We start from the raw sequence: 138,781 nt of genomic DNA, 5'->3' as shown, positions 1-138,781 counted from the left end.
TGATCGAGATGTTTTCCTAAACAAAACTGTTCTCCCCCTGCTAAATGCATTGAAACGTGCCATCTGGTGTGTATGCTGGCCTCCTGAGAAATTGAGTAGTCCAAGCTTGCAGCTGAGACTCAGCTCTTCTCTCCACCAGCTGCCAGGCTGTGGCTCGACCCGGGGCCCCAGGAGAGAATTTGTCAGAGTAAAGGCCGCTGTGGGCAGCCTCTCGGCAGCCGGCCAACAGCCCCTGCTGGCAATGTGCCACCCCTGTGAACAGCACAGATCGAGCTTCAGATGTGCAGGGCCTGAGGAGAAAACAAAAAAGGATGATGGCAAGGAGGTGAGGTGACTTCAGTGGAATGGAGGTGCTTGGGGGTCCAGCGGCACTGGGAGACAGGAGGTGACAGAGGAATGGATGTCAAGAAAGTTTGCCCCTGCACAGAAACTCTGAGTTGTGTGTGAGTGTGTGTGTGTCAGAGTGTGTGGTAAGTGTATGTGGTGTGGAGTGTGAGTATGTGTGTGGGGGGCAGTGTGTGTGAAAGAGTATGTATGTGTGGTGTGGAGTATGTGGGAGTGCATGTGGGAGTATGCATGTGAGAGAGTGTGTGTCGAGCGTGTGAATGTGTGTGACAGTGTGTAGTGAGTGTGTGTGGTGTGGAGTGCGACTCACTCATGCATGGGGAGAGTGTGTGTGAGAATGTGTGTGGTGTGTGGTAATGTGTGTGTGTGGTGTGGAGTGTGAGTGTGCGTGTGGGGGGAGTATGCATGAAAGAATAAGTATGGTGTATATGAGTAGGTGTGTGAAAATATATGTGTGATGCAGAGTGTTGTGAGTGTGTGTGGTGTGTGTGGGAGTATGTATGTGAGAGAATGTGTGGTAGGATTATGTGGTGTGTGTGGGAGTGAGTGTGTGTGATATGTGTGGGAGTGTGTGTGTGTGGTGAGTGTGGGTGGTGTGGAGTGTGAGTGCACGTGGGGGGACTGTGTGTGAGAGAATGTGTGTGGTGCGTATGAGTGTGTGTGTGAAAGAGCATGTATGTGTGGTGTGGAGTGTGTGCATGTGTGGTGTGTGTGGGAGTGTGTATGAGAGCGTGCACGTGAGAGAGTGTGTGGTGTGGAGTGTATGTGGTGTAAGTGTGTGTGTAGTGTGAAGTGTGTGTGTGGTGTGTGGGAGTGTGTGTGTGTGTGTGTGTGTGTGTGTGGTATGATGCCTTAGGAGAGGACTCAGAGGTGGGGAAGATGAAAGGGAAGGCCAGGAGCTCTTACTGTGGGTAAATAAATATGACAAAGTGGGTGGGAAACAGATAACACCTTCTAGGCAGAGATCAGCAGCGTGGAGCCAAGAGGGGCACAGTGAGAAGTCTTCAGAACAAAAGCTGCCACGAGATAAGCACTTACCATTGCCAGGCACTCAACGCTGATAGTGGCTACAACTACTCTTCCTACATGCCAGGCATTGTTCTGAGCCAGCACTGCCTACTAAACACACCACGCAAGTCACATATGTAATTGTAAATATTCTAGGAGCCGCATTTTATTTATTTATTAAAATACAAACAGACAGAAGTACAGTACATGTATATGAGTAATTCCTCTGCATTTTAGAGAGTAAAAATAATAACAAATAATTATATATAGTGAGATTAATTGTAAAATATGTTCTATTTAACCCAATAGATGCAGAATATTATTTTAACATATAATCAAATAAATTATTAGTGAGATATTTTACATTCTCTTTCCATATTAAGACCTCAAAATCTGGGGATCCCTGGGTGGCTCAGTGGTTTGGTGCCTGCCTTTGGCCCAGAGCATGGTCCCAGAGTCCCGGGATTGAGTCCCACATCGGGCTCCTTGCATGGAGCCTGCTTCTCCCTCTGCCTGTGTCTCTGCCTCTCTCTCTCTCTCTCTCTCTCTCTCTGTTTCTCTCATGAATAAATGAATAAAATCTTAAAAAAAAAAGACTTCAAAATCTGATGTGAATTTACACTTATGGTGCACCTCGGTTAGATGTGGCACATTTCAAAAACTGATTGATTGATTTAAGTCATCTCTAACCCCAGCGTGGGGCCCAAACCCACGACCCTGAGATCAAGAGTCGCACACTCCACCGTTTTAGCCAGTCAGGCACCCCCAGGTGACAAGCCACACTTCAAATGCATTCTAGTTACATGTGGCAGATGGCTATTCTATTGGACAGAATAGTTTAGACTCATTAACTCTAAAAGTAAGCACTATATTAATTCATATAACCATAACCAGTCTCCATAACCATGCTTTTTAAAAATTTTTATTTAAATTCAATTAACGTATGTTGTATTACTGGTTTCAGAGGTAGAAGTCAGTGATTCATCAGTCTTGTATAACACCCAGTGCTCATTACATCAGACGCCCTCCTTGATGCCTTTCACCCAGTTACCCCATTCCCTCATCCTCCTCCCCTCCAGCGACCCTCAGTCTGTTTCCTATGAAAACCATGCATTCATTATTCTCATTTTATAGATGAGAAAAGTTAAACACAGAAAGAAAATGACTGAGCTGGGGTCTGAACCACCAACCTCATCTAAGTGTGGCTGCCACCATTATATGGCTCAACTCCCACAGAGCTTAACGAAAAAGTCGGCCTGCTATAGTTAACCTCTGTTTTACATGAGAGAAACGAAAGGTAAGAGAAACTCAAAGAACTTGCACTTTTAGTGGTCCCACTGGGAATGAAAACTGAGGTGTGGGGTGGGGGACGTCATCTCATACTTCAATGAGTGCCAGGAAGGAAAGGCTGGGCATGGCCACCTGCATCCCACACTGAAGGTTAAGTCCACTTTGAAAAGTTCAAAGGAACAATGATCTCATGGTTTGAACTGGGAGGGAAAGAGGTGTTTGCTCCATCTTCTACACCAACATTTTATTTTATTTATTTTATTTTATTTATTTTATTTTTTCAAGTAGACTCTACACCCAATGTGGAACTCAAACTCATGACCCAAGATCAAGAGTTTCGAGTTAAAAAAAAAAAAAAAGAGTTTCGAGTTCCACTGATAGATCCAATCAGGTGCCCCATAGTTTTTCAAACAACACACCATGATTTATTTATTTCAGCAGTCCCTATTTGAGGGCAATGGTTCACTAATATAGATAGCACTGCAATGAACATTCTTGCAAATTATTTTTTCCAATAATCCAGAGTGCAGCCCAGAAGTTTTTATTCTCTGCCACTCCACTGTGCGGTGTTCAAAGAGAGAGCTGGGCACATACCCCAAGCCTGACAGGTTGCCACTGCACCGAAGAGTCCCTGACTGCGTCCACCTAAATGCTGGCGCTTTATGTTTATAACTTCACCTTCTGGTCATACGGGCCAGTTTCATCTGCATCCAACACTTGGTTTCAACTACCTCTCTGCTCTCTGATGAGCTTCAGCTCAAGAGGAAACATTTCTTGGGCCACGCTGTCGGCTGCGGCTGCCTCTGCTGTGCCCATTATCCAGACAGACGCTTCTTCAGCTCCTGCTCTCAGGCAAGTTGCATTTAGAGCCATGCGGAGCCCTCACCTTTCTGCTTCATGGAAATGTTTGTGTGGGTTCCTGGCTTCTTCCCAGGTTATATCTGACTGCTCTTTTACCTTTTGGTACGTCTTATCTCTAAGTGGGGCGGGGGGGCGGCGGCTGGATAGGGCAGTTTTTACACAGCAGATGTCCAACTGAATGAAACACTAGTTCCGGAAATTAACTTATGTTTTTTAACTAGAGCAGAAGTGTGTTTCGTTTTGTTTTGTTTTCAAGCTGGGCATGGAGCCCAACATACGGCTTGAACTCATGACCCTGTGATCAAGACCTGAGCTGAGATAAAAGTTGAACACTTAGGGCAGCCTGGGTGCCTCAGCGGTTTAGTGCCGCCTTCGGCCGGGGATGTGATCCCGGAGACCCAGGATCGAGTCCTGCGTCGGGCTCTCTGTGTGGAGCCTGCTTCTCCCTCTGCCTGTGTCTCTGCCTCTCTCTCTCTCTCTCTGTATCTCTCATGATTGGATAAATGAAATCTTAAAAAAAAAATAGTTGAACACTTAAGTGACTTAGCCACCCGGACGCCCCTAGAGCAGGGGGTTTTTAATTAGGGTACACTGATGTTGGGAAGGGGAAGACACAAACCCCCTGAATTAGTATGCAAAATCTTTGTGTGCGCGTAAGGAGAGGTTGTTTATTTTCATTCCATTTCTCAAGGGATCTGGGATCCACCTAGAGTACATGGCAGGTCTAAGTGGCCACCAGATTGGACATTGCACGGTCTGCTCCTTTGCAGACTTCTCTGGCCAAGAACCACCAATTCTGGACTCCTCCGTTTCTCTTTCCCATTCTAGCAGTGGGCTTTCCATTTAAGACTGTTCATCACAAAGATCAGCTTTTTGGCCTCCATGAGCCTTTGTGTGTGTAAGTGGCGGCTGGTGGCAGCTTACAGCAGAGCAAAGGTGGTGGATCACCTTTGCACCGCTGGATCCTCTGCTTGCTCCCTGTCCCACAGGCAGAGGGTCAAATTCTAGCTGCAAAAAGGAAAAAAAAGTTAAAAATTACTTCCTGAACCCCTGGGTTTCTCATGACCAGCAAAAGCTTTCAGTATGAAAAGTTGAAATACCAAGTGCTTGTATCTGCTTGCCTTCTCTCTCTTTTTAATTACGTAGTGTCTTCATTTGCCAGGCTGCCATAACAAAGAACCATAGATTGAGTGGTTTACACAGTAGAAATTCATGTTCTTACCATTCTGGACTCCAGTCCAAGATCAAGGTGTCAGCAGGGTTAATTCCATCTGGGACCTCTCTCCTTAGCTTGCAGTTGGCTATCTTCTCCCTGTGTCTTTACATGGCGTTCCCTCAGTGTGTGTCCTAATCTCTTCTTATAAGGACATCGGTCAGATTGGATTAGGGTCCACCCCAATAACCTCACTTAACCTGAATTGCCTCTTTAAACACCCTCTCTCCAAATTCAATCATATTCTGAACTACTGGGGATTAGGACTTCAACTGATGAATTTGGGGGGGGGTGCACACAATCACTAACATCTTTGTTACACTTTTACAATTATAAAAATCACATATATTCTCCAAAGAAAATTTAGAAACTTCAGAAATGGAGAAATTAATGAAAGAATCTCTGCACAAATCATTCTTTTTCTTTAAACATATAAAAAGCAAAAACATACCCTTTTCTCCACATCCACCCCCTCCTCTCCAAAGAACACCCCTAATAATGTTTTGTAATAATAGGGTCATGTCCTTTCAAACCTTCTCTGTGTTTGCACAAGCTGCTTCCAGGAATGTCCTTCTCCCTAAATCTCTATCTGTTCATGCCGCTGTCCTAGAGAACACACCCCTTATGCTGTGAATTCAATCTTTGTGCACCTTCTCACTGACTTTAGAATTGTTTTGTAGAAGGCTATACAAAATGTTAGCAATGGGAGCTCAGATTTTTTTTTTTTAAGTTTTTTAAATTTAAATAATCTCAGGGCACCTGGGTGGCTCAGTGGCTGACTGTCTGCCCTCAACTCAGGTCATCATCCCGGAGTCCTGGGATCAAATCCCTCAGCAGGCTCCCCGCAAGGAGCCTGCCTCTCCCTCTGCCTATGTCTCTGTGTCTCGCATGAATAAATAAATAAAATCTTTTTAAAGAAATTTAAATAATCTCTCCATCCCATGTGGGACTTGAACTCATGACCCCAAGATCAAGAGTCACATGTTCCTCTAACTGAGCCAGCCAGATGCCCCTAGAGCTCAGATTTAAAAGGAAATTCTATAGTGATGTACTTATTGCTATTTTGTTACCTGATTTATTGTTTTCCTAGTTCTCTGCTCCTTTCTTCTCTTGCTCTCTTCTCTCACCATTAGTTGGTTAGGAAATTCTAGAAAGGAGGCACATAAAAGTGAATGAGACTTGTCAGAATGGCTTCTGATACATTAAACAGGCTTGAGTTTAGGAAATGGGGCAGAAAGTTATTCTTCTCACTTTGTCTTCCTACTTAGTCGGATTTTCTACATTTTCTTGAATGAGCTTATATTACTTTTTATAATGGGGGAAATAACCGTAATAGAATACTGCCAACAGGGACAATTAGAAGGAACTTTGAGCTCTGTTCAAAGCAGGAAGATGAAAGAAAGAGCAAGCCAGCTGCCACAGAGCTGAGCAAGGGCCACGGAGGTGGGGGCCATAAGAAAAGATGGAAGCCCATGGGGAGACTGGTCCTTTGCCTTTCATACCTGGCAAAGAAGAGAGTGCATGAGCGATCATTGCTGGGGAGGAACTAGCTCTTAGCTGGTACAAGATGGGTTGAAGAGTTTGCAAATGAGCGCCTGGCTTCTTGAAAGAAGGTTTTTTGGTCTGGGCTAATTATATCCCAGCTACTGAGAAAAGGATGCTGAGTCATTGACCGGTGGTCTTTGAAAAACTGAAGTGGAAAATGAGCTGGAAGGTTGGTGAGAGTCAAAAGGCTGCCACCGCCCAACCCCCCACCCACTCCATCCCCCCCACCCTCGTTTTTTGAAAAGGAAGGAAGTGGGAACTTCAGATATTGGGCCAGAGGTCTGGACAAAGGTAAAGGGGTGATCTGGGAAGTCCCAGAAAGAAAGAGATGATTCTGGAGAACCAGGATGGGTTCACCAGCTCCAGCTGTAGACCAATCTTGGCTTGTCATCTTGTGGCTGAGGTGGGGAAATATGGAGCAGCTGTTAAGTATGATTAGGTCAGATGGTGGCAGATTGGCTTTATCCTAACTCCTACATCAATGGATTGATGTCGAAGTGAAGGCAGTTCTGTCCTGTTCAACATGTCTTCTCAATTGCTAGGGATTAGGGATGAAGTGGAAAACAAGATAAATATACCACTGCCTTCACAGAGTTGATAAACTAGTGTTATCCATCCATGTATTAAGGAAAGTTTTTTTCTGTTTTTTGGGGGGGACATTTCTTTGACCTCACTGAAAGAGGTGTAGCTCATGTAACTAACCATCCATTAGTGGTTTTGAATACCTTATTGCTCCACAGGTGGGGTACATGGCAAATTCTTTTTGCTCTGCAGCAAAACCCTAGAGCAGCATGACTGGGCCATGGGCCCATGCTCCCCCAAGGCCTAAACCTGAGCTAATGGCACTCACAGGTCCCTGCTGGTGGCCTCCTCAGCAGCCATCTCACCTCTTCTTTCTAAAAGTGACACATCTCCCCCTCCACCACCACCACCACTTTTCTTCCTTGCATCCATTTGTCTCCTGGAAAGTTGACCCCCATACCTCAAGAGTCACCCCATTGGCCTAAGAGGAATTCCATTCCCCTTGAGGGCAGTTGGTTTCAGAAAGGGCATGTGACCCAGTCAACAAATATTCTGAGGAGAAGTCCAGGGAAAGGGGAAGGTGACTTCCTGGGAAGTTTTCTCCAGTTAGAAATATTTTTATCAGCGAGTACCAGAAGCTTCCCAATACTCACCCTCCAATACAAACCCCCCAATAAGTGCAACCTGGGTGGCTCAGGGGTTTGATGCTGCCATCGGCCCAGAGCATGATCCTGGAGACCGGGGATCTAGTCCCACGTCAGGCTCCTTGCATGGAGCCTGATTCTCCTTCTGCCTGTGTCTGGGCCTCTCTCTCAATCTGTGTCTCTCATGAATAAATAAATAAAATCTAAAAAAATAAAAATAAATAATGAAAGGTTCAAGAGTACAGATATTTAATGAGCTCAGTATAAAAGTCTGGAGGTAGGTGTTTCCTGGCATTTGTTTGATGGCTCAAGTAATATCAGGATCAACATCTCTTGGGGAACCCAGCTGGCTCAGTCAGAAGAGTGTGTGACTCTTGACCTCAGGGTTGAGAATTCAGTCCCACGTAGGGTGTAGAGACTACTTAAATAAATAAAACTAAAAAAAAAAAAAAAAAAAGGATCAACATCTCTGTCATTCTCTTTGCCTTTCACTTATGGTGTCAAAGAGGCTGCCACTCCAGCCATTATGTTGGTGTTAAGGCAGGGGAAGAAAGGAAATTTGCCACTTGTCTCTCTTCTAATCAAAGAGACCCCAGGAATGCTCTGGCTTTCTTTCACCTTCATCTTGTTAGATAAGACTATGTCACGTGGCCACTTTTAGCTGCAAGGCAGATTAGGAAAGTGAGTTTTTGGTTCTTCTTGTCTATAGAAGAAACAGGAAAGGGAAAAGGGGGTTGGGAAGTGGAACTAGGTTAGCTACACATAGGAAGTGACACTCCTGTTTTCGAGGCTTCTCACTGTCTGGAATCACTGCTGCCATCTTGGTTCTGACAGAGCAGAGAGAGAGAACCTACATCCAAGGCCAACAGCTCAGATGAAAAGTGAGCAAAGTAAGTAAAGACAACATTCACAGAAAGAGAAAAAACAAGTATCCCTTAAGCATATGAGAAAATGCTCAACTTCACTCATCATAAGAGCAATGAACACTGAAATAACACCATAATACTACTTTTCACCTATCAGATTGGCAAAAATCCAAATGTTTGACAACATATTCTGTTGGTGAGGTTGTGGGGAAGTGGGGACTCTCATGCATGAAGGGCAAAATGGCACAATCTCCTGTAGTGGGGAAAGAGTAAAGAAAGGAACACATGAACTGGAGTCTTTATGTCCTCACCAAGATGCCACATCAGCCCAACCTCCTGTGGGACTTAAGTTCCCCACTGAGTAAGCCAGTTTGAGTAGAGTTTTTGTTACCAAGAATCCAAAATATCCCAAACGATGCCCTTGCCTCCCACCTGAAGCCCAGGAACAAACTTGTTCTGTCCAGAAGCCAGATCATTGAATCTCACTGGGTCATCCAATGACTAGCCAAACCCAAGCAGGTACAAATCCAAAAGCTGAGATCATTGCTGACAGAAGAATCCCTCCCAGAGGATGAGCTATGAGCCCATTCCAAAATTAGTGGGTGGGTAACTGCCTAGGGTAATATTTAACCCATGTGGTCATGAGAGGGAGCTGTATCTTGAAGGTGCTATTGGAATCCAAATGTACAGATAATCCTAAGGAGTTAGATCTTGAGGTGGTAAGATGACTGCCCTTGGTCTTGCTTAGCCCAATATCCTGATGTCTACCTAGGTATTTGATTTATTTGATTATCTTTTTTGAAAAATTTTTTTCTTCTTAAAGATTTATTGATTTATTTGAGAGAGAGAGAGAGTGTGTGTGTGTGTGTGTGTGTGTGCATGAGGTAGATGCAGAGAGAGAGGGAGAGAGAAGCAGACTCTTGCTGAGTGCAAAGCTGGAGCCAGGGCTCCCTTCCAAGACCATGAGACCAGGACCCAAGGGGAAATCAAGAGCCAGACTCTCAAACAACTGAGCCACTCAAGCACCCCTTTATTTGAGCTTCTATTCACTGAGCAACTTCCCGGTTCCTGAATATTCCCAAACTGTGTGGCAATTGCATCCCCCACTGTAAATGAGTAAATGAGTCTTCTGTTTGTCTTTTGAAAAATTGCTAGTAAAGAATGGACAGGCCCAGTGGAATCCCTTAATCCTCACATCCAACATTCCTCACTAATGACCTTCCTAGTCTGAGATGTGGTTAAAGATGGATGGCTCTTGCCCTCAGGCTATACCACTTCATGTACTACATTTCAAAATGCATGCCCTCTATACTGAACACAACGAGTGGGACTAACTTCCAAGGATATTCAGAGTATGGCTGCCTCTTGTAGTGCACTGCAGCTCCATCCATGTGTAGGCTCATGCCAATTCTGCCCAAGTGTTGGGCAGGTGATAGTGAGAATACCTGGTTTCTGAAGTTCGTGGCCCTGGGGATCTGAAGGACTTTGGTTTGCTCCCTTCTAAGATGGAGGAAGGCCAGGACAAAGGCATAACCAGTAGAACCTTATTGAGATCATACTGCCAAGGGATACTCTGATGCCCACAGGTACAGCCTTGGGTCTGCTAGGGGCAGTAAGTGGTATATAGGTGAGCCAGGTATCCCTGGTGGGATTCATGTTTGATCATGTGGCAGACCAATGGTAGGAGGAGGGAGGTGGGAAGGAGTTTAGGATCTTTGGTGGTGGTGCCAAGTGTGTTACTGTGCCTTGGGGGCATGATGGTTGCATCATCAAAGATGTATAGATGCTGACCTCTTAACATCTTTCTAGCCCCCAGAAGGCCTCAGTCTGTGGGCCTGGCAATCATCCAGACTACCCTGAAGCCTTATTTCCAGCAAGTGTCCTGCCAACAGCTTCATACTCGCTCTGATTACTGCTCTCAGCACATGCATGTTTAGTTGGTAGTCTGCTCTTAATTTGTGATTGTTTGCAGGTTATGTCATATGTGTGTGTTGTGTCTACATTGGATACAGGCCCCTGAGATCAGGGTCTGTCTTTAGTTTTTGTGAATCACCATCCTCCTCGACGACCAGTAATAATAACTAGCATCTCATACAGGGCATTACATAACATACAAAAATGCTTGTAAATGGGGTGCCATTACTAACACTTAAAGGTTCGCCCCACTGGAAACAAACACTGTCAAGGTGCAAAGCAGAGATTCAGAGCTGAGGAATGTGCACAGAGGGGCTCTTTACTTTTCACAGTTCACTTAACAGACTAGGTGTCTCTTCCTTCCTCCCTTCCCCCTCCCCTCTCCCCCAGAGGGCTGTTACTATTACAAAAGAAGGGGGAGACTGTCTTTCATAGCCTCACAGAACATATTCACCCAGGAAGATGCTTCACGGAGCTGACAAATGACTAAAACAACAGTTTGCAGCCAGCACCTCATCCAGCCATAGCAGACAAACACATAAGAAGTTTAGAGTCGGAAAATTCAGCTTTGGCTTTGGAAAATCTAAGACCGCTTTTTCCAAAAGTCTTTACGCTGAGATTCCTTGAGATCTCAACCTGTCTCACTTAAATGATTTATTTGCACGCTCAGCTTTTCAGAAAAGTATTTCTTCAAAACAAAACGACACAAAAAAACCCGAAAAACCAAATTTTGAAGTAAGGATGCAAATTAGAGTTGCCCCCAACCCTCCCCAGAGCAAGATCAAGGTGCTGGGCGGCTCTTGGCCACCAGGGGGCGCGATCTCCCCAGTCCTCGGCTGCAGCTCCCATTTGGCGGCCGTGCTCAGCCTCAGACCAACTGGCTTCCAGAAGCACAGGTCCAGGGGTTCAGGTGGCCCTAGTTCAGGGGTTCAGGTGGACACCGGACCTCTTCTATTTGAGCAGTTCCTGCAGCGAGTATGTCTGGGGTGCAAAAGGCCATGAGCGGTCAGGCTGGGAGGAGGCCATGTGAAATTACAGATTGGGCAGGAGTGCTGTGCTGGCAGCTGCACCCAGGAGCCAGGAAGGCGGTGGTGTCTGGGGCATGACCCCGGGTGTCTGTGGTGCTGGCCAGGGTGCTGGGCAGAGTCCCACCAGCGAGGCTGGGCAGAGCGTGGGTGTGGCAACCACAACAGAGATGGGGGCCCCCAGGCCTGTGGAATCCACTTGGCTGCCTGGCCAGCTCTTCCTAGCCCTGCCAGAACTGGCATCCTGTGGTGTGGCCCAGGCAAGGTCTACACTTACCAGCAACGTCAGCTGTGGTCTCCCTTCCTCTGCATTACCTTCTCTAGGAGTAGGACACTGATTTTCTGCCTCTGTGTCTTTTTTTTTTTTTTTAATTTTATTTATTCCTGAGAGAAACGGAGAGAGGCAGAGACACAGGCAGAGGGAGAAGCAGGCTCCATGCAGGGAGCCCAAAGTGGGACTCGATCCCAGGACTCCAGGATCAGGCCCTGGGCCAAAGGCAGGCACTAAACCGCTGAGCCACCCAGGCGTCCCTGCCTCCATGTCTTGATTCACGCTTTTCTCCCCACTCATCTCAGCCTTGCCAGGTTTTACTATCCTGCAGCGAGGTCCTCAGTCTCACTGGTGCCGGGAAGCCCCTTCGGATTACTCCAAAGTGAGGAAGAGGAGGACCTGGTCTGTTCCATGCCCTGTTATATTCTGAATGCCCAATACTATGCCTGGCACAAGTGGGGCCTCAATAAATATTTGTCCACTTGAATGAATGAGGCGATCCTGTCTGTCTCTGACTTCATAGCTTTGATTGCCTAAAACTTTCACCTGGCAAATCATCAAGTCCTGCCGGTGACATCTGTCCTACTGATCTGTTGTGTTTATTAGCACTGCATGCTGGTGGTTGGGTTAGGGCAGGGCTGTCAAGTTGCAAGGGGCAGAAAGGAATTTATGGGCTCATTGAACCAGGGGATGGGCAGGAAGAGGTGAGCCTGCTTCAGGGACAACAGGAACCTAGGACTGTAATATCAGGACACTGCTGCTCACTGTGGCTTCTCTCTTGGATGGATCCAGTCCCTGCTTCTGTAAACAGGTTTTCACCACTCCTAACATGGCTTTCAGTTACTACAGATTCACATCCTTTGAGTTCACCAATCCAAGAGGAATAGGATTTTCCTCATCAGCTCCAATTTAATTTTTTTTTAAGATTTTATTTTTTAGGGGCACCTGGGTGGCCCTGTCAGTGAAGCATCTGTCCTCGTTTGGCTCGGGTCATGATCCCAGGGTGCTGGGATAGAGTCCCTGATCAGCCTGCTTCTCCCTCTCCTTCTGCCCATCCCCCCACTTGTCCTCTCTCCTCTCTCTTTCTCTCTCAAATAAATAAATAAAATCTAAAAAAAATCATATTTTTAAAGTAATCTCCACACCCAACATGGGGCTTAAATTTACAACCTTGAGATCCAGAGCCGCCCACTCCACTGACTAAGCCAGCCAGGAGCCCCTTTTGCTGCAATTTTAAAATCCCGACAAGGGATCCCTGGGTGGCTCTGAGGTTTAGCACCTGCCTTCAGCCCAGGGTGTGATCCTGGAGTCCTGGGATCGAGTCCCACATCTCTCTGTGTGTCTCTCAGAAATAAATAAAATCTTTTTAAAATAAATAAATAAATAAAATCCTGACAAAAGCTCTCATATGGTTGGTTCTTCTGGATCTCATCCTTGCCCCAATCACTGTGGCCAGGGGCAGTGATGTAGGATGGTTGGCAGCCCCTACTTGAATGGCAGAGTTCAGCTAGACAAGCAGTTGAACCCCAAAGGATGGATGAAAGAAACAGACATGGCCACTTGGAAGAGCTGGGGCCACCACCCTGTTGTGTATCTACAGCGATTCATGATGATTCCCTGTTATTGAAACAAAGGTCCTGTATATCAGTTCATGCCTACACTGAAGACAACTTGATAAATATAGGCTGATTTATATGAGGGGTTGTGTGTGTGTGCACGTGTGTGTGTGGCTGAAACCGCTTCCCTACACGTTGCATGTCCCTGCTCTTGTGGCTTTCATCTGCTCTTGTGTGTCATTTGTCGCAGGGCCTAGACCTAGGCAGAACCCTGGTAGCCACATGATGGCTTGAGCGGTCACTTCTGGTTTCACTCCTGAGAACATCTTCTGAGCCCAGCAGTGTAATGCTGGCTTTTTGTTTCAAATGGGGAATGGCTCTACAACTGGTTTTTCTATTTGTGTTGTTGCTGTTGCTTATTTTAACAGAGAGCAAAAGACGGCAGTTTTGTAAGATGGCGTCCTCTTTGGATGGACCCAAGAGGGTGGCCGTTTTGAAAAACGAAGCATTGCTCTCAGAGGAGCCTCAGGCTTTCCCCGGTGTTCTTAGGTAATACTATTTACTTATTTTCTTTGATGAGGAATCTGAGGCTCAGCCCAGTCACCTGCCCAGCTCACGGAGCTATGGGGAGGAGGACAGCAAGACACGTCTGGATCGGGAGCCGTGCACCAGCGGCTTTGCCTACCTCCTCGGATCACCCCCTGTGCACAGCAAATGTAAATGCCTTGCCCGAGGTCACAGGGGCCAGCAGGGCTAGGATTTGTTGAGTGCAAAGCCCCTACTGTTTCCACTTCCATACACCGTGTGACCTTGCCTAGGTCACTCTATCTCTGTGTGCCTCCATTTCCTCATCTGTAAAATGGGGTTGATGATAGTACCTACCTCATGGCTTTGTTGTCAGGGTTAATTGAAATGACACCTGGCACGCAGTCGGAGCTCCATAAGTGGGTGTTAGTGTGGTTTTTTTGTTATTGTACGACAAGACCTCCCCCAGGGCCACGAGTCAGACCACTCCCTGTTGCAAGCGAACCAGATCCCGTGGGAGCCCCTTCCTGGCTCAGGTGAGAGCACCTGGGGCCCAGCTGTATTTGCCTGGGAAAGTCTGCAACAAGGATAAAAGGAACAAAGGCTCCAGGTGCTCTGTTGATGCTTTGTCTGGCTGAAGGCCTGTTTCCTGCTCTATCAGGTTGCTCTTGGCTGGCGGGGCTCCTGGAACTGACACCCTACACCTGGTCCTGCCAGCTGAGGGCTCAGGGCTAAGGGCTGCTGGGCCCAGTGATGCAGGACCAGGCCCAGCTGGGCCACGCACTTCCTTTTTGGAGCCCAGCCCTGGAGTTTCACTGGCTAAAGCAGGAAGCCTTGGGGCACCAGGCCCTCCTTCCGGTTCTGTGGTCTTAATGAATCCCCTCCCAGTCTCCCCAGGTGGGGTGGCCCATGGGGTAGAGGCTGGGGCTTAAATGCCAGCCCAAGAATGGAGCAGCATCCCAAGGCCAGCTGCCTTTTTCCCTGCAGTTTTCCTGGCATGGGTATTCAGAAGGTTGGGCTGGTTCATGGGTAAAACCCTTGCAAGCCCTAACAAGTCCCTGGGGCCCCCAACACAGCCTGTAGGAGATGGGACTTTAAACCCAGCGCAGGGGGATCCTAGTACAACACAAACTGGTTGGTGTCTCGCCTCTCGTTCAAACCTACCACAAGCCCTGGCCCACTTCCGTGCCACAGCTCCAAGCCATCAGCTTCTTCAAGCTCCTTGAACAGGAGTTTGGTCCTGCCTCGGGGCCTTTGCACTTGCTGTTGCCTTGCACTGGAACGCTGTGTGCTGTGTTTGTCACTGTCCTTGTCACTCAGGTTTGAGTTCTTAGGTGTTACCTCTTGGAGAAGCCTTCTTTCTCACCTTCCAAACTAGCCCCGGCCTCATCCCTCTTTTTCTCCACCTCATCCTGTTTCCTTCCACCCCAGAGAACTCACCTTTCTCTCCAATTTCTTATTCTTTTTTTAAAGATTTTATTTATTTATTCATGAGAGACAGAGAAAGGCAGACACAGAGGGAGGGAGAAAAAGGCTCCATGCAGGGAGCCTGACGCAGGACTTGATCCCAGGTCTCCAGGATCATGCCCTGGGCTGAAGGCGGCGCCAAACCACTGAGCCACCCAGGCTGCCCTCAATTTCTTATTCTGATTTATCTCCCTTTCTCTTATCTGCTTTCCACTGGAATGTAAGCTCCCTACGGGGAGGGCCTGTCTTTCCTTCCCCAGTCTCTCCAGCCCCAGAACAGCACCTGGCCCAGAGGCAATCAGGTGTTCTCTCTAGCTCTCCCCACCTGTGAGGCCCCCCTTGCAAGGAGGGTTTTGGGGTCTGTTCCCCGTCAGGCCTCTCTGCTCCTGGCAGTGAATTTTAGGGGCAGCTTTATGGGTATTAAAACACTTCAGATTCCCAAACACTTTCACATGCGCTGCCTCATTGGGACCTCATGTCCCAACTACCTGTAAGACAGGTAGGGCAACATCAGAAGCCCTGTTTTGTGGATGAGAAAATTGAGGCGCCCAGAGGCTTAAGAGACTTCCCTAAGGTAATATGCGTCATAAGGTACAAAACAAAGACTAGAACTCAAGTCTTAGGAAACTCCAGGACTCCAGGCCAGACACAGGAATGTCTTAAAAAAGAAAATCCATATGTCAAACCCATTCTTCCATTTAGTTATGTTACAGATATACAGATAGAATCACTGCATGGGGTGGGGTGGGCGTAGGACTCTAATCTCTGAGATTCTTTTCTGCTCCGGATTTTTCTAGGACTCTGTAATGCAGGTGTTAAGTCTCTATCCAGGGAAACTCTAAAATGCTTGCTCTTCTTTCATGACTGGGAAATCCCAGTTTCTTTCCTGCTCTTCTGCCTTGAAATTAGAGCAGTGCCTCTATACCATACTTAGTACTTAGTTCTCCATATGGTCAGTTGCACGTATGTTTGGCTGTAGGCGAGGGTTGCAAGTGAATGGACCTGCCCACCAGGAAAGTAGCAAAGGCAGGTCTAGAACTCAGCTGTAGAACCAGCTGGTCTGACTCCAAGCTGGGTGTTCTCACTACGCTCATCTGCATGTGAATTCACTTCCAGCTGCCTAAGAGATGGAGTTCTTCATGGTATAAATTGTTAAAATCATCATGCCATCCTTAGGTGCCTTTATTAAGCTCATTAAGGGCTTATTACATCTTGTCATGGCCTTCTGCTGGATCTCGCAGCCAGAGAGGGAGGAGATGAGGCGCCCAGCTGTGCCACCCATCTGATGGAATACATGGCAGCTCCTCTAAAGGGCAGTGGAAATCTATACTTATTGGGAACCTCATAAATACACACGTGTGGGTGTGCAGGCACACATAGATTCTGTCTGGAGGGACGTACTTCAGAATGCCAATAGTGGCATCTCTGGGGATGGCCTTTGAGGTAATCTAAAGTCTCTTCTTTATGCTTTTCGGAATTGTCTGAAATTTTTTTTTATAACGAGCAAGAATTTCCCTTTATAATCAGAAAAAAAATAATAAAGTCATTTTCATCTTGAAAAGGAATTGAAGAAAGCTAATGAATAGAAATAAAGGAATGAGGAGAGTTCTTATTATGTGCATGATCCGTGTTCTCAAATTGCTGGGGGGATGTCATGCAGGTAATCTGTGTCAACCGCTAATGGGCCCTCTGTATGGGGGGCATTCAAAATATTAATGTGACAAGGACTCACTAGGCATCTGCTGTGAATGAGGCCAATAATTATAATCCTCTTGGCCCTCTCTTTGAGCAGCTCTCCTCTTTCTCAAGATCCCAGTGATTAACGTCATAGGCCCTTCTCGAAGATTGTATGGTGGTGCTGGAGGAAAACCGAGAAGTGAGACGTCAATGAGTCAGAATTCACTCAGAACCTTGGAGTTTCCCAGCCGTTAACTTATATGCCTGAACCTATGAGTCAGGGTCATCTCACCCGAGCTGTGTGTACGTGCCTCCCCGCCCCACTCTTTGGGGGCCAGGTCCCAACCTTCACGCATGCACACACTTGAGCCCTGGCCAGTCTCCTCAGCCCTATATCCTGGGAAGGGTGCGGGCACGCTTGGCTTATTCATTCATCCCCTGGAGGTGTGCATAACCCTCTTAAGTGCTGAGCTCAGGCTGTAAACTGCCAGAGATGAAGCAAAAAAAGAAAAATAAATATTAGTACTTCTTTCCCATAAATGTTGCAACAGCCGAGCTGTAGCTTCAAGCGTGTATTTTGTGAATAATCAGAAACAACCCACATGTTCTAGAGTTAGTGGTCTGTTATAATACATTATAGTGTATCCAGAGACTGGAATACAATGCGGGTACTAAAAAGAATGAAGTAGGTCTACGTAAAGTGATGTAGAAAATGGTCAGTTTTAAGAGCTAAGAGGGAAAATTGCACAGCAGTGTGGGCATGATGTTCCTGTTATGTGAATGTGTATAACTCCTCTTTTAAAAATTATAAGTGGATCTCAGGGTACCTGGGTGGCTCAATCGGTTGAGCATTTGCCTTTGGCTCAGGTCATGATCCCAGGGTCCCCATGTCAGGCTCCCTGCTTAGCGGAGAATCTGCTTCTCCCTCTCCCTCTGGTCCTCCCCTGGCCCTGTGTTCTCCCTCTCCTTCTCTCTGTCTCAAATAAATAAAATCCTTAAAAATAAGTATGAGTAGATCTCTTCTTATTGTAAAAGGATAAAAAGTTCAGAAAAATTTAGACAAAGACATGAAATCCTCCCATTAGGACCTGCATCGGTCAGGACAGGACAGATTATGCTGTAGTAACAAACACCTCTAAGCATCTCAGTGACTTAAAAAGGATTTATTTCTTGCCCATGCTTCATCCCCATCAAGACTCACAAAGGCTCAGCTCTTTGTAGTCAGCAGAGTGCCACTATCTGTGCGTGATGGCACTGTCCCACCATGGGGCTTCAGGGTTATAACTGCCGGGGAAAAAAGCTTAAGAACCACCACTGGCACCAGAACGGACACATGTCACTCTTCCTCACGTTTCCTGGGCCACAGCAAGTCACATGGCTACACCTAACTTCCAGAGGGTGTGAAAGTATGATATACCCAGATCCACAGAGGGAGCCAGAGTTATCAGTGAGCCCTGGTGACGCCTACCACCCGTGCCAAACCAACTGTATCCTTCCAGGACTCGTTATTTACATTTGATACACAGACTAGTTTTGCAGTAATTTTAAAATATAGCACAGAGTCTGTAGTCAGTTACCCCTAGGTTTTTGTTTTGTTTTTAAGGATTTATTTATTTGAAAGAGAGAGAAAGAGAACACGAGTGGGAGGGAGGAACAGGGGGAAAGGGAGAAGTAGGTACCCCACTGAGCAGGGAGCCTAATGTGAGGCTCGATCCTAGGACCCTGAGATCATGACCTGAGCTGAAGACAAATACCCAACCTTGATTGAGCCACCCAGACACCCTAGACCTAGGTTTGAATCCTCAATAGGTTATTTGCCAGCTGTGTTCCCTGAGATAAGATGCTTGATCTACTCCAAAACTCCCATTTTCTCATTGGTACTTGCTTCCTAGATGAATGCAGCAATAAAATGCCATAGTGCAAATCAAACCCTTAGTAAGTGGTAGCTTACAAAAGTAGTAATATCTAAGTAGGAAATAAGGAGTGCCTCAGGGTAGTTGTTCAGAAGACTGGAGAGGGGGGCATAAATAAATTTTTAAAAACTAAGCCCTTATTCCTCTATCAGAGATTTCTGGATGATATCTAGACCGGGTTCTCTTGTATCCCACAGCCCCAGCCGTGGTTGAGAGAAAGGGGCATCTTTACAGCCAGGCTGCCCTGTGAGATGGAGCAGTGAGATGGGTGCAAAACAGCTGCCCTGTGTCAATGGAACTAGACTCTGTTCCTTCCTCCCTTTGTCTTCCCAAAGCTGAGTGTCCCATTAAACAGAACAGCTTTCTAGTGAAAGAAGCACAGTCTTTATATATAAATATTCTGCTGGGTGGCTCAGGCGGTTAAGCATCCGACTCTTGATTTCAGCTCGGGTCATGAGCTCAGGGTCCTGGGATGTAGCCCTGTGTTGGACTCCCCACTCAGTGCTGAGTCTGCTTGGGATTCTCTCTCCCTCTCCCTCTGCCCCTCCTGCTCGTGCTCCTGCTTTCTCTCTCGCTCTCAAATACATAAATAAATCTTTTCTTAAGATTGAAAAAAAAAAGATATAATAGTCATCGGGGCACCTGGGTGGCTCAATCAGTTAAATGTCTGATTCTTGATTTGGGCCAAATTATATGATTAAATCCTGTGTTGGGCTCCATGCTCAGTGGGGAGTCTGCTTGAGATTTTCTCTCTCCCTCTCCCTCATCCCCTCCACACTGAATGCTCTTTCTCCCTCTCTAAAATAAACAAACAAACAAACAAATAAATAAATACATTTTTAAAAAGATATAACAATCGTCACAGCATTTCTAGAGGACAATCTGGCAGCATGTATCAGAAGCGTTAAAAACATACAGACTTTTCAAGGGCACCTGGCTGGTTCTTTTTTTTTTTTTTTTAAGATTTTATTTATTTAGGGCAGCCCTGGTGGTGCAGTGGTTTAGCGCTGCCTGCAGCCCAGGGTGTGATCCTGGAGACCCTGGATCGAGTCCCGGGTCAGGCTCTCTGCATGGAGCCTGCTTCTCCCTCTGCCTGTGTCTCTGCTCTCTCTCTGTGTGTGTGTCTCTAATAAATAAATAAAATCTTAAAAAAAAAAGATTTTATTTATTTATTCATGAGAGACACACACACACAGAGAGAAGCAGAGACACAGGCAGAAGGAGAAGCAGGCTCATGCAGGGAGCCTAACGTGGGACTCGACTGCAGGTCTCCAGGATCATGCACTGGGCTGAAGGCAGCGCTAAACCACTGAGCCAACCAGGCTGCCCGTGCCTGGCTGGTTCAATCAAAGTGTGACTCTTTTTTTTTTTTTTTAAGATTTTCTTTATTCATATGACAGAGAGAGAGAGAGCGGGGCGGGGGGGAGGGGGTAGTGGCAGAGGGTAAAAGAAACTCCCCACTGAGCAGGGAGCCCAATGTGGGCCTGGATCCCAGGACCCTGAGATCACAACCAGAGCCGAAGGCAGATACCCACCCAAGTGAGCCACACAGGTGCCCTGAAGTGTGTGACTCTTGATCTCTGGGTCATGAGTTTGAGCCCCATGTTGGGTATATAGAATAAATAAATAAATAAAATCTTTGAAAAAAAAAAGAATGCTCCATTTGTCTAACTATATCTGGACATGAAAGAGTATAAATTATCCAATGAAATGTTATAGACAAAAGAGCAATACGTATATAAAAGTCTATATATCCTATGACCTCGTTGTTGAAAAAAGCATATAAGTAAATACTTTACACTTTGAAAATATAAAAAGATAAATGCCAGAATATTAGCAATTATAATTCTAGGGAATGGAGATATGAATTTTTTTGTTAATTTTTCTACAAAGAACATGATTTTTTAAAGATTTTATTTATTTATTCATGAGAGACTCAGAGAGAAAGGCAGACATGGGCGGAGGGAGAAGCAGGCTCCCTGTGGGGAGCCTAATATGGGACTTGATCCTAGGACCCTGGGATCACAACCTGAGCCAAAGGCAGACGCTCAACCACTGAGCCACCCAGGTGCCCCTACAAAGAACATGATTAAGTAATAAAAGCCAAGGTTTATTTAAATGTGTCTTCAGCTACATTTTACTATCTACCTATGCTCAAGGTAATCTGCTCACCTCTAGAGGGGTCTGGGGCCGGCGGCCAGGAGTCAGGAAACCTTGGTTTGTACTATGTGTGATGTTCAGCAAGCTACCAGGGGTGAGAGGTATTTGTACCACTTTTTATAGGTAGACACGCAGAAATGACCTACTCCATGTCTAGGATCCCATAGCCCATGGTCCCAGCACTGGATTTTGAACACAGGTTTTCTGGTTCCCGGTCCAGGATTTTCCACACTACATGACAGCCACTGCCGCCTGAGCCTCATCTCTAAAGGACAGGGTCAGAATACAGTCTCTTCCAGCTGAAAATATTCAATGTCCCCAGGAAGTTGCCTCCCTACCCCCATGATTCCTGGTACATCATTCCTAGCAGTTGGTGTGTGTGTGCCCTGTTTGTCAGATGCCAGCTTTCTCCAGGCTGGCAGGACTCCAGGCTGGGGTTTGGAGAACTCTGGCCTGTTCATGGCCATCTCAAGAGGGAGGAAGGGCTTTTTGGCCAGGCTTCTGGCTTGGTGCCTTACAGAGCCGGGCAAGAACTGCCCATGAAGGCTGGCGGGGGGCCGGGAACTCCTTGTCTTCCCTCTAAACAGACACAGGCTGTCTGTTGAGATTCTGGAAACATCTGACCTTTTGCAGAGCATCTCAAGAGTTGTCAGGGAGGGCCAGAGGGAGGTCCTTTCATTTCTGTAAATGCTTTAACCCTTTTCTCACAGCCCTTAACAAAAACAATGAAAAAGAGATTAGTTTTCAAGGAACTAGAAGGATTTGTTGTGCCTGTTTTCCTGTATTTGGGGGGGGTGGGGTGGGGTGAGCAGTGGGTATCACCCCTGGAGGCACAGAGTTTTAGCCCACAGACCTCCTGCACCGTTTTGTCCATTCCTGGTCTCAGGGACAGGAGGCCCAGAGGTGGGAAAGATGCTGAAAGGGGAAACAGGGCAGCCCCACCTGCCCTGACTGGAGGCCCTACTAGAGGGCCCCCCCCCCACTTCAGAACAGGAGCAGAAACTGCTTCTTTGACTGACTGGCTTATGTATTCCTTCACTCATCCGAAAAATATTTGTAGGACACCTGCCATGTGCCAGGCACTGTGTGAGGCACTGACCACACAATGCAGGCAAACTGAGATAGACATGTCCCTTGCTGGGTGGCTCAGCAGTTGAACGTCTGCCTTGCTCAGGGCGGGATCCTGGGATCCCAGATCAAGTCCCCCATCAGTCTCCCTGCATGGAGACTGCTTCTTCCTCTGCCTGTGTTTTTGCCTCTCTCTGTGTGTCTCTCATGAATAAATAAATAAAATCTTTATTTTTTTTAATTTTTTTAATTTTTTATTTATTTATGATAGTCACAGAGAGAGAGAGAGAGAGGCAGAGACACAGGCAGAGGGAGAAGCAGGCTCCATGCACCAGGAGCCCGACATGGGATTCGATCCCGGGTCTCCAGGATCACGCCCTGGGCCAAAGGCAAGCGCCAAACCGCTGCGCCACCCAGGGATCCCCAAATAAAATCTTTAAAAAAAAAAAAAAAAAGACATGTCCCTTGCCCTCACAAAACTCTTGTTTCATGGAGGAGTAGCCTGTGACCACACAGTCATGAACACAAATATCAAATACAGCAGTTAAGTGAAGTGCTGAGCATGCCTGGTGGGGGGATTTATTTAGGATGGTCTGGAGGCTTTTCCAGAGGAGAGGTTTGAGCAGGGGTCTACAGCTTTGCCACTTGAAAACTGAGCACAATAAAGAATCCCAAGACTATCACCCTGTTCCTGAAAGTGGCCTCCACATCTCTCTCTCAATGCAAATAGGAAAAAGATAAAGGAGACCTCCTCTGTTGACTTGTGTTTTGGACAGGAAGTAAAAGGAGAACATTGGAAGTTGGGGAGGAAAGGTCTTGTTGCAGACAGCAGCCCTCAGAAGTAAGCAGAGCACCAGGTAGGCCAGCAAGCAGTGTGGAGTGTCAGTGGGACCTGGTGACCTGGATTTGCCTCCCCCCCCTCACCCCTAGTGAAGCTCCCCAACCACTTTTCAGGAAGAGGTAGTGGGAAGGTAGAGGCCAGAGCTGATGCAGAGCTTGTGCCTGGCAGTGAAAATAGGGCAGCAGGGGAGTTTAGGAAAGGTTGTTGCGGTGGTGAATCTCGGCATCTGAGTTGGGTCAGAAGAGAATGAAGAAAGACTAACGGGTGGGGAGAAGGCGGAGATGCTGGTGAGGTCCCAAAAAGGTCAGAGGCAGTGTGGAAAACCAGAAAGTTGGAAAGAACAGAGAGATGCCTGAATTTGGGTCTTGGTGATGGAACCATTATTGATGGTAAAAGGTTGGTGTGAGGTGGGGGAGGTCCCTGGAGACCTGAGAAACCAGTTGCAGGACGTCTTCCATGTGGATGCTGAAGGCACCTGAGGCCATGACAGAGCTTTAGGTGGAAAAAAGGAAGGGGAGCCATGCGCCGAAGTCTCCAGGGACTATGGGGGAATGGCCAGGAGGGTGGACAATCTTAAGGCTTTTACCAGAGGTTGGAAGACTGTGGTTCAGGTGGGGCAAGGGGAAGTGATCATAAAACATGTGGATGGGGCCCCAGGTCCTGGGAGACCAGCAGTAGGTAGGGGAGGAGTGCAAGATGGAGCATAGCCAAGAAGCATAGGCCATTATGGAGACGCCAGTGAGCCAGAGAACAAAATCCATGAGATTCAAAGTTTTTTGTTGAGGGCAGTTGTTCTCAGAGTGTGCTTTCTCTGCCTGCATAAGTGGCATCACCTCATTACTTGGGAACTTACTAGATATGCAGATCTTCAGGTCCTACCCCAGACCTACTGAATCAGCTAGGTGGAGCCTGGCAATCTGCTTTTACAAGCATTTTCCTGATTTTGATAGAGGTTCAAGTCTGAGACCCACAAGAAAATAGTATTGGGGAAAGTGGTTCACTTTGTAGAAAAAAATAAAACTGAATTCCAAACTCAGCATCATAGTGTGCCTTGGTGGCACAGTTGGTTGAGTGTCCATATCTTGGTTTCAATTCAGGTCGTTATCTCCTGGTTGTGGGATCAGCCATGCATCAGGCTCCGTGCCAGTCAGTGCAGAGTCAGCGTGAGTTTCTCTCTCCCTCTCTCTCTGCCCCTACCCACCATGGGGGGATGTGCATGCTATCTCTTTCTTTCTCAAATCTTAAAAAAAACAAAAAACAAAAACTTAGCATCACATGAAAATGTGGACTTCATATGAATTAAAAAACCTAAATATGTCCAGAAAACTATGAAGTTAATAACGTAAGATGTTAAAAAATAACTTTGTGACCTTGGGGCAGGAATGAACTTTTTTTTTTTTAAATATTTTACTTATTTTATGAGAAACAGAGAGAGCAGAGGGAGAGGGAGAAGGATGTAATCTATGGCAGACTGCATGGAGTACAGAGCCCAATTCCTGAGATCATGACCTGAGCCGAAACCAAGACTCAGATTCTCAACTGACTGAGCCAGCCAGGCACCCAGGAAGGAACTTCTTTTTTTTTTTTTTTTAAACAAAATTCAAAAGCACATACTAGGGGCACCAGGGAGGCTCAGTCAGTTAAGAGTCTGCCTTTGGGTAGGGTTATGATCCCAGGGTCCTGGGATGGAGATCCCTGTGTCTTTAGGCTCCTTGCTCACTAGAGGGGTCTGTTTCTCCTCCCACCCCATCCATGCTCTCTCATGCTCACTCTCTCTCTCTCAAATAAATTAATAAAATCTTTATTTTTTTAAGATTTTATTTATTCATTCATGAGAGACACAGAGAGAGAAGCACAGACACAGACAGAGGAAGAAGCAAGCTCCATTCCATGCAGGGAGCTTGACGTGGGACTCGATCTCGGGTCTCTAGGACCACACCCTGGGCTGAAAGCAGTGCTAAACCACTGAGCCACCCGGCCGCCCTGAATAAAATCTTTAAAACAAAACAAAGGCACATACACTAAGGCGAAAAGATGGATCAGTCTGATGAATCAGAATTAAAGATTAAAGGATGGATATGTTGGGATCCCTGGGTGGCTCAGCAGTTTAGCGCCTGCCTTCGGTCCAGGGCGTGATCCTGGAGTCCCGGGATTGAGTCCCATGTTGGGCTCCCTGAATGGAGCCTGCTTCTCCCTCTGCCTGTGTCTCTGCCTCTCTCTCTCTCTCTCTCTCCTCTCTGTATTCTCATGAATAAATAAATAAAATCTTTAAAAAAAATAAAACTGATAAGAGGGGTGCCTGGCTGGCTCAGTCAGTGGAGCATGCAACTGTGATCTAGAGGGTATGGGTTCAAGCTCGACCTTGGGCATAGAGATAAATGATAAAATCTTTAAAGCTGACAAGGGACTAATATCTAAATTCAGAATATGCTAAGAACTTCTGCAAGTAAATAAGAAAAAGGTCGGACTCAAATGGGGAAAAATGAGCAAAGATGGAAATAGGTGATTTACACAAGGAGAAATTTAAAAGCTAATAAACATAAGAGATGTTAAGATATATTAGAAAACCAATAAATACAAATTAAAACAGTTGTTAGGTTTAGTTGTAGGAGCCCAAGACTTCCCAAACTGGAAACAACCCCAATGTTCATCAATAAGTTAGACAAATTGATATTTGTACAATAAATACTATTTAATGATAAAAAATAATAAATTGTTGACACAATTCTCAGAAATATTTTGCGAAGTGGAAGCAATCAGACACAAAAGAGTACATACTGTACAGTTGCATTTGTATGAAGTTCCAGAAAGGCAGAAGTAATTTATAGTAATAGAAATCAGGGATGCCTGGGTGGCTCAGCAATTGGGTGCCTGCCTTTGACCCAGGGTGTGATCCTGGAGACCTGGGATCGAGTCCCACATCAGGCTCCCCTCTGGGAGCCTGCTTCTCCCTCTGCCTGTGTCTCTGCCTCTCTCTCTCTCTCTCTCTCTCTCTCTCTCTCTCTCTCTTTCTGTCTCTCATGAATAAAGAAAAAAAAAAAGAAGAAGAAATCAGATTGGTGGCTGTGGGAAGCAAGGAAGGAACATTGAGAGTAAGAGGCATAGGGAACATTTTAGGTTGATGAAAATGTTTCACATTTTAATTTGGATTGTGTTTACAAGTGTATATATTTATCAAAACTCATGGAAATGTGCTTATCACATGTGTTAATATTATTGAATGCGAATTATACCTTGGTAAGGTTGATTTAAAAAAGTTTTTATAAAGATTTTATTTATTAATTTGAGAGAGAGTGCAGATGAGAGAGCGCACTAGCAGGGAGAAGAGGCAGAGGGAGAGGGAGAAGCAGACTCCCTGCCAAGCAGGGAGCCCGACATGGGGCTCTATCTCAAGACCCCAAGTCCCAGGAACCCAAGATCATGACCTGAGCCAAAGGCAGATGCTTAACCAACTGAGCCACCCAGGTGCCCTGGTAAAGTTAATTTTAAAACAACATTTATAGGAGCACCTAGGTGGCTCAGTTGGTTAAGCATCTGACTCCACACTGGGTGTGGAGCCCACTAAATAAATAAATAAATAAATAAATAAATAAATAAATAAATAAAACTTTATAATTTTATATAGTTTAGATTGTTAAAACGAGACAGCTGGACAATGTCAGGAATTGGGAGGGTCCAGGGGTCCAGGGCCAGTGGGCTTGCGGAGAGGGTGGCCTGTGACTCCAGAGCAAGTCATACCCTGTGAATAATCTCAAAGAAAACTCTTTCAAGGTAGAGAGGAAGAAGATATTCACTGCAGAGTTATTTACCAGGGTGGGGAGTTGTAGACAATTTGGGTGTCCATTCCTGGGGAAGCAGATAGATAAACTGTGGATGCACACCTTGGAGCACTCTGTAGTAGCTAGGAGCAGTAGATTAGATGTACCCATAGCAGCATGGATGGGTCTGAGAAATAAAACACAAGAAACCAAAGGAGATATATAACAAGAGCTCTTCTCGGAGCTGGTTTCGGGCTTCGAGTCTGGTGGCGAGAAGCCCCTGCCCCCCCAATCCCCCGCCCCCCTCCCTCCAAGGTGGCACCTGCACAGGAGTCTGAGACATCCTTTTCCAGAGTTCCAGAATGGAAACTGAAGGGTATCTAGAGACACAAAGAAGTAAAGAAGTCCAGAATGATAAAATAGGGTCACCTTCAAATCAGATGATAGCCGAGGAGCCAGAAGCATTGGCTTAGTATTGGCTCCCTAGGTCCGGGCTCCACCAGAGCGCCTCAATGCAGACTCTGTTGAAGACCTGGAGACCATGCCACAAAGGAATCCTCCCAATGCAGCAGCCTCTAGGCAGAGGTTCCGGAGATTCCACTCTGAGGATGCAGCTGGGCCCAGGGATGTCCTCAGACATCTCCAGGAGCTTGCTGGACAGTGGCTGAGACCCAATATTCACACAAAGGAGCAGATTGTGGAGATGCTGGTGCAGGGGCAGTTCCAGGCCGTCCTGCCAGAGGAGCTCAGAGCTTGCTCGGGCCCAGAGATGTCAGCCTGGGGTCAGAATCATTGGCTAAGTCCTGCCACTGGGTTCTTGCTTAGCCTATGTTCGAGAAGAAACCAAATGTTCTCTTTGCTGCAAGATCCAAGGGCAGTCATGGGGGACATGTGAACCTCGGTTTTTTTTTTAGCTTGCCTTTGACTAGTTGTAATAAGAATCCATCAAAACCCATGTCTGGACCTCTCTCTGGCTGAGGCAGCTCTAATTCCTGGGACTGAGGTCTAGAAAGAGCTTCTGTTAGGACAATCAGCCTGTTGCTTGTTTTGCCCTGCTGAATGCCTCCTTTTTTGTACTTTCTGACATGCTTTAATATATTGTTATGTATCCAAAGCAGTAATTGCTTCAACTTTCAGAATTCTTGACTCTTGCTGTGGTGGCATGAATGGAAGCTTCTGTAACCCCACCAGTAACTCACTTGAGATGTCCTTGAAATATTAAAGTTTGGTCCCCCCCCCCAAAAAAAAAGATATATAACAAGATATCATTTATGTAAATAAAAATACAAAACAATCCAAGTAGAAATGGGCCAAAGACATGAACAGATATTTCACCAAAGAAGAGATATGGATGGTGGGTCGCCTGGATGGCTCAGCTGGTTAAGCATCTGTCTTGGGCTCAGGTCATGATCACAGGGTCCTGGGATCCAGCCCTACAACGTTTTGCTCCTTACTCAGTGGGGGGGTCTGCTTCTCCTTCTCCCTCTGCTGTCTCCTTGCTGGTGTGTGCTCTTTCTTTCTTTCTTTTTTCTTTCTTTCAAATAAATACAATCTTAAAAAAAAAAAACCTATTAAATAAAAAGAGAGAGAAACCCAGATGGCAAATAAACACATGAAAAGATGTTCAACATCATTAGCCATCAGGAAAATGCAAATTAAAACCACAATGAACTATCACAATACACCTATTAGAACAGCTAAAAAATAAAAGTGATAACACCAAATGCTGGCAAGGATGTAGAGAAACTAGATCTTTTCTATATTCCTGATGGGAATGTAAAGTGGTAGTCACTCTGGAAAATAATGTGGTAGTTTCTTATAAAACTAAACCTTTACTTACCACAAGACAATGGCAGCCTTGGGGTACATATCCCAAAGAAATGAAATTTATATTCATACAAAACCTGTACAAAGGGACGCCTGGGTGGCTCAGTGGTTGAGTGTCTGCCTTTTGCTCAGGGAGTGGTCCCGGGGTCCTGACATTGAATCCCGCATTGGGCTCCCCATAGGGAGCCTGCTTCTCCCTCTGCCTGTGTCTTTGCCTCTCTCTTTCTCTGTGTCTCTCATGAATGAATAAATAAAATCTTAAAAAAAGAAAACTGTACATGAATGCTCCTATCAGCTTCATTTGTAATAGCCCCCCAAACCTAGATATACCATAAGGGCATGCGGTTAGTAAGAAAAGTCGATCTTAAAAGATTTTGTTTCTATAACATTCTTTTTTAAGACTTTATTTATTTATTCATGAGAGACTCAGAGAGGGAGGCAGAGACATATGCAGAGGGAGAAGCAGGTTCCCTGTGGGGACTCGATGGATTGCAGGGCAGGACCCCTGGGATCACGTCCTGAGCCAAAGGTAGACACTCAACCACTGAGCCACCCAGGAGTCCCTTTATATAACATTCTTGAAATGACAAAACAATACAGATGGAGAAGAGATTAGTAATTGCCAGGGCTCAGGGATCAAAGTGGGGGGCGTGTGACTATGAAAGGGTGCCTCGAAGGAGACCCTTTGTGGTGTTGAAACAGTTCTGTACCTTGATTGTGGTGGTGGTTACACAACTGTATTCATGGGATCGAATACCATAGAACTATGCACACACACACACACACACACACACACAAATAAAGGCATTATAAAAATTGCTGAAAACTCAATGATAAAATCTGTCATCTGTTTAACAGTATTATACGCATGTCAGTTTCTTTGGTTTTGCTATTGTACTATAGCTATATAACATCATCATTGCGGGCGAGCTGGGGGAAGTGTTTGCAGGGCACTGTATGCTATCTTTGTCGCTTTGGGGGAGTCTATAATTATTTCAAAATACAGAAGTTTTTTAACATGTATAGCCACACAATTCTATAATACATTCTGCAAGAATGCGTAGGAACAAAGGCATGTATATTAAACACCCTAGAAGAGTAGCCTGTGGGGAGAGGGAGGAGGAGTGGAGCGGATAAAAGGAAATGAATAGCTACATTAATCAGGGACCTCGGGCTGACCAATGGGGACCTTGTGCTGGGAACTGAGGTGATTAACTCAAGCCTTTCTGCACCTGGGGTCCCACAGCCCTGGAAGGGGGTGGGATTGGGGGAGGGGATCAATAATATTAAAGATAAGGTCTTTTTTCAATGCATAACAGATTTTTCCCCTTTTTTCATTAGAAGGCTGGAAGAAGGTTGGAGGTGGAGAGGCAGGAAAGAGGGCCAGAGAGGAGGTTAGAAAGGATGATAGGGAGAGAGAAGGAAGAGAGGGGAGGTTTTAGATAACATTCTTTTCCTGAGGGCTTCAGGCTAGTCTGGGGAGAGAATGGGTCACCATTGCCTAAGCCCTCTGGAGCTCTGAGGCCCCATAGAGGAGGCCTACATTCCACAAGCTTCTTTGGAGCAGTCCTGGCTCAGATGGACACAATACACTCTCTGTGGTGGGAACTTGACAGTGCTAAATTTTAGCATCTCCTCTTGTCCTCACTCCCCAACTCCTGCCCCATTTTGGGGAAGGCAGTGCTAATAAAACTAATGCACCAGTTTTAAAGTCTTGCACAAATGAAGTGCACTGCCTTAGCTATAAATGCAGCATGTTTTACTCCTAAGTGTAGACTATGAGGAGGAAGGAAGAATACATGATACAAAAAGAAATAATTGAGGGAGTATGGAAAGGCTTATTGATAAGGACGTTCATAGGGACATTATTTAACCGCAATGAACCAAGAGAGATGCCCAGTGGTAGACCTGGTTCAAAATGTATGCTATGCTCTTGTGATAGAGTACATTAAAAATGAAGATATGCGAAGATTTTTTTTTTTAGAGATTTCATTTACTTATCATGAGAGACACAGAGAGAAAGGCAGAGACACAGACAGAGGGAAATACCAGCTTCTCGCAGGGAGCCCAATGTGGGACTGGATCACGCCTTGAGTGTGATCAACCACTGAGCCACCCAGGTGCCCCAGTATGCGAGGATTTTTAATGTTACAGAAAAGCGTATGTAATCTATTGCTATCCTAGGGAAAAGTGACAAAAGAGTATACAATGAATAATCCTTTTTCTAAAAGCCAGGTTTTTTGTTTGTTTTTGGTTTTTTTGTTTGTTTTGGGTATTTTTTGTTTTTGTTTTTTAGTAGGCTCTACCACTAACATGGGGCTTGAATTTACACCCTGAGATTAAGAGTTGCATGCTCAGGATCCCTGGGTGGTGCAGCGGTTTGGCACCTGCCTTTGGCCCAGGGCATGATCCTGGAGACCCGGGATCGAATCCCACATCGGGCTCCCGGTGCATGGAGCCTGCTTCTCCCTCTGCCTGTGTCTCTGCCTCTCTCTCTGTGTGTGACTATCATAAAAAAAAAAAAAAAAAAAAAAAGAGTTGCATGCTCCACCAACTGAGCCAGCCAGGCACCCCTTTTTCCTAAAAGGTTTAAATGTAAACTATGCATAGAAAAGAGGATAGTCACCAACGTATTAACTCAGTAGACTTAAGATTTGTGAGCTTTATTACATATAAATTCTTTCTCAAAAAAAGTCTTAGAAAATATTAACACAGGCTGCTCTATGGGCCACTCTGGAGTCATTCTGGTCTGGAAGGTGAAATTATGGGTGGTTTTTTTGTTTTGTTTTGTTTTGTTTTTAAGGATTTTATTTATTTACGAAAGAGAGAGAGAGAGAGAGAATGAGTAATGGGGAGGGGCAGAAAGAGACGGAGAGAATGTCAAGCAGACTCCTCAAGCCCAGCTTGGGCTGGATCCAAGGACCCTGAGATCATGACCTGAGCCAAATCAAGAGTCCCGTTCTTAAAGGACTGAGCCACGCAACACCTCAAATTATGGGTATTTTTCATTGTGTTTTCTGTTTTACCCCCCAGGCCAGGGCAGGCTAGGCCCAGGAAGGCCAGGCCAGGCTGGGGAAGAGGCTGACACTTGCCCTCCTGTTTCTCCATCCCCTTGACCAGCCAGCTCTGGCCGGCTCATCCACTCAACACGCCCAAAACTGGTTGTTTCAGGAACCGCCCTGAGAGTGGCTGTTGCTTTCCTGGAAGATAGAGCCAGGATGCACGGGGCTGGAGAGGGACGAGCCAAGGTCACTTGATAAATGCTGGATATTTATAACCCTATCTCTCACCCCTCCCGCAGGTCGGCTTTCGTTTCACTCTCACAGCGTGGCCCACTGCAGGTGAAAGGGACGCAATGAGCCCTATTTACCGCGGGCGGAGACGTGGGTGGTTTCGTGGAGGGTGGCTCTGAGCTCGGCTCTCACTTGCCTCTTAACTGGAAACAATACTGCTATTGTTGAGAGCTGACCAAGTGCCAGTTGTGTGCCTACATAATTGCACTTCTCACCACAGCCCTGTGAGGTCTCCACTATTCTGATGCCCACTTTGCAGATAAGGAACTGGAGGCTCAGAGAGGTTAAGGAGCCCGCGCTAGGTAACACAGCCAGGTACGTGGTAGTAGATGTAGGATTCCAACCCCAGCCCGCCGGTTGCAGCCGACAAGCGTGCCCCGGAGGGAAGGGCCCCAGACAGCTGAGGTCCGGCCTCCCAAGGCGAGGGAGGCGCAGCCCCGCAGCCCCCCGCGGCCTCCTGGGGCTGGCGAGCTGTCCTGGGCTCAGGTCCCGACGCGGGGAGGCGGGCGCAGCGGCGAGAGCGGAGTGGCCGTCCCCGCCCGGGGCGGGTGGCCCGGGGCGAGCCCGAGGGCGCCTCCGGGCAGTTCCCATAAACAGGCGCGGGGCGGGGCGGGGCGGGGCGGGGCTTGGCCGCGGCCCCGCATTTCCGGGGACGCCGCGCGGGACGGAGGGTGTTCGCGGGGACAGTCTGCGTCCCTGGGGACTGCGACTGGCCGACCGGGCAGCGAGGCGAGCCCGGGGGGCGGCCCGGGAAGAGGAGCCGCGCGGCAGAGGCGGCCCTGCCGTGGGCGGTGTTTGCGCGGGGGCCGTGACCCTCGCAGGTAGGCGCCGGGGGCGGGCGGTGGGGATCCGAGGCCCCGGGAGGGGGCGGGCGAGGGCTGGGCCGCTGCCCCCGCTGCCGGCTGGGCCGGCTCCCGAGAGGGCGCCACCTGCACGCTCTAATGGGCACCGGCGCCGGCCACTGGGGGAGCTTGTTGCCATGGCAGCGCGGGAGGTTGGGCCCTGGTTCCCATGGCCACCGGGGGCCTCTGCGCGAGAGCTGGTGGGGGTGCCCTGCACCTACTGCTCCCCGCTCCCAACCCCCCCCCCGCCCCCTGCTCCTTGCTCCCAAATCCGGAATGGAGAGAGAGGCAGCATCCTGGCCCGGGAGGGAAGTCATTTGGGATTTGGAAAAGCCTGGGCCCTTCCTCGAAACGGTCGTGAGGTGGCCTTTGAACTAGGCTTTTGTCATGGCTATTTCTCTCCGAGTGACACGTGGATTTGGGGTTACAAAGGAAAGACGTTGGGATCCTGGAAACGAGGCTGCTCTCGTGGCCACTCTCGAGTCATTCTGGTCTGGCAAAAAGACTCAGAAGCCCCTCGATTACCTGGGGAAGGTCATCAGCCCTCTGCTCACATTTTCCAAACCTGAATGTGAGTAGATAATTTGATTTAGGGATCACAGAGTTCTTCTAAGAGTCAAATGCCGCAAGAATGGTGAAGTGCATGATTAAAAATATATGTTTTTTTTTTTCCATTGACGCTTTAGAATTGGAAGAAGTGTAGGGATCTACCAAGTTCCACCTCACTTTCATAAAAAAAAAAAAAAAAAAACTGGACCCAGAAAAGTTAAATTATTTCCCAAGGTGACCATGGCCTGGGAAGGTAAGCATTTGAACCCAGTATCCTGACTTGCAGGCCATAGTTGTTGCCTTTGGTGGTTATTTTCCTGAAGTTCAGAGAAATCTGGGATGAGTCTTCTTGCAACCCTAGGGCTCAAGCTTTTGGTGACAGGTGATCTAAAGATGGGACACTGGCAACAGGTGACCTAGAGATGAGCCATGATGGCTGGAGCCTCAAGGAGAGCTAGAAGAGCTCCTCTCCCTCTTATGTAGGTCCTGTGCCTTGGGGCTTTTGCTTTAATGTAATATCTGACAGTATTGCCTTAAATAAATCCCCAGCAGCCAAGCATTCAGCAACTCTCCAAAATACTGTTTCTTCTGAAGCCAACAAATCTGTTCAGACTGTATGCGCAAGAAACCCTTTGGCTGCCCTAAAGCAGGGAAATGGGACTTCCCACATCAGTGAAGTGCCTTTTCCTTTGAAAAGAAGAGGGAGGTGGGAAAAGAGATCCAGGAAGAAACACTTGAATGAATCATTTGGAAGTGATTCGAGGCAGTCAGCTAGAGCAGGAAACTCATTTATTCATTTATTAAACATTTACTGGGTACCCACTGTTTTCCAAGCTCTGCACTGGGGCAGAAGATGAAAAACCTGCGTCAGGCAGGCCTGGTCCCTAAGCTCAAAGAAGCTTGTAAAAGAGATGGCCAGAGAGGGATGTGATGTGTAAATGAGTGTTTCACTACAGCACAATGAGTGCCTTAATGGAAATCTGAGCACAGTGCGGCAGGAGCCCAGAGGAGTGGCTCCGGAAATCAGCTGAAAACAGCATGAGTCTAGCCTGCACAGCCTGGGAGCACTTCTGGGGCTCTGCCAAGGGGGCCCTGGCCAATACCTTTGTTGGGAGACAAAGGAACAAGTGAGTGAAAGTGTCTAGACAAATGTGGACCAGGATGGGGATTCTCTGGAAATGAGTTTTAGGGATCCTGATGAACTATAAACTCTATGAAGGCAGCGACCTTGTCAGTTTGCTTCAGTTTCAGCAGCACTTAACACGTGCACAGGACATATTCACTGAGTGAATGAAAGAAGGGAGGCAGGGAAAAAATGAAGGAGGGAAAAGGGGGAGGAGAGGAAGGAAATAAGGAAGGAAGGAAAGAAAGGGACAGCAACTTATATGATCAAGAGGATGATGGCTATAACTTGAGACAAAACCCTGGTTGAAATTCTAACTATAGGTATGGTATCTGTGTGGGTTCTGGATTCAGATCCGGGTTCTGGTGCTACTCCTGACTTATCACTTGTGTGACCTCAGGAAGTCCCTGAACCTCTCTGTGCCTTGGTTTCTCATTTCAAAAGTGGGGATATATAATAATTTCTATCTCACTCTGTTGTGAAAATTACATAAAAGATTGAAGAGAAAAAGCTCAGCACAGTGCCTTCTCAATGAATAGTAAGTACTCAACAAACGTTAGCCTTATACATGTCAACTTTGCTTTAGGTGGAATAGTATGCCAAACAATTCGTATCAAGGTTATAAAACTACTCCAAAATGAGATATAATTTCTTTTTACCTGATGAAGGCTAATTTTGAAAGGTCCTTGTGTCTGCAGATTAGCACAGCTCAAAATAAATGGTTCTTTACCTTTTTTGTGGGGGGAAGGGAACAGTGATCTTTTTGAAATCAGATGAAAGCTCTGATGCCTCTCACTAGAAATAAGATATCATTCTTAGGGTTCACAGCTGCCTGAAGCTCACCCTTGCTACTCATAGGTTGGCATGAAAGAACTAAAGCAGAATTCATAGAGGAAGGGTCTGGGAATAACAAGGTGGGTGTGCTTCATTCTGGGGGTTTATGGGGTCCCTGTGGAAACACAGCTGGAGGAGCGGGGGCTATCCCTATGTAGCTGGGTGGCCCAGGCCCCTTAGAGCACCTCTTCTGTAGTGATTCTGCTCTGGACAAGGTGGGCCCACTTGGGGCCTCATAGTGTACTCCAGACCGATGTTTACTTACAATACATCAGTATGTTGCTGGGAGTCCTGGGCCAGGGTGTCTGGTGTACAAGATAATTGTTCAAGCATGGATCTTTGCTGTCACCACACCAACTCTGTGAGTGTTATCTCTTGATACCACTGAGTGGTATGGAAGGTGAGGTGTACCCAGCTCCACCATGGCAAAACAGGGCAGTAGTACTGTCTTGGGAGCTGCAGGAAATTAGTAGAACCTGCTTGTTCCATCCCCTACCACCCTGATGGGCTTGCCTGTCTTGGCCCACTCGGTAGCAAGCCCTGGAACCAGGAGCAAGGTTATCTCTCTGGGAGAAAGTGGCAGCCACTGGGTGACCTGAAGTTGCCAGGAAACTACAGGGGTCAGAGAGCCCCTCATCTTTGGGAAGGGAGAGCTGCGGGCTTCTGGAAAGGAGGTTAGTTCCCTGGGGTGGAGGAAGGGCGCTGGCCCAGGCCTTCTTTCCCTTCATGGGGTGATGGCCAGGAGTCTGGAGCTCAGAGTGGGATTCAAGGAGGAAGAACTTGGTGGCAAATGGGGAAATGACTTCCGGATTTCTTGGGATCATGGGAAAGGAGATGCCTCAGGCCTGATAAGCCAAAATGGAAACAAGCTTTCCTGCATCCTTAGAACATCTACCTCCCACCTATGAGTAGATGCAATGGTTTCAGAGAAGGAGAGTCCCTGAGCAGACCTTGTGCCTTTTCCGGGTGGCAGGTGCCAAGCATCAGCCAGCCCAGTTACCCAGGCCCTCTAGACCCACTTTGTGAGCCGGACTGCAGGCGCAGACAGCCCCTCCTGAACTTGGGTTGAGGGCAGGGGAGTGACAGTGGCAACTTCATGTTCTACCGTGTCAGGACAGGGACAGGTTGAGCCCTGCCGGTTACACCACAGCCCTGTGGGGCAGGGGGATCCCCTCCCAGGGAGTGGCCAACTCAGGCCCCAACAGGCCCCAGCGGTGCTGGCACTGGAGCGGGTGGCAGGCTTTTCACCACAGCAGGCGCAGCCAGGGCCTGGGCCGGGCAGGCCGGTTCCTTCTCCCTTTGAGAGTTGCAGACTCAGCACCGGGTTTGCAGGAGGTGGCTGTATCCGAGCAGAGAGGCCAGAAGGGGGTCCTTGGGGTTGAGCACATAAGATGGTTAAGAGTTACCAAGGTTGTGGCAACTTTCAGATAGGTGAGGTGAGCTGCCTCCTTAGGAAGCATGGTTCTGCTCGTGGAGCACTCACCATGTGCCTCCCCGCCAGTCCCTCCCTGTATGTCAGGGACTCTCATCAGTTCTGCTCAGCCCCGGGAGGGACTGCTGGTGTTCCCATCTCACAGATGAGGAAGATGAGGTTTAGGGACATTGTGTGGCTTGCTTAGAGTCCACAAAGTAATGAATGGTGCTGAGACTCTTCTTTTGACAGGAGAATTGTGTGCTTTGAACTGATGATCCTACCACCTACCAGAGCAAGAAACCCAGGGACTAGTGGAAGGGTCAGAACAGAGTGGGGATCTGAGATGAAGCCATTTCCATGTATTGCCAGGCTCTAGTTAAAAGCTGCCCATGAGATCTAAAGGCAGTGTTCGCACTGACCCTGTGAATGCCCTGTGCTGCAGAGGGCGCTGCCCCGAGGAGGCTCCTAGCCTCCAGGATCTGGAAGTCATTGGCGGACTTAAAAGCATACACAGCGTGTGCCGGCTGGTGTCGCTTCCTCATCAAAATGTATTGATGCAGCATCTGAGCCACTCACTGCCTAGCCTCTGGGGAGGAGACACCAGCAGTGTGCCCAGCCGGGGGGTGGGGGGGAGCTACAGCTGCAGGTTGGCATCCGGAGGGCCCAGGGCTATGAGGGGTGGTGGCCCGGGGCCAAGGCCCAGGGAGCTGGACCACAGCCAATGCGTGTCTGAGGCCTGGCCAGGCAGCCTGCCAGCAGAACCCGGGATAGGGAGGAGCACCGTGCCACTCCAGAGGGGGGTGGATGGGACCTCTGGGTTCAGGCTCCACTGGGCTTGGCAGGAGGCCCCTCCCCCCATGGCCACAAACAAAGCAATTACTCCCAGAGTAGAATTGTGGGAGTTGGAAAGCAAGGTTGCCCTGGGTGGGAATGAGAGCAGGCAGGCCTGGCCAGGGGCCGCCTGGCAGGAGCCATCCATGCCCAAGGACGTGGCCGGCCTGCACTTGGCCCGGACCTGTACCTATAGATGATTAATGAATATCGATTGCTTGGGAAGCAGGCTGTGTCCTGACCATTCCACCGCCAGCACCTGCCCTATGCCTGTGTCCACTGCTGTATTCCTTTGTGATAAGCAGGTTGGAGAGGCAATGGGTATGTGTGTTCATTTGCTTTATATTTTTACCCTCACTTCCCTTTATTTTCTTCTCCTCTTGTAGTCTCTTCATTCTCTTCCTCTTCTGGAGCTCTTCTCTTTTTTTAAAAGATTTTATTTAGAGGGGACAGAAAGAGAGAGAATCCCAGGCAGACTCCGTGCTGAGCCTGGAGATGGACACAGGGCTTGAATCCCATGACCCTGAGGTTATGACCTGAGCTGAAATCAAGAGATCCTTAACTGCCTGAGCCACCCAGGAGCCCCTGTAGGTCTTCTCATTTTGTTCTTCTCCCACCTGATACTACAGGTGAGGTTTTTTGTTTGTTGTTTAACCTTCCAGCTTCTTTGTGTTTTGTTTTTTAAAGATTTTATTTATTTATTCATGAGAGACACAGGCAGAGGGAGAAGCAGGCTCCCTGTGGAGAGCCAGATGTGGGACTTGATCCCAGAACCCTGGGATCACGACCTGAGCTAAAGGCAGATGCTCAACCATTGCACCACCCAGGCATCCCTGTTTTTTGTTTTTATTTTTTCCCATGATAACAGGCATAAGATATGAATTTACATTTAGGAAAATGCACTGATCTTAAGTGTACAGCTCAAAACACGTTAACATTTGTATACACTTTGAAATCAACACCCAGATCAAGATAGAGGATATTCTGGTCATCCCTAAAGTTTCCTTGTCTGCCCACTAGGCGTGTGCCCCCAAGTCCAAACATCTCTCACCTTCGAGAAGTTTCATTTGGCCCCTTTGTATGTATTCTCGTGTATATTTTACCTCTCATTTGTGTACTTCTATCTTTCTTGTGTGTGTGTATGTGTGTGTGTGTGTGTGTGTGTCTATGGGTCTGTGTGCCAGAGAGAGGGAGAGAAAGGGAGAGACAGAGAAGGGGGGGGGATGGGAAGGGTGAGGGCTGTGTGAGTGTGGATGGGGAGGGTGAGGGCCAAGCTTGACAGCTTCATCTTGCTGACCGGGGGCACAGAAGCCTTGCTTTTCTCTTCATCTCTTTTTATGCTGTCTTTCCAAGCTGCCCCTGAGCTCTTTATAAACCCCAATGTTCTGGCTGAGAAAGACTTGCCTACATCCAAGAGAGGCAAAGGGGAACAGGAGAGACAGCGTTGGCTTGGGAACCACTCTTTAGCCCACAGGAAGCCAGCTCAAATGAGGTTTTCCTCAGTCGTCCTCCTGTTTTTTTCCAGCCCGGGGAGAACAAATTAGCACACTAACGGAAGACAGGGGAGCCCACAGGGCCAAGGTTGCCATACTGGGGGCACAGATTGGAGGGCACTTCTGCAGGCCAAGAGTTGGGTCCCTCGTTTTGTCGGCCCTGCTGGAGTGCCATGCTAGGCAGCGGGGTTCCAGAGACATGACTGGTCACAGGCCTCAAGCGGCCACTACCTGCTTGGCATAAGATGTACTTGAAGCATTTGAGCAGCCATGGGCCGGGTATAATTAAACACCAAGCAAGGCCACATCAGCCTCTGCCTCCTCTCCTTGGGGATGAGCCGAGCAGCCAGACAACCCATGTGTTGCCAAGACACTAGAGCAAACCAGCCTTGCTGCCATTTGAGGAGCTAGCTGATGCAGAGATGCAGGCGCTCAACAATGACTAATTGAACATGTGCCACTCACCACTCACCCTGTGTGGGTAAGAATGGTAAGCAGAAGCTGAAAGGAAATGCTATAGCTAGTACCTTGATTTCAACAAGATTTCTTGCATTTTTTTTTCATAATATTCTTGTGGATAATATGGAGAAATGTGGGCTGAGGAGTGCAGGTAGGAGGATACATGGTCCTTGTTCAACTTACAAAAGATATTGCTCAGTTTCTTTTTTTTTTTAAGATTTTATTTATTTATTCATAGAGACAGAGAGAGAGAGGCAGAGACACAGGCAGAGGGAGAAGCAGGCGTCATACGAGCCTGACGTGGGACTTGATCCAGGGTCTCCAGGATCACGCCCTGGGCTGCAGGCGGCGCTAAACCGCTGCACCACGGGGACTGCCCTATTGCTCAGTTTCAACCCTGATAGACATCTCCAGTGGCACTGGGCTCTGCTTTGGGCCCCATCTTTTCTTTTCTTTCTTTTTTTCTTCTTTTTTTTTAAATTTCATTTATTTATTCATGAAAGACACACAGAGAGAGGCAGAGACACAGGCAGAGGGAGACGTAGGCTCCCCTAGGGGAGCCCAATGTGGGACTCCATCCCAGGACCCCCGGACCACGCCCTGAGCCAAAGGCAGACGCTCAACCACTGAGCCAACCAGGTGCCCTGCTTTTGGCCCCATCTTACCCAATTAACCCCCCAAAACTTACAAAACACTGATATAAAACACCTATAACTTTTCTATATTAACTAATTGTTAAAACTTTGTGGCAGTCACACTCACTCTAACACACACACTTATTTTTGCTGAATCATTTGAAAGTTGGTTGCAGACATCATGATCCTTCACCTCTACAAACCAGCAGGCATCTCTAAAGGATGATAACATTCTCCTGAAACCACAATCCATTATCATACCAAAGAAAATGAGCAGTATTATAGGCCTATCAAGGCCCATAATATCTAAGACACAGTACATCCTAACATTTTCCCCAATTTTGAATGGCTTTCTTTTTTTTCTTTCAAGATTCCATCAGTGTTCACATATTTCGTCTAATTATCGTCTTTTTAGTTTCTTGACCTAAAATAGTTCCTGTGTCTTTTTTATCTTTAACTGGATTGACTTTGAAGAGTCCAAGCTAGTTGTCTTGCAGAATACTGGATCTGATTGTGTCCTTATCATTAGATCTGGGTTAAACACTTTTGCCAGAAGAGCTCCAAAGACTGATGATATTGTGTATTTCTTATTGCATCATACCAGGAGATAAATGGTGTCAGGCAGTCACATTACTGGTGATGCTACTTATTTTTTCAAAGATTTTATTTATTTATTTGAGATAGGAGAGAGCATGAATGAGGGGAGAGGAGAGGGAGAAGCTGATTCCCTGCTGAGCAGGGAGCCTGCAGGGTTTGATCCCAGGACCCTGGGATCATGACCTGAGCTGGAGGTAGACGCTTAACTGGGCCACCCAGGTGCCCCTGGTGATGCTACTTTAGACCATTTAGTTAAGAAAGTGGCTACCAGAGTTCTCCGTCAGAGATACATTTTCCCTTTGGTAATTAGTAAGTCACTTACTTGTAGGACAGACTTTGAGATCTTATTCATATGTTTCCCAAAAACCTACCCAGTGACTTAGCATCCACTGATTGATTACCCTTGCTTGAATCCAGACTTTCTGCAGTCTTCTCTTTCTTCTACATTTATCAGCCAACAGTCCTGTATAAAGGAAAGCTGCCTTTCTACCTCTTTTCTTTCTGTTTTCCTGAGTTTAACTGAGGACTAATGGATTGTTTTATTTTGATGTTTTATTTAGTATGCTTTTTGATTCTCAAATTATCTTGTTTAGTCATCAAGCTGGGCCTATATCTTTTTGATATGACCCCATTAGTCTTTAATTACTTCCTTGCTTTTGGGCCCAACAAAATGTCCCAGGCTCGCCTTCCCCAAGGAGACCTGGTACCTTTTTTTTTTAAATTTTTAATTTATTCATTTTTATTTTTTAATAATAAATTTATTTTTTATTGGTGTTCAATTTGCCAACATACAGAAAAACACCCAGTGCTCATCCCGTCAAGTGCCCCCCTCAGTGCCCACCACCCAGTCACCCCCACCCCCCGACCTGGTACCTTTTATTGGAGAGTAGGTACTAGGTCTGCTCACCTAAAATTTTTTTTTTAAGATTTTATTTATTTATTCATGAGAGACAGAGAAAGAGAGGCAGAGACACAGGCAGAGGGAGAAGCAGGCTCCATGCAGGGAGCCCGACGCGGGACTCGATCCCAGGTCTCCAGGATCATCAAATCCCAGGCTGCAGGCAGCACTAAACCACTGCACCACCAGGGATGCCCTGCTCACCTAAAATTTTAAAAAATATTTTTAAGTAATCCATACACCCAACAGGGTTGAGTTTACAACCCCAAGATCAAAAGCCTCATGCTCTATTGACTGAACCAGCCAGGCAACCTGACACCAAATATTTTTATCAATGACTCGAATAAAGGCTAAGAAATTATCAAATTTATTGATGATTCAAACTGGGAAGGGAAGCTGAATTCTATGATAATAGAATAAATACTCAAAATGATCTGAATAGGATGAAATCTGGACCAGAACCAGTAGATTTAAAGGAAATCCTTTAAATATGAAGTCCTGTGCTTAGGTTGAAAACGTTAATTGCATAATTTGAGGTTTTGGGGGAACTCTTTACTAGATACAAGGTTGATATTGAAAAGTAGCTTGGGATCCCTGGGTGGCGCGGTTTGGCGCCTGCCTTTGGCCCAGGGCGCGATCCTAGAGACCCGGGATCGAATCCCACATCGGGCTCCCGGTGCATGGAGCCTGCTTCTCCCTCTGCCTGTGTCTCTGCCTCTCTCTCTCTCTCTGTGACTATCATAAATAAATAAAAATTTTAAAAAAAGTAGCTCTGGTTGTTAGTTGACATGAGCCAGCAATATTTCATGACTTATATTCATTCATTCATGTAATCAGTACTTACTGAGGGTCTACCATATGCCAGGCACTATTGGCTTGGGCCATGTTAATTAACTAGCCCAATAGGCAAAAATTCCTGCCTTCCTCAGTCAACATTTTTGGTGCTGGAGGGTGGGGGCAGGTGGGGATTTCTGGGAATAATGAAAAACCACAACAAAGGTGATGAGATGCTCTGAAAAAAAATTTCTCAGTGTAAAGGGACTATGGGGGGGGGGGAGTTCAGATTCTTCAAGAAGATGGTCTCTGAGCAAAGATTTGAAGGAAGCAAGGGACTCAATCATGTGGCTGTCTGAGGGTAGAGTGCTCTAGGCAGAGGGAGTAGCCAGCACAAAGGTCTTAAAAGGAGTGGTTGGAAGTGTGTCTGAAGTAGAGTGGGTAGGAGGAGAGCAGTGGAGGTGAGGATGACATAGGGCCTTGTACACCACTGTACATCTTTGGCTTTTATTCTGAGTGAGACAGGGAATCTTGGAGGGTCTTGAGCAAAGGAATGCCATGATCTTACCGGTTTTGAAAGACTCTGGTTGCTGCATTGAGACTAGGTCGCAGGGGAGCAGAGGTGGCAGCAGAGACAGCACTTAGGAGGACCTTACAGTAACCGGAAGAAAGAGGGCTGAGAGTAACACCCCTGCCCCTCTTCTGGGAGGTGGTAAATGGTCAGATTATGGATTTACATCGGTCAGATGTAAGGAAATGGGAGGAAACAAAGTCATAAGGTTTTTAGCCTGAGCAACTTGGAGATGGACTTAGCATTAAATGAGATGGAGAATGCTCACAGAGGAGGAACCCATTTTGGGGAGAGAGAAAAGGGTTCAGGAGCTTAGTAAGTAGGACATACTGGATGTGAGATGCCTGTCAGACAAGACAGCCCCATAGAAATGTTGAGGCCATCTGGAGTTCAGGACAGAGATCCCGGCTGCAGATAGAAGCTTGGGTATATTTGGCTACAGATTGACACCATTATTAATAGAGGAAAAGTGTCCAAGACTTGCAATGCTAGAACTCCAGGCGGTTGTTACTGCCCACATCCCGTGTGGAATTCTGCGTCCAGGGCTGGGAGCGCCTTTATAAAACAGGTGCTACTAGCCTGTACCATGTCCACAGGGGGGGTGTTGGGATGGTGGAGATACAGAAATCATGGAACCTGAGAAAGCCTGATTTAGGAGAGGGGACCTGGGGCCTTGTGGAATCTGATAGCCACCCTGTGGGAGAGAATGTGTTGAGCCCTGGGGGTAGGGTGAGAGCAAAAAAGCTCTGAGGAGACTATTTTGGCTGGTTGTGAAGAGGAACTTTCCAGCCAATTCTGGGAGAACCCTCACCACTGTCATTGAAATGACTAGCCTAGCGGAGGTTTTCAAAATTACCTTTGACTTGAAGTACAGGAAGAATTAAATTTTACTGCCATCCTGTGCAACTTTAGGAAAAGTCAAAACAGGTTTCCCAACACTTTCTGATCTTCAGGGATCACTGCACTTAGATATTTGCTATTCTGCTTTTTAACGCTGACAGGGACCCGCTAGGTGGTCCAGGCTGCAGGTTGACAACGCCCCCATCTCGGCAGAACTAAGCGCCACCCCTGAGGATGTTAGGAGCCCCGAAGATTGGGGGTGGTTGGACCTTCCCTCATTTTATTTTATTTATTATTTTATTTTATTTATTTATTTTATTTATATTTATATATTTTTTATTTATTCGAGAGAGGCAGAGAGAGGCAGAGACACAGGCAGAGGGAGAAGCAGGCCCCTGCAGAAAGCGCGATGCGGGACTCGATCCCGGGACTCCAGGATTACGCCCTGGGCCAAAGGCAGACGCTCAACCACTGAGCCGCCCAGGCGTCCGGGACCTTAACCTCTTCTAAGTGGGGGTGCCTGTGGGATTCCACTCCAGCCTGTGGGAGTACCTTCCCCGACGGGCAACCTGCAGGCTGTGGAAGTCAGACGTCCTCTGCAGCACAGCACAGTACATGCAGTTATCCCACTTAAGCTAAACTTGCCCCGCTCCCACCCCCCACCCCCCACCCCCACCCATGGTTCGGTTTCGTCTGGACAGAATTCTAGACGTGGATGACCCCGTAGTGAACGCCCCGCCAAGACCCAAGGTGGGTTGACGCAGAAGCAACTAGCCTGGTCGTCAGTCCGGGTTCGGACGATTCATTTGGTCACGGGCGAGCGGGTGCCCGGGGCACCAGGACGGGGCGGGGGCGGGGGCGGGGGCGTGGATGGAGACCGAGGCCGGAACCCTCGGGAGGCGCCCGCGCCCCGGGAGTCAGACCCACACGTTTTCCCAACCCCGCGCTCAGGGGGTCGCAGGGGGTCGCAGGGGAGCGGGAAGGGGCGGAGGGGGGGCGGGAGCGAAGAAGGCGGGCCAGCTCCCCGCGGCCTCGGCGGCGACCGCTCGCGGGGCCCGGCGTCCTCCAGGCGCGCACCGAGCTCGCGCAGCACGCGGCGCCCCTCGGGCCTCCGGCTCCCCGAGCGCGGGGGGAGGGGCGGGGCCCGCCGCCCGCCGCCGACTTCCTCCTCCGGCCCGGGCTCCGCGCTCGCCGCTGGCCGTCACGTGACCGCAGCTCCGCCCCCGCCCCGCCTCCCCAGGTCCGCGGGCGGGGCTGCAGCCGTGAAGCGAGTCGAGCCACCTGAGCCGGAGCCGGGAGGACGCCGCCGCTCCCCGCTGTCCCGAGCGCCGCGATGGGCCGGGGGAGCCGCCCGCCCGCCCCGCGGGGTGCGCTGCCGCCCCGGCCGCCGCCGCCGCTCCTGCTGCTGCTCCTCGTGCTGCTGCTGCCGCTGCCGCCGCCGACTCCGGCGCTCGTCCCTCGGATCAGCCTGCCGCTGGGTGAGCGCTGGGGCGACCCCGCGGGGGCGCGTGCTGGGCTCGGGGTGGGGGGAGGCGGACGTGACAAAGGAGGGAGGCAGCAGGGGGCCTGTCGGGGGCGTGGGGGTCCGTGAGCACCCCTCCTCGTCTCAGCGCTGCGGAGAGGGAGAGAGAAGGGAGGGCCCCTTTCTTCCCTTCGTTAGTGGGCGGGGAGGGGGTCTTCCGCCCGCCCTGGGGTCCGCGCTCGCCCCTCAGTAGGGCGTCCTTTTCGGCGGTGGCGCCTCACCCCCCCGCCGCCCCCGGCGCTGGCTGCCCGCTGGTCCGCCTGCCCGTCTGCTGGCCTTTGATGCTGACCAGAGCCAGCCGCGGTGCCGCCCCGAGGGCGTCTGGGGTGGAGGGGGCCGTGCTTGCCGTCCCTTAAACACCGGGGTTCTGGTGTTACAGCAAGTCGCAGCAGGACTCCCGAGCCACAGCAGGACAGGAGTCCCATCGTCCCTCCCAGCCCTTCACCCTGGCCTACGGGCGCAGGGCCGGCCGAACACAGTGCGATCCCCCCGGGGGTGGGGCCGGCTCTGAGACTCCTAGGGCCTGGGAGAGTCGTCTCCTGGCAGCACCCTCCTCATTGGCGAGGTCTCTCACCTGGTGCTCTTGCCTGCTCCTGTGGCCACTGGCTCTCCCCTCTCCCTACCTCTTTACATCTTGTTGCTTCTCCAGCTCCTCTTTGAAATTAGAGGGACCTGGATTCCAAGCCCATTTCTTCCGCTGGGCAACTAATGGCCTTCTCCCTGTGTCTCGGTTTGCTCATCTGCAAAATGGGCACAATCGTAGGTACATTGCAAGGCTATCTTGGAGAGTTCATGAAACTAGATGAGTTCTGTGGGCACAAACTTTATAGGGGCTCAGTAGGTGTTTCTCCAAGCCCTTTACTTTGTTAGTTGTCACACTGAGAATTAGAATAAAAGATGTGTAAATTACTATTTTTTTTTCTTAAAGATTTTATTTATTTGTTCATGAGAAACACAGAGAGGCAGGCAGAGACACAGGCAGAGGGAGAAGCAGGCTCCCCACAAGGGACTCAATCCCGGATTCCAGGATCAGGACCTGAGCCCAAGGCAGACGCTCAACCGCTGAGCCATCCAGGTGTCCCTAAAAGACATACAAATTAGAGGCTACAGATTAAAAATGTACCAGACTTCCTTCTCTTTAGTACATCCTCACCCCTGAAGACATTCTGTGTAAGAAAGGAGAGGGTAGCAGAATCAGCACGTAGCTGAACTCAGGGTCCTTGTGGCCCTGAATAACCGGGTCTGAAGTATTGCAAAGACCGTGCACAGAAGATAGCCTGGGTTCAAATCCTGATTCCACCACTTAGTAGTAACCGTGTGACCTTGAGCAAGCTACTTAACCTTCCTGGGCCTTGGTTTCCTCATCTTTAAAATGGTATAATAATAGCATATGCCACAAGGTTGTGAGGATTAAATCAGTCTATGTTTGAAAAGTCCTTAGGACAGGGCTTGGTACATAGAAACGGCTCAATAAGTATTAGCTGCCATCGTTGTTATGTGTTAAGCACAGGCTTCATTCTTGTACATCCTGCACAGAGCCGGGGTACTGCCTGGGGTGGGGGTGGTGCTGGTGTGTTGGTTTGACCACAGTCCCTTGGGTGCTCCATCTCATTAACTGAGGATAAACAAGTGCATCCAGACTCAGGCCTACTGCCTTGCTATTTTCTCAGTTGTGGCCACAACTCCCTTTGTCCTTAGACCCTCTTGGCTCTGGGAAGAAGGAAGGTAAGTGCAATGCTAAATCAGATGCTCTCATGGTCTCCACTTACGACCCTGGGCCAGCTCACAGGGCCAGCAGGTCTTGTGTCCACTGAGCCACAAGTTCACCTGTTGGGACTGGCAGAGATACAATGCACAGAGGTGCCCCCTTGAGAGCTTCAAAGGGCCTAGAAACGAAGTTGATACTCTGCTCTCAAAGCTGTGGCTCCTGGAGAAAAAAGCCCTTTTGCTGTATTTTTGAGACTGGGTTGGCCCAGAGGGAGTCCCTTTTTCTTGTTCCCCCAAAGCCCTGGAAGGTGAGCAGCACCCACCACCTGAACTTGTGAGCACACATCCATGCTTTACTGATACGCACCACACCCCAGAATGCTGGCCTCCCTAGACTTCCTCCTGGCCCTTGATACTGGGAGCCCCAGAGGGGAATGCCCTTGTGACTAAGAGGTTCACTTTCTGAGGGTGGCCACAGGCAGTTTCCTACTTCATCCTTGGGGGCTCGTTAGATGTTCCTGGCAGTATGCGTATCCTGGGTAGGCCCGAGGTGACCATGGGGACTCTGGGCACCAGGGCCATGGCCCCTCCCTCACAGAACAGGGAGAGAGGCATAGAGGAAGAGACCGCACCCCCCCTTTCTGCTACCTATCCTCTGCTGAATTCCCTCCTACCCAAGCTCCCCAAGGGCCTGGATGCCTAGGGACAGTGAGTTATGTCTGTGGTTTGAAACAAAATCTCTAGAAATGGAGCATCCAGTTTATGTGTGGGGTCCTTCCTATGGAAGCCTCATTACTTCATGAATCTGCAGCAGATTCCTGGGACCATGGGGAGGGGAGCCCCCATTTGTGGTCTCATTCAGTGGCTGACAGGGGGAGGGGGACTAGGGACTCCAGGGCCAGCTGGACCAGCAAGAGGCCTTACAGGGAAGTTACTTGTCTCTGTGGAAGGAATGCTTTAAAGAAGCGTATAGAATTTTGGTTCTCTTGCACTGGAAAGTGCAGTCTGAAGTTCCAGGACCGAAGGCCCAAAAGGGGAGAGATGCCGAGTGGAAATAATGGCACTGGGTGTGCAAGCTGCAAGGCCAGTGCCTCCTAGCTTGGCTGAGTGGAAAGAAACAAAGCAAGCCTGCTCCTCATGAAAATCTTATTGAGTTCCCTTATTTGGGCAATTAAAAGGAGTTATTAATTTCCCCCTGCCCCAGAAGTGCCTGTCTGGAAAGATCTGGACACAGTGTTTCTAAACCAGATTGGAAGTAAATCCATAGGCCTTGTAAACTACAGTCAACAAAATCCTATTGAGCCCGGGAGCTGGGCATTGACACAGATCAGCTGCTTGTCCTCTGACCCTGGATGGACAGCCAGGGTCATGGCTGCCTGGAGAAGCCCCCAGTGCAGGCCGGTTGCATGTCTTGCTGGCTGGTTACAGGCCTTCCTCCTTGACAGGGCTTCAGCTGTGTCTTGGGGCCTGGCATCTTCATGGCCCTTCAGAGCCAAGTGGAAAGAACTGTAACTATGGGTGCTAATAGCTGGGCTTTGAAGACTAGCTTGCCTCCACCACCTGGGGCAAGCCGGGAATAATGGCAGGATCCATCTCCCAGGGCTTGGAGAGGATCACATGAAATCATGTATGGCAAGTGTTTGGCACAGTGCCTGGCACGTGCTCCATCCCCAGTAAAAGGTAGCGGCCTCTGTTCTCTGTTCTCCATGGTGGAAATTCCCTGCCTGTCTCTCTTGGTGAGCTTATTTGCATCAATTTGGTTGACACTGAGTGCCTGCTGTATCCAGGCCCTCTGCTAGGTGCCAAGACCACCAGGTCAGGGAATAGAATGGTGCAGGTTCCACCCTCTGCTCTGGGGTAGAAGAAAAAAGCAAGTTGCCTGAGGGCTAATGGGGAGGGTTGTCACCTACAGGAGTCTTGCTGAATGTAGTACACTTTTCAAGTGCTCCTGATTTAGCTCTTTGAAGTTCTCCTTTGGCTCAAGAATCTCCTCTGCCTGAGGCTGAACTGCACCTCTCCCTCTACCCTGCCCCTTGCTGGTTCCACTCTACCCTGTGCATAACCCACATTCAGCCTGTGCTGAAATGTCAGATCTGCAAAATTCCAAGTTTGCACAAGTTTTGGAGCAATCTGGATACACCTCCCTACAAGGGAGACACCAGGGCCAGAGCATGGAGAAAAGGCTGGACTCTTGCCTTCATTAGAGGCTGTGGCCCACCCATCCCTACCTACTGCCATGGGTGCTCAGGATTGGGGGAGAGGCCTCTGATGCCCCCCCACCCCACTCCCCGGGGCTGAGGGGGAAGAGCAGCTTCTCCCTGCCCTGCCCCGCCTTCCCTACCCCTCCTCCCTGCCTTCTGTCCTTCCAGCCTGGCTTGCCTCTGTCCAGGATGGAGAGTGGCTCACATGGAGCTAGCCATCTTGGGACAGATGCCTGAGGTCCTGTAAAGGCTCCACTTCATCTCCTGCCATTCTCAAGGCTGCAGGCAAGACATTCTCTGTGTCTAGCCCTGTGCAGTCTCCCTGGTCCTTTTATAGCTGCCCCTCCTGTGTGAGCATCTCTAGTATGGGGCAGGACCACCTTCAGCCCTTAGGTGGCACAACTGGCATCCTCACATTTGTGTTGAAGTGTTTAGTGCCAAGAGGAAGGTAGGAAGTAAAGTAATGGGTATAGAGCTATGGTGGGCACCAGGCTTTTAGTTGTCTTGTCTTCCCCTATACGGTGGGTGAAGTTATCCCCGTTTTATAGATAAGACAGCTGGAGTTCAGAGAGGTGACCTATGGCTCTGCCTCCCTGAGATCTGACATGTTCTCCATGGGAGCTCTCTGGTCTGCACTTACGGGTCCTCTGGAAAGCTGATCTTGACCATTCGTAGGGTTCAGAGAGGTGGGGGGCCTGTGGTGAGGGGGCTTTAGTGGGTACAGTAGTTAGAAGAAACCTGTTATTTTGCATAATTCCTACTAACCAGGAGCCAAAGCGAATTCCCCTCCTTCTTGACCTTGTTCATCTTCAGAGAGAGGTGCTAACAGAAACAGGAAAGAAAGCCACCCAGGATGGAGCACCCACCGTGTGCCGGGTCCTGAAGGTGGCACCATTTTGTCCCCTACATCTGAGGGGACCAAGGCGTGGAGAAGCTAACTCACACTGTCAGGGTCATGTGGCTAGAGAGGCTTGGGGTCAAGCATTGGGCTGCACTCTCTGACTCAGGAACCATAGTTTCTGCGTTAGAAACAGCTGTGTCCTTTGAAATGCAGGAAAGCAGCAAAATGGCCCAGTTCAGCCCTTGAACAATTGATAGGTTATGTTTGTCCATCTAGTAAACAGACCTATTGAGGTCACTTTCTGGGGGGTAATGAGGGATCCGGTGGAGGCCCCTGATGGTGTGGCCACAGTTGGAAATTTGGTCCCCTTAGCAGATGTGGCCGGTAATGTCAGGCACCGGTGACTAGGAGCAAACATCTCAGAAAAAGGTTTGCACCCTGGAGGGCAGCAGGCCAAAGCCAGCCCGGAAATAGGTTTTCTTTGGCCTCCAGCTGTTTTAGGAAGTTTTAATTTGTTGCTCATATTTTAAAACTCAGGAAATTTAAAATAAAAATCCAACTTTCCAGCTTTTCTGAAGGTCTGGTAAGGCCAGGCCCCCATTCCACTTAGCACGCATCTGGGGCTGAGCCATAGCTGCCTCTTCAGAGCTACTCCTCCCTCCAGGCAGCGTACCCCACCTGCCAGTGCCCCCTGTTTTCTGCACAAGTGGGCTTCTGAGGTAACTGCAGGGGGTTCGCTTAGAGTGAGGGTGGGGAGGAAGGAAGGTGGTAGGATGAGGAGGGCTGTGTGGGTAGGGTTGGTCCTGATGGTTGGTGGCTCCCTAACCTGGGAGCAGGACTTGACACTTCTTCATGTGGCATTTATCTGCTCTCTCCAGCAGTCCTGTGAGGGCTCCCTCCCAGAGATGGCAGGTCCCTGTTTAGGGTGGCACAGCTGGTCAGTGATAAAAGTCAGTCACACGTGGACCTCTCCTGTCTGTCAGCTGTCATGCTTCTGCCTGGGTGCTGAGCTGGCAGGACAGAGTGGTCAGTGCTCTGGAGAGGGGGCCGAGTAGGGGCAGTACTTCTCAGATACACTCTTGTGAGTGACAGGCTTTGGGACCTCTAGGCTGCCCTCTTTGAATCTAGGACCCCCCCTCTGGACCCAAGTACCCCTGCATTGGAACTTAGCATTTGGTCATTCGGTTAAATGTTTATTGAGCAACTCCTTGAACCTTACCTGGCCCAGATAATACAAATGTGCATGAGAGCATCCTGATCCCTCAAGGAGCTCTCAACTTGCTGGAGGAGACAGGCACAGAAAGCCCATCAGCAAACCATGTGGCCAGTGCACCGTGAGAGGCGTGAAGGGGAAATGATGGGCACAGAGAAGGAAGGGGCCCTCGGCCAGCCGGGGATTCAGGAGGACATCCTGGAGGAGGTGAAACTTGGTTGAGTCTCAAAAGATGAGTAGCAGTTTGTGAGGAGGAAGGGAGTTCTAGGCAGCAGGACTGCCTGAGTCAGATGAGATCGGGCGCGTTGAGGGTGGTATGGCCATAGACAGGACTGTCTGAGTCAATTCGAGAGAGAAATAGGATCTTGAGTTGCAGCCTGGTGTCACTCAGTTGAGGCAGGGGAGGGAGACATGGAAAGGGCTGGTCAGTTAGGGGCTTAGACAGTGAGGACACAGCTGAGAGTTATACAGGGCCATGACCATCCCCAGGCAGCCCTCTGGCTACAACACAGAGGCTGGGCTGTGGGAGGCTGTGGGAGCCGTTGGGAGCCTGTGGCAGGATCTCAGAGGGGAAAGGATGGTGGCCTGGTACAGGACCTCGGTGGCAAAGATCATGAGCGGAATAGATTCAGCAAGTGTTGAGGGAGAATAGGCAGGATTTGATTATGGATTGGATGTCTGTGAGGTGAGAGAGAGGCGGGTAAAGAACTCATCCAGATTTCCAGTGGGTGACAAGACACAAGAGCCCAAGCCAAAGGGGGCGGTGGCGGGCGGTGGCTGAAGCAGGTCTCCCACCCACTCAGTGGGGACTGGCATGTTAAAGGAAGATCTGCCACTGCCTGACAAGATTTGGGGGCTGCCAGTGTCTGGATTATTGAAGTGATGGGTGTGGGTGTGTGATCTCGAGGCCGAGGCAGACCCCACGGAACAATATGAAAGAGCAAACCCTGGAGAGTCAGAAGTTAGCTTAATGACACAGACGCCAGAGCTGCCAGTGCAGTTTCAAATCCTGGCTCCGCCATTCTTCCTAACTGGCTGATTGCAGGCAAGTCACAGCACTTGTAATTCTCCCCTGAAAACCTCAGGGGGGAAGACCTATGTGTCACAACAACCTTGCTATGATTATGTGCATTCATCCATTTAAAATACGTAGTTATGTGCTCTGGTAAGTTAGCTCTTGGAGGGATAGAGGCCCAGAAGGAGTCACAGGGAGATGTAAAATGACCCTTTAGGCCACTGTGGCCCACACACCTGGAGACAGGGGACCTGCACAAGGCCAGGTGCTGCAGAGGCCATGCCCCTCAGTGTCTGAAGTTTGGCAGCCAGGTGATGCCCTGGTGAGCATGGGGCTGGTTGAGGCCTGACTCCCAGTCAAGGGGTAAGTAGGAGTTTGAGGAATGGAGACAGCTCCAGGTGGCTCTTCTCTTCAGGGGTTTGGCTGCAAAGGGAAGAAGGGAGGCACACAGATTTCTAGGATGAATGTTGAAGGAAAGAACTGTTTTCTGAGAGGCAGAGATTGATGACACGGGCCTTGGCCTTTGAGGAGATAGGGAGGCAGTGGGAAGTCAAGGTTGTCCATGCCTGATGGTACTAGTTTCTTCAGAAAACAGGAGATGTATGAGAGGAGGAAGGTGGACCCTTGGGCAGACCAGAGAGAGGGGTTGTTAGGGAATAGCCAGGCCCGCAGCAGAGGGCTGGAGGAGTCACCCTTTGTCCAGGTGGAGGTCAAGCTCCTGAGGTAATAGCAGCTCAAGACCCGTCCTAGGTCAGGGCTCTGTTGGCCAGATGGGTACCAGGTAAGGAGTTGTCTTTGAGGGGCTAGGGCTACCTGGTGATCCTGGCAGGAGCTCTGGGCCTAGTCACTGGAAGTCATAGCGGCGGCCTTTTGGGAACCGGGCTTTCCAGAGTGTGCCTACCCCAGGAACAGGGGATGCTTCTGGGCTGGGTTCCCTTGGCTCTCTACTTCTGTCTTGCTTCCCTCAGCGCAGGGAAGACTTTTGACCCACAGTCCCTCTTCTCCTGCTTAGAATAACCCTTCCCTGCTTGGGGACTCTGCCCTGGTGGTGACCTGGTGATTATAGTTTGGCCTGCCGCTTCCGGGGCGGCAGGCTGGTTTGTGGAGCACTTGGGCGGCATAGAGGATGTGCATCCAGGGCGGCTGCCGTGCCCTAGTTTGCTGCTGAGTCAGCACTTCTGCCCTGGGGGGTGTGCCTGCAGATACAACCGGGTGCAAGAGTCCAGTATGACGCCCTGGGGAAGAGATGCTCGCACAGAGCCTCTCGGGACTCTCGGGGACCTACTACCCCTTCCTGAGGACTCTGTGGGAGCACCTTCCTGGCTCTTAACACCCCCACCCCGACCCCCCGAAGCGGGTGTTGTCTGTGGAGGCAGGACGTCAGGGCCAGGCCCGTGTCAGCTGCGGTGCCAGGAGCCACGGTGGAGAGAAGGTGGGGCAGTGCTCTGAGTCACAGCCCTGCTGCGGCTCGCTGCCTTGGCTGGGTGCGGACCCCACTGAGCCCTGTTCCCGACTCACCCCAGAGAGCTCCAAGCTTCCGGCTTAGTCACAGGGAAGGGAAGAAACTCTAGGTGAGGCTGGGGGCTGAGCTGTTCCCACATCATTTCCTGCGGAGAGCCCCCTGCCCCAAGGGAGGGGGTGTGGGGCCCCACAGGGAGCTCTGACGTGCCCTCTCCAAGGAGGCAGCCCTAGGCCAGCCCCTACCCTGCCTTCCTGGAGCCCCCAGAGGCCACCCCCTCAGGCCTGCCCAGGGTGGAAAGAGAGGTTTCATCCTCCTGGGAAAACCGGCCACGGCCTCAGGCGGACTAGTGTTCTCCCTACTGGACTAACCCGCTGGGTAGAGGATGTGGAGGACGTCTGAGCAGCATGGGCCGCCCAGGAGAGCTCACGACACACTCTCGGGCCACATAGAGAGCAGCCTAGAAGCTAAGACTGCCCCTGAGGTGTGCTAATGCTCACAGGGAATGGAGTGTACAAACACCCCCTCCCAGTCACCTCTACACGAAAAGCAGCCTGGAGCAAACACACAAGCATGGACAAGCCTGGTGGTAGGGTGTGCAGACACACACACACACACACAAACCCCGGCAAGCTCAGGCAGGGCCCACACAGACATCTGCACATCAACTCTGGAGGTGACCCCAGGCACCGAGGCAGGAACAGCGCTCAGAACACCACGGAGCAGGGTCCAGCTCATGCACACAGCACACCTGACACCTGTCCAGCTCCAGAGCTGATTCCCTGTGGCTGTGAGACCTCCGTGTGACCAGGTGTAGACTGAGGTTAGGAATCACCCCTGCGTGAGGTTTTTTTAACCCTGAGGATGAGAGAGGCCCAGCCCTTCCAAACAGCCCTGCTCCTCTGGCAGCCCTCGCTGGGCTGGATTTTCCTGCAGGGCTTTTGGATTTTGTTTTTGATCCACTCGAGTGTTGATCGTGTGCCAGACACCATGCCAACACTCGGCTAACGTGTGCAAAGTTGTTCTGAGTAAAGCTCTCAGTAAATATGGGTTATTATGTACGTTGTTATTTATAGACATAATCTAATTTCTTTTCATAACAACCCTATGAGGAAAGGTGCTATTATCCCCATTTTACAGATAAGGTAAAGTGAGGCTCCAAGATGTTAAGTGGCTTGTCCTGGTGGCAAACAGCTGGTCAGTGGCAGGGGCAGTGTTTGAACCTGGGTCTCTTGACTCCTGAGCCCGTACTGGTCAAGACTCCCAGTTGGGAAGCCAGCCCCACTGACTCGCCCTGGTGGGGTCCCCAAGGCGTGGGGGATCATGGGGGAGCAAGGCGTTCAGGATTCCATGGCTCTGGTCTGAGAGGTTTAGGGCAGAGGGATGAAGGAGGAGAATCCCTAGGAGGGAATGCATGGTGTATGGGGGCCCCCATCCACTTCTGTCCCTTTGCTATTTCCTTGACCATACTTCCAGTAGGACTGGGGGAGGTGCGGTGGAGCAGGTTCTCTAGCAGCTGGCGCCCCAGCTGTCCTTCCAACCTGGCTGTGCTCTGTCTACGTGACCTTTGGCAGATTGCCACTCCCTCCCAGGCCCGAGCAGGGCCAAGCTGCCACCTGGACGACAACTTATCTCTGACCTTCGGCATTTCTATATCTGGATGGATCCTAAGTGCAGCCTCCAGCCTAGACTTCCAGGACCCACCCTGGGAAGATGCCCCTCCTGAGTGGACAGATAAATGTTGGCATATTTGACCCAGCCCTTGGCTTTCAGAAAACCGCAAAGGGGATGTGGAAGGCGTTTGCCCTCGTCTCACAGACTCCCTCCTTGTGAGGCTGCTGGGAGTCATATTTTGCTCATTATCCCTGCGGTATGTATGAGAAGCCAAAAGTCAGTGAGCTGGAGTTTGCACTGCCCTCCAGAGGGACCGACATGGTGCTTTTCAGAGGGTGGTCCGTGGGCCTCCCACTTTGGAATTGCCTGGGAGCTCATAGAATTGCCCGTTGTCAGGCCATCCCAGGGCAGTGGCGGCAGGCCTCTAGGGCAGGCCTTTCAGGTGACTTTGCTGCATCCTGTGGTTGGCAGACTGTGGGTTCTTTGGGAAGGAGACCTCTTGAGCCCATCCTCTGCCACAGCTGCTTATGTGCCATGGGGCTGTGTCAGTGATCTGGTCTCTTTAAAGCTGGGCTTCTTCCTTGGTAACCTGGGGATCACAGTGGTACTTACCTTGTAGGGCTGTCATGGGCACACAGGGGTTAATGTCTACATATGTGCAGCATGTAACCCACACCCTCCCAGGGCGTGGACCTGGGCTGGCCAATGGGAAGGGTTTCTTTAGGGGGGAACACAACAGGTCAGACTGCTTGTTCCAAAAGGTCATCAGCACACAGTGCAAGCAACACAATTGGGCCCTGTTGTGTTTGGAAATTTCGTGGTTGGGAGAAGTGAGGGTTTAGTACTAGTAACTTTTTTGAGTTTCCCAGTATGTAGAGTGCTGATGAATGGTGAGGAGCTGGGAACTGGGGTCAAAAGCCCTAGATAGTCTTGTGCAGTTCTGAACTTAATAGTTCAGAGAGAGGCCTTGACCTCTCCGGACCCTAGCTGCTGCACTAGAGTTTCAGTAGCAGACCAGATGTGAGGCAGGACCTTGCCCATGAATACCCAGTGCCACCCCAATTCCAGCTTTGCTTCTAGAGTACGACAAGACACCCAGCTGCAGAGGCACACACATTCCCGCACTGAGTCCTGCACTGGTTACCTTACGTCATCACCTTCCCTCACTGAGAGACATTGTGAGGAGCAGCCTTGGGAGCTCTGTCATCCTGTTTGCTGGTGGGATGTTATCCATCCGATGTCCCATCAGCTTGGCTAGGACGTCCCACCTGAGGGCTTCCTTCAGCATTAGTGGCTAGGTGGAAAGCTTAGCTTCTCCAGAAAGGCTGGCATGTGTTCCTCCTCTCTGACAGTGAGAATCAGGTAACTTCATTTCCCTTTTCTCCTCGGCCCCTGGGAGGCTCAGCATTGACCATACCACCCATCTCCAGTAGCTGTGTGAAGATCTCTTGTGACCTGCGTATGTGATGATGCCCTTTCTGGTTTAGATGTTTTCTTCGGATTTTTTTTTTCTTTGCTCCTGATTTTAGTGTTTATGTTTCACTATGTTCTGTTCTTTTCTTTGTTTTCTCGTCCTTGGTGGAACCAGGCTGAGGGTATGTAAAAACACCACGTAAAAGCACATGAAGCTGCCTTCACAACTGCTTTGTTGGCATGTTGCTCTTTCTGCCTCCTCAGCTTCATGAGACTGTCTGTTTGCGTGGTCATAACCTATTGGTCAGATTGGAGATACCTGAGGCCAGGCAGGGTGGCTCATTTCTGCTTGTTTTCCTTTTCTTATCAGCTACTTAGAATTTTTAAAATAATTTTCTTCAAACCCATTAGTCACTCAGAGCACAAATGGTACGGTACCCTGGTTGGACAGGTACCTGTGTTTCTTTCTTTTTTCCTTCCATTTCTTTTGTATTACATAAGAGTAACCTGCTTATTACAGAATCCAAACATGATAAGTAAAAAGGGAAAAAAAATTATACTCCCACCAAGGATACCAGTTTTCAGCATTTTGTGAGTCATCCTCCTGGATTTTTTTTTTCTTTCCTTACTTTTTTTTTCTTTTATTTTTTCTTCTTTTTATACTTTTTCCACAAAAAATAAGATCTAACTAGACATTGTTTTATAACCTTCATCTTTACTTGATGGTAGATAATTAGAATCTTCTCTTATTATAACGATGAAAGGTAAAGTTTTTATCCAGGATACATGCACATAATTCACTTTTAAATGTGGAAATACTTACTATGAAAAGTAACCAATGCCCCTGTCATCCCCAGCCCAAGAAGGGACATCTTTTAATCAGTCAGGCTTTTCGTTAATACAGTGGTTTCCTCCATATGGTTAAGTAAAATGCTTGCCCCACTATTTCTTGGCTTATCTGACTTACTCTTTTGCTGCTGAGAAAAATAAGGCTTTCCATCCCTTCCATCACCCTTCCTTACCTCCTCCAAACATTTTTCTGGGTTGCCTCTGTAATTTTTTCTTTTAAAGATTTTATTTATTTATTCATGAGGGACAGAGAGAGAGAGAGAGAGGCAGAGACACAGGCAGAGGGAGAAGCAGGCTCCATGCAGGGAGCCTGATGTGGGACTCGATCCTGGAACTCCAGGATCTTGGGCTGAAGGCAGGTGCTAAACCGCTGAGCCACCCAGGGATTCCCCCTGCCTCTGTAATTTAAAATATTATACTGAGGGGCACCTGACTGGTTCAGCTGGAAGAACACGTGACTGTTGATCTCAGGATCATGAGTTCAAGCCCCATGTTGGGGGTAAAAGTTCCTGAAAAGAATAAACAAAAAAATTTTTTCTATACTTAAACCTCAGTTTCTTGTTCCATTAACCATTGACAATATCTTGTGGCCCTCTTCACCGTCCCAACAAGATAGAGACTCCATTTTTTCCTAAACAACCCTGGTACCCAGCATCACAGGGTCTCTCTGTTGTACATTCAAGTTCCTGAGGTCAAAGTTGGTAACAGTTTACATTACTGTTTTATAACCATGAGTCTTCCATGAGTGCTGTGAGCTGGTACTGAGAGGTAAAGATCACTGCCCCATGTTTGCTTTCCTCTGCCATCATAAATCTTGCACTGCAGGACCAGGGTGGGTGGGGCTGTACTTACAGGTTCTCGTTGGATCTAATGCCCTTCCTTTTATTTTGTTACATCCTCAAAACCCATCACTTTACATTTTAGTTTGCTTCATATTGACCATGCCTTTCTTGTTTAATTGTGTTTGTTTTTTTGGTGTTTTTCTTCATTTTTACCAGCTGCATAATATCCCATTGAGTGGAGTGTTAATGCTGTCTTTTCATCTAGTCCCTGATGGTTGGACCCTTAGTTTGTTTCCAGTTTTTCACTAATATGAATGGCGCTATGATAAATGTTCTTTTACATTCATCTTTGCACATTTGTTCTTCTCATAATGTTTGAGAGTCCAGGAATGCTGTTCCCCTTTCAACCTGATCCCCCCATCCCCAGCTCCTTGCCATGCGCTGCCTTGCTTGCTTACCCTCAGATTGGCTCATCCTCGAGGTTGGTATAATAGATTTCTTGTGGGAGGTGTGGACCTCAGGTAACATCCATCTTCTCCCCAGGCTCCAAAGAGCGACCATTCCTCAGATTCGAAGCAGAAAATGTCTCCAACTACACGGCCCTTCTGCTGAGCAGGGATGGCAAGACTCTGTACGTGGGTGCCCGGGAGGCCCTCTTTGCTCTCAACAGCAGCACCAGTTTCCTGCCTGGCGGGGAATACCAGGAGGTGAGATGATTCCCAGGGCTGGCCAGGCTGGGCAGGGGATGGCAGAGGGGCCAGTGGACAGAAAGACTGACCTTCTGGGTGTGAAGATGAGGCAAACAGGAGAGGCAGGGCCAGACACAGCCTTCGTTCTCACCCATGCCCTCCCCTTCTCGTTTTCCAGCTGCTGTGGAGCGCAGATGCGGAGAGGAAACAGCAGTGCAGCTTCAAGGGCAAGGACCCACAGGTGAGCTGGCACCTGGAGGCCACCGGGCTGAAGGAGGGGCAGTTTGTGGTGTGCGGGACCCAGTATAGAGGCAGCGGTGGGAAACGGTATAGGCTTCAGCGATGGCCACACCTGGGTTTGGTCCTATACTTACTATCTCTGTGACCCAGAACAAGTAGATTGGCCTCTCCAAGCCTTAGTGTCCCTACCTGTAAAATGGGGATAATGATGCCTGTCTCACAGGACCTGCTGAGGACTCAGCGAGGTAACACGTATAGGGCACCTAATCAGAACTGAATAAAATCGGCTTCCGGCCCGAGTGGTGAGCAGGCATCCCTCTGCAGATGGTGTGATGGCACAGGCCTGGCAGATCCTGCTGTGGTTTTGGCCAGACCATTGTGTGTGAGGTCTGGTCCAGCCCAGGGATCTCCTGGAGGCCTCCCTGTTATTCCCGGATACTTCTTGTCCTGCATGCAGCAGGAGGGGAAGGCAAAAGAGCACCAGATTTGGGCTCAGACACAGGTTCAAGTCCTGACTGCCCCTGACTCCTTTTCATCCACAAATGTGTATGAAGCACGCGCGCTGTGCCCAAGTACTTCTAGACCCTGGCAAAACAATTACGCAAAAGAAGAAAGAGCAACAGGCAGAACTCAGCCACTATAACAGGTAGTCAGGCCACACCTCAGTGTGTGTCACTAAGAAAGTGGCATTTGCATCAGGACTAGAGGCTGCTAGGGGGTGGGCGGTGGGCTGCCTGGAGACAGGGCAGGAGTGGACTTACCCTGAGTGAGGTGTTTGGGAAACTGCGGGGGGGCCGGGCAGGGGAGTAGCATTGGCTGGCATGCATTTAAAGGGGCTGCTCTGGCTGCGTGGTGGAGCATGGCCTCTGTGGGGCAGGGACAGAGGGAGGGAGCCCAGTGGGGAACCAGACCAGGCTGGTGCCAGTAAGGGAGGGAGAAATGGTCAGATTCAGGATGACAGGAAATGGGGGTGTGTGAGAAGTGAGTTTGGGGCCTCAGCAGCTAAGAGGGGAAAGGTCTCGGGGAACAATCACTATGTTTATGAGACACAGAACTAGCGGAGCCCCCAGGCACCCCCTCCAGCACACATGCTCCGTGGTCCTCCGTCTGCTCTGCCCAGGGACAAGATGCTGCTGAATTCCCATTTGCACTGGGATTTGAGGGGCCCCAGAGAGCCCGGGCTTGGCCCTGCCCTCTGGTGGCGTGCTTAGGCCTGACATCCTCCTCCCTCCTTCCCCAGCGTGACTGCCAGAACTATATCAAGATCCTCCTTCCGCTTAACAGCAGCCACCTGTTCACCTGCGGGACAGCAGCCTTCAGCCCTGTGTGCACCTACATTGTAAGTGTTCCCCTTTGCCCACGCCCGCCTGTGGCTGGCCTAGGAACTGTTCTTTAGCACGAGTCCCTAGTCAAGGGCAGGGCCCGGGGCAAAGCTTCCAGGGAGCAGTGGGTCTGAGAGCCCTGAGGCCTGGCCCCAGATTTGGTGACCAGGTTGGCCGGCAGGGAGTGAAAGGAGGGGTGCCTGGGAACTCCAGGCACAGAGGTTGTGGCCAACCCAGGACTCCTACCCTCTTGCTTTCTTGAGCTCTCCCCGGCCCTCAGTCCCACAACCCACCGCATGCTCCCCTCCTCACACACACTTGCTCCTGCATTTCTGTGTTACATGCACCTTAGCAGCGGATGGTACTTTGAGGCATTGAGTTGGAGTGCCAGTTTTGGAGTCAGACACACCATGGTTTGGACCATGTTGCTGCCCCTTCTGAATCCTGTCAACGTCTCTTCTGTGGCCACTGGGGCTAGGAATGCCCACTAGAGGGTCACTGCCCGACAGTGCTGGCACCATGCCCTGGGTGCAGAGATGAGGAAGATGGCCTGCCTCCCACCTCGCCCCCCAACAGCTGCCTTTTCTGGCATGCCTCCCTCCCTCCCCTCCTAGCCTGTGCATCCCCTAGCACACCCCTGAGCTCTTCCATCTGCTCTCCTGCAGAGTGTGGCGAACTTCACTCTAGCACAGGATGAAGTAGGGAACATCCTCCTGGAAGATGGCAAGGGCCGTTGTCCCTTTGACCCCAATTTCAAGTCCACGGCCCTGGTGGTTGGTGAGTGTTGAGAGCAGAGTGGCTCAATTGAGGGTGGGCAGGTGGTGAGTGCACGCCATACTGATTCCCGGGGGAGGGGGAGCACAGAGTGACCCTTGGCTGCCCTTGGGTTTGGCTTCTCCTGGTTCTCACTCCCTTCCCTGTCTACCTCAAGCGAGCTAGGCAGCCTGGGGTCACTCTCGGCGACCGGGGGCCGTGCTGAGGGGCCATTCCCATGGGAATGTTCTCTTGGCAGACGGTGAGCTCTACACTGGAACAGTCAGCAGCTTCCAAGGGAATGACCCGGCCATCTCCCGGAGCCAAAGCCTCCGCCCCACTAAGACCGAGAGCTCCCTCAACTGGCTCCAAGGTGAAGTCCTCCCCATGTACCCAGTGGGCAGTCCCCTGAGCCCAGGGCAGGCCATGCTCTCCCTGCAGGGCTGCAGGGCCAGCTGGTGCCAGGAACAGTCTCCTGCCTGTCTCGGATTCCCAGGCTGACTTAGCCCTCCCCGTTTGTCCCACAGACCCAGCATTCGTGGCCTCGGCCTACATTCCCGAGAGCCTGAACAGCTTGCAGGGAGATGATGATAAGATCTACTTCTTCTTCAGTGAGACTGGCCAGGAGTTTGAATTCTTTGAGAACACCATCGTGTCCCGTATCGCCCGCATCTGCAAGGTGAGGGGGATGGTCCACCCCAGAGACCCTGGAGGCTCCCCGAGGCCAGGATTGGGAAACATCAGGAGGCCTCTTCTGTCCTCCAGGAGGAACAGCTTGGCTGACTGCTTTTCTCTCTCTCTCCTTTTAAATTAAAATAGCTCTGACGTTTTTTCTTCTTTAAGAAAATGTGAAATGGACGCCCGGGTGGCTCAGCGGCTTAGCGCCACCTTCAGCCCGGGGCCTGATCTTGGAGACCCGGGATCGAGTCCCACATTGGGCTCCCTGCATGTAGCCTGCTTCTCCCTCTGCCTGGGTCTCTGCCTCTCTCTGTGTCTCTCTCATGAATAAATAAATAAAATCTTAAAAAAAAAAAAGTGGAACTACAGAAAAGGACACACAAAAATCGCTTAGGATAAAGAAGCAGCTTAGCATCCCGACGAAGAGCAGAGACTCAAGCAGGCTGCCTCAGTTCAGACCCCACGAGTCCTGTGACCTTGGGCAAGTTGCATGCCCTCTCACTTAGTGTCCCCATCTGTTCAGTGGGCATAAGACCTGCCTCAGAGTTGTCAGGTGGCTTAAATCCATTCCCCAAAAGCGTTTAGGAGTGTGGTAGGCAACAGCTAAACGTTGACTGTTAACGTCAGCATCCTGGTGCCTCACTGCTGGTGACCACTGTTAATATTCTAGAATGTTCCTTGACAATCCATTTTCTTTTTCTGTGTATGTGTAAATATACATGTATTTGTATTATTGAAAAACTATCTACAAATGAGTTCTCTGCAATGCAGGTATTTAGGCTCCCTGTTTGCGGGGAGTCCTGACCTCTTGCCCCGTATAGGCGGACTCTTCTCTGTCCATTTCTGGGTATTCCACAGTAAGGAAGGTGCTCTTACTCACCCAGTCCCCTGGTGATAGGACCTGGACACCACCTTCAAGTATTCTTGGTTTTTTAATTTTTAAAAATTTTTAAAAAGATTTTATTTATTCATGAGAGACACAGAGAGGCAGAGACATTGGCAGAGGAAGAAGCAGGCTCCCTGTGGGGAGCCCAATGCAGGACTTGATCCCAGGACCCCGGGATCATGACCTGAGCCAAAGGCAGACAGTCTACTGCTGAGCCACCCAGGCGTCCCATCTTCTTGGTTTTAAATGGAAGTCTGCCCTGGTTTTGGCTTGCCTCTCTTGGTGTCTGTCACCTGCCCCCCAGAGGGGTTGCAGGGGGCTCTGGGCTTCCCCGACCAGGCCTTGCCTAAGCCCAGCTTCTCTCTGCCTCCCCCAGGGGGACGAGGGTGGCGAGCGGGTCCTGCAGCAGCGCTGGACATCCTTCCTTAAGGCACAGCTGCTGTGCTCCCGGCCAGACGATGGCTTCCCGTTCAACGTGCTGCAGGATGTCTTCACGCTGAGCCCCAGCCCCCAGGACTGGCGGGACACCCTCTTCTATGGGGTCTTTACATCCCAGTGGTACGGCCCCTAGAACCTAACTGGAGATGGGAGGGTAGGGAATGATGGGGACTGGGGTCCAAGAGCTTGGCCTCATCCTGAGCCCCAGGGTCCCTGGCTTAATCCAGCATCTCCTTTGTAGGCACAGGGGGAGCACAGAGGGCTCTGCCATCTGCGTCTTCACCATGAAGGATGTGCAAAAGGCCTTCAATGGCCTCTACAAGGAGGTGAACCGTGAGACCCAGCAGTGGTACACTGTGACCCACCCAGTGCCCATGCCCCGGCCTGGAGCGGTAAGGACTACTCTCCACACCTGGGGCGTGCTGACGGGATGGGTCCCTGTGCTGTGCTGGGATCACTTGGCTTCTCTCCATCTCTTTTCTCACCTTGAAAGTAGGGACCAAACCCAGGCCTGTTTGTCTTACTGGGTTGGACGTGGCCATGAGTGGTAGGATGCCTTAAACCTGCCTCAGGGTAGGGCTCCTGGGAGGCTCAGTCTGCCCTCAGCTTAGGTCATGATCTCAGGGTCCTGGGATCGAGCCCCAAGTTGGGTTCCCTGCTCAGCTTCTCCCTCTCCCTCCCCTCATTCTCAATCTCTTTTCTCCTCTCTCTCAAATACATAAATGAGATCTTTATAAAAAAACAAAACCCCTGCCTCAGGGTGAGCAGGTGTGCTCTCATCAGGGCATTTAGTGCGTATTTCTATAACTGTCCTTTACTTGTGCCTGTCTCCGACTCTGCCGTGGGCTCCTTATCTAGTTACTGAGTGACTGAGCGGCCTGGCCATGGGGAAATTGCCCTCCTGTCCTTCCAGCTTGCTGGGCTCCCCCCAGGGATGGGGGCTATGGGTGTCAGCAGTTTATGTAGGCGGTGACTCTGGGAAGCACTTTGAAAGAACAGGAGAGGGAGGGGAGGGAGCAGAGCCAAGGAAGAGTGTCACTGAGCTGCTATTGTCAAGGGCCCCTGGGGCTCAGTCCCCTGGGGCCCTGAGCAGGTACCCTCATGACCCCTATATTCAGAAACCGGCCAGCTAGGGCTTCCGTGGAGCACTGGCAAAAGGATGATAAACGAGCAGGAAGTGTGGTCATACTTCTTGAGGCCTGGGTGAGGGTGAGGGTGAGGGTGGGAGGATGGTGCTCTTTTGCCCCATACCCAGGCTTAGCCCTTGGGCCTCCAGATCAGTGCATTGGCTCCCTGCAGATTCACATGTGATGCACCATGGCTTCTGAGAGGGGGGCCAGCTATCCTGGCAGCATCCACAGGGCTCCCACTCTGCTTGCTGCCCTAAGTGGCACTGTGTCTCATGCCACCGCCACCACCTTCTCCTGTAGTGCATCACCAACAGTGCCCGGGAGAGGAAGATCACCTCATCCCTACAGCTCCCAGACCGTGTGCTGAACTTCCTCAAGGACCACTTCCTGATGGATGGGCAGGTCCGCAGCCGCCTGCTGCTGCTGCAGCCCCGGGCCCGCTATCAGCGTGTGGCTGTACACCGCGTACCTGGTCTGCACCACACCTATGATGTGCTTTTCCTGGGCACTGGTGAGTGCCCACAACAGGGACAGGTTGAGGGGCAGGGAGCCTAGCTCTGGCGATACGGGCCTGAGTGCTGTCCATGTTCCAGGCGATGGTTGGCTGCACAAGGCAGTGGGCGTGGGCTCCAAAATGCACATCATTGAGGAGCTCCAGATCTTCTCACCAGGACAGCCTGTGCAGAACCTGCTCCTGGACACCAACAGGGTGAGTGAGCTGGGGAGGAAGCCCAGGGGAGTGTGCTCGGCTGCCCCTCTGTCATTGATGCACAGGCTCCAGCCAGCTTTTCCTCGCTGGCACCAGCAAGATGGCAAAATCCAGACTCATGGCATGAGCCAGCAGACAGTGGGGTACCTGGGAGCATGAGAAAAGGCTCCTTGGCGCGCGGCTCTGGGTTGGTGGCCCCGGTGGCCCATGCCTGCCTCTCATGCCCTTATGTCTGTACAGGGGCTGCTGTATGCTGCCTCCTACTCAGGCGTAGTCCAGGTGCCTGTAGCCAACTGTGACCTGTATCAGAGCTGTGGGGACTGCGTCCTTGCCCGGGATCCATACTGTGCTTGGAGTGGTTCCAGATGCAGACACATCAGCCTCTACCAGCCTGAGACGGCCTCCAGGTGAGACCTCCTCCCAGTGCACTTGGCATCAGAGCACTTCCCCTGGGCCCTCTGCAGAATCCCCAGGCAGTTTCGCATGCATCCACTGTCAGCGTGGTTAGTGATGAGCTCCCCTTTGGACTCTCACAAGTGGTCTGGTTTCGGGCAATAAATTACATTTGCCCTTCCCATCTGTAGAGCTGGGGGACATTATTTGGTAAAGTATGAAGTGTCACAGTCATGAAAAGCCTGGCTGGGGATTGTGGCTTGGCGTGTGAACATGTTCAAAAAAAAAAATAAGTAGTATGCAACAATCCATTAATAAACCCATTAGAAAATAAAAATAAAAAATAAAAAAACCATTAAAAAGTGCTTCAGAAGAACTAAATTGGGTTGTAAGGTGTTTGTATAGAAAACTTGAAAAGTAGAAGTGTGTAAACAAAATAAAAACTATTGTGAGTCCTATCACTCAGAGAATTGCGGTGAGATTTTTTTTTTTTTATATGTACCTTCCCAGGTTTTTCTATAGATATGTGAAATAATCAAAAATATATGTTAGGGCAGCCCGGGTGGCTCAGTGGTTTAGAGCCGTCTTCAGCCCAGGGTGTGATCCTGGAGACCTGGAATGGAGTCCCACCTTGGGCTCCCTGCATGGAGCCTGCTTCTCCTTCTGTCTGTGTCTCTGCCTCTCTCTCTGTCTCTCTCATGAATAAATAAATATCTTAAAAAATATATATATATATATATATATATATATATATATATATATATATCTGTTTTAAATAAAAATGGCATCTCCCACTCATAGCATCCTTGCTTCACGCACAGGGGGAGACCTGGTGCCAGATTTGTATTTCAAAGAATCACATAGGAGTACACGTATGCACAGCTGAAAGGATCTGCCCCAACTGCCACCTGTCACGATCACTGGCTGGTAGATGGCATGTGACATCCATAGTGTTTTCAGCGTTTGTACTTGGTTGAGTGTTTTTAGGTTTCCTTGAGTGTATTGAGAATTATTTTTATTCTTGATTATGTTTCATTAAATAAGTCCATGCACATGCATTGTTATAAAAGACAAGAGACATGCATGTTGATCCAGCTGTCCTTCCAGACTTCTAAAGGTCCACATCACTTTTGTCTTCAGGGAATTATTATAGGAAATGAATATTGTAAACAGGAGATGCTGGCTCAGTCCCTCCACATGTGGGGAACCTGCCTGGGGAAGCCACCTGCCTTTTACTCCTGTTTTGGGCCTGATGGACCTTGTGCCCCACAAGGCCCTGTCTGTACTGGGGATGGGGCCATGCAGGCTCATGGTGGTTTCCTGGCCTATCTCTTGCTCTCTTTGGTTGTTAGGCCATGGATCCAGGACATTGAGGGGGCTAACACTAAGACTCTGTGCAATACTTCCTCACCTGGGCCGCGTTCTTCTGTACTAAGTGGTAAGTTGCCCCATGAAAGGGTGGAGATGAGAGAGGTGTAGGGGCCAGGTCTGCCTAGAAGGCTCCTGCAGGTGGCAGTGGCCTGGTCCCTGACCCAGAGTCTGCAGAATTGCACCTCATGGTATAAAGAATATGGTCCAGGGGATCTCTGGATGGCTCAGCGGTTTAGTGCCTGCCTTTGGCCCAGGTCGTGATCCTGGAGTCCCGGGATCGAGTCCCACATCGGGCTCCCTGCATGGAGCCTGCTTCTCCCTCTGCCTGTGTCTCTGCCTCTCTCTCTCTCTGTCTCTCTCATGAAAAAATAAATAATCTTTAAAAAAAAAAAAAAAAAAAGAGTATGGTCCAGGGAGAGGTGGGATGAGCCTGGGGCTACTGTGGATGCTAGTCCCCCTGACCCTGCATCTCTTCCGTCTAGATAAGCGATGTGAGGAAGTCCAGTTCCAGCCCAACACGGTGAACACCTTGGTCTGCCCCCTCCTCTCCAACCTGGCCACCCGGCTCTGGCTGCACAATGGCCTCCCGGTCAACACCTCAGCCTCCTGCCGTGTGCTGCCCACCGGGGACCTGCTGCTGGTTGGCAGCCAGCAGGAACTGGGGGTGTTCCAGTGCTTGTCCTTGGAGGAGGGCTTCCAGCAGCTGGTGGCCTGTTACCACCCAAAGGTAGTGGAGGATGTGGAGGCCGACCAAGTGGGCCGGAGGGGCGGCGTGCCTGTCATCATTAGCACGTCACGTGTGAGTGCACCAGCTGGTGGCAAGGCCAGCTGGGGAGCAGACAAGTCCTACTGGACTGAGTTCCTCGTGATGTGCGCGCTCTTTGTGTTTGCTGTGGTGCTCCTCATTTTATTCTTCCTCTACCGCCACCGGGATGGCATGAAAGTCTTCCTGAAGCAGGGGGAGTGTGCCAGTGTGCACCCCAAGACCCGCCCTATGGCTCTGCCACCTGAGACCCGGCCGCTTAATGGCGTAGGCCCCCCTAGCACCCCGCTCGACCACCGAGGCTACCAGGCCCTGTCTGAGAGCTCCCCGGGGCCCCGCGTCTTCACAGAGTCAGAGAAGAGGCCGCTCAGCATCCAGGACAGCGTTGTGGAGGTGTCCCCAGTGTGCCCCCGGCCCCGGGTCCGCCTGGGCTCTGAGATCCGGGACTCTGTGGTGTGAGAGCAGACCTCCGGAGGAGGCCACCCTGGCTTCAGAGGCCATGAGTGCTCAGAGGGGGCCAGCTGGACCTCTGTCTCGTGGGACACAGCTGTGGCGTGGTGTCCACCCCTCGGGAGCGACAGAGCCAGCTGGCCTGCTGCTCTTCAGCCAAGAGCACGGCTCCAAAGGGCCCCTGTGAAGACAGCCTGCCTGCGTGGGCAGAACCGTGCTCCCTCTGTAAACTGAGCCTTTGTTTAAAAAACGATTGAAAATGTGAAACCAGTGAGAACGAGACATCGCAGAACACCGTGCACACCGACAGCCCTGCCGCGTGGCCTGAGACCAGGCTGACTCACCCAAAGTGGTGGTCTGAGACAGAGCTGGCGTTCCTCGCCGGCTGGCCTCTCCTGCCTCTGGCCGCCGGCTGGCCCTTGTGCCCACAGAAGCAGGGCCAGCTCGGGCTCCGTGGGTCCTGCCACGTTGGCTGGCCAACTTCTCACAGCCGTCATCCCATCACCTCAGGGACCGGAGGGCTGAGTTGCCACTGCAGCTCTCACAGGCCTTGGGCTCATACTCACCTGCTGGACCTTTCCAGCCTGTATCAGGCCGTGGACATGTGTGAGAGGGGCAGCGTGAGCCCAGGAGAGATCTCATTTATGACAATGGACGCCTTTCCCTCGAAGTCCAGGAAGTGACTTGGCTGCCTTCCTGCAGCCCATCCTGGAACCTGTGTGTCACCTGTCCCCACGTCTGCCCTGGTCTCCTCCCTGAGCCCGACCCCCAGTTCATCCCCTACACCTTGCCTGCTCCCAGTCTAAGGTTTGTTGACACTGCCCAGCACAGGAACCCTGAGTTTATCTGGCTTTTATATATTTTTTAATAAGATGCACTTTACTTTTTTTTTTAAATAAAATCTAAAGAGAAACAATCATGGTCCTTCCTCTCAAAGGACTGTTACTTTTTGAAATTGGTCTAATACTCTGAGTTCTGGGGCATTCTGAGCCTCCTCTTTCCAGGGGCTATCGGGCCAGAGCCACCCTGGCTGAGCCAACTCCCATCTCCCAGTGGAGTGTGGTCCTTAAGGTTGGAAGTTTCATGCACTGATGGGAGGGCAAGGGATTCCCTCATTTTCCCTGAACCCCTTTACCCTGCATCTCCCCCAGTTCAGGGTGGGAACACAGGTAGATCAGGGATTTTGTCCTATTTTTTTTTTCATTTTAAAAATGTGTATTTTTTATATATGATCATACAGTGAAATAGCGTCTTTTTCTTTTAGCACACAGTCATATAAATTTTAAAGTGTATAGAAATTAATGGAAGCACCACCACCATCAGGATATATGAGAGTTCCACCTGTCGTGCTACCCTTCATACTGACACCCTCATGAGGGGTGGGCTGGGCGGGCTACAGGCTGCCTTCCTCCTGGCCCTTTCGGTCCTACTCTTCCCAGGATGACCGAAGGCTCCTAGAAGTCCAGTCCTTCCTCATACCAGCATTTCTAGTATCACACAAAGGGTCCGAACATCTAAACCTTTATTACAGATTAGTAGAACACAAACAGCGATGACAATGACAGAAGGAGAGAGGCACCAGCATGGAGGGCCTTCCCCTGCCTGGAGCAGGACCACACAGTGCCAGCTCTGGGCTAGGCCAGCTTGGCCGGCCCTGGCAACACAGGCATAACCTCGGCCACAGCTCAGCAGCGGGAAGGCTCTCTGACAGGGTGCTTGCTGGGACACACGCCACGGCTCCTGTCACAGGACAATCTTAAAGGAGCTGAACAAGAGAAGGGTGAGTCAGGTTTTCTGCTAGAAGAGAAGCGAGCGGGGCGGGGACTAACTCCCAGCCTGCCCACATCTTCCCTAAGACCCTTTGGAATGGGCTGTGCCGTATCTGTCCCTCCCGCACTACCATCATCATACCTGGCGAAGTCCGGCGAACGGGAGATGATGTGTTGGAACTCTGAGAGGTTGATGGTGCCATCCCGGTCAATGTCGGACTCTTCCAGGATCTGGGAAAGAGAGAGCTTCAGACCAATCCCAGCCCTTCCTGCCCACCCCCTGGCCTGGCCTGGCCTCGCTACTCACGTTGTCGATGAGCTGCTTCATCTCTGAGGCACTAAGTCGTGTGTCCTCGCCCTGTCCTGTGAGGCAGTTCACGAGCTGACTCAGGTCTTCTCGGCTCAAGGTTCCATCATCATCAAAGTCTAGAGATGGACATGGGAAGCCAGAATGAATGTGGCCAGGGTGAGCTCCAAGGCTCCACAGAAGGCCCCCCGGCTCCCGAGCAGTATGCCACCGCCCAGACCACATAGGGACCAGGCCGTGTCCTGCCAGGCTGCTCCTGGCTCTCACCGAAGATGCGGAAGGCATAGTGGGACTTGATGTCTGGAGTTGCTGTGTCACTGAACACACTGAGGAGGTCCAGGAAGTCCTCGAAACTCAGGCTGTCCCTGGCGGGGGATGTGGAGAAGACCCTGCAGATTCGCTCCTTGAAGGGGTTGGCCTAGGCAAGAGAGCCTGGTGTGAATGCCACAGATGCAGCCCAGGTCACACACTCCTCAAATCCTACCAGGAACTTGGGGGAGCAGGTCACAGTACCCACTCCATGAGCTCAGGCTCACAGGAGACAAGGATCAATGTTTTAGGGCCAGCATGGAGGGCAGGAGGACCAAATGACTTGGGAAAGGGACAGGGATGGTTTCCTGTGAGTCAGTCAAAGGCAGGCCCAGGAGCAGAAAAGGAAGACAAGCATCCTAAGCAAAGAGAACAGGATGGGCTGGTTACTTTAAAACACATTTACTTGAACACTTACTGTGTTATAGGTACTAGGCCAGGCCCTTTGCATAAACATTTTCATAGTAGCTGCGCCCTTGGGTGGCTCAGTCAGTTCAGTACTGGACTCTTGATTTCAGCTCAGGTCATGGGCTCAGGTTGTAATCTCAGGGTCATGAGATCGAGCCCCTCATTGGACTCCGTGCTCAGTGCGGGATCTGCTTGTCCCTCTCCCTCTCCCTGCTCCCCTACCCCAACCCCTCCCTTCTTCTCTCTCTCCCTCCTCTCTCTCTCTCTCTCTCTCTCTCTCTCTCAAATAAATAAATAAATAAATACAAATCTTTAAAAGAATTTTTTCACAGCAACCCTATGGAGAGGTAATCGGCCTCTGGAATAAGGTTTCTCAAACTTTAATAAGGTAGCTCAACTCCTCTTAAAGACAAAACTTCAGGGGAGCCCCGGTGGCTCAGCGGTTTAGCGCGCCGCCTTCAGCCTGGGGCGTGATCCTGGAGACCTGGGATCGAGTCCCATGTCGGGCTCCCTGCACGGGGCCTGCTTCTCCTTCTGCCTGTGTCTCTGCTTCTCCTTCTGTGTCTCATGAATAAATAAATAAAATATTTTTAAAAAATAATAAAAAAAAATAAAGACAAAACTTCTTTGACTCTCCAAGAACATATCCAAAAATCCCAGCTTGAAAAACACTTCCAAAAAAAAAAAAAAAACCACTATTCCAGTTAATTTGACTGGGTGAGTCTGGGAAAGCCCTAGTCCTCAGGAAATTAGAGCTAAGTGGAGAGAAGACCAGAATGGGGTCCAGTGACCACATGATCTCAAGGCGTGTAGGGGAGGGAGGGTGGCGAACCGTTACCTTGAGCTCTGGAAGGCTGAGAATCTGCTCCAAGGACACTCGGATCTGCAGTGACTCCTCCACACTCCGGTGCTCTTGGGGAAGCAGCTCACAAAACCGCCTGTGGGCTCTGGCAGAAGGAAGGGAACCTGTTGGCAAACCTTCCAGTGTGCATCACATCCCCTGCTCCTTGTCTTGCTACCCATTATACACCAAGTGGGGAGCTAAGGCACATACATAGAACCTCTCGGTCATCAAGCATAAGCCAAAAGGAGACGACATATATAACCCCCATGTGTACTGTCACATATGACACAAAACTGCACTGAGAGTCCATTCGGGCAATGGGTATTTACTAAGGGCCTATTGTGTGCCAGGCACTGTACTGGGCATTGGTTCTAGAGCTCCCTGGGGGATGGAGAGGCTGCAGAAGGAGCCAGAAGTTGCCCCTGAAAAACAGGAAAAAGAGTAAAATCGAAATGTCTCCCATCTCACTGCAGGGATCTCCAGCTCCTCAAAGCCTCCCACTTTTTTTTTTTTTTTTTTTTAGCAACTACCCTACAGGATCTCTTCCTCAGCCCTCACCTCCTTCCCACTGGGATTATTTTTGCCAAGGGAAGCCCAGGAATCTCCTCGCTCAAGTGCCTTGACCGCAAAAAGCTGGCACGCGGCCAGGAAGGGGGTTCCAGCCCGAGTTCAAATCCTCCTACTTGGAATGTAGTCTCAGGCAAGTTACCAAACGTCTCTGAAACCTGCTTCACTGCCCCGGGACCTCCCTCCTGAGGATTGAATTAGGTAATGTAGGCAACCGCTTCGCACGGCGGCGGGCGCACGGCGAGCGCTCGGTAAGCGTTAACGGTTACCGCGTCAGTTCAGGTCAAGTTACCCGGAGCCAGGCTCCCGGCGGGCGCGGCGCACGGAGAGCCCCAGCAGCCCCTGCCGGGCGGGGGCAGGAAGTTCGGTTACGCGGAAGCCAGCGAGGCGCAGGCCCCGGGGTGCCCAGCCGGCCGGGGGCGGCGAGGAGGCTCCGCTGCGCGCAGCGGGGCCCCCGAGTCGGCGGAGCGCACGGCCCAGATCTCGGGCTCCGGCTCGGCTGCGGACCTCAGGCGCGCCCCTGCCCCTCCCTCTGGGGGCGCCCTCCGCTTGCCCGCCTGGACAGAGCCCCCCGCAGCCGCCTCTAGAGGACCCGGCTGCTGAGGCTGGACGCTGCACTTACAGGAGGATCTCCTGCTTGGTCAGGAACGTCAACTCCTGGAAGGCAAAACGGGAGGGGTTCAGCGGGCCTCCCGGGGGCCGCACCCGCCCTGCTGCCCGCCCCGGGACCCCGCTCGCCAGCGCCGGGCCGCGCGCAAACTCCCGGGGACCGGCGTCCCGCGCACCTGGTACTCGGCCAACAGCTCCTTGGACAGGCGGCTGCCCGAGCCCCCCATCGTCGCGCCGCGCCGCGCGCACAGCTCCGCCAACTTGCCTCGGGGCGCCGGCAACTTTTTCCACTTCCGCCCTCGGGCCGCGTCACCGCCCTGTCCCCGCGGCAACCGGTCCTGGGGCCGCTGCCCCCAGGCCCGCCCCCTCCTTAAAGTGCCCAGGCGCTGCCGGTCCGGTTCCGCCGACCCGCTCCCGGCTCCCCGCTCCGGGCTCTCCGCGGCCAGCAGGAGGCGGGGCCCGGAGCGGGGCCGGACGCTCCGGGGCGGAGCCCAGGTCGCGCGGCGCCGCCTGCGAGCAGGGCGGGGCGAGCCTCGCCGCGGGCGGGCGGGTGCGCATGCGTGCGCGTCCCCGCCGCCTAGCCATGGCCCGGCTCGGAGCTTGCGGCCGGGGTCGCGCAGAGTCCTCCTCAACTGCTGTAGGTGGCGGCGGCTGCCTGGGGCGCGGTCCGAGCCCCAGGGAAGTACCCGGAGCCTGGAAATCCGGGAAAGCGCGAGACCTGTTACGTGGCCGAAGGCGGCCTGCCGCGCATTCGCGCGCAGCGAGGGCTTTTTCTTCCAGACGCTTCCATTGCACCGTCGCCGCACGTGTTGCAGCCTGCATGCCACCTGCAGGAGACCCCAGGCCCGCTGAGGCTGTACGCTGAGGGTCTGCAGACTGCAGGAGCCGTGCATAGTGATCTTCGATGTTCACCCTACAAGGTAGGTTCCCGTCTTACAAATGTGGACAGCAGGTCCGAGTGGGGAGAGGATTCGGCGACTTGTCTAGGCTTGGGCATGTGGAAAGCCGTCACCCCCGTCTAAGGCTCTTCTCGCGGCTCCGCGTGTCTGTAGGCCTCCCTTGAGCCGACCCCGCGTCCAGAGGCGGCAGGGACTGAGGTTGAGCTGTTTGAGCTTGTCCCCTGTCAATCCTAGGACAGTGCTTGGCACGGAGTAGGCTCTCAACAAATCGCATGCGTGCATGAAGAACCCTGCACACTGTTCTAGAAGGCGAGGATTCCAAGCTGAGAGAGGAGGTGGAGGTGAGATTATTTTGTTTTCACCTTTATTGATGTATAATTGACAAAACAGTAGGGGTTAGTTCTTGATTCTCCTGATTCATTCTCCTTGCTGATCTTTGTAAAGTCTAGATCTGATCATGATGATTTCAGTTTAAAACTAATAAATGGTTAAAAACCTAAATACCGGCCCTCAAAAATCTGACTTCAGTCTCTCTCTGCCCTCTTCTCTTGGCTTTCTCTTGGCTTTCCGGGTCCGGTCACAATGGGCTCTCGGTTGCTCTTACTTTTTAGCCTCAGGGAAGCCCTTCCTAGTTCCCTAGACTAGGTTAGGAATCTTAGGCTTCCAGAATATCCAGGGCTTCCTTCTCTTTGACAACAGCACTGTATCATGTTTGAACTTATGTTTGCTTAGGTGTTGATTAATGTCTGTCGCTCTTCCCCCCCACTAGGCTGTAAGCTCTGTGAAGAGTTCCGAGAATCGTGATCTACAGGATCTGATGGGTGGCAATTGAGTAAATGTTTGATGAATGACTAGCTAAACCCAGCGATCAATAAGGTGTTCGTCTGAGAGTGACTTTAGTAAGACTCACTATTTCAACATGTGAGTCCCACCACTGTGGAAATACTCCATTCCAAGAAGTGGAGGCTGCAAAACAGTGGGAACACCACAACCAGTCAAAGTGAGTATGGTCCCATCCCAACCCAATCATCTTGACACTAGGGCTCTTTCTGTATAAGAGTTCGGTTAGGGGTGCCTGAGTTGGCTCTGGTCATAATCCCGGGGTTCTTGGATCCTGGGATGGAGTCCCAGGGAGTGTGCTTCTCTCTCCCTTCTCATGTTCTTTCTCTCTCTCTTACTCTCTCTCTCAAATAAATAAATAAGATCATAAAAAAATTGTTTTTGGTTAGTAAAAGGATAGGCAAAGAACAGGAAGTTGTCGTAGTGTCTCCTGTACTAGACCGAGGGGAGGAGCACCAGCCAGCCAATGCCGGTCCTTGGACTTTGCAGTGAGATAGTGAAGATATGGAAATTGGAAGTTGCATTGGTGAGCAGTTGTGACATAGATCTCTTAGCCACCTCACTTAGTGTTGAACCCTTCATTGAACAACGTTCTGATTATAATTTTGGTTCCTGGTAGATTTTTTGTATAGAGGAGGGATCAATATTTTGTGCTATTTGGCATGTCTCTCACTCTAAGTTATTGAATAGGCATTCTAGTCTGCTTAGCATACTGTCCTGCCTGCACCTGACCAATTCTTGAGACAATGTAAAACTGAGTTGCTGATATAGTTTTAAAAACCTCTTCTAAAACAAAACAAAACAAAACTGCTTCTAGTGTTACTTATTCAATGGTTTTATTTCTTAGTTGGATCTCTTAAAGTTTTGTTGGTAACTATACCAACTCTTGGATTTGCATTCCTCTTTTTTTGGTTGTTTTCCAGGACATCTTTTCCCTGTTTATAATATTTCCTTCTTCCTGTTTTTCTTGGGACATTAGATAGAGCCACACAAGGTTTCCCCGAGGCGAGTGACCTTTGATCAGAGACCTGAACGAGCTGACCCTTTGAAGAAAGTCTGGGACTAGGGTATTATTGTAGGCTGGAAGGTGGGACAGCATCAAGGCTCTGAGCTGGAAGGAGTTCAGGAAGTGAGGAGCAGAGGAGCCAAGGGGAAGAGGAGAATGGGAGGAGGTGAGAGAGGGAGGCACAGCCATGCCTTGAGAGCCCAGAGGCCACGGTGAGGAAATGAACTTCATTCTGGGGGCTCAAGGTCACATCCCTAGTGACTAGTAGCACAGGAATTCAAACACCTTGGCAGCCTGTAAGGCTTAATCTCTTACCTTTGTCCCACGATGATCCCAAATTCACAGGCATGTTGTCATGCCTGTGAGAGAACTCAGCCCCCAGCCCATACCTGAAGACAGACATGCAACCAGTGCTCCCTTTCCTGTTTTTTTTTTTTTCCTCTAAAGGTTTGATCTTCTCATGTGGTCACTGCTGACTGATCTCTCTAAAGTAGTCTTCTTTATTCATAAGTCATGCTTTTTGCTGACTAGTACACTTTTTTTCTTTTTAAAAGATTTTATTGATTTGAGAGAGATAGAGGGATAGAGAGCACAAGTGGAGTGAGGGACAGAGGAAGAAGCAGATTCCCTACTGAGCCAGGACCCCAATGTGGGGCTCAGTCCTAGGACCCTGCGATCACGACCTGAGCTGAAGGAAGTTGCTTAATTGATTGAGCCACCCAGGCGCCCTTACAAGTTCACTTTAATGTAAATATGACTGTGCCCACTTTCTATTGAGTCTATTGATCAATAATGTCTTTACTCGTATTTTTAGCCTTCTGGTGTCATCAGGGGCACCTGGGTGCCTCAGTCAGTGAACCATCTACCTTCAGCTTAGGTCATGATCTCAGGGTCCCAGGATTAAGACCTGGTTGGGCTCCCTGCTCAGCGGGGAGCCTGCTTCTCCCTCTCCTTCTACCACTCCCTCTGCTTGTGCTTATTCTCTCTCTCTCTTTCTTTCTTCCTGTCAAATAAATAAATAACAATTAAAAAAAATGTGATCCCAAATTTTTATCTAGTCCACTCTTACCCTTGACCTCCAGGTTAGATGGTCAGCTGCCTACACCACTTCTCAGATGCTTGGGCTACATCTCCAGCTCAGCCATCAGAACCGAACTCTCAGTTCCCCCCTACTAATCAACCTATTCCCCATGCCCACCCCACCCCCAGCTCCTTCATCTCTGATTGCCTCTACGGGTGTGCCTCGTTCTGAAGCTGAGGCCCCTCCCAGGGCTTCCCTGTGCCTCTGTCCCCTTAGCTAGCTTGTCAGCAGGCCCTGCTCTTCTGACATTCCAGATAGGACCCAAGTCCCCTACTCCTTTCTCTCTATCACTGATCCCACCTGTGCCATCCAGTCGCCCTCTCCATTTGCCTGGCCATCAGGGTTGCCTTCCTCTTTACTCCCCTATATCCACCTTCCACACAGCAGTTTGAAAAAGGTTTATAAAGTATCACATGGTGCTTTTTAAAAAAAATTTTATTCATGAGAGATGCAGAGAGAGAGAGAGAGGCAGCGACCCAGGCAGAGGAAAAAGCAGGCTCCATGCAGGGAGCCCGACATGGGACTTGATCCCGGGTCTCCAGGGAGCTGGACAGCCCTGGGCTGAAGGTGACGCCAAACCACTGAGCCACCCAGGCTGCCCTCCATTTAGAATAAAACCTAAGTGCCTGACCTTGGTGCATACGGGCCTGCAGCTAATCTGGCCTCTGACTTCCTCTCCAGCTGATTTTCCACCCTCTCCTTGTTGGCCATGCTCTGGTTAACCTCTGTTCTGTTTTTGGGTTTTTTTTTTTTTAATTTTTTAAATTTATTTATGATAGTCACACAGAGAGAGAGAGAGAGGCAGAGACATAGGCAGAGGGAGAAGCAGGCTCCATGCACCAGGAGCCCGATGTTCTGTTTTTGGAACAGGCCAAACACCTGCCTGAATCAGGACCTTGGACTTCTAGTCTTCCTTTCCTAAATACATTTTCCTTGGCTCTTCATTGCAGGCTTCCACTCATTCTGTGCATGTCTTTTCTCAGCTGTCACCTCAGAGAGCTCTACCCTGCCCTGTTGCTGAAGTACAATACCCTGATCCCACCTTTTATTAGTTATCCTCTATTGTATCACATTTATTTTCCACAGAAAGCCAATACCATTAGCATTCCTTGAGCAGTTAACCTGTTCATTTTGCTCATTGTCTGACTCTACCCGTTATATAAGTTCCATAACAATAGGAACCTTTTCACCTCATTTGCTACTGTGCCCTCATTCATGCATAGCAGTTACTTTATTTACTTACCTTACTTTTGGTAAAGATTTATTTATTTATGTTAGAGAGAGAATGGGTTGGGGCAGAGGGAGAGGAGGAGAGAGAATCCCAAGCAGACTCCATGCTGAGCACAGAACATGATGTGGGCCTCAATCCCACAACCCTAAGGTCATGACCCTTATGATTGAGCTGAAGAGTTGGATGCCCAACTAGCTGAGACACCCAGGTGCCCTGGAGTGACTGACCCTTGTTCTCAGGGTTGTGAGTTATAGCCCGACATTGGGCATAAAGATTACTTAATTTAAAAAAAGAGAGACAGAGAAAGGCTGAGTGTAAATGGTGATTTTTCCCCCCAGGCATTGGAATAAGGGTTGTATTTTATCTTCATTTTTTTTTTCTCCCATTAAGTTTATTCAAGCGCTCCTGGGTGGCTCAATGATTAAGCATCTGCCTTTGGTTCACGTCATGATTACAGGGTCCTGGGATCGAGTGCCGCATCAGGCTCCTTTCAGGGAGCCTACTTCTCCTTCTGCCTATGTCTCTGCCTCTCTCTGTGTGTCTCTCATGAATAAATAAAATCTTTAAAAAAAAAGTTTGTTCGATATACATGACCGTTAGAAAAAGCATATATTTTTTATTTCAGCAAAAATGAATGCTAATCTGCATGTGATAGAATCATGAGTGTTTTCCATATTTTCAAAATACTTTCCCAAAGGCATGTATTATTTTTGTAATCAGAACAAAAAGTAAAATTTATTTGAAAATCAAAATAAAATTTCTGGAAATGGGACAGCATTATGTATTTTTCACCTCTTATGACTGTTTCAGGTCAGCCCCATGGCTGTTCCACAGGATTCAAATGAGACTCCCTATTTGCTCCCTCCGAACAGTAAGGACTGGGAAGAGCAAAGCATTCCTGATTTTATCTATGGGCAGAAGGAACTCATTCTGGAAGGGATTCAGTGGCCAAGGACCGCACCCAGCCTCCTGGACAGGATAGCAAGGTCTCGCTTCGACTCTGTTCTCTGCTCCGCCTGGAGGCAGCGGATGGAACTGGGGCTGTTCCGCTACTGCCTGGGGAAGCTGCAGACCCAAACCCTCCCTGGGCCAGTGGGTTTTGTGGCCCAGCTGAACGTGGAACGAGGTGTGCAGAGGAGGCGCCCTCAGAACATCCAGAGTGTGAAGCAGGCATTTGACCCTGAACAGTTTAACTTCAACAAGATCCGACCAGGAGAAGTCCTCTTCCGTTTGCTCCGGAAGCCTGATCTCCCAGGTGCTGTTCAGCAAGAGGACATCTACGTAATGATCAATGTCAGCCCCTTGGAATGGGGCCACGTGCTGCTGGTGCCCGCGCCCACCCGTGGGCTCCCCCAGCGCCTGCTGCCAGCTGCACTGCGGGCCGGCATTGAGGCTGTGCTTCTGAGCTCACACCCAGGCTTCCGCGTTGGCTTCAACAGCCTAGGTGGCTTGGCCTCTGTGAACCACCTCCACCTGCACGGATATTACCTGGCTCACAGACTGCCTGTGGAGGGAGCACCGAGTGAGCCCCTGGACCCGGGGGGCCATTTACATCTGCTCCAGGCCCTCCCAGCTCCTGGCTTCCTCTTTTACACAAGCGGGCGAGGGCCTGACTTGGAAGCCTTGGTGGGCAGGGTATGTCGGGCCACTGATTATCTGACTGACCATGAGATTGCCCATAATTTATTTGTGACCCGGGGGGCCCCACCTGGAAAGACATCACCTTCCTCAGCTCTCACAGGTGTCCGAGTAATTCTCTGGGCCCGGAAGTCCAACTTTGGAGTAAAGGAAGGTGACGCATTCAACGTCGCCCTCTGTGAGCTGGCTGGGCACCTCCCCATCAAAACATCCCAGGATTTCGGCACTCTGACAGAGGCGGCTGCTCTGGCCCTTATTCAGGACTGTCTGCTGCCCCCAGCCCAGGCAGAGGAAATACAGGCAACTCTGGTGGACTTGATAGCCAAGGATGAGCAGTAATCCTTCTGGAAGTATTTATTTTCTATCCAGTCTAAGGCCCTTTCCGGAAAGTTGTCCACAGTGGTCGTTTGGGCTTCCGTGACTGCCTCTCAGCCTAAAGGGAGGGGTAAGGAACTGATAAGTGTTCTCTGTAAAGAGAAGAAAGCCTAGAATAAATCAAATGAATGAGCCATCATGAATGTATCTGCTGCTGCTTTTTTTTTTTTAATGATTTTATTTATTTATTTATTTGAGAGCAGGAGCAGGAGTGGGGGAGTGGCAGAGGCAGAGAGAGAGGCAGGCTCCCACTGAGCAGGGAGTTGCATGGGGGACTCAACCCGAGGACCCTGGGATCATGACCTGAACCAAAGGCAGACACTTAACCGACTGAGCCACCTGAGTTCCCCAGTGTATCTGCTTTTTATCTTTCTTCTTGGACAAGCGTCAGGAATGTCAAACTGGTTACTAAGAAGGGAGTATGGGGATATCTGAATGGCTCAGTTGCTTAGGCATCCAGGCTCTTGATTTCAGCTCAGGTCATGATCTCAGGGTCCTGGGATTGAGCCCTGGGCTCCCTGCTTAGTAGGGAGTCTGCTTCTCCTTCTCCCTCTGCCTGTGGCTCCTGCTGTGCGAGTGCACTCTCTCATAAATATTTAAAAAGGGGGCAGCCCATGTGATTCAGCGGTTTAGCACTGCCTTCAGCCCAGGGCGTGATCCTGGAGACCTGATCGAGTCGGTGGGACTCCCTGCGAGGAGCCTGCTTCTCCCTCTGCCTGTCTCTGCCTCTCTCTCTGTGTGTGTCTCTCATGAATTGAATTAAATAAATAAACAAATAAATAAGTAAATATTAAAAAAGTAAAGCGTTACATATTCTTGCCTTGCGGACTTCCTTATATATCATGTCTTGGCAAAGTAATAGTTTATGTGCTTCTGGCGCTGTGCGCCACGTCCTCTGCTCTCGCCTCCCTGCTTATTCTCCCTTTGCCTGCCACTGATTATCATTTCTCATCCCTCCCCTGCATTTGGCCCTGCTCCCCCATAGGCCCTACTTACAGCACCTTCCCCTGCCTGGCCAACCTGGAACTTCCCTCCAGCTCCCAGCACTGAGTGTTCCTCACATCATCTCATGTGGAAAGAGGCGTCCTCACAACTTGAATACCACCATTTAAGAAGATGAGCTGGCGGCTGGCAGAAGTCTGGCAACTAGTCTAAGGCCAGACAGCCTTAGTGGCAGGGTCAGGACTGCAGCGCCGGCGTCAGGTGCCAGCCTCTGGCACTCATGACTGCCTCTCTAGGTAATGGCTCCCATAGTGGTGGCATTGTCCTTCACGGTGGATAGGCCCGAGCTGAGGTTCAGGTTCATGGGTAGTTGGCTTTCTCTGGGCAGGCCTCTATGAAGTTTTCACAAAGAATTTGAGTTTTATGCCCTAGAAGATGTTATGAAGTCTCACTACTGAGTTAAGGCAGAATATATGCCATAAAAAAAAAAAAAAAAAAGTTGTGGGGATTCCTGGGTGGCTCAGCGGTTTGGCGCTGCCTTCAGCCTAGGGCATGAACCTGGAGTCCCTGGATGAGTCCCACATCCGGCTCCCTGCATGGAGCCTGCTTCTCTCTCTGCCTATGTCTTTGCCTCTCTCTCTCTCTCTCTCTCTGTGACTATCATAAATTAAATAAATAAATAAATAAATAAATAAATAAATAAATAAATAAAATCTTAAAAAAAAAGTTAAGTTGAACATTTACATTTAAATATTATATATTGGGATCCCTGGGTGGCGCAGCGGTTTGGTGCCTGCCTTTGGCCCGGGGCACGATCCTGGAGACCCAGGATCGAATCCCACGTCGGGCTTCCTGCATGGAGCCTGCTTCTCCCTCTGCCTGTGTCTCTGCCTCTCTCTCTCTTTGTGACTATCATGAATAAATAAATAATAAAAAAAAATCTAAAAAAAAAAAAATAAATATTATATATTTGGGATCCCTGGGTGGCACAGCGGTTTGGCGCCTGCCTTTGGCCCAGGGCATGATCCTGGAGACCCGGGATCGAATCCCACATCAGGCTCCCAGTGCATGGAGCCTGCTTCTCCCTCTGCCTGTGTCTCTGCCTCTCTCTCTCTCTGTGACTATCATAAATAAAATAAATAAATAAATAAATATTATATATTTGACATTTTATTTCCTATAAAGAGTTTCGGGTTGACGTCCTCTTTTTGGCACATTGTGGTAATTTTAGCTTATGCTTCTTTTCTGTGAGCCTTTGCATCTACAAGCTCCAATAGCATCACTTTGTTTTGCTTGCTCAGACTGAGGGAAGTGCAGATGACCATTACAGCTAACTGGACTTTGTGTCTCAGGCCATGAGGCCAAATACCAAAGTTTATCCCCAGGACTGCTGTTCAGAAGAAAGCCTCTGTGGCCAAACTGTTTCCATAAGAAAGGGGAGGGGGAGGGTTCAAATACGTTTTCTCTATGCTGCTACTTCCCAGCTGTTTATTTAGTTCGTGAATTGTCAAGAAGGATTTGGACTTTTTCTAAGCATAAGTGTGGACTACTTAGGGGACCCTCTGTACTCAGCTTCTGGCACTGTAGGAAGACAGGAAGGCACGATCCAGCCCAGCGCCTCCACTTCCGCTAACTTTTCGGGGGAGGGCCTATGTAACCAAGGAGTTTGGGATTTGATCTAAGGTGAAACCTTGAAGAGTTTTAAATTGGGGAGTATCAAATTTGCATTTTAGAAAGAATATTTAAATAAAAAAAAATTAAAAAAAAAAAAAAGGGATCCCTGGGTGGCGCAGCGGTTTGGCGCCTGCCTTTGGCCCGGGGCGCGATCCTGGAGACCCGGGATCGAATCCCACGTCGGGCTCCCGGTGCATGGGGCCTGCTTCTCCCTCTGCCTGTGTCTCTGCCTCTCTCTCTCTCTGTGTGACTATCATAACTAAATAAAATAAAAAAAAATTAGAAAGAATATTTAAGCTGTAATGTGGATAGAGGAGGGGAGAACAATCAGGGAGTCCAATGAAGAGATTGCTGCATGGTGGCAATTCTGGCAAGAACTGGTGATGGGGGGGATGGGGGCTCCCAGGTGTCTCAGTGGTTGAGGGTCTGCCTTCCGCTCAGGTCGTGATCCCGGGGTCCTGGGATGGAGGCCTGCATCGGGTTCCCCGCAGGGAGCCTGCTTCTCCCTCTGCCTGTGTCTCTGCCTCTCTGTCTCTCATGAATAAAAAAATACAATATTTTTTTAAAAAGCAAGAAATGCATGAATCAGGAAATGTCCACGTCTTTTTAAAGGAGGGAGATTCCTAAGTGTCCTTTAGATGTAGGCACGTGGGATAATCTTAAAATGACACGGTGAACAGAGAGCGGCGAGCGTGGCACAGAAGTCAGAGGGCGACCATGGGGGGTGGGGGGCCGGAGGGCGACGGTGAAGGAGCGCGAAGACGCGGCCGTTCTGTTACTCTCGGCGCAGCACAAGAGCAATCCTCTCCGCCGTCCCTCCCGAGGGCGGACGCGACAAACCCAAGGGAGGGCAAGCAGGCGTTTGTCCCGGACACAGACTCAGCCAAATTCCAAGAGGCTGGTTCGAAACAGGCTTCAGTGAGACGAGCGTGAGGTGGCGCAGAAGGACCACAAGTCCCAGCGGCCCCAGCGCGAGACCCGCCGCAGAGGCCCCGCCCCCAGAACGCTTCTCCAATGGGGGCCGCCCTCGTGTCCATGGCGACAGCGGTGGCGGCTGCTACCGGCTTGCTCTAGGAGGCGCCGCTGCCACCGCCGGGATCTCTGAGCTAGAAGCGAACCCCGGTGGGGGGGGGGGGGAGGGAAAGCGGGCTCCCCCTCGCGATCGGCGGGGACAGTCAGTCCTGTGGAACAAGAAGGCGGTCCCGGAAGCCCAGAGACGCCCGGGAAGGAGCAGGAGCCGGGCGAAAGGCGGACATGAACGACCAGCCGAGTCCAGCCCCAGACCGCTAGGGGCGGACCCACCAGCCCCTCCCCTCTCCTCTGAATCTCGGGTGGGCAGTGTCCGCCCAGCAGAGCCCAAAGGGTCTTCCCCTCCGCCAGCTGAGCCCAGAGGGTCTAAGCCATCAAGTGCCAGTGTGTACACCTGGAGAAAGTGTGTGTCTCGGTTTCCCCGGACAGGGAAAGGGCCGGCTTAGGGGACCCTTGGTTTTTAGCTCTATATTAAAATCGAAGGTCCCCCCAGAGCCCAGGCTTCTCCCTTCCCACTCAGGAATAAAAAAGCCATGGTCATGGCCCCTGCCAGCTCTGTTCAGTTTCTCCGTGCACCCCAGTGTGCTGTATGGAGGAGGGATCTTCGATAATCAGAGCTGGTTGAAGAATCCAACATCTCACAGGCATTCCCCCACCACGCCCCCATTACCTAGAAAGATTGTTCTGTTGTTTTTTTTTTTTTTAAGATTTTATTTATTTATTCATGAGAGACAGAGAGAGAGATATAGCAGAAGGAGAAGCAGCTCCCACCGAGGTGCCTCAGTATTGTTCTGTTCTGAAGGGGCAGCATCCTTCCCTTCTAGCACCATGAAGGAAGTCCTTTGCCCGGACACCTGCAGCCTTCCTGACCCTGGAGGAAGGAAGTTCTGAGACATATTTCACTCTCACCCCTCTCCCCTCAGAATCCAAGAGGATGGAGCCAAATACCTGCAAGACCAGTGAATCAGAAGACGAGTACGCTGAAGAGGAATCTGAGGAGGAGTGTGTTAAAGGGGAAGCTACCATCCCTTCTAACTCTTCTCAGCAGGAACTCTCAAAGGCTGACTATAAGGAATTTGGGGATGGAGTTCCCTTATCTATTGTGGCCAAGAAAATTCCAAAGAAAATCATAGCCCCAGATGACTTAGAAGTTGGGAGGAGAAAGAGAAGGCAGAAACGCAGGTAACAGGTCCCTGGGCCCACTCACCTGCCTAGCTTCAGAAGAGAGTCACCCCTTGGCTTCCCTTCAGTAGCCGGGGGTCTTCCCTTTATTCTACAAAAGAGGGCAGAGAATACAGGAACATCATTAACCTTTTAGTACTACAAAAACACAAAATTCAGAACCATTTGAAATGGCTTGGTTTGCGTTTTCAGCACATTTATATCATCCTGGTTTGTGTGTGTGTGGCTTTCAGAGAAAATGAATTGCACTATAGATGTGTTGGGTGTCTGTTCATCTGGGTGCCTTGCAGCCCAAGTTGTGTCATTTGTCCCACTACCTGATTTCAACTATACCTCCATTCCAGACCCCTGGCCATCAACCTGACCAACTGCAAATATGAAAGCGGTAAGCATCCAGCTCACTCACACACCACTGTGCATAAAGGGCACCTGCAGCTTTTGCTCTGGGGACAGTCCCCTAGTCAGGTTCTCTGTCCCTGCATCTAGTTAGGGCCTATAACCTGTATGTGCCTACTAGTAACTGAGACATCACTGTTCCAGTCTTAGGAGGAGGATGGGAATCCACCCCCCAACCTTAACTAATAAGAGAAAAAATGACTGAAGGTCATCATTGCCCCACCCTTCCCAGATTTTACCAGAATTGAGATGAGAACAGGTCAATACAGTTTTTTTTTTTCAAGGAAGTTTTTGAGGGGGCTTCAGGAATTCAAAGAAAAAAAATATTACCAGCTCTGTCAACTAGCTTTCTGTCTCCTCCTATGCCCACTGCCATAGGTGCCAGGGGTCACCTAGTTGTGAGATGCCTGTGTGACCCCCTACAGAGGGTCAGCTCTGCAGGTCAGAAACCCAGTTTTGAAAGAGACTGGACTGACAGGAGCAGAGAGCCAGGCTCTAGTTTTCTCTGTCACAGATTTTGGAAGGGCCCTGACAGCCTCATGAACTTGGAATTGTCACATGGTAATTAAATTGCAGAACTGAGGTAAGAACCCCTTCCATCCTCAGCCCACTCTCTGGTCAGGTCTGTTCCTTCCCTGACCCAGATACAATCCCAAGGCTTGCTGCCAGTGCCCAGGCTGGCACCACTGACCTGCCTCTCTCTGCAGTGCGCCGGGCAGCCCAAATGTGTGGCTTGAAGGAGGTGGGGGAGGACGAGGAGTGGACTGTGTACTGGACAGACTGCTCTGTCTCCCTGGAAAGAGTCATGGACATGAAGAGGTTTCAGGTACAAGTTCTTGATCCAAGGGCCTAAAGGGGCTGTGGCCGCTGAATGAGTACACCTGCCCTTCTGGTCAGGCATCTGGGGCCGCTACCCTCTCTGGCTGTGCCCCTGGGCAGAGCAGGAAAGGCCATGGCCAGGGCTTCTGCTCCATTGGGAAAATTCTCCTCTGGGGTGTCTGAAACTTCTATTTTAGGAAGGAAGTATCTACTGGGCACTGTTTGCCTGGAGGCATTTGTGCCACCTGGCCTCCTTTGGGGTAGGTGAGCCCACCTAAAAGGAGGTGAGCTACAGGTGCCCAAGAAGCCCCACAGAAGGGATCTGCCTGTCCCGCAATTGTAAGAATAAGCACAACAATAATTAACAGTATTGATGGAGGGCGTACTGTATGTCAGACACTGTGTTAAGTGCTTTTACATCCTTCCCTCAATTAAATCCTTGAAAACAACCCTGAGTGCCAGATACCCTTGTGTTAAGAGGATACCAAGGTTTAGAAGTATCAAGTTCACACAGCTAGTGAATGGTAAAGCTGGTGAGACAGTCCAGAACCAACTTGAGATGCTGCATCCCAGCACCAGGGTTCCAGCAGGCCACCATGGCAACATCATATGCTGGGGGTGCCATGGGAGTGCATTTCCTGGAATTGGTTCTCAATTTCCTTTTCTCTTTTGGAAAATGGTTTCTCATTTGCTTGTGCTCCCATGCACCAATTATTCTTATAAGACTAGTCCCTGGTGATGTGGGGGAGGTGATAAGGTGGCTAGAAAGCCCAAGTCCTGGTGAGTCCTTCTAGCTGCCCTTCATTCCCTAAACTCAGTGTGGATGTTTGAGAAGGTTCTCACTAGTCCTAGGGAAACTTCTTTTTCTCCCTTAGGGTTTTAGGTACAATGTTTATCCAACTATGACTTGTTGGTTTTTTTTTTTTTTTTTTTTTTTTAGAGAGAGAGTTTTTGGGTGTGCCTACTTGGATGGGGGAGGAGCAGAGGGTGAGGGGAAGAGAGAGAAACTCAAGCAGGATCCATGCTCAACTTAGAGCCCAATGAGGGGCTCAATCTCACCACCCTGAGATCATAACCTGAGCCAAAATCAAGAGTCAGATGCCAACCCACTGAGCCATCCAGGCACCCCCTCTGCGGTGACTTCTACCTTGAATTTCCCAGTCCTCCTGGTATGCCCAAGGCCCCAGGGATGGCTGCTAACTCTGCTGGTGGAGGTAGATAACCAACTGACTTTGTTTCAGAAAATCAACCACTTCCCTGGCATGACAGAAATCTGCCGCAAAGATCTGCTGGCTCGCAACCTCAACCGCATGCAGAAACTCTATCCTACTGAGTACAACATCTTCCCCCGCACCTGGTGCCTCCCTGCAGAGTGAGTGAGGCCCCCCTCCCAGGGCTGATATCCTGGGGGAGGAAAGGTTTCGCCGTGTGAGTTCCCTCCAGACTCTGGCCTTGTGACTTAGAAAGTGTCAAGGGATGAGAGTTTCACCTGGTCAAAGAAAAGCAGGTTTGAGACTGACGCTCTGGGAAGAGCATGAACAGCAGAACTCCACAGGGCCTGGCCCGGCTGTGATGCACAGAACCCTTCTGACCAGCCTCCTTCTGCACATAGCTATGGGGACTTCCAGTCCTATGGTCGTCAGCGAAAAACCCGCACTTATATCTGCAAGCCAGACAGTGGCTGCCAGGGACGGGGCATCTTCATTACCCGAAATCCCCGGGAGATCAAGCCAGGAGAGCATATGATCTGCCAGCAATACATCTCCAAGGTGAAGGGTGCTTTGGGACCACCAGGGCCTTCCCTGCAGCACTGGGGCACCTCATCTCTCCCAATGCCAGAGAGGAAGCCAGTTTCCGGCTTCGCCTTCCTGCCATTTGCCCGTATCTTGGAGGCAGTACAGAGCCTTGGTTCAGAGCCAGCCTGCCTGCCTTCCTAGATATGTGATCTCAGGCAATTTCTTACTCTTTCTTAGTTTCTTCATTTGTTGAATGGGAATAATAACAGTAACCATTTTATGCCTCATATAGTTATTATGAAAATTAAATGAGTTGTTATATATTTGAAACACAACAATGCAGTGGTATAGAATGAGCACTTCGAAAGTATTCTTCCCTGGTGGGTTTGCATGCTTTCAGCCCTTCCTCATTGACGGCTTCAAGTTTGATATGCGAATCTATGTCCTGATCACATCCTGTGACCCTCTCCGGATTTTCATGTATGAGGAGGGCCTGGCCCGCTTTGCCACTATGCCCTACATGGAGCCCAGCCACAACAACCTGGTGAGGGGCCAGCTGGCAGTCCTGGGGGGCAGGGTGGTACCCTCTTCTCATGAGTGCTGAGGTTCTATAGAGAAAACAGGTAGAGAGGGTTGTCATTGTCACCCAGAAAGAAGGAAGGAACCTGTGAGCCCCCCAGCTCCTGGTGGGGAAGAGAGCATTTGGTGGGTGGTGACTGCTATAAGGCCCTACCTAGAGGAGCTTGGCATACCCTCTTCCCCTGGAATTTTTAGATGAAGGACAGGAAATGAGCTGTCCTGGGGAGGAATGGGTAATAAAAAGGGAATGATGGGCTGGAGAGGGTGCTGCAGGGAAGCCGTCTGAGCCACAGGGCCACTCTCTTCCCAGGATGACGTCTGTATGCACCTGACCAACTATGCTATCAACAAACACAATGAGAATTTTGTCCAAGATGATGCTGTAGGCAGTAAGAGGTACTCCGGACTCTGATTGCACTTTAAGCACTACAGTCTGAGCACCCCATGACATTGAGCTGGCTTTTGGGAGGCCAGTGCTCAGGAAAACAACCTTTACAGACCGCTGTCCTGTGCATGATCCCTAAGTGCAGCCCCACCCCCACCCCGATAACTAAGCCCCACTCCACGCTCCCACGTAGATACAGAATTAAGGTAATTAGGGTTAGTGGTAGGGAGCCTCCTGCCTGTAGCCCAGACCCATTGGTGTAGAAATGGGTCCTTCTGAGCACTGGGCCTCACAGGAAACTGTCTACACTGAACGCCTGGCTGCAAGAACACAGCTACAACCCCGAAGAGCTGTGGGGCGACATTGAGGACATCATCATCAAAACCATCATCTCAGCTCATTCTGTTCTTCGCCACAACTACCGAACCTGTTTTCCCCAATATCTGAGTGGAGGTACATGTGCCTGTTTTGAGATCCTTGGTTTTGACATCTTGCTGGACCACAAGCTGAAGCCCTGGCTGCTGGAGGTGAGGAATATCTCCTGGGCTTTGCAAAACCAAGGTCCAGAGGCCTCCCTGAACAGGATGCCTGGGATAGGAGTGCACTCAGGTGGTGGACCCAGTGGCAGCCCTGGGGTGGGTAGGAACTGGCAGAAGGTATTAAGATCTCTACACTTTTGACCTGCTGAGTCAAACCTCAGTGGTTTCTGGCCTCCACCACAGGAATCCAGGATTTGGATCCCAAGTGTTCCTCATGTAATCTTTGTCTTTAGGGACACTGTATCTATAGAATCAGGCTGTCTGGTTTGCTCTCACCAGCCTGTGTAAGGGAGGAATCTTAGTGGCAGAGCCCTGTGGCCTTGGATGTCAGAACATCCAGCCTCCTTGGCTGAGGCCTCTGTGGGGGATGTCTTGACTAGACCCTCCAGCCAGGCCTGCAAGACACCACACCTGCTTGGGTGGTCTAGGAACAGGGTGGATAATGACTCCTCCTGGCAGGTAAACCACTCTCCAAGCTTCACCACTGACTCCCGCCTCGATCGAGAAGTGAAGGATGCACTTCTCTGTGATGCCATGACCCTTGTCAACCTCCGGGGCTGTGACAAAAGGAAGGTGATGGAGGAGGACAAGCGGCGAGTCAAGGAGCGGCTTTTCCAGTGCCACCAACAGCCACGAGACACCAGATGCTCCAGGTGTTTGACTTTTCTCATTTATTATCACTTGCCTGAGCGTAAAAGTGCTTCTTTGGGTGGCAAAGGTGGTCTGGGGCTAATTAGCTATGAAGAACTTTTTTTTGGCATAGATAATATATTACATATCACTGACAATATGTTCAAAATTCAAAAGATGTTGTGAATAATATCTCTTACCCTTCTCCAGCTACTGTATCCTCCCTGGAGGAACCAATCTATAGGGTCACGTGTATACTTTCACTAACATTTAATGAATTCATACCTATACCATATATATCTATGATATATCTATATATACAGATTGTTCTTCTCCCTTTATCTACCCAGACAATAGTGTAACTTTCACACTCTCTGTACCATGCTTAGCAGTGTAGTTTAGAGCTATTTTACACTAGCACATATAATGTATGTGGTTGGATTAGCTGTTCTTGTTCTTGTTTTTTAACAAAGCTCCTCTAAGAATTTCGTAATAATGAAACCGAAAGTCATTCAATAATAAGGGATTGTTTAAACCAGTATTTTTCACCCACTATTGCTTTCATTATAAGATGAAAAGTTTGGGTTTCATTAGAAGATGAAAAGTTTGGGTTACAAACCTGGTGATTTGTTGCTGATACTAAATTATAAAAATGTTCATAATACATACAAATGAATTGGAGTGGATTTAGAATTATTCCTATAACAATACTGCTCTTCCCTACCTGCGTTGCAATATGCAAGGTCAGCTGTGTATTTGATTTGTCATGATATCTTGAGGGCCTTGGTGTAGGCACTCAAATGTGTGAATGGAGGTGAAGTATAACTGTAATACACTGGGTATTCCCACAGTGGGACTGCACACATGACTGTATGGATCATGTCTTTCAGTGGGGAAAAGGGCTAAAAACCACTGGACTTTATTAAACACAAATATACAAGGGTGCCTGACTGGCTCAGCCAACGGAGCGTGCCACTCTTGATCTTGGGGTTGTAAGTTCGAGCCTCATGCTGGGTGTAGAGATTATTTAAAAATAAAATCTATGGGGATCCCTGGGTGGCGCAGCAGTTTGGCGCCTGCCTTTGGCCCAGGGCGCGATCCTGGAGACCCGGGATCAAATCCCACGTCGGGCTCCCGGTGCATGGAGCCTGCTTCTCCCTCTGCCTGTGTCTCTGCCTCTCTCTCTCTCTCTCTCTGTGTGTGTGTGACTATCATAAATAAATAAAAATTTTAAAAAAATAAAATAAAATAAAATAAAATAAAATAAAATAAAATAAAATAAAATAAAATAAAATAAAATCTATGGGCAGCCCTGGTGGCACAGTGGTTTGGCGCCGCCTGCAGCCAGGTGTGATCCTGGAGACCGGGGATCGAGTCCCACATCAGGCTTCCTGTATGGAGCCTGCTTCTCCCTCTGCCTGTGTCTCTGCCCCTCTCTCCCTCTGTCTCTATGAATAAATAAAATCTTTAAAAAAATAAAATAAAATAAAATCTATTAGGGACGCCTGGGTGGCTCAGAGGTTGAGCATCTGCCTTTGCCTCAGGGAGTGATCCTGAGGGTCCAGGATCAAGTCCCGCATCCGGCTCCTTACATGGAGCCTGTTTCTCCCTCTACCTTTGGCTCTCTGTTTCTCATGAATAAATAAATAAAATATTTAAAAAATAATAAAAATCTTAAAAAAAAAAACAAAAGCACAATCATAGAATCACTTGAACACCAGGAAGCCATTTAACAATGTTGTATGATCCCATTTTTCTCTGAAACAATAAAGGAAGGAAGAAAGAAAAGAAGCAAGGTAGTTAGTAGCAAAGCTAGGATTCAGACTTGGGGGATGCTCATAACCAACATGCTAATTGCACAGTAAGATTATGGGAGGTTCTTTTTGTTTTGTTTTTTGTGTTTTTTTTTTAGATTATGGGAGGTTTTATCTTTTCTGCTCTTCTATATTTTCTATAATTAACATATATTGCCCTATAATCAGAAACCTAAAAGATTGTGATAACTTGGAGTGCTAGCTTATGAGTGGACTCCTTTGCACTCAAGATGAAAACCAGATTTCTGGAAGTCAAACCTCTATTTCCATGGCTACACACAGGTGGGATTGGCCAGATGGTTTCGGCAACTTTCCCTACATGGGCAGTAGCCAGAAAGGCCACGAAGCTATCAGGAGATACTCAAGGCTTTGGCCAGCTTTCCTTTCCTCACCGAACATTCTCACAGTTCTCCCGACTCACTCTGAGCTTGGTTTCCATAGGCGAGAACAGAGGGAGTCATCCCATGTGGCGGTACTAGATCAGGAACGCTACGAGGATTCCCACCTCGGAGGATATCGGCGGATCTACCCTGGGCCTGACATGAAGAAGTATTCACCTTTCTTTAAGCACAATGGCTCCCTCTTCCAGGAGACTGCTGCTTCCAAGGCCAGGGAGGAGTGTGCCAGGTAGTTTGCTTTGCATTCTCTTCTGTCCACTTGGGTGGGGCATACTCTGTAGCTGAACTGCTTCCCAGCAGGGTATAGAGAGGAAGGCAGACACTTGAGCCAAGAGGAATGGAGTCATAAACTCTATCAGACTCTTAGGGACAGAGTTTTCATTTAAGTTAGGTTTCCTGTCTTCCCCTTCAATTCTTCTCCCATCCATCCCCCCAACAGATTTCCCACTCTCCCTCACCCTACTTCTTCCCAACACAATTTCTCCAGTGTCTGAAGTTGCTGTGTCTTGTCAGGCAGCAACTGGAAGAGATCCGCCTTAAGCAGGAACAGCAGGAGACCTCAGGCAGTAAGAAGCGGAAAGAAAGCAGAGACCAGAACCAGGGTGAATCAGCAGGGGAGAAGAGCCAATCCAGGGCCGGGCTCCGGGCATTCTCCACCCACTTGGCTTACAGGAACCGGACCTGGGAGAAAGAGGTGTCAGGGGTTTGGTAGCTCTTGCCTTGCTGCCGGAAACAGGTTGGGACTCCTAGAGAAGGGAATCTCTGCTGTCCTCTCCTCCTCTTGTATAAGAGAGAGGAGCTCCTAATTAATGTATCTGACCTTGTGGAACAGGTGGCGAGAGAATGGATAGCAGAGGGAACCTTCCACTAGGGTCAGGGAAGGGATGGTGGGAGTGGAGTGGGTGGGAGTCCCATAGGCATCCTTGCTGATGGTGTGGAAGATCGCCCCTGGAGATCTCGCATTCATCTCTTGTGTACCTTGTAGCTGCTGTCAGTACACCTGGATACCATGCATCCGCAAGAAATTGTGGAAGAGGAGGAGCTGGAGAGAATGAAGGCTTTGCTACAAAGGAAGAATCTTATCCGAAGCCTCGGTATTGTAGAGCAGCTCACTCGCATGCTGCAGCCCAACCACCAGGGCCAGAGAAAGCTTGAGGAGTATGGGGTGAGGGTCCCTGCGCGCACCCTCTCACAGAACAAGGGAACAAGGGCTGCATTGGCACGCGGTGGTGGCTGCAGCACAGGAGGCTAATGTGATGGTGTCTGGCGTGGAGCCTGGGAAAACAGTATGCTGGGCATTGGGAAAGGGTCTTTGTTCCTTTTGCATTTGTTCCCAAGCTCCCTTGTTTGTAGTAATGACATTCGGCCAAGTGCAGCTCCCCACCTTCTCGTAAGAGTTGCTCTCTCTACCTGAGTCTTGCAGTAACCCCAAACTCGTGACAAACAAGGTCACCAGTCATGGTGGCTTCCTTGTAATCTCTCCTTAGTGCTGCCAGTGCCATGGTTCTAACAGGAATTAAGTAAACAGACTTGGGCCAACAGAGCAGCTGCTGCATTCACTATTCCCTGGGCTAGTAGCAAGTGTACTGGGTCCTCTGTTTTTGCTAAGCCCCAAAGGAGTAGCTGGTTCAATAGTGGTTGTGGCCTAGAAGAGATGTTTCGGTTACTTGTTTTTTCCCACCATTCTGCCCAGCCTCATAAGAAATGTGGTAAGGGGCTGCTTTCTCCTCCAGGCTAGATTTCACCAGGACAGGCTGGGCAGTCAAGAACTGCAATCTGTGAATCTGGTCCCATTGGTCTTCCTGAGAGGGGCCGCCAAAGTGCAGGGCCCTCCTCATTTTCTGTATCCAGTTCGGATCCAAGAATTCATCCCCAGGATCTTAGGGCCCCTACCAACCATAAATGCTGCATTTCCACATCATTCCTGGTGCCATCTACAGCCCAAGAACTTCAACTGGATAGGAGATCCAGCAGCCATCAGCCCCTGTTCATTGTCAATGAAGACATCCGGAAGGTGCTATTTTTCCAGGGCGAGAGTCAGGTTCACAAGCCGTAAGTATCCAAAACCAACTTTGGTCATTCTGACATGTAAATTCCCACTAGCAAACATGACAGCAGAGATGTTCCCAAAATATAACCCAGCACCTCCACTAGTGTGGGAATGGGAGAGATAGTGGACCCTGGTAGAAACGGCAGAAGGACAGTCCCAGCAATCATCAATACATAACAGGGCAACAGACCAAGTAAACACACAATCACAAGGCAGAGTGGTAAAGATGCTGAAGGGAAGCCATGGGATGCCATTCCTCTCTGTTGGCAGTTGGGCACCAGTTGGTAAAGAGGTAAGCCAATCTCCTGTGAATACCAACTCAGGGGGACCCATGTTTCCACTGCAGAAGGCCAAGCCAGCAGAAGGCTCGAAGCCATAAACAGAGCTCTGGCAGGATCAGAGTCATCCTCTCTAACCCTAAAGCAGGGCTACCATCTGCATCCAGAAAGAGTGGCAAGTAGCTCATGGATTGACAGCACCTTACCCTCGGAGGTAGACTCTGAACACAGGGCACCCAAGGCCCAGGATGTCTCTGCCCTGCCTCTGCCCCCCTGATGCTGAATACCACTGCACTCCTTGACATCAGCCACCACAAGTAAACGCAAGATGGAAGCCCAGCGCTCAACCTCTCTTGGAGAACCTCCTCAGGTTTCCAAAGGGGCAGAGGGCCTTCAATTTTTGCTAAATGAAGAGACTGCCACCAAAGCTTCGGTTTGTAAAGCCCTGGCCACGAACCCCATTTGCACGAGGCAAAAACACAAAGAAATCAAGAATTCCTCAATACCCTAAGATTATTTTATGATCCGTAAAATAATTTTAAAAAGATGAAGAGGAGCCTGGGTCGGCCGCGTGCTCATCCCCACCCTTCAAACCTTATCCTGGATTTATTGCTAGGTGATGGGTCTGAGCCCGGGGTGCAGCCCGGGACTGGAAGTTATCCTGGCGACAGGGCGCCCCTTTCCCAGAGGAGCCGAGTGCCCATGGCCCGGGGCTGTCGCCCTCAGAGGACCGACGAAGGGCACGCCCTTCTCGCCGCCGCGGCGGAGGCCGGCCGGCCTGGGCAGAGGGGCGGCTCTTGGCACATGAATCCGTCTTTTTATTAAAGTTTATGGCTTTTTGCAGGAGCGTCCTCTACCTCATTCTGGCCCTTGCGTTTCAGGTCGGTCCTCCACACTCACAGCCGGGAAGGGTGAAGCGCGTACAGGTCCAAGCGCAGCTATCCGGCCCTATGCCGGAAGCGGACCAGACGCGCAGCCATCCCTGCTTCCGGCCCGCCTTTCCACTTCCGGCCCCGCCCCCAGGCTTCCGGTGCTGGGGTTGCGGGCGGTCGGGCGGCGGTTATCAACATGGCGGTCGCTCTGAGCCTCTTGCTGGGCGCGCGCGTCCGTGCTGCCGTCGCTCGGTGTGGGTTCGCGACTCGGGGGGTGGCGGACCCCGGCGCTCTAGGCCGCGAGCCGGATCCTGATTCCGACTGGGAGCCGGAGGAGCGGGAGCTGCAGGAGGTGGAGAGGTACCAGCTCCTTCCCGGACCCTCAGCATGAGGGAGGGCTTCGCGCCCCGGCGCTCCAGGCCGCGGCGCCCCCTCGGAGCCGGGCGTCGCGCCGCCGCAGCCCTTGTTTCTCACCCGTTGTGAGAGGGCGCGGAGGCAGCTGTGCGGCTGCCTAGGGACCACAGGTTTCTTCACTAGGGACGTATTTCATCACCTGTTTAGGAAGTTTGGCCTTCTCACGGGCTGTGTTAGGGTTTAGATTCTGGGGAGTGTACGGAGCGGGTGTCAGCCAACACACGTGGCTCGGCGGCCCCTGCGAACAAAGAGAAGAGGGCTGGGCTCCTTTTGATTTAGTCCGAGGCTCTGCAGCAGCTCGTTTTGCCCCCAAGCATGGCTTCTGCCGTTGGTTCTCTCCCCCAGCACCTTGAAACGACAGAAAAAAGCCGCCCGGTTCCAGAAAATTCGGAGGCAGATGGAGGCGCCTGGGGCCCCGCCCAGGACCCTGACGTGGGAAGCGATGGAGCAGATCCGGTAAGACTCAGGGTAGTTTGGATCTGCTGTGATGAGAAGGGGCGGAGACTGGGTCCTAGATTTTTATCATTGAAGGTTTCTAAATGGAAAGTGGAACAGTATAATGAATTTCCGTAAGCTCGTCATCTACATTTAATAGATTTTCAAATGACACAGTCGCTTCGTTTTTGCTGAAATTTTAAAATAGTAAGCTGCAAGACATCACATCATTTAACCCCAATATCGTAGACCGTGAGGTTCTTAAGCTGAGGTCAGGGATGAGGGCTTCCATGGTTATGTACGTTTTTCTGAAGAGAAAATTCATATCTTAAAAATCTTAAAGTGGCCCTTTACAGTTTTATGTTTGTTGTTTTGAATAGACAGTACATATGGTTCAAAATTAGAACCCTGTAATGTGTAACATTAAAACAAAAATTTTTTTAAAGATTTTATTTATGGGATCCCTGGGTGGCGCAGCAGTTTGGCGCCTGCCTTTGGCCCAGGGCGCAATCCTGGAGACCCAGGATCGAATCCCACATCAGGCTCCTGGTGCATGGAGCCTGCTTCTCCCTCTGCCTATGTCTCTGCCTCTCTCTCTCTCTCTCTCTCTCTCTCTCTGTGTGTGTGACTATCATAAATAAATTAAAAAAATAAAAAAGTTGTTAAAAAAAAAGATTTTATTTATTCAGGACACACAGAGAGAAGCAGAGACCTAGGCAGAGGGAGAAGCAGGCTCCCTGCCCAGGAGCCTGATGCAAAACCATCCCAGGACCCCAGAATCATGCCCTGAGCCAGAGGCAGACGATCAATCACTGAGCCACCCAGGCATCCCACACATTGAAAAGTTTTAATCCCAGCCAGTCTCTGTAGGCAAGTATAAGTGAGTAGGAATATATATTTTTATTTTCATCTCCTTAATCAGAAAGAGGATGCTGTAAATACTCTTTTACATTTTTTTCACGTATTTCTTTGTCTTTTTTTTTTTTTAAGATTTTATTTTCAAATAATCTGTAACCCAAAACAAGGCTTGAACTCACAACCCTGAGATCAAGAGTGGGTGTGCTCTACTGACTGAGCCAGTCCCTTTTCCCAAATTTCACAGGTCTTTTCACTTCAGAACACAAAGCTCTTTTTTTGAGAAATCATACCTTTTTTAAAAAATAATCTCTGCCCAATGTGGGGCTCAACACCCAACACAGGACTTGAACTCACAACCCCGAGATCAAGAGTTGCATGCTCTATTGACTAAGCCTGCCAGGCACCGCAGTAAATCATAATTTAGTTAACTAGTCTTTCGTGACGAGTATTTGGGTTGTTTGCACTCACTTGCTGTCACAAATGGTTCTCCAGTGAATAACTACACATCATTCCACATATCTGCTGGATGTATTTGTTGTGGACATTCCCAGAAGTATTGTGGACATTCCCAGAAGTAGAGTTGCTGGGTGCAAGGGCAAATGGATTTGCATTTTGATCACTATTGCTAAGAAACCTTCCAGAAGTTATGTGTCCTTCTCCATTCTCAACAGAATGACTTTGAAGTTGACACATAGAAGAAAGGAGATTCTGTAGTGAGATTTTGTGAGCCTGTAGCATCTCTCGTGTCATCCTTTCCCTTCTTGAGAAACAGCTTTTCCAAATCTTCCTACTGGTCACTTCCCTTTCTGTGGTTAATAAATATCCTTTTACTTCAAAGAAAAAACTGCTAGTTAAGAGCCCTTGAAACCTTCTTGGTCTTCCTCTTTATTTCCCATTCTCAATGTTATACTCTTATTTACAAACTAGGGTGAGCGGTGGCTCTTTACTTGTCTAGAACTGATCCTCTACACTAGGTCGTTGTACCTAATCATCTGAGACCTACAGCTGGCAACTTAAAGTTCTCCGTCTTGTTCCCAGCTGGCTCTCCATGGCTGCTTGTCTTTCTCATTTGTTTTGTCACAACGAGACTGTTGACCTCAAATCTTACCAGTGACTTCCTCACTGCTAGGCATTCCTGGCACTCTTGTCTCTGGCCTCTCTAATATTTCTGCAGCATTTGATCTTGTAGTCTGCTTTCCTGAAATTCTCTTCTCCTTTGATCCAGGGTACTATTCACTTGTATTCTAGGGCTGCCATTTCTCACCTTCCTTCCTGGGCTCCCCTTCCTCCTATATATTAAACACTACTGCTGTTTTTTAGAGTTGTGTCGTTGGTCATTTTATCTCCGCATATTTCACTCCGGTGGGTTCAACCACCTTTGCTCTTCGCTATGACTCCAAATCTGTCATCTCTAGCCCATGTTTGCCTTCTGACTTACATATATTCAACTGTGCACTAGATCATCTCCGTTTGGATGTCACACGTTTTTCAAACTCAGCATAATAAAATAGGAAACTCCGTTTAACAGAAGAAAATCTATCACCGTTCCCTGTTGACTTCATTTTGTTCCTATATACACTCTGTGAATAGTCCCACCAGTCACTCAAACTGAAATCCTGAATCTCCGTTTACTTCTATCTCCAGTATTTAGTCCTTACCAAGTTCTACTTCTAAAACAGTTCTCAGTACTTTTTCTCCTTTCATTGCAACTGCCACAGTTCGGACAGCCTCCTGACCGATCTTTCCATCTTTAGTCTTGCCACTGAAAACTACCCTTGGATTGAGCTTCAAAATGAAAAGCTGCTTGTGGCATTCCACTGTTTAAAATCTTCCTGGACCTTGGTTTGCCATAACTTTCGTGTCCCAAATTGCAGTTCTTCTATTTTTTAATAGACCCACTTAAAAAAAAAAAAGTCCTTCCTTGGTTCACTATTGTTTTGAGATAAACTCCAGACTTGTAAGCATAACATGATCTTGTTCCTGTCTTCACTGTTAGACAGGTTGAGCTATTGCCAATAATGATGATGTGCTGCTTTGCATTTGATGTGCTGCACTATCATCAATACCTCTGATCTCTTCTTGCTCTTCTCCCCTCTGCTGGCTTAGTACTCTTCATCGTTTCAGACTAGCTGTAGGTGGACTTCTGAAGCAATTCCCAAGCCACACTGCAGGTGTTGTGGTATCCTTTTCCTGAGGATATCCTGTGATATCCTTTTTTCTCCCGGGTGCTCTGATAGCATCCTCTGCTAAGACTCACCACAGTGGTGTTACAGACGTTAATGTATCTGTCTCCACCCCCAGGTTGCATGTTCTTTGAAAGGAAGGACAGGGAGATCCCTGGATGGCTCAGTGGTTCAGTGCCTGCTTTTGGAGCCTGCTTCTCCCTCTGCTGTGTCTCTGCTTTTCTCTCTCTGTTGTGTGTCTTATCATGAATGAATAAATAAAACGATCTTTAAAAAAAAAAAAAGGAAGGAAGGACAGTCTTCATGCCTCCCTAGGATCTACCTGGGGCCTGGTGTGCAGTGGGAAGAGTTTAGTTGATGTAAATAAAGTGACTTTTAAGAGTGATTGGGTTGCTTTTGGCACATAGGAATGGAACACAGCCATTTAATGGCACAAGATTTCTGAGGCCTCCTTTTCACATAAATATCACTAGTATTGGCAGTTAACTCATTGATAGACTACTTCACAACTTGAAAACCTGCTCCTTTTTCTCATAGGTATTTACATAAAGAATTTGCAGAGTCCTGGTCAGTTCCTAGGCTAGCTGAAGGCTTTGGTGTCAGCACTGATGTGATCCGAAGGGTTTTAAAAAGCAAGTTTGTACCCACATTGGAGCAGAAATTGAAGCAGGATCAAAAAGTCCTTAAGAAAGCTGGGTTTTCCCATTCACTGCAGCAGCTCCCCGGGCCTGAGGATACCTTGAAGTCGCTATCTGCAAGCCACTCTAGATCAGGCTCTTTGTTGATGCCAAGGAGTGAATCTTCATTCAAAGGCTGGGGTCACAGCAGAGCTTTGACAGTGATAGAATCAAACACTCACAGTAAAAATACACCAAGGAGGCAGAAGGGAGGGAATAAAGGAATCCAGACCCTGGAGGAGGAGTGTTCCGTGGCTGTTCCTGCAGCCCTAAGTCATCAGCGAGAGCTGCAGAAGTACTCTACCAGTGATGGTGTGGGCAAAAGAGGGACTGATGGTTATGGATTGCCAAGTGACAAGCTGGAAGATTTGAAGACTCAGGAGCTGGATAACCAGAACTTCAGCAGCAAAGTAGTCCAAAGGGGGCGAGAGTTCTTCGATAGCAATGGGAACTTCTTGTACAGAATTTGAGCTGGAGCTTGGCTTGTGGAGATGCCAAGTGAAATACCATTGGGAGAATATATTTGGAGCTGCCTGGACTTCTGTGTGTGGAATATCCACTTTGGGATAGGAGGAAATGAGCCTGGAATGTGGGAGAAAAGAGCTGCTCAGATTGGAATCTGACAGAGGGCAGTGCACAGGGCAAATGTGTATGGTAGGGCAGGGCTAATGACCTGCTGGGTAGATTCTAGTGTTCTGGAGCACTGCTCATGTTCTGACTCACATGGATCCTTAGTATTCACCCTTGCTTGGGCTCTCTGTATGTTGAAACTGTATGTTGAAACCAGCCCATGTTGCATGTGTTGTTAGGACTTTCTGTGATACTTGCAATATATGTTTGGGGAAAAAATGAAAAGTTTGCCTTCTGACTTCATTTATTTCTGGATTAATGAACACTAGTAATTCTGGAACTGCTTAGTCGATTGTTTTCATTATGTGTAAAAATAAAATAAAATGTAGCAGTTTGTGTTGATTGGTGCTCTCTGGGGTGGGAGGGTTTATCTGTGAACCTGGAGTGTGAGGGAGGGCAAGAAGCAAAGGGTCCCTTATCCTTAACCACTGGGACAGAGAGATGGGGCCAGAGGAGTTCCCAACCAAGGGCTCTGTGAGTTTACCCTGCTTAGTAATAGATTTTGACAACTAAAAATTGGGACATTAGGCCTTCTCTGATCACCTGGTCTAGAGCAGCTCTTTCCTTCTTCCAGTTGCTGAGGCTTTGAAAGAGATTGGAGGGGCGCCTGGGTGGCTTAGTTGGTTAAGTGTCTGCCTTTGGCTCAGGTCGTGATCCCAAGGTCCTGGAATCAAGCCCCATGCTGGGCTCCCTACTTAGTGGGGAGCCTGCTTCTCCCTCTCCCTCTGCTCCTCCCATTGCTTGTGCTCTCTCGCTCTCTGTCAAATAAAATCTTAAAAGATGGGAGTATGGGGTGTTGACCCCCTCAAAAAAGTCCAAGCAGGCAAAGGCTTTAGGGCCCTCAACATAATCTCTAGCAAGTTTCAAAAGCTTGAGTAGCATCTTGCTTTAAAGTTGTCAGATTTTTGCAAGGGAGCTGTGATGTGGGCAAGAACAGATAATAGGCCTCTTAATTTACTAATTCTTTTAGAGATACTTTATTATAACCAGAAAGTGATCATCAATAGACAAATAGAATGAGATATGCAAGCAACAAAAGAGTCCAATGACAGTTTTCAGTCATGCCTCATTTTTACAAGTCCCTGGCAAAAACTAATTACTGAGAATTTCAATATATGCAGAATATTTAATGAAAATAATTGATTTTCCAAACCTGTAATTCTGTTCATGAATCTCATTGCTATTTCAAATGTCCTTAATAGCAATTGCAATATCATTGATTGCTGTTAACTTGGGCATTTGTTCAGTATAAATGGCAAAGCCCTGTCACATGCCAGTCAAAGTTAAGAAAATCAGGTGCTGGTAACAGTAGTAGGCAGAGAAGGCCCTGTTCTCAATACTCTGTCACTGTTATGACACTCAATATTTTTATAATTTTTAAATTAAAAAAAAATATTAGAGATAGGCAGAGGGAGAAGCAGGCTCCTTGTGGGGAGCCTGATGCGGGACTCTATCCCAGGTCCCTGGGATCACGACCTGAGCCAAAGGCAGATGCTCAACCACTGAGCCACTTGGATGCCCCAATATTTTCATGGTTTAAAAAATACGGTAATTTTCCATTAGAACCTTTTAGTGGTTTTAAGAGGTGGAAAATGGTATTTTGACCAATTTTTAACTCCTGCAAATCATTTGACTATGCCCTTTCCCCAGTGGACTATAGAAAATTAGAAGGTGTTGTTAAAAAAACTTTGATATGTTTTCCATTTACTTTATCCCCTACCATCCTATTGCTCACCAAGCTTAAATCTTTTTCTCCAATCTTGCAAATGCCAATCTAAGGTTTTGCAACCTGCTGGTTCTTTCCCTCCAGATTTTCACATGGCTGGTTTCATGTCATTCAAGTCTCAGATCAAATGTTACTTTCTTGGGATCCCTGGGTGGCGCAGTGGTTTAGCGCCTGCCTTTGGCCCGGGGCACGATCCTGGAGGCCTGGGATCGAATCCCACATCGGGCTCCCAGTGCATGGAGCCTGCTTCTCCATCTGCCTATGTCTCTGCCTCTCTCTCTCTCTATCTGTGTGACTATCATAAATAAATAAAAATTTAAAAAAAAATGTTACTTTCTTAAGCTTTCCCTAATCACCCAGTCTAAAACAAGTCCCTTCACATTTCTATCACCACAGTGTGTCATAGATTACTACTGTATTGTTGCTACACATCTTGCCCCAGTTTTGTGTTCACTGCTGTAGTTTCAGCTCCCAACATAGGTTTTAATATTGGTTGAGTGAGGAAATAGTTGGAGAATCAACCAGTCCAGAATGGCAGAAAGCCCAGCCTTTTACTTTTGCCAGCCTACCCATCCAGACCTCAGCCAACAAGACCTAAGCTTCCTCCAGGTTGACCTGTTACTGCTTTATTTATTTATTTATTTTAAGATTTTTATTTACTTGAGGGCAGCCCCGGTGGCGCAGCGGTTTAGTGCTGCCTGCAGCCCAGGGTGTGATCCTGGGGATCTGGGATCAAGTCCCACATCAGGCTCCTTGCATGGGGCCTGCTTCTCCCTCTGCCTGTGTCTCTGCCTCTCTCTCTCTCTCTCTGTCTCTCATGAATAAATTAAATCTTTAAAAAAAATATTTTTATTTACTTGAGAGAGTGCTTGAGTGAGCTGGAGAAGGGGCAGAGGGAAATAATCTTCAAGCAGACTCCCCCTCAGCACAGACCCCCAACACAGCTCCATCTCCCAACTCGAGATCATGACCTGATCTGAAACCAGGAGTGGGAGTTTTAACCCACTGAGCCACCCAGGCACCTCTACTCCTGCTTTATCCTGTCAGTGTGTCTCAGATCCTAACTTATGAACACTGCAGTGTCTGGGGAGACTGCACCCCCTTAAATCCAGCTCAAGCTGGAAAGGGGTAAAGGGATTCACCCAGCCTGTGTTCCACTGGGTTGGAGTCCTAGGACTGTGATGCCCCATCCCTAGGCAGTCCTGTTTCATGACATGAGGAAAGACATTGACGTCACAACACATGGGGTGAGCTGCACTTTGGGGCATAGGTACAGGGTCTGGTGGAGGGAGCAGCATTTGATACAGCAATGCCAAAACTGGAGATAAGTGGCTGTGGGTGGAATGGGGACCTCCTGGCAACCTTGGGGCCAAGCTCAGGACTAGCAAACTACAAACAAACCCCTTAAGTCCCTATGCCTTGGAGGGTTTATGTGTCACTAACCTGCTCAGGGCAGTTTCCACCTCTCAGCAGCTGAGATTGGATCTAATGGGGAGGTGGTAGAAAAAGCTCAGTAAAGGGGATCCCTGGGTGGCTCAGCGGTTTGGCGCCTGCCTTTGGCACAGGGCGTAATCCTGGAGACCCAGTATCGAGTCCCACATCGGGCTCCCTGCATGGAGCCTGCTTCTCCCTCTGCCTGTGTCTCTGCCTCTCTCTCTCTCTCTCTCTCTCTCTCTGTGTCTCTCATAAATAAATAAAATCTTTTTTAAAAAAAAAAAAAGCTCAGGGATCCCTGGGTGGCGCAGCGGTCTGGCGCCTGCCTTTGGCCCAGGGCGCGATTCTGGAGACCCGGGATCGAATCCCACATCGGGCTCCCGGTGCATGGAGCCTGCTTCTCCCTCTGCCTGTGTCTCTGCCTCTCTCTCTCTCTCTCTCTCTCTCTCTCATGAATAAATAAATAAAATCTTTTTTTTTTTTAAAAAAAAAAGCTCAGTATAAAACACTGGATAAGCTCTTGAAGCCTAGTGTGGGCACAAAAGTTTCTTGTTTGTCTTTTGCTTAATCTTGTATGATAGGATTTTTCAAACATACAGGAAGTTGGGATAATATTGTAATGCAGTGAACCCCTATGGACTCATTACTCAGCTTTAACATTTAATAAATGGCCAATCTTGGGGATCCCTGGGTGGCTCAGCGGTTTGGCGCCTGCCTTCGGCGCAGGGCATAATCCTGGAGACCCGGTATTCAGTCCCACATCGGGCTCCCTGCATGGAGCCTGCTTCTCCCTCTGCCTGTGTCTCTGCCTCTCTCTCTCTCATGAATAAATAAAATTTTTAAAAAAAGAGGCCAATCTTTTTCCATTATTTTGCATACTTGCCCCACAGCTCATCCTAGCTTATTTTAATCGAATCCTATATACCTCATATTATTTCATCTGTAAATACTTCAGTATGTATCTGAAAGAGATAAAGACTCCGTTTTTTAAAAAGTTTATTAATATTTTTAGTAATCTCCACAGAATGTGGGGCTCGAACCGAGCTAGTTAGGAGACCAGAGACCAAGAATCCCATGCTCTTCTGACTGAGCCAGCCAGGCACCCTGAACCACTTTAAAGTTGTATTTATTTATTTTTTAGAGAGAGCAGACGGAGAGAGACTCCATGCTGAATACAGAGCCTGACATGGGGCTAGATTGATGACCCCAAGAACACAATCTAAGCCAGAAATCAAGAGGCAGATAATTAACAGACTGAGCCACCCCAGTGCCCCCTCAACTCCTTTTTAACACAGACACACAAGCCATTACTGTACCTTAAAAGTTTTAGTAATATCAGCTAATACCCTGACCATATTCTCTTTGTATTTCATAAATTACTTTTATAGTTGATTTCTTGGAATTAGGATCCCAACAAGGTCCAAACCTTTGCAACACTGCATGATGTGGCTATGTCCCAGAAGTATCTTGTATAGTAATTTCCCTTTCCATTTTATTCTATTTTACAGGTTATTTGACCCATTTATTTCCTATATTAAAAAGAAATGTATTAATTGATAGCATGACCTGGTGGAGTGGCAGAGAGAGATGGAGAAAGAATCTTAAGCTGATTCCATGCTGAGCTGGGAGCAGAGCCATAGACGGGGCTGGATCCTACTTCCCTGTGATCATGACCTGAGCAGAAGAAATGAAGTCAGATGCTAACAGGCTGAGCCACCCAGGCGCCCCTATCTCCTATATTTTGGATATATTAGGTTTCAATTCCTACAATGTTTATTGTCATGTTTCTACTACCCTCCATATTTCCTATCAACTGGTATTTACATCTTGAGACTTGATCAGGTTCAATTTTTGGCAATTAGTGAAGCTTTGTACTTCCTATGCATCTCACAAGGAAATGATGATCTGATATTACGAATTAGCGAGTTCAGGTATTGTCAGCAAATCTAGGAGTTAAAATGGCTTCTTTTTCTTCTTTTTTTTTTTTTTTTAACAAGGTGAATCCAGATTATTACCATCACCCCTGAAAATTCCCTAATTTCTCTTCCCAGTCAATTCTTACCCCAAAGTCAATCACTTTTCTGAAATTGTTTTCACCATTTAGTTTTTCTATTTCTATTTCTATTTCTATTCTAGAACCGAATAGAAATGGCATCATATAGGTGCCACTCCTATCTAGATTCTTTCATCTATTCAGTTATCTTTATTATATGAATATGCCACAGTTTATCCATTTTCTCACGAAGGATTATTATTTTAAATTTTTAAAGATTTTACTTATTCATGAGAGACACAAAGAGAGAGGCAGAGACATAGGCAGAGGGAGAAGCAGGCTCCATGCAGGGAGCTCCACGCGGAACTCGATCCCAGGACCCTTGGATCATCACCTGATTCGAAGGCAGACCCTCAACCACTGAGCCACCCAGACGTCCCTCCGACGAAGGACATTAAGTCAAAACTCCTGTATCCAAAGTTACAGCTGGCAGGATTTAGCTTCCATTGGACCCTAACGCGCTCCCCTTCTTTCAGGCTCCGTGTCCCATTTCTCCGCGCCTCGCCTCCAGCAGCTGGGTAGCCAGAGAGCTCCCAGGCGGCAGCTAAATTTTGGGGGTAGATTTGATTGACAGTCAAGATCCCCGGTGATCAGTGCCCTCCGGACCCCCAGTGGGTTTCGCCCATCTTACGAAGTTCTGAAAACCTCGCCAAAGTGCCCAACCCTTGTTTGAGCGAGCTAATTGAGTGTACCTTTAAAGATTAGTTTAGGGTGTAATCCTCATGATGGGGACGCTGCCTTCTGGCCAGGCAAGAGACCAGAGCGTTGACGCGTTGCCTCCCGTTTTCAAAGGTCCCTTCCAGGCCGCCGTCCCCTTCCCGATAGGCTAAGTGCTGGCCGATCGCACGAGACTTCCGGGAGGTCTAGGAAGTCGTTTCTCTCTCTGGCAGGAGGCGGGGTCTTTGCCGCACGCCGCGAAATCTGTGGGTGTAGACTGGATTCTGGCTGCAGGCGGAGTGGACCAGGGAGGGACGGGTGGGTCCCGCGGCTGCTGTTCTGGACGAGAGTCCTCCGAGGCTGCGGCTCTCTGATCGAGAGGTGGCCATTCATTCGAGCGCAGGAGCGAGGGCCCCTCCGGGGGCTCTTTCGCACCGTGCCCAGGCTTGAGGGAGCACCGCCCCGCTCGTACCCCGGGCTGCTGCCGACCTTCTCTGAGCGGAGGGCGTCGCCCTTCTTCCACCCCGCTGCTCGGGTGCCCGCTGCCATGGCTTTTCCCCATCGGCCCGACGCCCCCGAGCTGCCTGACTTCTCCATGCTCAAGAGGCTGGCCCGAGACCAGCTCATCTATCTGCTGGAGCAGGTCAGTCCCCGCCACACCTGGGGCCTTTTCTGCATCAACAGTTTAGCGCTCACTGGACGCCTAATTCTTCCTGAGCCCCCTTGATCTTGTTCCAGGCCCTTGGTATTGTCCCTTGGAGCTTCTGTGGCAGGTCTTGGGTGAAGCATTTAGGGAGGAAAAGGAGAGGGCAGTAAGAGCCGCTTGGGACCTAGCAGAGAGTCCCAACAATGAAGTCACTTCTTTTTGGTATGCAAGGGAGACACCAGTTGTGCCCCGCATCACTGGGGATGGAAAGATGGTTAAGACATCTTTGTCCTTAAGGGTCTACTCCAGTAGGAGCCCTGTAAAACAGAGATTACCACACAGGGGGCGCCGTCTGGTAAATGGGTGATAGGTAGGATGCCAGAAGCGTTCAGAATAAGCAGGCATTCCTAGCAGGAATGATCTGGGAATTTTAAGGAGCTGGATTGTGAAAAATAAGCATATTTTCCTTGGAGAAGGAGGAGCATATTCCAGGCAGATGGACTGGTTTGTAGGAGCAAAGTTGAGGAACCAGGGAAGGACAAGTTGTATACAGGGAGGAGAGCTATCAGAAGTTAGCCAGTAGGCATTAGGCAGCCCCTGAAGATTCTCTTTCCCCATTTAAAGGGTGAAGCAATACTTGAAGATGATTATCTGTGGGTTGGAGTAACTGAGCAACAGGAATGCTAGTTAGGAGACCATAGATCAGGCAAAATTAGTGACCGTGGGGTTGAAGGGAAAGGATGGATTTTTAAGTCATGGTAAAAGGAATGTCAAAGATTTACTGATTGTGAAGGTTGAGCGAGAAGCAAAGCTGAGTTTGAGATTTTTATTGTGTTAATAGGAAAACAGCGTTGTTGCTATAGTTGTAATGCATTATGTGTATATTTATTTGTTTAATGTCCACATTCCCTACTATATTAGAAGGTCCTTGAGAACAAAGAACGTGTCTGTTCTGTTCAACGCTGTGTGTACGCAGGGAGTACCTAGCTTTGAGTTATTTACATAGCATGTATTTAATAAATATTCTTTAAATGAACATTGAATCGAAATGAAAAAAAAAAGAATTAAAGGGACAGGTTGACTGGATAGGGTGAAGTGAAGATGCTAGTAGGAAATACTGCTTGCAGCATCCAGCAGATAGAAACATAGAGCCGCAGCTGGGATACAGATGGGGACTCAAAAGAACCTCGGAGAACTCAGGGGAACCAAGTTTTATATCATTTATATGCCTCGTCATGATAGCACAGTGACTTACACATAAAAGACTCTCAAATGTGTGAGGAATTGAAAAGAGATGCTACTTAACACTGCTAATAAGTGAGAAGCACATGAAAGAGAGTAAATGAGACCAAGGATGGGTACTTGTACAGGGAACTCAGGAGGAGCTGCCCACAAGGGCAACTCACTGTGGCCAGTGAAGGTGTCTGTGCAAGAATTTGCCCTTCATGCTGGCACTTTTTCTGACTTAATTCTTGTTGACAGGACTGCTGGTCTCTCTTGAAACCTCAGAATCCTCTTTGACTCTCCTTCCCCGCCTCACATTTAACTGAATCAGTTGTTGAGTCCTAAGGATATTTCCTCACACCTGACTTTATTTTTTATTTTTATTTTTTTTTACACCTGACTTTAGAGATTATAACACACATTACAAAGAAGATAGTAAGGGAAAGTATAAAGAGAAAAAAAATCACATCTACTGAACAGATACAAGCACTGTTAACTGTTAATTTCTTTCAGTATTTTAAAAAATTCTCTTACACATTCCATGTATCCTTAGTATATTTTTGTTGACCACACCACTAGCTTCGATCAGGTCCTCATTCATTGCTCCACTTTTGGTCTGCTTGGACTGTTGCTTTAACCACGGAAGTGGACTCCCTGCCTCTGATTTCTCATGTCTCCAATCCATTACATCCACAGTGCCCAGATTTATCTAACTAAAACTTCCAGCTGAGTGGCTGCTTCAAGGCACAAAAACTTTCTGTTTTCCCTTGTTCATAGAGGATCAACTCCAAATTCCCTAACCAGACTTTGGGGTCCTTCATGCTCCAGTTCCAGTCACGTATTTCAATCCTGTTTTCCACCTTCCCCCTACATCAAGATTTCCTGGTCTTGGTGCCACTGACATTTGGGGCCAGCTAATACTTTGTTGTGGGACTGTCCCATACACTACAAGACTTTTAGCAGTATCTCTAACCTCTACCCACTAGATGCCAGTAAAACCCCCTGCCCCAAGTCCGATAACCAAAAATGTCTCCAGACAATGCCAGATGTCCCCATGAGGCAGAATCATCCCTGCTTGAGAACCATTTCCCTACACTTAACCTTATGCATCAGCCAAACCGAATTGCTTGTTCTGTCCTTACTCTGTCTGTGGCCTTTGCTGGATTGCCATCTTAGATCACTGCCAATGCCCTCCTCATTTGTCAAGACCTAGTTGAGAGCTAACTTCTAACCACTTCCCTCTCTTTGCCACTCATTGTGACCCCTCATTCCCTGGGCAGATGAGACACAGCAGCAGTAGAAGGGATGCAGGAATCAGATGGCAGGGATTTGGATGGGAGAGTGGATGGGTGGGTTTGGACTGTTCTGGGCTAAGTTTTCTGCTTTGAACATGGGTTATTTTTGTAATTAGAAGAAAAACACTACTTAAACAGAGGTGACAGTTGAGGGGTTGCCAGATGCAAAGGGGGGCTTTGTTTGGTGTGGCTTTGTCCAACAGGCAATAGAGGTTATTAGGAGGCAGAGTGGAGAACAGAGCAATGATGCAGAGCAAGGTCATGGGCAAGCAGGAGTGTTGAGGATTTAACCTTCGAGAAGGTGAAGTAACTTTCCACCGGTACAGAAAATGAGAAGACAAACTAGGCAAATATATAAAGAAATGTCCACTGTGGATACAGATAATAAATAAGGTGTTGGGGTAAATGATACGATGCCTAGGGTACCTCCAACTCAGTTTGTGCTTTTATTAAGCGGATGGCTGGATGAACTCTCAGCTGAGGGAGCATGTGTGACCTATGAGTGACCCAAGGTACTGTTTTCAGCTTCCAGGAAAAAAGGACTTGTTCATTGAGGCAGATCTCATGAGCCCCTTGGATCGGATCGCCAATGTCTCCATCCTGAAGGTACCCGCCCCCTTTCCCAGTGGACTTGGGCTCCCCTTTCCTCATGAAGCAGGTTTTTTTTTTTTTTTTAATGTTAATAAATGAACAGTACAAATTACTAAGGAGTGCCTGCCCTTTTAGGTAAAATGCAGGGTAGCTGCATTGGGTGGACAAAGGGGATTTGATGTTGTTGTTTGGGTTGTTACTGAATTGTTTGGTTTGGGTTTTTTTTTTTTTTACCTATTGACAGTTTGAAGGAAGTTCAGTGGGATGGTTGTCAGGGAGGCAGTTTGATTCCTAGAAGTAGCATGAAGAGGAGCCCTTACAGAAGTCCTCTCTGTGTCCTGCTGTGGGTTTCCAAGCTTTTATTGCATTGTCTTGTTGGGTTCTCTCTGTAGCAACACGAAGTAGACAAGCTGTACAAGGTGGAGAGCAAGCCAGCCCTCAGCTCCAATGAACAGTGAGTGTCTGGGAAAGTTCATCTGGGCTCCAGGCTGGAGGAGGTCCCAGCACCTATGCCTCCTGTCCATCCTTGGCTGGGATCTGGCACCATATTTGTGATGTGGTTCACCTTCCCATACTTGCACAAGTTCATGCCTAGGTTATGCTGTGCCGTCTTAATTGGTCTTCCTTCTGCATGTTCTCCCTTTCCTGTCCTCTTCTCTCTCTAATCCGGTCAGCCATCTCTAGCGAGATTGATTAATCTTTGAAAAATATTTTCTTGGGGATCCCTGGGTGGCGCAGCGGTTTGGCGCTTGCCTTTGGCCCAGGGCGCAATCCTGGAGACCTGGGATCGAATCCCACGTCAGGCTCCCGGTGCATGGAACCTGCTTCTCCCTCTGCCTGTGTCTCTGCCTCTCTCTCTATGTCTATCATAAATAAATAAAAATAAATCTTTAAAATAAAAAAAAGAAAATATTTTTCTTTTTTTTTTATTTTTATTTATTTATGATAGTCACAGAGAGATAGAGAGAGAGAGAGGCAGAGACACAGGCAGAGGGAGAAGCAGGCTCCATGACAGGAGCCCGACGCGAGACTCGATCCCGGGACTCCAGGATCGCGCCCTGGGCCAAAGGCAGGCGCGAAACCACTGAGCCACCCAGGGATCCCTGAAAAATATTTTCATTATGCTCTTCTCAGGAACCTTTGAGGCTTCCTTTACTTACTGATTAAAGTCCAGATTGCTCACCACAGATTCCAAGGCTGTCTCTAGTGAGGCTCACATTGTCTTTCCAGACTGGTCTTTCATGTGTCCCTTCAAGCCTCTGCTTGACACACACTTTCTTTTCTTTTTTTTAAGTTGTATTTATTTAAGTAATCTCTACACCCAATGTGGAGCTTAAGCTCATGACCCCAAGATCAAGAGTCACATGCTCCATTGACTGAGCCAGTGGGGCAACCAACTGTGTGCACATGCCTTTGCCCTCTGGCCATGCCATTCACTCTGCCTGCCCTTGCTGCTCCTGCAAAAAATACCTGGCCTAGGGGTGCCTGGGTGGCTCAGTGGTTGAGCATCTCCCTTCAGCTCAGGTCATGATCCTGGGGTCCTGGGATTGAGTCTTGCATCAGGCTTCCTGCAGGGAGCCTACGTTTCTGCCTCTCTCTGTGTTTCTTATGAATAAATAAATAAAGTCTTTAAAAAATCGCTGGCCTTCAGAGCCCAGCGCCACCTCCTCCATGAAGTTCTGTGTCGCCATCCCAGTCCAGGGTTTCCATGGTGTTTAGTATTTGTCCTGCTCACTTGGCACGTAGTCACAGACAGCCTGTTTTTGGCCTTCATTTTTATTTTTTTGTATTTTTCAAACTTAAGTAATGTTCATTCTCCCCTTAGAGGAAAAAGTTCTCCTGGATACATGGAGAGTACCTCCATGAACCCCTATTTGAAAAACACTATTTTATATACTATCTTGGAACTTTTTTTAACACTTGACCATTATTATGCTCCATACATGTGTGTATCTTATTTTGCCCAGTAGATTGTAAATTATGTGAGGGCAGGAGCTCCTGGGGCCCACATGGGGCCCATAAGTACCCGCAGCACCAATGTACCTCTCGTACTGAAGGGAGTTTTCTGTGCATGGTATGTGGTAGGCCAAGAGAGCTGGCATGGCTTTGGCTAGGATGAGAACTATCAGCCTGGCAAGAAGAGCAAATGAAGAGTTGACATTGTTTCTGTTTCTTCAAAGCTGCTATCACCAACTTCATGATTTTTCCTCACTGAGTTTTTTTGTTTTGTTTTGTTTTGTTTTTTCCTTTCTCTTCCACAGGCTGTGCTTCTTGGTCCGACCTCGCATCAAGAACATGCGATACATTGCCAGTGAGTATGCCATGGCGCTACGTGTAACTAAGACCTAGGAAAGAGTGGCCAAGATTAAGGGCCTAGGCCATAAGGACCTTTTAATGAGAAAATATGGTTCAAATTGGCCATACCACTTGAAGAGGATGTCTACTTCCTTGCTTCTAGTCTTAACAAAGGGCCCGTGATTTTCTAGGTTGCTTTCCTTCTGTCTGTAGGTCTTGTCAATGCTGACAAAATGGCTGGCCGAACTCGAAAATACAAAGTGATCTTCTGCCCTCAGAAGGTGAGTTTGGGTTCTGGTGGGAGTAGGGGAGGGTAGATCAGGATGAAAGGCTGGGAAGGGGCAAGGGGCCAATAGCTGTGTCTCCCCCAAAGCAAATTATGTGTGACTGAACAAAATACCTATTCCTGTCTTGTAATAACGTGGTCTTGATTATTTAGCAGAGGGCCTGTTGTCAAACCACCCCAGTTACAGATTGTGGAATTGTGAGAGGGAGTGTCTATGTAGACTTCTTCTTCTGAAGCAGAACCTGCTGTGTATCCCTTCTAACTCAGATTTCTGTATAGTAATGTGTACGATGTTATGGCATTCCAGTGATTTTGTCCCTTTATCCCTTTAACAGTAAGTACAATAAATCATTATTCCTCCATGCTCATTCAAGGCATGTGACCAGCTGCCCCTGGGATACTAGAGCCATACTAATGTACTTTGGAAAAGCCTTTTCTTACACAAAAAATGGAAGCTTAGAGACCATTTTACTCTACCCCAGCTTTGAGGAGTGGAGGGAAGGAAAGCCCACAGTCAAGCAGGGAGTTCACATCTTCAGGCTAGGTCCCTTCCATCTTTTTTAGCTCAATAATTGTAGTGTTTGGTGGTAGTTGCATTGCCGTTCCCTGATACCATCAAGTTCTCTCACTCCCATGTCAGCAAGGTGCATTATAGGTACATCCTCATCTTACATACAGGGCCTGCTTTAGGCCTATAAAACTATACCAAGTAGTTTATGCTGCATGGAGAGCAGATAGAAAATAAAGTTGAAAGGACAGAGATTTGTTCTTTTTCTTTTTCTTTTTTCCCTTTTACTTATTTTTAAAAGATTTTGTTTATTCATTAAGACAGAGAGGTACAGGGCAGCCTGGGTGACTCAGTGGTTTAGCGCTGCCTTCAGCCCAGGGTGTGATCCTGGAGACTCGGATCGAGTCCCACGTCGGGCTCCCTGTATGGAGCCTGCTTCTCCCTCTGCCAGTGTCTCTGCCTCTCTCTCTTCTCTGTGTCTCTCATGAATAAATAAATAAAATCTTTAAAAAAAAAAAAAGAGAGAGAGAGAGAGATACAGAGAGAGAGAGAGACAGCATGAGCATGGGGAGAATCAGAGAGAGAAGGAGAAGCAGAGTCCCCGCTGAGCCAGGGGCCCGACTTGGGGCTCAATCCCAGGACCGGGAGATCATGACCTGAGCCAAAAGCAGGTACTTAACCATCTGAGCCACCCACGCACCCTGATTTATTCTTTTCCAATCTTTCCCAAAAAACTCTAGAGAAAGTAGAAGCAGTAGCTCAGTCTCCAAACACTAAAGCTAAACTGGATGTGAATCCTTGCTTTATCATTATAACCTGTGTGATCTTGGATAAGTTACTTACCTGCTCTGTGCCTCAGTTTTCTCATCTATAAAATGGAGTTGATAGTACTTACCTTTTTTTTTTTTTGACATAACAGGGCTGAGCATGTTACTTTTTATTTATTTTAATTTCAGTATAGTTAATATACAGTGTTTTATTAGTTGCAAGAGTACAATATTGTGATTCAACAATTCCGTACATTACTCAGTGCTCATCACAATGAGTTCAGTCTTGATCCCCGTCACCCATTCCTCCCATCTCCCAACTCACCTTCCCTCTGGTTACCATCAGTTTGTTCTCTCTAGTTAGGAGTCTGATTTTTAGTTTGTCTCTTTTTTTCTTTGTTCTTCTGTTTAAGTTCCACACTTGAATGGCACCATACAGTATTTGTCTTTCTCTAACAGACTTAATTCACTTAGCATTATACTCTCTAGCTCCATCCATGTTGTTACAAATGGCAAGTCCTTACCTCTTTTAAATGACTTTGAGTTTTTGTTACAAAATCTGGTGAAATCACAGGCTTATATTGTTTTCTCATCATGTAAAAGAAATAAGAAAGAGCTAATGATCTTCCTTTGAAGATCATTTGAAGATTTGTAGCACAATCTTACTGCTATTTATCCTACTGAGAAATGTATCAAGTATAATGTCATTACCAGGGCAAGAAATTATTAAGTAAGATAACCAGTTGGAATTACAGGTTACTTTAAATGTTACTAAAGGAGCTGTGGCAATAAATTCTAGTTCTTGGAGTCTTAAAAAAAAAACAAAAACAAAACTTTTTTTTTTTTAAGATTTTATTTATTTATTAATGAGAGACACAGAGAGACAGAGACAGAGACAGAGACACAGGCAGAGGGAGGAGGCTCCATGAGGGAGCCTGATGCGGGACTCAATCCTGAGGCTCCAGGATCACGCCCTGGGCCGAAGGCAGGAGCTAAACTGCTGAGCCACCCAGGGACACCCCCCCACCTTTTTATTTTAAGATTTTATTTATTCATGAGAGACACACAGACTTTTTTCAAATTATACTTCCAACGACAGATTTGTTCAAAGAGGGAATAGAACATGTTGGTAATAGTTTTAAATAATCCTACAAGCCTCCCTATTACACAGAAAAACAAAATTGGTATTTTTTTTTAAAGATTTTACTTATTTATTCATGAGAGAGAGAGAGAGGCAGAGACAGAGGCAGGAGAGAAGCAGGCTCCATGCAGGGAGCCCAATATGGGACTCGATCCCAGGACTCCAGGATCACGCCCTGGGCCGAAGGCAGACACCAAACCGCTGAGCCACCCAGGGATCCCACAAAATTGGTATTTTGATGAATTTTCTCCATCTCATATCCTGTTTAATTAGATTCTTTGACTTAATTTTATATCATAACACAATCTCCCTCAGTAGCTGTAAAGAAGAGGGATTCTCTCTCTCTTCCTGAGACTCCTTTTGTTAATTATGAAGATTAGCAGTTTTGATCTGGGCTCTGGGATTCCCTTAGCACTAAAGTGGGCCTACTATTTCAGTTTCACTGACAGAACTCAGTGAGGGACAGGGCACCATCTGGCTCAGTCTGTAGAGCACGTGACTCTTGATCTCAGAGTTGTGAGTTTGAGCCCCATGTTGGGCATAGAGCTTACTTAAAAAGAAATGAGTGAGGAATGAATAGGATTCTCTGTGTAAAATTAGGAGCATGTAGCATTAATCTTCCACATCTCATGGAGTCATCATGACGACCAAGAGAGGTAATCTTTATAAAACACTAACGGTGATGCCTAGCACATATTTTACATTTAATGCATATCAACTGTTACCATCATCGTCTTTATCAGAGGAAGTGTTCCTCCTTCTTCATCATTTCACCTTCCCACTTATCTCAAAGGAAGAAGTGACCCGGGCCTCTTCCCCTCCTTGATTAGCCATTCACCTGTGTTTCTGGCCCCATGCCCACATTCCTTCTCTACTGTCATGCTTTGTTGGGTAGATTCTTTTTTTTTTTTTCCCAAGATTTTATTTGTTTATTCATTAGAAACAAGAGAGGCAGAAATATAGGCAGAGGGAAAAGCGGGCTCTGGGCAGGGAGCCCGATGTGGGACTCGATCCTAGGACCCTAGGATCACAACCTGAGCCAAAGGCAGAGGCACAACCACTGAGCTACCCAGGTGCCCGTCAGGTAGATTCTTTGTCTTCTGTCTTCAACTACATTTGTCCCTTCTAAAGAATTCTTCCTACTTCATGTCTTCTCCCAGTTAGGGGCTCTCCCTTCTGTTGAGTGAAGAGTTCTTGCTGTCACTCTCCTGCATCCTCACTAGATCCCAAACCCTTGAGGGCTCTGTTGTCAAACCCAGTGATGCCTGATTCCCTCCGTCCTGCCTAATGTCTCTGGCATTTGACACTGTTGCCTGTTCCTCCTGAAACGGACCTTTGCTGCCTTGGGAGGCACCGTGTCCCCCGTTCCTGCCTCTGTGTCATCTTTCTGTCTTCCCTGTCAGGTTGTGCCCTGTGCACCCTTTTAGTTTGCTGTTCCCTGGAATCCTGTCCACAGTGCTCATGTCCCTTTCTTTGTGTTCTCTCTTGGGCAAACCACCCACTTTAAATATTCTGTGCCATTCACCCCTGGCCTGGATCTCCAGATCTCTTAATGATTCCAGGGGTCCCCTGGACCCATCCTCCCCTGACCTCCTTCCACACCAGTGCCCCTTCCCTGCTGCCTGCCCCACCTCCCCTGTTTCTGGGGTACATTGGGCCCTCTCCTACATCTGAGTGCGGGACTCACCCTTCAGGGACAGCTGAAATACCTTCTTCTTTGTGGTGCTTTCCAGTCTTGCAGGGAGGAAAGAGCTATGGACTTAATACCTAAATAAAGTGGGTAAGGGAAACAAAGCACTGGGCTGAATTGTCCCAGTGGTCCTTCCTATCATCCCTATGAGTCCATGTTCTCTTGTCTCCGTCACTGGGTCCAGTAGGTGTTGTCCTTGGTGCCCACAGAGGAACACCAGAAAGATGAAAAGAACAGAAAAGAAGGTGGTCACCAGCTGCTCCCTCTTGTCTTTCAGTTTCACGCATGTGAGATGGTGCTGGAGGAAGAGGGGGTCTATGGAGGTGAGAAGAGGCAGCCGCAAGTGGAGACGGGGAGAACATAACGCTATACCCCCCCCCACTCTACATGTTGGCCCTGGGAGGAGGGGAGCTCCCCACCAGGGGGAGGGGGACAAGGCCCTGAAGGGAAGGCTGAAGGAGACGCCAGGTACCACCATTCCTCCGTCCCAAGACTCCCCTGAGAAGACTGCCTTCTCTCCCTCTGTGCTGCATGCATCGCTGACCCGAGCACGGAGCTCCTGCTGCAGATCCTGCCCTAGTGCCAGAATCTTCAGGGCCTTCTGCAGTCAGCCCCTTCCTGTCTCCTCAGCCTCACCGTGTGCAGCTCCCTTCTCTCTCCTGACTCTCTATCCTTCAGCCATGGGCACTTCCCACTTGGTTTTTCTGTGGCTTAGAATATTCTCCGCCCTCAGCTTTTTTTTTTTTTCCATACCAAAATCTTACTCAAATTCGAAGCGTAAATATTGGCTCTTTAGGGAAGTCTTTCCTGGACTCCTAAACTTTTCCTCTACCCTGCATAGCTGAAGTGGAGGTTCGATCCCTGAACTATCTGTGCTCCCAAATTGCTGTTATACTTGTTTGGAGCACACCTAGAATGAGGTGTATCTGGTGTGTTCCTCTCTTACTAGATTGGAATTCTCTGGCAGAAGATGGGGAGCATGTTCGTTCCATTCACATACCGCTGGTGCTCGGCCTAGTGCCTGCACACATGTGGCTTCCTGCCAGTATTTGTTGAGTAGTGAATGAATGTCCCCTCAGCACATTTGGTGGGTACTCAGATGAAGACACATTGCGTAGCAGGCTGTCATGTGCATGTCTCTTTCTGTTAACAGACCATGGACTCCTTTAAGGCTCAGGCTGGGTCTTACTTGTCTCTGAGTGTCCTGTGCTCAGTGTGGTGCTGGGCATGTGGCGGTGCTCAGATGTTTCTATGTCACTGTGGCAGACCCTCTTTCTCCCGCCATGGAGCCCCATGCCTTCCATGGGGAGGCTGACTTGCCCTGTTCCCACAGATGTGAGCTGCGACGAATGGGCCTTTTCTTTGCTGCCTCTTGATGTGGATCTGTTGAGCATGGAGCTGCCAGAATTTTTCAGGGACTACTTCCTGGTAAGTGCAGGGTCTTTGGGTCTTGGCATCGACAGGCAGGGACAGGTGGGGTCCAGTGAGCTAGCAACATTGATGTAACCTTCATGCCATTCCTATAATTTATCATGAGGGGAGAGCATTTTGTGGGTTGAGTGCTACTGGTTGCTGTCCACCAGTAGGGGCCAATCAGAAAGCTTTCAGGCAGTCCCCACACCCTGCCTTCCTGCTCCAGGGTTTCTAGGGCTAGCCCCTTTCCAGATGGGTCTGTTGGGTTGAGCCATATCTCCGTGCAGGAAGGAGATCAGCGCTGGATCAACACTGTGGCACAGGCCTTGCACCTTCTCAGCACCCTCTACGGACCCTTTCCTAACTGCTACGGAATTGGCAGATGCACCAAGGTGGGCACTAGCAGGGCCCTTGTCCCAGTAGCCCCTATTTTACCTGTTCTCTGCCCACCATGGACTGCCCACAGGTATCTGCAATAAGATGCAGATTCTTTGGCTTGCTTTTATTGTTCCAGAATAGTTCCTCAGAGAGGAGGACTTGTGTGACTAGCACTCCTGAGTCTTATATTTGGGGGTGGAAATCGTCCTTCATCGGCAGGGGAGAGGTTGGGAGGGGTGGGCCCAGATGGATGTATAGTGGGTAGTAGTGTTAATAGTGAGCTCCCCTCAGCTAGTGCTGGCTGGGGTCAAGGAGAGATGTTACGTGGAAAAGAGTTGGTGGGGCTGCAGCAAGGACCTGGACACCAGACTGAGATTGTCTTGGTCTCTGGCAGATGTCATATGAATTGTGGAGGAGACTAGAGGAGGAGGAGGATGGCGAAACCAAGGGCCGAAGGCCAGAAATTGGACATATCTTCCTCTTGGACAGAGGTAAATGCTGCTCAGCACTCCTGTTGTCTTTGGACCCTCAAGGACATGGGTGGCTCAGTTAGGACCATTGGTTCGGGGCTATGAATGCCAGCGTTGACCGGGAGCACGGCGCTTGGGCCCCGTGGCAGCACCTGAGCCGGGCAGCCGCGTAGGTCAGGGAGGATCCTCACGGCTGGGGATCTCGGTTTCAGATGTGGACTTTGTGACAGCACTTTGCTCCCAGGTGGTTTACGAGGGCCTGGTGGATGACACCTTCCGCATCAAGTGCGGTAAGTGGCATCCTGGCAAGGTGGAAGGGGTCCTCGGCTCCTGAGGTCTCTTACCTGGGCCGGGACCTCTGGAGGTCCTCATAGCTGTTCCTTCTGCTCTCAAGGGAGTGTCGACTTTGGCCCAGAAGTCACATCCTCTGACAGGAGCCTAAAGGTTCTACTCAATGCTGAGGACAAGGTGAGGGGGGAGTGGCTACTGGCCGTGGATTGCTGTGGGCCCCACTCTGGGTGGGGAGGCTGAGCCTGTGGGAGATGGATTCCCTGCCAGGAATGAGCATACCCCAGAGCTCAGTAGCTGGTACTTGTCATGCATCCATGCTGCCAGCTCCGCTTTCTCTGTGCTTTTGCTAGAACAGAACACACCTCTTGTGCTCTGGTCACACTACTGAGGGAGGAGGGACTAGTTAGGGTTCTCTGGTAAGTTGTTGCTGGCTTGTTCCCCTTGCAGGTGTTTAATGAGATTCGTAATGAGCACTTCTCCAACGTCTTTGGCTTTTTGAGTCAGAAGGCCCGGAACTTGCAGGCTCAGTATGACGTGAGTTCCAAGCCCGGGGTCCTCTGTTTCGTTTCCCCAATGGCTTCCCAAGGCGGCTGACAACCCCCTAATGCGATGACAACCCCCTGTCTTTTCTCTTGGAATCGGGGAGACTGAGGGAGAGTGGTGGCGTCTCGTGTCTGAGGGCTGGGAGAGCTTGACCTTGTGAGGATTTCCCCCAGCGCCGGAGAGGCATGGACATCAAGCAGATGAAGAACTTCGTGTCCCAGGAGCTCAAGGGACTGAAACAGGAGCACCGCCTGCTGAGCGTCCGTAGGTTTCAGCTGGAGGGGAGGGCGAGGGGCTGCTACAGAAGAGATCTGCCCTGGGAGAGAGCTCTGTTCACCCAGCAGATAATGATCTTGTTTCACCTGAAATGGGACGAAGTGCTTCTGCATTTTGCCTTAAGAACTTTCTATTTTTGGGACTCCTGGGTGGCTCAGTGGGTTAAGCGTCTGCCTTCAGCTCAGGTCATGATCCCGGGGTCCTGGGATTGAGCCCCACATCGGGCGCCCTGCTCAGTGGGGAGCCTGCTTCTCCCTTTCCCTCTGCTGTTCCCCCTGCTTGTGCTCTTTTCCTCTCTCAAATGAGTGAATAATATCTGAAAAAAAAGGGTTTTTTTTAATTTTTCTGGATAATAAAGGCATATTCTTCTAGAACTGGGAATGTGTCTGCTTGCTTTTTGTCCTGTCTGCAGATATTGGGGCCTGTGAATCGATCATGAAGAAGAAGACTAAGCAGGACTTCCAGGAGCTCATCAAGACTGAGCATGGTAGCTGCAGTGGCCATGCCCAGCTCCATTCCATGCTTCTGCTTCCCTTGCTCCCAGCACCTTCCCATCCAGCAAAGATGCCATCTGGCTCCTTCTAGCTGGTGCTGGCTGGATGGAATGCTGGTTCCTGTTAGGAGTCCTGGGGGCCCCTTAACCCACCCCAAGCATGGAGAAAGATGGGGAGACAGACACCTGTTAGCATACATGGCAACAGCTGAGCTGCATGCCCTATAATGTGCTCTCCTCTGCTTACTCCCAGCACTGCTGGAGGGCTTTAACATCCGAGAGAGCACCAGCTACATTGAAGAACACATAGACCGGCAGGTGAGCAGGTGGCCGGGGTTGCTGGGAACGGTGTGCCATGGGGTTGGCCTCCAGAAGGAAGAGGAGAGAAGAACATGTGTCATGAAACTTGAATTCTCTTTGACTCTCTTTCTGGGCAGGTGTCGCCTATAGAAAGCCTTCGCCTCATGTGCCTTTTATCCATCACTGAGAATGGTGAGCCCCTGGAACCAGAGATGCCAGACTGAAAAATCATACCTCAGGGATAGAGCAAATCCTTTTGAATGACAGAGATAATATCCTAGCAGACAGAACATTTCCCAGTAATTTCATGGATTCTTTCCCCTGTAAAATAAAGCAGTTTTTGTTCCAAGTGAGACATACTGAGGCTCTGGGGTGATTCACTGTCCCGACCCTAAACAGGACCACACCCAGGGCCCCCAGAACAAGCCCAGTCACATCTTAGGACTGCAGGGGCACAGCGTAGAATGGCGTGTCTCTCTGTTTCATCCAGCCTCCTGCCTACAGCAAGGTTTCATAATAAAGACAGTCCAGGAAAGGGGTATAGCCAAACAATTTCATAAACGTTTCCAAAAGCTCAGATTCTGCGACCATCTGTGGCACAACTTTTAACCGCTTTATGCAATTTTTTCACCTGTTTGGGGTGTTTTGTTTAAATATTTTTTTTTTGTTTAAAGATTTTATTTATTCATGAGAGACACTGAGAGAGGCAGTCTCGTAGGTAGAGGGAGAAGCAGGCTCCCCTTTGCCTGATGTGGCACTTGATCCCAGAACTCCAGGATCACAACCGGAGCTGAAGGCAGATGCTAAACCACGGAGCCACCCATGTGCACCCCCCTCCTTGTTTTAAATTGGAAGTACAGTTGACACAATGGAAGCTTAGTTTCAGGTGTACAGCACAGGGTTAGGCAGGTATGTACGCTATGCTGGGCTCCCCACAAGTGCAGCTGTGACAGTACTATCGACTGTACTCCATGTGCTGTGCTGTTCATCCCTGTGACTTGCTTGTCCTGTGACTCCGGGCCTGTCCTTCCCACCCCCCCCACCCCTTTTTGGCAACTGGTGTTGCCTGCTGAAGTCCTACAGGTGGGGATGTGTCTTTGAGGCCGCTCTTTGCCCCCAGAGGAGCAGTTAGCTTATTCTACATCTCCTCGATTGTACTTGCAAGCCCATTCTTTGTACCTCACTGGAGGAAATCACCCCAGACTGCCCTTTCGGATCTTATCTGAACACTTGTCCTACTCCTCGGTAGCCTCTGAAGCAGTTTGTGGTGGTGCTGGCCCAAAGCCAGGAGGGAACTCACCCAGGTCCCTCCTCCCTCCTGCCGTGTCCCCCTGCCACCTCCACTGTGAGCAGTGCACCTTTCTGTGTCCCTCCCTCAGCACCCTCACAGGTCAGGGCTCGTCCTCAGAACTCTCAGATCCAGGCTTCGTCTCTCAGTGAGCAAGCTTAAATTTAGGAGTCAGTTTATTTTATTATTTTCATTTTTAAAGATTTTATTTATTCATGAGAGACACACAGAGAGAGGTAGACACATAGGCAGAGGGAGAAGCAGGCTCCCTGCAGGGAACTTGATTCAGGACTCGATCCCAGAACCCTGCGATCATGCCCTGAGCCAAAGGCAAGATGCTTAACCACTGAGCCAACCAGGCACCCCTAGGAGTCAGCTTAGAATCAACTGGCTAGAGCTAAGGTTAACATTTACTGAGTCCTTCCTCCTGATACGGGTGTTTTGGGGCACAAGAGGGTGGGGGGGGTTGGCTATAGATTTCAGGATACCTCAGCTGGTGTTCGCATGAACCTGTCTTCTTTCTCTGATCCTCAGGTTTGATTCCCAAGGATTACCGATCTCTGAAAACACAGTATCTGCAGGTAAGGCCGGGAGAGTGTGCTCTGGAGGGAGCTTGGTGGAGGGAGGACCTGGACATTTCTGAAAGAGGCAGAAGAAGAAATGGCCCATTTCTTGTCTACATCTCCATGTTGTTGCCGCTCTGGCCTCCCTCTTAGAGCATCTTGGGACAGTCAACCTCTCAGCATGCAGAGACCCTCCCATTGCCTTTGACTCCCCCACTCCCTGCTCTCTTGGTGGGTGGCCAGTGCTGGGAGAACTGGAGCCACTGAGCTTTTGGACCAGGTGGTGAGTTCTCACCCCTGGGGCTCACTTGCACTTGAACCATCTTGTGAGGATTTGATACGGCTTTCCTTCCAGATCTTTCTCCAGTCTTACCTCATCTGTGAAGCCCTCCCCAGCACCCTTATGTCAGTAGCTTTCTCTTTTCTCTCATAGTTTTGTGCGCTTTTTTTTTTTTTTTGTCCTTTGTTTGGTGTTTGGGTATTTCTTTAGGGCACAGAATGCATAGCCCTTCTGTCCCTCACTTCCATATTACCTAACAGTATTAGACCTTGGTGCAGCGGATGCTCAGTAAATGGCTGAATTGCATTTTCTTCAGAGCTATGGCCCTGAGCACCTACTAACCTTCTCCAATCTGCGGCGAGCGGGGCTCCTAACAGAGCAGGCCCCAGGGGACACCCTCACAGCTGTGGAGAGTAAAGTGAGCAAGCTGGTGACGGACAAGGCTGCAGGTGAGCAGGGAGCATGGAGAACCCCTTCCATGGCCAGAGTCCTCCCTTCTCACAGCAGCCAGAGCACTCTGGGAGGGAGCAAATGAGCTGGCAAAGGACGATGTGATTCTTCACTCTTCCTGGCATTACTACTGCTTCTGCTAGTAGGAGCATGTTCCCTTTATTGAACACTCAACCATGTGCTGAGAACTGTAGATAAGTTTCTCACTTAATGCAACAAATATAAGTTTATAACCTCCATTTTGTAGATAAGGAAACAGGCTGAGTGAGGTGAACTGACTTGTTTATAGTCTCTCAGTAGTAAATCAGGTTTGAACCCATGTCAGTTTGACTCCATGGCCCCACACACTTCACCGGTGAGCCCAGATCATCCTGTAGACTGCATTGAGTAGATAGCAGGTACCCTGCAGGAGGAGGAAGACTGTGGTGGGAAGAAGGGTGGTGAGTGTCTTGATTGGTTCCAGAGAATTTTGGGTGAGCGGCTCCTCAAAGAGGAGAAGGGTCTTGAGATGTGAGTAGTCCTGCTATTTGCCATTTCTGAATGGTATCGTCTGTGGCTGTGTCACGGAATCCATAGACCTTAGATGAAATCCAGCACAAGTTTCCTTCCCAGGAAAGATTACTGATGCCTTCAGTTCTTTGGCCAAGAGGAGCAATTTTCGTGCCATCAGCAAGAAGCTGAATTTGGTATGTAGAAACAGGATGGATGGGGAAGTCATGGGTCCAGTCCTTGGTGGAGTACTTTGAATCCCTTGGTGGAGTATATCTCTTAGTTGTTGTTTTTTTATAAAGGTCCTTTCATTTGGTAGCATTTAATCATGAGCTTAATCTAATGAGATAAGACATAGAGATTCATTCACTTAATAAACATTTAACAATCACCCACCAATGCCAGAGGATAGGCCAAGTGCCACATCAGTGAGAGACATGTCCCATGTCACCAGGGGAGCTTCAGAGGGCCATCTTCTTTCCAGTCTTTGATAGGGAGCACGGAGAGCTCATTCAGGAGAATCAGTGGGTACTGAGCAAAAGCTTTAATCTTTGGTTATGGATTCTTCTTCTTTTTTTTTTTTTTTAAAGGGCTTTTGCTGGTTTTCCCTTTAGCTGAAATAACTGTTTTTTGGGATGTACTTTTCTTTAACCACATAAAGGGCTGGAGAGAGTAGTTGTCATGTGCCTCACATCATCCCCTTTGCCCTCAGATCCCACGTGTGGATGGCGAGTACGATCTGAAAGTGCCACGGGACATGGCATACGTCTTCAGTGGTGCCTACGTGCCCCTGAGCTGCCGAATCATCGAGCAGGTGAGAGCGACCCACTCCCATTCCTTGTTCACTCTCTGCTTTTTCTTGGTCCCTGGCCTGTCCCAACTTTTAACTACCCCAGTAGCTAACAAGAAATGTGACAGTTGGGCTGCTGTGACCTTCCCTTCCTAAGCCTACTCCTGTCTTAGACTTGCAACTGGTGCTCGTGCCTCCCAGGTGCTGGAGCGGCGAAGCTGGCAAGGTCTGGATGAAGTGGTGCGGCTGCTCAACTGCAGTGAGTTAGCATTCACAGGTGCGTGGCACTGGCCAGTGTGGGCAGGTGGGACGAGCGGAGGGCCGGGGCCACTGCCCAGCACCAGCACACCAGCAAAGACCTGAGTCTGGTCTGATCTCTGCAGACATGACCAAGGAAGACAAGGCTTCCAGCGAGTGCTTGCGCCTCATCCTGGTGGTGTTCTTGGGTGGTTGCACGTTCTCAGAGATCTCAGCCCTCCGGTTCTTGGGCAGAGAGAAAGGTAAGAGAGGGCAGAATGTGGGAGCCGGGGTACAGCAGGCAGTGCTCAGGAAGGTGGCTCAGTGGGCCTCTGGCTGCCACTGGCTGTAGTCAAGCTGTGGGCTGAAGAGCAGTTCCACTGGGTGCAGCAAGTCATCAGGCCCGTGAACATGGCACTGGTGCATCCATGTCTGCAACCTGCTGCCCTGGTCTGGAGCACTTGACGTGGCTTAGGCGTGGGGACCTCTGATCTGCTTAGTCACTGATGCTTGTGCTTTTGGCTCCATAGGGTACAGATTCATTTTCCTGACAACAGCAATCACAAATAGTGCTCGCCTGATGGAGGCCATGAGTGAGGTGAAAGCCTGAAGTTCTTCCTGCCGGGATTGACTCTTCCCTGGACACGTTTCCCAACAGGACACAGGAATTTGGTCCCAGCTGCTAACCAGGTGTCCACCAGCTACCCCACTAAGAGCTGAGGAGCTCAGAATTGACTTGGGACTTAGGGAAGTTATGAGGAGAGCGCTCACTTCCTGCCGCCAGGATATTTCTTTTTTTGTTTATGAAGTATAGCTTGTGCTAAAAAGATACAAGGGGGAAGAGGTATCTTTTGCTAAATCTTGTTTGAGTATCATTGTAAATAAAGCCTCTACTCTCAAGTGTCATGTAGTTCTCGGTGTGCACTTCCATCTTAGTGAAGCACTGGCAGAGGTGGGGAGGGGTGGGGTTTCATGTGTTCTGTGGCCTGGACTCTGCAGCAGCTCTGGGTCTGGTCTGGTTCTCTCCTGAAACTTGCCCTGTACCAGTGTTTCCTCAACCATGGAACGAAGGGGACGGACTAGGTAGATGAAAAGCAATCACCCTCTAACTCTAAAATACTGTGGCTCATCATACTTTATTTTTTTAAGTAAACCTTTGCTCAATGTGGGGCTCGAACTCATGACCCTGAGGTTAAGGCTTGTAGCGTCTCCCAAAAGAGCCAGCCCAGCGCCTCTTGTGATTCATTATACTTTAGAAAAGAGAAGTTTGGGAATCCCTGGGTGGCTCAGCGGTTTGGTGTCTGCCTTCCACCCAGGGCATGATCCTGGAGTCCCGGGATCGAGTCCCATGTTGGGCTCCTTGCATGGAGCCTGCTCTCCCTCTCCCTCTGCCTGTGTCTCTGCCTCTCTGTCTTTCATGAATGAATAAATAAGATCTTAGAAAGAAAAGAAGTTTGTTACTGTTTTAACTTAAGGAAGCACTTCAGTATTAAGCATTTGCCTTTTACTGCAGAGTGAAAGATTGTGTCCCATTAGAGTGGGTTCAGGCATCGGCAAATGGTACTACTAAAAAGGTCACCAGTGCCCCCTCTTGCTGATTTTAGTGGCCTTTCTCTCCCTTGACCTTTTAAAAATTGTCAACTGAAACCACATCTATCATTCTCTTTGTGGTCCTTCCTCTAACTTGACCTTACTGATAACTGCTTTTCTTCTCTTCTGTTCAGCTTCCATAGACACTCTTTTGTTGTCTTCCTGTGGTCTCCTGGGTTGTGCTTCTGTCTCCTTGGATTACTTCTCTCTGCCTATACCCTCCCTGTCCTCTGTTGTCACCTGCTTCCAGATCTCAAGCTTTTGTCTTCCTGTTGAGCTTCACACACTGGTATCTCCAACTTAGTCCTTCACAGGCACTTCAGACTCAACATGTCTAAAATAAACTCTCAGACTGAACCTCCTGTCCTCGCTTTGAATGCCTAAATCTGCTCCTTTTTCTGTATTCCTGTAATTGACATCCTTGTCTACCCAAGTTTTGTTCATGAAAGAAATTATAACCTTGACCTTAGATGTTTTCTTTCATCCCCTACATTCAGCTGGTCACACTACCCATTATTTCTAAATGCTTCTGGCTCATCTTAACCATCCCCATGGCAGAGATCCTTACTATTTTTTGTCTGGGTTTTTGGCAAGACTGCCCCTCCCAGTCCCTTTGCTCCCCATCTACTACTTACCCAAAAGAAAGATCCAAATCTCTGTTGTTGGATCATCAAAACGATTCTTCTAATTTTTTAAAAGATTTTATTTATTCATGAGAGACACAGAGAGAGGCAGAGACATAGACAGAGGGAGTAGCAGGCTTCCTACAGGGAGCCTGATGTGGGACTTGACCCCAGAATCCTGGGATAACGCCCTAAGCCAAAGACAGACGCTCAACCACTAACCCACCCAGGTGTCCCAAAACTATTCCTTCCATAGAAGAATGCAGTGTCAGTGCATATCCCAAGGAAAATGCATACCTCAGGCATCCAGCTAGAATTTTTACAATTTTTATGTCAAGCTAGTGTGTGAGATCAAAGACACTGCTGACAGGGGCTGTTAGTCTGTATAAAGAATATGTGGCAGATGAAGATTCTGTGACCAAGGATATAGACCATAGTGGCACACTGCACTTACATTCCAGAACAGTGCTGTTCAATCGAAATACAGGATCCTGTAACAGGGTCCTGCTTAAACACACATTACAGGGATCCCTGGGTGGCGCAGCGGTTTGGCGCCTGCCTTTGGCCCAGGGCGCAATCCTGGAGACCCGGGATCGAATCCCACTTCGGGCTCCCGGTGCATGGAGCCTGCTTCTCCCTCTGCCTGTCTCTGCCTCTCTCTCTCTCTCTCTGTGTGACTATCATAAAAAAAAAACAAAACACATTACAGTGTTTCACACGCTGAATATATGCTCTGAGTGGATATCTTCCAATACTTCTATGACTTTGTTGGCTTCAGAACTACAGTGCAAAGGACATGATAGCAAAATTATCTTATCTCTGGGTACTTATGATGCTGGCCCTGGGAACATGTCTGAGGATCACAAGTTTTTGAAGCTTTCTGAGTAACTTTACAGTTAATCAACAAAGTACAAGTAAATTAAAAAAAAAAAGGTGTCTGCAGCTCACTCCATTAGGGGCATGAATGTTTGGTCTGTTGCTGAGAAGTTAAAGGGTGTTGAAAGCACCAGTTAAGTCCTTCTAAAAGTGAGAGAAACCTGGTCCTGCAGGTGAAGCAAACAAGCATCTTTTACTTCTCCTTCATAGAAAAGGCAAATGAAAAGGAGGCAAGGACCTAGGAAGAGGGAGGAGAAGCAGGCTGCATGCAGGGAGCCCCATGTGGAACTCGATCCAAGGACTCTGGAATCACACCCTGAGCCAAAGGCAGAGGTGCAACCACTCAGCCACCCAGGAGTCCATATGGTCTGTCTTTTATAGGTAATTGACCAGGGAACTTGGTAAATTTTTTATCCACATCAGGGTGGATTTATAAATATCATGTCTTTATTTAGAACAAACATGATGGGGATCCCTGGGTGGCTCAGCAGATTAGCACCTGTCTTCAGCCCAGGGCTTGATCCTGGAGACCTGGGATCAAATCCCGCATCGGGCTCCCTGCATGGAGCCTGTTTCTCCCTCTGCCTGTGTCTCTGCCTCTCTCTCTCTCTCTCATGAATAAATAAAATCTTTATTAAAAAAAAAACATACATGGTGGACTTGAAACAAACAAGATGTTTCTTTGTAAACATCATGAGCACAAACAAGGTGTTCCCTTCTCTCTGGTTAATAGCTCCTCCATAATATTTCTCTACATCTGGGGTTTCTGTGAGCCTAGTAGCTATTAAAGGGGAACACCCCCTAACATTTTGGAGCTAGGGAGCCAGGTTTATTTTTTTTCTGTTTTTACTGTCTTATCTGTTTCCTTGGGATGGGTAGGAGCCTGACTCTGGGGCCTTTGGGGTCCTTGGTTTATGGGAGCCCACAGATTCCTGGAAGCCTGACTCTGGGCCTCTCCCTTATCTTTCCCTGCCTAGTCCCATCTGCCCCTAACTTGTTCCTATATCCTTCCTCCCCTTGGAATAGTAACCCGAACTGCCGTTAGGAAATGGGATGATGACTGCTTTGGCTGCTTCAGGCTGAAAAGGGGTGGCATGGGGGGGGGGGCGGAGGCAGTCAGAGTATTCTGAGGGTCAGTCGAGAAGTCTACAGTATGGCTCCCAAGTGATGTTGGAAGGCTTGAAGCTACATAGGCACCGGCAAACAGAAAAAGACAAAATTCAACAATTATTTCTGTAAGTAATAATTTCTATGAGCATCTCAAATATTGACCCATTTCCAAACCAATCAAATAATCCTGGGGAGACACTGATTTTGTGCAGTTGAGCTTGAATGTCATTTATTGTGAGACCTTATGAGAATTGTTTATATTAAAACAGCACATATGTAGAAACTCTTTACAACCTAAGTGATGTTGAAGTAGTAAGTAATCAATAGTGGCCCAATTCTCTGGAAGTTCTGCCCTAACTTCACTTAGTTCTTGATTTAGGGCATCTACGCTTAAGATGTGTCATTCAGAGTTCTGCTGAGTAAGCAGTTTGTTGGATCTCACGATGTAAGACTTTTCCCAGTGTTGGGAGAGCCACAAGGGAGAGGGCTAAGGCTGCTGTTTCCCCATCTGATGTGAAAACCACAGTATCGTCACAGTCGGGGAGTAGATGAGGCAGATCTCGTTGGTAACGGTTGATAATCCCAGCTTGCCTACAGCACATAATCCCAAAAAATTTTTAGGAATGTTGTGACAGGCCATATCAGTGCAAAACAAGGCCCATCCTCTTGCTAGGTGTTAAGTATGCTTTAGATGTTTCGGGGACTGTACTACAGGGAAGAATCTTGAAGCTGAGTAGCAAGACTTGTGGTGAGTCATATAACTCTTGGCCTGATGGCACTCACGCCTATTAGACTATTAAAAATGAAACTTTATGGGAGATAATGCAAAAGGATTAACATAAAACATGTATTAGGCCCTAATTATGTAAATGTAAGGAATGTAAATTATATTACATTCCTTACTTAAGATCTTCAATGATCAATTTTGTTGAATAGATCAGTGGATATCTTTATTCTTTTAATTGGTCACAAATGCCCCCTATTAATTGGAACACCTTGTGGGAGTTAACTGTAATGTTAAAACAACACATGTGAGGAAGCTCCTCACACAAGAAATGGTATAGCAATGGTAGATAGTCAATAGCGGTGCAGTTCTTGAGAAGTCCCTCTCTAACAACTTAATTCTTCCTTGAGTGTATCCAGTGCCTGGGAAGTATTATTTAGAGTCCTGCTCTGCAAGCACACTGTTTTGCTTATTTTATATTGCAGTCCTTACCTAAGTCCTACAAGTCCCATAGTGAGCCTTGAGGTTCTTTTTGCCATGAGAGCCATTGTATGCTTCGCTATAGCCCTTGTTTGCGATTGTACCTCAGCAGAGGTGGCTTCTAGGATAAACATGACTAAGAGATAAAACAATCAAGAAGCCCTCTTAGTTTGAGATCTAGCCTGAACAGTATTATAATTAAAAGGAATCACTAGCAAGTATGAGAAAACTTATCAAGGAATAAGGGCATTCCCAAGTACATCATCCAATCCAATCATAAAGTGGGGTCATCCATTATCTTCACAAGTCCATAGTTAACCCCATGCAGTGGGGGGTACACTCTGGCTTTAAAGGAGCAATTTTATCATCCAAGCCATACAGAATTGGTCAAAGTGCTAGTTGTGGGACGCCTGGGTGGCTCAGTGGTTAAGCATCTGCCTTCAGCCCAGGGCATGATCCCGAGATCCAGGGATCAAGTTCAGCATCAGGCTCCCTGCATGGAGCCTACTTCTCCCTCTGCCTATGTCTCTGCCTCTCTCTCTTTCTCTCTCTCTCTCTCTCTCCATCTCTCTGTGTCTCTCATAAATAAATAAATAAAATCTTTAAAGTTATTTTTTTAAATCTTTTAAAGTTATTAAAAAAAAACCAAAGTGCTAGTTGTATATACAATGGCTGGGGAATTCCATTTTTTGTTGTTTAAAATCAGACACTCATGGGATCCTGTTATTATCCCCATAAAATGAAAAGCAAAAAGATTATCTATACTTGGGCATCCCAGGTGGCTCAGCAGTTTAGCGCCGCCTTCAGCCCAGGGCATGATCCTGGAGACCCGGGATCGAGTCCCATGTGAGGCTTCCTCTATGGAGCCTGCTTCTCCCTCTGCCTATGTCTCTGCCTCTTCTCTCTGTCTCTCATGAATAAATAAATAAAATCTTAAAAAAAAATTGTACTTGAGCTATTGTATAGAGATAGAGAAACTATTTCTCTGAAGTTTATTTCAAGTAGTCTAGCTTAGGCAAACGATATTCATTTAAAATGATCAGAGCTATAATTTAACATCCACAAAGATGTGTTATTTAAAGTTCCTCTCGGGATCCCTGGGTGGCACAGCAGTTTGGCGCCGGCCTTTGGCCCAGGGCGTGATCCTGGAGACCCGGGATCGAATCCCACGTTGGGCTCCTGGTGCATGGAGCCTGCTTCTCCCTCTGCCTATGTCTCTGCCTCTCTCTCTCTCTGTGTGACTAATAAAAAAAATAAAATTCAGATTATTTAAAAAAAAATCTGAAAGTTTCTCTCTGTAATAACCCTCATTTTTAATCAAAGGTAACCACATCAGGACTGACTTGTCTGCAAAACAAGTCCAGTTTTAACAAATTTGGCCTAATTACTTACATAAGCCCAGCAAGAATAATGATTGATCATATAGATCTTTTATTTATTTTTAAAAAGATATTATTTATTTATTCATGAGAGACACAGGCAGAGGGAGAAGCAGGCTCCATGCAGGGAGCCTGATGTGGGACTCGATTCCAGGACTCCAGTATCACGCTGTGGACCGAAGGCAGGTGCTCCAACCACTGAGCCACCCAGGTGTCCCAATCATATAGATATTTTAGAATCTACTTTGTTGGAACTTTGATGTGGGACTCAATCCCTGGACCCAGGATCATTCCCTGAGCCAAAGGCAGATGCTCAACCACTGAGGCACCCAGACATCCCTGTTGGAACTTTCTGTAGCCCCCTAGGCCAGAAGCCAAGCCAAGCCAACTACTTGTCATCAGACATGCCTACAATACCTGTAGGTTTGGGCAGATTCCTCTTCACAGGTCCTCAGAGTATCCTGAGGTTCCTGCACCTGCCAAGGAGTGACATTCTTTACTCACCTGGTGAGGCTGCTGGGAACTCCACAAGCAAGGTATCAGGCCAACACTTCCAAGTGGCTTTTGTGGCTCCATATTTTATGAAGTCAACCTTAGTTCCTTAAAGCTGTTTGGTCATATCTAAGTATATGCATGTCTCAAAATTCCAGTCAAAGCCTTGGTAAAATAACCAATATTTCCAATGGTGTCCTGTTACAAGAACAGATTCTTATTGGACTTGTGCAAATAATTGTAATTGCCATGGAAGAATGCTTATTGAGACACCTTTTGAACGTTTGAAGAGGGTTAAGTAGAGAGAAAAGTTAATGCTTTATTTTGTCTACAAATGAATACTTTTTTACATTTCTGATAAGTCATAGATATCTTAGGTTTTCCTAACCTGGGAGTGCAAACATTAGAGAACCAGCAGTGTTTCAAACAAGAGTTAAAAAACTATAATCTTTTTGGCTTATTTAGTCCCCCGTTACTATTTTTTTTTAAGATTTTGTTTATTTATTCATGAGAGCCAGAGGCACAGGCAGAGGGAGAAGCAGGCTCCATGCAGGAAGCCCGTTGCAGGACTCGATCCCGGGTCTCCAGGATCAGGCCCTGGGCTGAAGGTGGTGCTAAACCGCTGAGTCACCCAGGCTGCCCCCCCACCTTTACTATTCTTTTTTTTAGAGATTTTATTTTTTTATTCATGAGAGACACAGAGAGAGAGAGAGAGAGGCAGAGACACAGGCAGAGGGAGAAGCAAGCTCCTTGAAGGGAGCCTGAGGTGGAACTCGATCCTGGGTCTCTAGGATCACACCCTGGACTGAAAGTGGCACTAGACCGCTGAGCCACCCGGGCTACCCACTATTCTTAATTTGAATGAAACTTTAGTTAGTTCTGGAGATTTTTATCAATTTCAGCTTTCATCTTAAAGAAATTAAAACTTGTAATTGTCCTAAAGATCCTTTATATGGGGTGGCCCTGGTGGCTCAGCGGTTTAGCGCCGCTTTCCACCCAGGGCATGATCCTGGGGACCTGGGATCGAGTCCCGCGACAGGCTCCTTGCATGGAGTCTGCTTCTCCCTCTGCCTGTGTCTCTGCCTCTCTCTCTCTCTCTCTCTCTCTCTGTCTCTCATGAATAAGTAAAATCTTAAAAAAAAAAGGCCTAATAAGTCAAAAAGATTCCATTTCCAATTTAAATCTTGAGACATTTGTTAAAATCTTTGAAAGTTTTAAAGCACACGCCTAAATAGGACTAGGGATGTTGACAACCTGATAGGCAAAACATAAAAACTTTTTCTCTGGATTGGCAAGGAGAAAACAACTGTTTACACTTTCTTATCAAGAGCAGACCAACAATTTAAGAAAATTTGTCTCTTCTAACAGAGAGAAAGCAGACTTAATCTTATACCTGTGTACTTTTAAAATCCATTCATTTCAATCTTAGTTCCATCCTGACCACACCTAAAATTCCTTTCCAAAGATTTCTCTCACAAACCTTCTACAACTTTTCTTTCTTTCTTTCTTTCTTTCTTTCTTTCTTTCTTTCTTTCTTTCTTTCTTTCTTCCTTTCTTTCTTCCTTTTTAAAAGATTTTATTTATTTATTCATGAGAGACACAGAGACAGAGAGAGGCAGAAACACAGGCAGAGGCAGAAGCAGGCTCCATGCAGGAAGCCTGACATGGGACTCAATCCTAGGTCTCCAGGATCACACCCTAGGCCAAAGGCAGTGCTAAACTGCAAAGCCTTCCAGGCTGCCCTACAACTTTCTTTTACATGCAGATTTTGTCCCAAGCCATTTCTTTTCAAACAACCAGCATTATTTAGAACAAAATTACCTTCTTTACCTTTCACAAAAATGCATTCCCATTCTTGTATCTTTCTTACATACTTCCACCCTTTCTTTTTTTGTTTTTTTACTTCCACCCTTTCTATATACAGTTTTCCTTATTCTCCATCAGTCTTTTTTTTTTAAGATTTTATTTATTGATTGATTTATTCATGAGAGACACACACAGAGATAGGCAGAGACATAGAGGGAGAAACAGGCTTCCCATAGGGAGCCCAAGGTGGGACTGGATCCCTGCACCTAGGATCACGCCCTGGGCGAAAGGCAGATGCTCAACCACTGAGACACCCAGACTTCCCTATTCTCCATCAGTCTTAATTACATTTAGTAGAATTTTTCACTTTTAGAAACCTTAGTCTCCAGTGAAAACTAAGTAGTAACAACTGTGAACCGTTATACCAAAACTCTTTAGATGGCAAATTTATGGATCTATTTTTTAAAGGATTTTTTTTTTAAGATTTTATCTTATTTACTCATGAGAGATACAGAGCGAGAGAGAGAGAGGGGCAGAGGGAGAAGCAGGCTCCATGCAGGGAGCCCGACGCGGAACTCGATCCCAGGTCTCCAGGATCGGGTCTCCAGGATCAGGCCTTGGGCTGCAGGCAACGCTAAACCGCTGCGCCACCGGGGCTGCCCCAATTTATGGATCTATTAAGCACAAAGCATGTTTACCAACAGACTCAAATATCCTTAGTTTCGGGATCCCTGGGTGGCTCAGGATCGCCTGCCTTTGGCCCAGGGCGCGATCCTGGAGTCCCAGGATTGAGTCCAGTGTCGGGCTCCCAGCATGGAGCCTGCTTCTCCCTCTGCCTGTGTCTCTGCCTCTCTCTCTCTCTCTCTCTCTCTCTCTCTGGGTGTCTATCATGAATAAATAAATAAATAAAATCTTTAAAAAAAATCTTAAAAAAAATCCTTAGTTTCTCTGCAATAAGAAGTCAAAAGCACAAACCTATGTTTAGTAATTAATGTGCTGGTATTATATCCTATTTGGAAAAGATCTAAATGTCCAATGAATTCAATCTCAGTTACCATCCAAGCAAAACTTTAAAGTTGTAGTTTACCAAAAACTTTGAAAGCTATCTTAATAATTACCTATTAAAACTTTTAAGACAGAAGATAAACCATTTTAAGTCATCTTTTTGCTAACAAATTGCAACAGATAACCCAAGCTTATTTGACCTTTGGCAAACCTTGATATAATAAAAGTTACATGTCTATCTTAAATCAACAAACTTTAGTTTAAATACTGAATAATGGGAAGCCTGGGTGGCTCAGTGGTTGAGCATCTGCCTTTGGCTCAGGGCATGATCCTGGGTCCGGGAATCAAGTCCCGCATCGGGCTCCACGTGTGGAGCCTGCTTCTCTCTCTACCTGTGTCTCTGCCTGTCTCTATCATAAACAAACAAACAAACACATACATATGTACATACTGAATATGTTTCACCTGGGTCCCCTTTTTAAAAGTCACTTTGCTCCCCATTTGTCAATTTTTATTTGAGACACTGGTGGGGAAATCTGAAGTGAGCCAAGTACACAGGCAGCACCCAAGGTGGTTCAGAAACAGGATCAGAGGCAAAGTTCAGCCAGAGGCTGAGAAAAAGGATTCCCAACGCTAAAGGTCATCCACTTGGACAGGTGAGCTAACGCCATGTTCTTCCACCAATGAGTGGAATGAGGCAGTCCCTGTTAGGCCAGAGAAGATAGGGAATTTCCCCGAAACAAAAAGCGTAGGCAGCTGCTTGGGAATATTCCTGAAAGTCTCCGTCCTGAGGTAGACTAATCACCGTTGGCTCCAATTATAATCATTAACCTGGGAAATGAATGAGGGAGAAACTGTTCTCTGCAGCTCTAACTGGTAGATCCCAATGAGGCCGTGCAGAGCTATAGGAAGTCAGTCCTTTCCTACATTTTGTAATCCAAACAGTTTCCAGTGGGTTAAAAGGCACACCAAGGGAAAGTCCTTGGGAACTTTAGAAGAGACAGTGCCTTGCTGTAAGAGTCACACGTTATTTTACCTTGCCTTGAAGAATCTGCTGACTTTAACCCATGGAAAACACTAGAACAGTTTTACAAGGGGGAAAATACTCAATTCTGCAGTACCAATCTAGAGAAGTCCCCAAGGAGGATGGTTTGTTTCCCATGCTGTGATCCTGGTAGGAGTCTCTTGCCCCATACCTGTCCTTCTAAGCATCAGTGGGTCAAATTTTTTCCCAATTTTTCAGAATGCAATCCAGAGGCGTCTCTGCTGAGGATGGTTGGTTTCTCATCTCCATCTCTTACTCTGTATCTGTTATAGAGAGGTTGACTAACGAAGGTGTCCCTACAAGTCAGCTCTTGCCTAAACCAAGGCGTCCCTTCATTCGCTGCCTACCCAAGGTGATAAAGTGGCCTAACATCTTGGGATCAGGAGGGATCAGGCCAGTGGGAGTAGTCACTATTACCCGCCTCCTCTGGATTTCCCTGAAAAAAAGGGACCTAATCATAGACCTTAGAGAGGTTAATAATTTAAATATTTTATTTATTTACTCATGAGACAGAGAGAGAGAGAGAGAGAGAGAGGCAGAGGAAGAAGCAGGCTCCATGCAGGGAGCCAGACGCGGGACTCCATCCTGGGTCTCCAGGATCACGCCCTGGGCTGAAGGCGGCACTAAACCGCTGAGCCACCCAGGCTGCCCAAAATAGTGATATTCCTTTTAGAAGACTGAGAAAGCAAGCGAAACACCCAGGATCTCTCAGCGGGAGGCATGTGCTGCTTGTGGATGAGGCTTCCTTGGGGTGTGACCCCCGCCCCCAGGGCCAGTTTCCATCCTTTTTTTTTTTTTTTTTTTTTTTTGGTTTCTATCCTTTTATGTATTTCGGAGACCCCAAGGCCACCAGTGGTAGCCCAAGGGCAGGTTCAGAGCGCTGGAATGCCAGTCCTTGGGTAAGCCCTCCAGATGAAATTTCGGCTAGCAGGGAATCCTATAAATGACCTTATTCTTCAGAGGTCTCTTGCAAGAGCCCTCATCTTTGGTCATAAATTTGCTTGCATTCCTAGCCCCATGGAGCCTGATTAGTCAGGCCAATTTCAGTTATTTCCCCGCCTCACTCTTGAGGCCTTTCTGTTCCAATACCTGAGGTTCCATTTGCAAGCATAGCCCTATCAGAAGCAAAACCCCTGAGTCAGGGGAAAAGCCAATTCAGAGGTCAAAAAACGGAAAGTGGAATTGGTTAGGGTTAGGGCAACATTCTCTTTCTTTGGGGAAGGGGGATTGACTAAATTTTTCTCCAAAAGCCTGTCACCTGAGTCTTAAGACCAGCAGCCGCACTATTCGCCTTTAACTGCCTGACAGGTGCCCGGTTCTGCTGTTTGTTACAAAAGGTTACCCGAAGGAGAGACATCTTCCAGAAAATAAAGGACAGAGTCCACATTTACTCACCCTTTGATGGGAGGTCCCAGGTTTTGGCACCAAAATGATACGGGAGAGCTTGGTTCTTACGGAGTTGAAGAATGAATCTCCAGGACAACAGAAGGAGCAAAGTGATAGAGGTTTATTAAGCAAGATAGAAAACTCTCAAAAGTGAGAGGGGTCCTGACAGGGTTGCCACTAGGGCTTTTTTTGTTTGTTTGTTTGTTTTGTTTTTTTAGATTTTATTTATTCACAAGAGACACACAGAGAAAGGCAGAGACATAAGAAGAGGGAGCAGAAGCAGGCTCCATGCAGGGAGCCCCATGCGGAACTCGATCCTGGGACTCCGGGATCACACCTTGAGCCAAAGGCAGAGGTGCAACCACTGAGCCACCCGGGAGTCCCTATGGTCTGTCTTTTATAGGGAACTGACCAGGAACTTGGTAAATTTCTTATCCATATCAGGGTGGATTTGTATATATATGTCTTTATTTAGAACAAACATGGTGGACTTGTAACAAACAAAATGTTTCTTTGTAAACATCATGAGCACATACAAGGTGTTCCCTTCTCTCTGGTTGAGAGCTCCTCCATATTTCTCTACATCTGGGGTTTCTGTGAGCCTAGTAGCCATTAAAGGGGAACACCCCCTAACATTTTGGAACTAGGGAGCCAGGATTTTTTGTTTTTACAGTCTTACCTGTTTCCTTCGGATGGGTAGGAGCCTCTGGGGCCTTTTGGTGTCCTTGGGGTTTATGGGAACCCACAGATTCCTGGAAGCCTGACTCTAGACCTTTCCCTTATCTTTTCCTACCTAGCCCTGTCTGCTCCTAATTTGTTCCTACATCAATATCATGCAACTGTGGATCACTGAATACAAAGTTTTATATAAACATTTAGGGATGGAGCATATGTTCAGGGAAAAAGGATACCCTGTTGGGACCCCTTTCACTTTTGAGAGTTTTCTCTGAAGTGCTATTATCTGCTTAATAAACCTCTATCGTTTTGATGTCCATTTTGAATTTTGAAGTTTTCACCGAAAGAACTATGGCTAGCACATCTTCTTTTGTGTGCCAATCATGTGACCTGGGCAAGCCCCTCAAGACTTCCAGAGACGGATCTCTTCCTACGTAAGAAAGGCGATACTACAGAACGCGGCTGCTGTGGAGAGTAAATGGGATCGAGGTCTAGAAAGGTGCCCGGCCCGGGAGAGGGGAGCAGGGTGCGGCGTTCCTTCCCCTGCCCTCGAGGGCACGGCTTCCCCACCTGGGGAGAGCTCCCAAATACCAGCTCCAGGCTTGCCACCTAACTGGGCGTGGGAAGCGACCTAAGCGCCAGGCTCTCCGGGAGCGCCAGCTCCTGCCGCAGGGCGGCCGCTGTTCCCACCCCTTCCCGGCGGCCTCAGGGGGCTGCGCGAACTTC

General features: G+C 48.7%; 6 protein-coding genes and 1 long non-coding RNA gene across 11 annotated transcripts; 5 read left to right on the top strand and 2 right to left on the bottom strand.

Moving 5' to 3' along the window:
- Window positions 1-31,825: 31,825 nt before the first annotated feature.
- SEMA4B (semaphorin 4B) lies at window positions 31,826-69,319 on the top strand. Of its 2 annotated transcripts, none has more exons than XM_055326299.1 (15): window positions 31,826-31,904; window positions 44,690-44,927; window positions 58,609-58,772; window positions 58,933-58,995; window positions 60,235-60,333; window positions 60,982-61,093; window positions 61,329-61,442; window positions 61,597-61,748; window positions 63,010-63,191; window positions 63,313-63,463; window positions 64,502-64,712; window positions 64,795-64,910; window positions 65,151-65,317; window positions 66,656-66,741; window positions 67,157-69,319. In XM_055326299.1, the coding sequence occupies exons 2-15, from the start codon at window positions 44,783-44,785 to the stop codon at window positions 67,894-67,896; spliced, it is 2,502 nt and encodes an 833-aa protein (XP_055182274.1). In that variant the 5' UTR covers window positions 31,826-31,904; window positions 44,690-44,782; the 3' UTR covers window positions 67,897-69,319. The 2 variants fall into 2 exon arrangements, with proteins under 2 accessions (XP_055182274.1, XP_055182272.1); XM_055326297.1 differs by lacking the exon at window positions 31,826-31,904 and adding an exon at window positions 32,250-32,410.
- Window positions 69,320-69,392: 73 nt separating this feature from the next.
- CIB1 (calcium and integrin binding 1) lies at window positions 69,393-73,170 on the bottom strand. Its single transcript, XM_055326303.1, has 7 exons — window positions 72,877-73,170; window positions 72,714-72,748; window positions 71,519-71,627; window positions 70,231-70,381; window positions 69,964-70,082; window positions 69,799-69,887; window positions 69,393-69,652 (listed from the first exon to the last, which is right to left on the bottom strand). Exons 1-7 carry the CDS (start codon window positions 72,925-72,927, stop codon window positions 69,631-69,633), a joined length of 576 nt encoding a protein of 191 aa, XP_055182278.1. The 5' UTR covers window positions 72,928-73,170; the 3' UTR covers window positions 69,393-69,630.
- A 311-nt stretch (window positions 73,171-73,481) lies between these two features.
- Window positions 73,482-79,909, top strand: GDPGP1 (GDP-D-glucose phosphorylase 1). 2 transcript variants are annotated; one of them, XM_055326305.1, is made up of 4 exons: window positions 73,482-73,620; window positions 73,834-73,940; window positions 74,369-74,599; window positions 78,568-79,909. In XM_055326305.1, exon 4 carries the CDS (start codon window positions 78,577-78,579, stop codon window positions 79,732-79,734), a length of 1,158 nt encoding a protein of 385 aa, XP_055182280.1. In that variant the 5' UTR covers window positions 73,482-73,620; window positions 73,834-73,940; window positions 74,369-74,599; window positions 78,568-78,576; the 3' UTR covers window positions 79,735-79,909. The 2 variants fall into 2 exon arrangements, with proteins under 2 accessions (XP_055182280.1, XP_055182279.1); XM_055326304.1 differs by having other exon boundaries at window positions 73,590-73,940.
- A 4,207-nt stretch (window positions 79,910-84,116) lies between these two features.
- On the bottom strand, window positions 84,117-95,182 carry LOC129510283 (uncharacterized). Its single transcript, XR_008664559.1, has 3 exons — window positions 95,079-95,182; window positions 84,623-84,688; window positions 84,117-84,286 (listed from the first exon to the last, which is right to left on the bottom strand). It is a non-coding gene; the product is annotated as an uncharacterized LOC129510283 (long non-coding RNA).
- Window positions 84,309-95,064, top strand: TTLL13 (tubulin tyrosine ligase like 13). Its single transcript, XM_055326308.1, is given in 15 exon segments — window positions 84,309-84,597; window positions 84,942-84,982; window positions 85,701-85,819; window positions 87,054-87,184; window positions 87,425-87,581; window positions 87,949-88,092; window positions 88,438-88,523; window positions 88,808-89,039; window positions 89,511-89,704; window positions 91,937-92,122; window positions 92,407-92,587; window positions 92,879-93,058; window positions 93,834-93,945; window positions 94,290-94,471; window positions 94,474-95,064. Coding segments are annotated over 15 exon segments (2,262 nt in total). The 5' UTR covers window positions 84,309-84,349; the 3' UTR covers window positions 94,543-95,064.
- A 61-nt stretch (window positions 95,183-95,243) lies between the features above and the next one.
- On the top strand, window positions 95,244-100,624 carry NGRN (neugrin, neurite outgrowth associated). The gene is made up of 3 exons (XM_055326306.1): window positions 95,244-95,453; window positions 95,853-95,963; window positions 99,521-100,624. The coding sequence occupies exons 1-3, from the start codon at window positions 95,290-95,292 to the stop codon at window positions 100,128-100,130; spliced, it is 885 nt and encodes a 294-aa protein (XP_055182281.1). The 5' UTR covers window positions 95,244-95,289; the 3' UTR covers window positions 100,131-100,624.
- Window positions 100,625-106,402: 5,778 nt separating this feature from the next.
- On the top strand, window positions 106,403-125,770 carry VPS33B (VPS33B late endosome and lysosome associated). Of its 3 annotated transcripts, XM_055326300.1 has the most exons (23): window positions 106,403-106,803; window positions 109,851-109,931; window positions 110,309-110,370; window positions 112,178-112,227; window positions 112,425-112,492; window positions 116,881-116,926; window positions 117,937-118,031; window positions 118,304-118,408; window positions 118,789-118,885; window positions 119,077-119,154; window positions 119,259-119,332; window positions 119,603-119,689; window positions 119,872-119,962; window positions 120,387-120,461; window positions 120,721-120,785; window positions 120,905-120,959; window positions 122,590-122,636; window positions 123,215-123,347; window positions 123,961-124,034; window positions 124,550-124,651; window positions 124,829-124,904; window positions 125,011-125,127; window positions 125,395-125,770. In XM_055326300.1, the coding sequence occupies exons 1-23, from the start codon at window positions 106,708-106,710 to the stop codon at window positions 125,472-125,474; spliced, it is 1,854 nt and encodes a 617-aa protein (XP_055182275.1). In that variant the 5' UTR covers window positions 106,403-106,707; the 3' UTR covers window positions 125,475-125,770. The 3 variants fall into 3 exon arrangements, with proteins under 3 accessions (XP_055182275.1, XP_055182276.1, XP_055182277.1); XM_055326301.1 differs by lacking the exon at window positions 125,395-125,770 and having other exon boundaries at window positions 124,801-124,904; XM_055326302.1 differs by lacking the exons at window positions 106,403-106,803; window positions 109,851-109,931; window positions 110,309-110,370 and having other exon boundaries at window positions 112,209-112,227; window positions 116,881-117,071.
- Window positions 125,771-138,781: the final 13,011 nt, after the last annotated feature.

This window comes from Nyctereutes procyonoides, unplaced genomic scaffold, assembly GCF_905146905.1.
Source record: "Nyctereutes procyonoides isolate TBG_1078 unplaced genomic scaffold, NYPRO_anot_genome, whole genome shotgun sequence".
NCBI classification, from domain to species: Eukaryota; Metazoa; Chordata; class Mammalia; order Carnivora; family Canidae; genus Nyctereutes; species Nyctereutes procyonoides.
This window is presented reverse-complemented; position numbering and strand designations above follow the sequence as displayed.

What these genes read in the sequence shown, in the direction of transcription:
- GDPGP1 (XM_055326305.1), top strand. Translation starts at nt 78,577, where the DNA reads ATGGCTGTTCCACAGGATTCAAATGAGACTCCCTATTTGCTCCCTCCG.
- SEMA4B (XM_055326299.1), top strand. Translation starts at nt 44,783, where the DNA reads ATGGGCCGGGGGAGCCGCCCGCCCGCCCCGCGGGGTGCGCTGCCGCCC. An exon ending in TCGGATCAGCCTGCCGCTGG is followed by an intron (nt 44,928 to 58,608) that starts GTGAGCGCTGGG and finishes TCTTCTCCCCAG; the next exon opens with GCTCCAAAGAGCGACCATTC. An exon ending in TGCTCCTGGACACCAACAGG is followed by an intron (nt 64,911 to 65,150) that starts GTGAGTGAGCTG and finishes ATGTCTGTACAG; the next exon opens with GGGCTGCTGTATGCTGCCTC.
- VPS33B (XM_055326300.1), top strand. Translation starts at nt 106,708, where the DNA reads ATGGCTTTTCCCCATCGGCCCGACGCCCCCGAGCTGCCTGACTTCTCC. An exon ending in TATCTTCCTCTTGGACAGAG is followed by an intron (nt 118,886 to 119,076) that starts GTAAATGCTGCT and finishes TCTCGGTTTCAG; the next exon opens with ATGTGGACTTTGTGACAGCA. An exon ending in GCACCGCCTGCTGAGCGTCC is followed by an intron (nt 119,963 to 120,386) that starts GTAGGTTTCAGC and finishes TCCTGTCTGCAG; the next exon opens with ATATTGGGGCCTGTGAATCG.
- CIB1 (XM_055326303.1), bottom strand. Translation starts at nt 72,927, where the DNA reads ATGGGGGGCTCGGGCAGCCGCCTGTCCAAGGAGCTGTTGGCCGAGTAC. An exon ending in ACCAAGCAGGAGATCCTCCT is followed by an intron (nt 71,628 to 72,713) that starts GTAAGTGCAGCG and finishes TCCTTCTGCCAG; the next exon opens with AGCCCACAGGCGGTTTTGTG. An exon ending in TGAAGCAGCTCATCGACAAC is followed by an intron (nt 69,888 to 69,963) that starts GTGAGTAGCGAG and finishes TCTCTTTCCCAG; the next exon opens with ATCCTGGAAGAGTCCGACAT.
- NGRN (XM_055326306.1), top strand. Translation starts at nt 95,290, where the DNA reads ATGGCGGTCGCTCTGAGCCTCTTGCTGGGCGCGCGCGTCCGTGCTGCC. An exon ending in GAGCTGCAGGAGGTGGAGAG is followed by an intron (nt 95,454 to 95,852) that starts GTACCAGCTCCT and finishes TCTCTCCCCCAG; the next exon opens with CACCTTGAAACGACAGAAAA. An exon ending in GAAGCGATGGAGCAGATCCG is followed by an intron (nt 95,964 to 99,520) that starts GTAAGACTCAGG and finishes TTTTTCTCATAG; the next exon opens with GTATTTACATAAAGAATTTG.